Source organism: Orcinus orca, chromosome 10, assembly GCF_937001465.1.
Source record: "Orcinus orca chromosome 10, mOrcOrc1.1, whole genome shotgun sequence".
Classification (NCBI taxonomy): domain Eukaryota; kingdom Metazoa; phylum Chordata; class Mammalia; order Artiodactyla; family Delphinidae; genus Orcinus; species Orcinus orca.
Window position 1 is genome coordinate 77,391,987 of NC_064568.1, and position 144,179 is coordinate 77,536,165.

A 144,179-nucleotide genomic window follows, 5' to 3' on the forward strand; every position below is an offset into this window, starting at 1 on the left:
TTGTGTACGGAGATGGGATAACAAATGAGGGCTAAGAAGCTTCAGAGGACCAACTTTGAACATCTGGCCCTGGAAGGCCATGTGCCTTCCAAACAGAAAAGGACTGTTTTGTCCAGAAAAATTGTGTGGATTAAATTGAAGAAAGGTTGCTGAGTCAGCAAGGTAAAGGCACTGCATGAAGATTCAGGAGACAAAGATTTTGACCTTTCTTTCCTCAGCTACTAAGTGACCAGGAAAGTCACTCTACTTCTCTGTCCCTCACTTTCCTCATCAGAAAATGAAAAAGGTACCTAGAGGGTAATACAGGAGAAAACCTAGATGACCTTGGGTATGGTGATGACTTTTTAGAGACAACACCAAAAGCATGATCCAACAATGAGATACGACCGCACACTTATTAGGAGGGTGTGAATTCAAACCACTGATGACACCAAATTTTGGTTTGGAGGATGTGGAGCAACAGGAACTCTCATTCATTGCTGGGGGGAATGCAAAATGGTACAATCACTTTGAAAGACAATTTGGTGGCTTTTTACAAAACTAAACATATTCCTACTATACAGTCCAATAATCATGCTCCTTGGTAATTAAACAAGGTGAAACCAAATAAGAACAGGAATTACTTAGGAGGAAATAGCCTGGAGCTTTGAGAGTGACAGGATGGAGCAGGGGTAATGTGCAAGGGCCCAAATTTAGGTTGGAGGGGCACACGGTAGCTGCATCATATAAGCTTCCAAGGCGTATTAAGGACTTTTTTTTTTTGCGGTACGCGGGCCTCTCACTGCTGTGGCCTCTCCCGTTGCGGAGCACAGGCTCCGGACGCGCAGGCTCAGCGGCCATGGCTCACGGGCCCAGCCGCTCCGCGGCATGTGGTATCTTCCCGGACCGGGGCACGAACCCGCGTCCCCTGCATCGGCAGGCGGACTCTCAACCACTGCGCCACTAGGGAAGCCCCCATATTAAGGACTTTAACTCAAGAGCAACGGAAAGATGTGGAAGGGTTTCAAGCAGAGTAAGAGGTGATTGAAGCTGCAGGAGAAATCTAAGCTATTTTAGGATATTTGCAATTGCAGTAGTAATTCAACAATGGAATAGATTATCAACAGAGCTTGGAGGAACATTCTCCCAGAATAAATTGAGATGACAGTTAAGGAAAATAAATAACTTCACGTGGGAAAGTTGCAGAAGAGAGTGCCAGGGGGCTGCAAATTAGGTCAGAATTGGGGTGGGAAGGGTGGACAAAGCAAAGATTTCAGGCTCTTGTCCCTGAGATTGGAGTCTTCAAAGTGGGAAAGGAAGGGTAGACACTTTGCTCCTTTTGTCACAAGCTGAAAATCTATTCTGAAGGGATATAGGAGCATTTTCCTGTTGTATCTTGGGATCGCTAAGATGCAGGATAATAGGACAATATTTCAAAAAGTGTAGGAACGATTATGGCAGCCAGAAGAACTGCTCCCCCAAACATCTGCAATGACTTTTTCAGAGACTTCTCCATCCACATCAATAGATGATTATTTTCCTGGAGCACAGCCTGTCCCCAAGGTGGGCAACTTGTAAGAAAGAGAAATAGGAAAGGAGATGGTCTTAATTTTCAACAGATTCTCAGAGAACTTTTTCCTTTTTCTATCCAGTCTCCCTAATCTCAAACTAAACTCTGTGACTCCTTTTATGTTATTTCACAATTTCTGCTACTTAAGGACGAATAGCTTCAGTGCTGGAGTAGGGAAGCTTGTAAAATCCATGGTAACTAACAGGTCCATGGTTATCATTTCGAAGTACTTTCTAATTCCATTTGTGCTTAGTAACGACATGAACGTCTATTGACGACATATTAAGTGCCGTGCTACTATAAATTTTATGTTTTATACATGTACTTTTTAGAAAAGTTTTAGTGCAAATGTTTATTGAATGAGTGATTGAACAATAATTGGTAGACACCATTAGGTAACCAGAAACTGACAAACTATATGAATGGATCAGCTAGGGGATGAGTGAAAGAGGGTCCTACTAAGTTAAAAAACAAAACAAAACCCTGATTATGCACGTTTATCAGAGAATAAATCTGGCTGGGAAAAAAAAGGGCAATAATCCTCTAATTAACTGTATTGAGAGATCTCTAAATTGGCTTGAACCCCTGAAAACTCAAGTATATTCTGTCTTGAGCCAGTTACTAATTTATTTGATGGGATTGTCAATGAAAAGTTAAACAGACTAGCCGAGACTCCTGCATAAGCTCAGATCTCATGTAAAAGAGATTGGTTTGAATGCATTTAATGGGAACTACCAGTTAAGAATCCTTTAACTGAATATGACCAGAGCTAGAAATGCTGAATAAACTATGGAAATCATGACCACAATGCATAGGAAAGGACATGTATATGTATATGAATATTGTTGGAAATTGAAAATTCCATATCTAGTAGTATTTCAACCTAAGTCTTCCACTCTAATGTGTTATCTGGTATTTAAGATTCTTCATCACTGCCCCTTCTTAACTCCTTTTTTTTCCATTCATTGAACCCAAGGCTAGAAATTAAAGGAGAAAAAGCTGAGAAGCTGTAGAATGGTAATGAGATCAAAACATATAGTAATCACCAGCATTTGGGATGTTTATTGTTCTATCAGCCAGGGTCCCTGAGCAAAGACCCTCTGTTGAGGGTCATTTTCTTGCTTTAAAAAAATTAATCCATTTTATCATACATATATAGACCTAGGCAGTATATTGTTTTGGCTTTTGAACTTTACAAAAAGTATACCAAAAAAAAAAAAAAGGGCTTCCCTGGTGGTGCAGTGGTTAAGAATCCACCTGCCAATGCAGGGGACACGGGTTCGAGCCCTGGTCCGGGAAGATCCCACATGCCGCAGAGCAACTAGGCCCATGCACCACAACTACTGAGCCTGTGCTCTAGAGCCCACGAGCCATAACTACTGAGCCCGTGTGCCACAGCTACTGGATCCCGTGAGCCTAGTGCCCGTGCTCCACAACAAGAGAAGCCACCGCAACAACAAAGAGTAACCCCCGCTCGCAGCAACCAGAGAAAGCCCGTGCACAGCAACGAAGACCCAACGCAGCCAAAAATAAATAAATTATAAAGAAAAAAAAAGTATATCATACTGTATATATTCTCCTGGAACTTGCTTTTTTTCAATCTAGTTCATCTATGTTCTTATTTATAGCAGTGATTGTTTAATTACTGTATAATATTGTACTGTATAAACATCTCAATATTTTATCCATTCAACTGTCATTGACATTTGAGTTGAGTTCAGGTTTTTTGCTACTGTGAATTATGCTACTATAGTCATTCTTGCACAGGTCTACTAGCATACATTTGCAAGAATGATGAGAGAAATAAAAATGAAAACAATAAGATATCATTAGGTATAAAATTATTTGAAATGTCAAAAATGAAAAGTTCTATCAAGATCAAAGTTTGGAGTGATGAGCAGCAATTAGGGTCTTGTTTACATTGCTGATAGGAGTATAAGTACCAACACCGTTTAAGATAACTCTGCATTATTGTTAAAGCTGAACATTGGCATACCCTGCAGTACATCTCAATAAATGTTGAATGAATACCTGAATGGGTAAGTAATCACTCAGAGAGTTAGTTAAGATACTTTCAACCTCTTTTTCAAGTTTGTCCCTTTTCAGTCTCCTAGTGACTTTTCCATAATCATGGATTTCGATGCCTGGCCCATTTTCCTCTCTGCCTCATGTCCTGCACCATTTAGGTTACTTCAATTCCCAAATGGATGACCCATCCAGCACGCTAGCCTTCCCTTTACATGACATCAGTTATGAGGACTAAACAAGCTAATAAGTCCAAAGTACTTAGAACAGTGCCGAGCACAGAGTGTTACATAAATGTTCATTATTGTTGTATTTCCTTCAGCGCTCTTCTAGAAAAATATGACAATGGTATAAAATTTAGGTGTTCTTGGTTCCTTGGCCAAATATATTTGTATACCCATTTCCATTGCATTTTTATTTGGGGCCAAGATATTTGTTTTCCTAGCATACTTTTCCAGATTTTCCAGTGGAAGTCCCCCAGAGTGAAAGATCAAATGTCCATGAGTTCTGGATCTGCCCAAATCAACCATTATTCAAATAAGTCACACCTCCTTTTCCATTCCTTTGGAGGGGTAGTTCCACTCTGATGTTACCTGCTCATGGTCATTACAACACCTAATGAAATCTGGACTTCACCCCTTGGAGCCATGCCTGTACCTCCTTTAGTGAACTTCATCTCCCCTTAGAGTTCTGACTTTATAAATTGTCCAGGTGTATCAGTCATTTCTACATTCTCCCCTTCAATCACACTGCCACCTTGAAACTTACTGAGCAATGCTCAGAACAGCTTACTCTGATCTTTTTCTTTTCTTCCTCCAACCATCCAAAATTTCTCTACCAGCTTGTATAGCTGTCCCAGTCATCAAAGGCAAGTTCCTCTATTGAATTTACTATTGATTCCTTTTGTATAGCTTTAAGAGAACTGCTGGAAACTTTCCTCCTTTGTCAGGATCAAACATGTGTTAGGCATTGCTATTTTGGGATTGAAAGCATGTGTTATTGGCCCTGGAGTTTACCAACCAGATTCTCTCCAAGCCAGGAAGGACTTGGAGAGCATAGCGAAGATTTAGATGAAGTGGCTTCCATACTGATTATGTGAGCCATCAAGCACAGTCTTTCATTTTTATCTCCACCAGGCAGAGGTCATCAAAACAAGTCAACTTCCAGGGTCTGTGAGAGGACTGTGTCCCAAGCAGCCTGGATATATTGTTTACAGGCTTCTGGGAAAAGATTTGGAATGGGACATGGTGGGGGGGGGGTGTCTCATAACATTGCCAGGAGACAGCTTGCTCAGTCAGGAACTATAGCATAAACTGGTAAAAAGAGAACAGAAAGAAAGGTGGATGAGTAAGAAGAGTGGAAAACAAGAATCAGATAACAAGGGTTGGAAAGGGGTCACACACTAGACCACGCATGCCTTAGAATTATTAAATTTCAGAACTGAAAGTGACCTTAGGACTTGTCTACTTTAACCAGCTCACTTTACAGTTAGGAAAATTTAGCTCATAGGGGTGAATGGATTTGTCCAAGGTCTTAGAGCTGTCAGCTGGATGGAAAATCCAGTTGTGGGAAATCAAATTCTTTGTTTATGTCAAGAAGGTTACCATAAGATGCAAAAATGCTTCCTCTATTGAAAGTTAAAATAATATGATAATGTACTATGATAAGATCATAATAAAATAAAATTAAATTAACCAAGAGTTAATGTCGTTCCCCTGATCGAGATCCCATGATTATTATACGTAGGCTTTAATCATTAGTGGCAGTTTTCTCTGGTACAAGGAATTAAAGGTATTTTTTTCCTTCTACTCTTCTGCATTTTCATTATAATCACATATTCCTTTCACAGTCATTAAAAAAATGTTTTACCCATTTGATTTAGAGTTATTGGTCCCCATTGGGTTGTTCAGAAGGGAACAGTAAATTAGATAGTCTAACATCTCATTTTACGATATGGGAAAATTGGCAAATTTCTTTTGGTTGCTATTTTTAGGAAGGTACCATTTTAACATTTTGTTTCACAAAGATTCTCAGATACCTGTTCTGCTCTCCAGTTTCCAAAGCACTAATACACAGTAATCTAGGAGATAGAACAAATTCCCATGGGAAAAAACTCCTCAATATGTCAGTCATGTCAAAAACACAGACCTGGAGGGGAGGGATAAATTGGGAATTTGGGATTAACAGATACACACTGCTGTATGTAAAATAGATAAACAAGGATAGTATGGGGAACTATATTCAATATCTTGTAATAACCTATAATGGAAGAGAATCTGAAAAAGAGTTTTTATATGCATACATATAACTGAATCACTTTGCTATACACCTGAAACTAACACAACATTGTAAATCAACTATACTTCAATTTAAAAAATTTTTTTAAAGACACAAACCTAGGAGGATTCTAGAAAGATGGTGTGTTCAGTTCCAGACCACCCCAACAGAGCGAGTTACACGAATGTTTTGGTCTCCCAGAGCATATAAAAATGTTATGTTTATACTATACTGTAGTCTATTAAGTGTACAATAGTATTATGTCTAAACAAAGTACATAGCTTAATTCAAAAATACTTTATTGATAAAAAACATTAGCCATCATGTGAGCCTTCAGCAAGTCATAATCTTTTTGCAGTAGTAATATCAGAGATGACTGATCTCAGATCACCATCACAAGTATAATAATAATGAAAGAGTCTGAAATATTGAGAGAATTACCAAAATGTGACACAGAGACATGAAGTGAGCAAATACTTTTGGAAAAACACCAGTAGACTTGCTTGAGGCAGGGTTGCCACAAATGTCCAATTTGTGTAAAACACAGTATCTGTGAAGCACAATAAGAAAACGAGGTGCACCAGTAACAAAATATATATAGTCTGTATACTATAGTATATAATACATAGAATTATATATAATACATTTTTCTAGTTTAATTGTGATATTGACATGTAACAACTTTCAAGTATGCAGTACAGTATTGTCAACTGTACACGCTATGCTGTACATAACATCTCCAGGACTTACTTATCTTGTAATGAAGTTTGTAACTTCTGGTCACCTTCACCAATTTCTCCCACCATTCACCCCCCAACTCTGGCAACCACCAACCTGTCCTCTGTTTCCATGAGTTCGCTTTTTTTTAGATTCCGCATACAAGTGAGATCATATGGTATTGGTCTTCCTCTGTCCGACTTACTTCACTTAGCACGATGCTCTCAAGGGCAACAGCCATCACAATGCCCTTCCTCTCCCTTCCCTCCACCTGTTGCTAGAATTCCCATTGTCCTTTTGATCCATCCAGTTGAAGGTGAGCTCTAACCCCAGCTTTCAAGACAGCCATGAAGCCTGTGAATGGAGTCTGTCTCCACACACTGACCCCAGGTTGCCCTCCTTACTCAGGTGTTGTCAGGGTGATCCACCCTCTATTCCCTGCTAGAACCTTCCTTCTGTTCTGTGTTACCCGTCAACTCCTCCTGCATCAGGGTTAGACCCTCTTAACTTTCCACAAACCCAAGTACTTCATACATCTTTCCCAGCGGGAAATCTCAGTACACCATTCTGCACCTCTACCCTCCAACACGTGAGCATTTCCGTGACAACTTCCTGATAACAGTACTTTTGTTACACTGAGGCTCGTGTTAACATGTCAGACAAAAAAAAGCCGTGATAAGTCACTAGAGACATTTAGGGGCAAATTACTCTGTTTAGCACAGTAACACTGGATGTCAGACCAGGGCATGGCGGAGGGGGCATGAGGGCAGCAGGACTTAATTTTCTGTTTTCCTCCATGTTCTTGCCGGAGGAGTGGGATTGCTCACTCCATGTGGCTCTTGGTTATACCTGCTTCGTAGGGAAGAAAGGGTTGAATCTGGAGGGAGACCTGAATTCATTGCTAACTCACTCTGTGGCCCTGGACCCAGTTCTTAATGTATCTACCTGGGCCTCAGTTTCCTCATCTGCAAAATGGGGAAGTGAATATCTACTCCATGAGATTGTTGTCTAAAGCACCTGGCATATGATAGAGGCTCAGAAAATGGTTACTCACGAACAGCCTCCTTGTTCTAAGACTCCATCCTTGTTGTCCCCTTCTGAAGCACAGGGGAGAAGTGAGCACACATGATTGGGAGGGCCTTGGACAGACTGGGTGTGGTGTCCACATTCAGAGAAACACCCTGGGGTGTGGCAAGCCTCTTGCTTTCCTTTCCCCAAATCACTACCCCCACTGGCTTCCTGCAGCTTACACCACTCTGGGGCCACCTCAAAGCTTCCTGCCAGCATCCTCGCCCCTCCCTGAGTCCTCCCAGGGCAAACATGTCGGCACTTGGTGTCCAGAAACAAAGCTTTGAGGCCCATCCAGGTGCAGCCAATGGCCATAAAACTCACTTGGCCTGGACCCACATTTGGCAATCAGGGAGCATCAGAAGGTATGCTGCAGAGACGTGCGATTCAGGGAAAGAAATCCCCTTTCTCCCTTTCCTTTTTAATTTGTTCTATTTGCAGAATGCCAACCATAATTGCTTAATAATTATATTCATGGACCAATCTCTTCCTGCCCCAGACCTCCCCACACTCATGCTTTCAACTTTTGATATTCCTGAGCAACAAAGATTTATGTCCCCACCCCATACCTCAAAGTTAAGAAGGCAAGCCCTCTGGTTCCATCATGCCTCTGGGGTTATTCAAGCTGTTCTTCCGGTTATATTCATGGACACAGGAAACCAGCCCCACTTCTGTTGTGAGGACCAACACTGTGTCCAACTGAGTCTTGCTTGGCCTCCCTCATTCAATCCCCTCGTGTCCCTCATCTGCTGTGGTCAGCCCAGCCTGTGTGGTACTCAGCTGACCCCTCAGGCTGACCGTGGGCTTCTACCACGTGGGTCGGCAAAGCTTTTCTGTAAAGGGCCAGATAGTGAATATTTTAGGCTTCAGGAACCAAGAGACAAAATCAAAGGTAGTACAATCATGTAGGTACTTATGCAACCCTTTCAAATGTAATAATTTTTACTTTTATTAATTTCAATGTTTGGTCCTGAAGGTTCTGTTTGATTGTCCAGTTGGCCCAGTCATTTTCAATAATCTCTTATTCTTTACTCATCCATTTGATGCATCTTTTCTTTGATAAGCATATTAAATATACTTCAATTTATTCCATAATCAATAACCGAATAGCTGAAGCGTCTGCCAGGCCATACCTGTTGTCTGTTGTTTTTGCTGGTTCTCTCTCATGAGGCCTTGTTTCCTCAAGTGCCCTGTGATCCTTTTTTCAGTTGTGAACTCCAATTCCGTGGAATTTTACATCTGGGCATCGGTAAGGTCTATGATAAAGGTGATTCCTTCCGTGTGGATTTGATTTGTTTCTAGACTGAGAAACTTGGCCCCATTAAAACAAACTATCAACTAGGGTTTTTCAAACTACAGGGAAAGTGTGAAGTTGGCTGCAAGCCTGCAAAAGGTTAACCTGTGCTCATAAATTCTCAGCTTCTTCCTCCTGTTATCCAGAGCCTGTTAACGCAGGCAAGTTTCCTTTCTATCCTCTTCAGTGGGGAAATGGAGTTGCAGAAGTTCCCGTTTTCAACTGTCACCGAGGAGATATCCTTTGGGGTTAAAGTACTTTATAAGAGGGTCTCTGATCTGACTTCTCATGTTCCCTGGACTTTGTCTCACGTAGACTGTGCAGATATTAAAACCAAGTCTCTGGGTCACTTGAGCGTAGAAAGATACCCACAGGGGAGCCGTCAGCGTCATCATTCTCTTATGTCTCTGCTTCCTCATCTGTTCATTTATTTTGCCTCTTACTTTGCAATCAGCATAGTGATACATTTTGAAAGATTTAAAAAAAAATTTTAACAAATTTTTTATTGAAGTATAAGATTAAAAAATTTTTTTAATTCATAAATTGTAGGTATTTTAAAGAAGAAAACTTTTAGGATATCCAGGTCCCCCTATGACCTCTTGTATATTTTTGGAAAGCTCCAATCTCCCCAAAATATGAATTCAGTGGTACCAGCATTCCAGATGCTCCCTAGCGGTCCCACCTATTTTCTCTCTTCCCTATGTGACTGACTGTATCTGGCTATGACCTTGACTTGGGTACTTTTTTCCTGGCTAGGATTCCTGTAAGTTGTCACATTTCTCTCTCGACTCCTGTTCATTCTCTCTTTTTTCTGTTTTTAAATGCTCATTTGTTTCCCGGTTAAACCAGTTTTCAGTGTTGATATTTAATACATCTGCTCTTAATAAACCCTGCAGGGTGTTTCTATCTGTGCAAACAGAAGAAAGTCAAATAAATGGGTCTCACAACTGCCGCTTGAATGAGCTGCCTATGATCCCAGGGCCCTTGGGTTCCATGACATGCGTGCTCCTTTCCACCTTCTTTTTAAAGTCTTCCTGCACCCCATCAGCAGCCTCCTACGGCCAAGAGAAGATACTCATATTCCCTTAAATTATCAGAGTAAGTTCTTGGTTATTTACATGTAAATGAATTCAATCAACTTTGTTTTCTTCTTCTTGAATAGAAACTCATTACAGGATGAAAATATATAGGGACAGGCAAGTGGACAAACTTCTACTTCATTTATTTGCCCCACTGGAGCTGAATAGCTATTATTTTTTGAAGTTAGTAGCTCTTAAATTTTGGAATATATTTCTGTTCCCCAATAATATTATCATGAAAATCAATATTTCTAAGTAACATCATCATCTTCATTAGCACTTACAAGGATATTCTATGTGCCAGGCACTGAACTCGTTTCTCTATATGCACAGATCATTTCATCTTTACAACCACCATATGAGGTTTATTACTACTACTACTATTTTTATTATTTTACAAAGGTAGAAATGAAGGTTCAGAGAAGTTAACTTGCCCAAGGTCACAAACACACAGCTTGTAAGTGGTGCAGCAGAAACTCAGAACCCAGCATGTCAGACTCCCAAGTCCACTCAATAGTCAACATTCCAGCAATATTTACAGAGCACCTGCTAAACCCAACCATGATTCTAGGCACCAGGTACACAGCGGTAATCAAAACAGACTCAGTGCCTAGAAGAGCTTACAGTTGAGTGGAGGAGACATAGTAAACAAATAAACAGGCCAATTTTTTTTTTAATAAATGTATTTATTTATTTTTGGCTGCATTGGGTCTTCGTTGCTGCGCACGGGCTTTCTCTAGTTGCGGCAAGCAGGGGCTACTCTTTGTTGTGGTGCGCAGGCTTCTCATCATGGCGGTTTCTCTTGTTGCAGAGCACGGGCTCTAGGTGCACGGGCTTCAGTAGTTGTGGCACACAGGTTCAGTAGTTGTGGCCCGCGGGCTCTAGAGCACAGGCTCAGTAATTGTGGCGCATGGGCTTTGTTGCTCCGTGGCACATGGGATCTTCCCGGACCAGGGCTCGAACCCTTGTCCCCTGCATTGGCAGGCGGATTCTTAACCACTGCGCCACCGCTCCGTCAATTTTGTTTAGTGAATGAATTTTCCACGGAAATCATGAGTGCTAGATTTTGTTACGCCTCATTTAGCAACAACAACAACAAAAAAACCCTGAAATTCCCCAAAATGAAATTGGTCAAAGATCACAGTCCAAAGAAGTAGGCCAATGGTATTGAAAGAAAGATCAACTTCAAATGTAGATCATTAATGGCACATGACAATTTTCTTGGCGGGGAAGACTTTCTAAGGTATCCTGAACATGAGAGACTAGGAAAAAGGGAATACAATAAGCAAAATCCTTAAAAAGAAATGGAAACAAAGAAGAAGATGAAGTCAGTTGAGCACATAAAATGAATTGCACAGCCTCAGCCAGCTACCAGCCTGTCCTGGAGAAAGATGACGTAGACTGAAGATCAACAGAGAAGAAACAAGTCTCTGAAAACTGGGTAACTTGCTGCAAAAGATTTCCAAAGAAAGCAATGTAAAATAAACTTGGGGAGGAAAAGTCACCGAAATACCTTCTTAAGAACTCTTTTCACACAGCAGAAGAGCAGAACATGCTGTTGCTTCCACCTCAGCACTTCTGAGCAGTTGTGTCCATATGTCCACAGCTACACAGAACACGTTTATATCTAGGATTAATCCCAGCAACTGAGACAAATAATCCTTGACTACAAATCATAGGAAAGTTTTAGGGCCCAAGTTCCACAAGTGGGGACTATGGGGGATCAAAGTAGACTGTGTTTGATCTTTTTGTCTTATATCCTAGTAAACTGGACAAGAAGACAGCAGTATAATTGCGATGATTGTCAAAAATAACTAAATCAGAATCTCTGATGACGGGGTCCGGACATCAATACGTTGTATGTACTGGGTTGATTCTAAATTCTAAATGCAGCCAGGGTGAAGAACTCTTGGCTTCAGAGAAAGAGCCAGAGGGTTGGCGTCAAGAAACTGGGTTTGAATCGCAGCTAGAAGGTACCAGCCTTGAGACCTTAGAGCGAGTTCCTCACCTCGCTCATTCTGTTTCCTCATCCACAAAATTGAGCACATCTACCTTATGAGCTCTTGTGAGTATCTGATGGGACTTTGTAAGCCAAGTATCTCATGGTGCCTGGTAGAGGGGCCATTAAAGTCGGGGAGAGTGGGTTTTGCACGTAGCCCAATAACAATAAATACATGTCAGATTTGAGTGATTTTGCTAATGGCCAACTGTGCCTGGATAATTAGGAGATGCCAGAATGACTTATTTCTTCTCCCATCACACACACACACACACACACACACACACACACACACACTCAACACATTACACACACACACACACACACAAGGCAAAACTATCCAAAGGAAGCTGCCAATAATTTCTAGTTGGGGAACAAAGCACCCAGGACCAGGGGAAAGGAAGAAGAGGGAAGTAAAATATGGTCGTGAAGGGCTGGATGAGGCGCTACAACATCTCAAGGTGCTGACAAGGCAGGCTTAGAACAAGAGATGAAGAACTGACATCTTAGAGAGCCAGACAATACCTTAGCCTGAGAGTAGGACATACCTTTGGCTTGGGACACTGGAAAGAAAAACCAAATGAGTTAAGACATTTCTCCAAAGGAAGGCTGGGATCATCCTGCATTTTTATGTTTCCAAATGATATATAACGGATTCCTTTACAGAGTCCTTACTGTCTGTAGCAAAGTGGTTGCTGCTACACTCAAGCTATGTAGTCTGAATGTATTTCAGTGTTTCCAGTAGTAACAGCTAACAATTACTGAACGTTTTCTATGGAGCAGACACTCTGCTAAGCCCTTAATGTGCGTTCAGAGGACAGAAGGTAGATAGTGACTACAGAACAGATACCCTTGTCTTCTTACCATTTCACAGATAAGCATGATTTGAGAGTGGGTGGTTTGCTAAGGCACACGTGGTTAGGCTAGTGATGGGAACACAACACGGTCTGGTCCTCTGATTCCAAAGCTAAGGCTCTTAGGATCTGTGCTCATACCTGCTGGTGTGACAGTCCCTTTGCTAATCCACAAGCATTTACCAAGCAACTTCTTTGAGGAAGAAACACTGGGGGATGCAAGTGTGACAAGCTTGCTATCATCACAACTTGTACCTTTCAGTGAAGGATCCAGAAAAGTGCACATCTATCTGTAAAAAAGTTAAAACACACACACGCACATGCACACACACAATACAGGGTGCTCAGTTAAATTTTAATTTCAGATAACCGACAGAAAAATTTTAGCGTAAGTATTCCCCCTATTATAGCTAGGCCATAATTATACTAAACCAATGTACTCATTGTTCATCTGAAATTCAAACTTCACTGAGTGTCTTGTATATTATCTGGCAACCCTGCTGTGTGATAGGTTGCATGGCAGAGATTCAAAGTAGGAATTCAGAAGAGAGAGAGCTCTGGGAACAATTAAAGCCAAGATATAAAAAATGGTGAAGAGATAGAACACTGAGATAACTCCAAAGAAAGATCACACCTAGTTGTGCAGTTAAGGAAGAATTGGGAATTCCCTGGCGGTCCAGTGGTTAGGACTCCACATTCTCGCTGCCGTGGGCCCGGGTTCAATCCCTGGTCAGGGAACTAAGATCCCACAAGCCGAGTGGAACAGCCAAAAAAAAAAAAAAAAAAAAGGAAGGGCTCACAGGAGGTATTTGCACTTGACCTTAGAGGTGAATAGAGTTTGCCTTTATGTGAAGGAGCAGAGATGGTATTTCAGGCCAAGGTAATGGTGCGAGCAAGGGCACGGAAGTGGGGAAAGTTATAGCTCTATCTAGTTAAGAACAGTGAATCGAGCTGGATTAGGAACCAAGTTTTTCTGTTTCCAGAGCCCATGCCTATAACATTCTACCACTGAGAGGAGACCCAGGTCACACAAGGTAGAAGCCAGGGACAATGGTTGGCTGGGAACAGACTGCCCAGGGACTAGAACACCAGGCTGAATCCTGTGGGCTTAATTAAGAATAACTCAGTATGAGGAAAGATGCCACCATCCAAGACCACTAACGTGCCCAAGCCATAGCTAACAGAGGGATTCCAGGACCTTTGGGACTGAGGGTCAGGAGAGAGGCAGGGTCACAAAGCTGTCTGTCCCCACCACCCCAAGCTCATACACTGCATGGACATCCTCAGGACCTGTAACTTGGTGTGACTGGAGACCAAGCAGTCCCATGGCATTTTATCGGCCAAAGATGCATTTGGCTTCAACTAAATATCGGTATTCCAGGCACCGCCTCCATTTTGCACTTATTTTTACCAGAAAAGCTACCACAGTGGCTCTCCGTTGTAAGTCAGAGAAAAAGAAAAAAGCAGTTTAACAAGCTCGTCCGTGATTGTGCTGACTCTGAAAATGCTTTTCTGATGAGTAGCTGGGTCATGACAACAGTCATTCTAACCTCATCTTGGCTACAAAACATGCATCTTTTCACCCAATTGTTCTAGGGATTCAGATGCAGACATTATCCTGCTTCCCATACCCCTTTTAGAGATGAGGAAGTCAACTCTGAAAGATAATAGTTCTGTTCAAGTTCATGAAGCTGTTTTTGGGAGGAAAAACGTGAGCCAGGGCCAGGGCTCTGTCCGCTGTGCTGCCTCTCGTTATAAATGTTTGTCCAACAGCTGGCCCAGGAGAGGGCACACTCTGGGACTTAGGTACAGCACATCTAAGGACAGAGCTCTGGGGACTGAATTTAGGGTTATTTAGAGCCCTCCCAGGCCCAATCTTCTGCGAACCAAACATTCTTAATTCTCCTTCCCAGCATCCCTGGGAGACTCGGGAGGTTGAGGTACAGTGACCTAAAGTCCCTGAGAGCTGGATTTTCTAAGTGTGGGTTGAGATATTACAGAGGACTTGTCAAGACACATGGAGACGTTTCTTCCACCCACTCTTTAGCCATTCATCAGTCTGATTAACCCCTTTCCTTCCTGGGATTTAGCCTCCAGCCTCATGACTCATCCGTCAACCCCAGCTCTCTCCTATATGGAAACCACCACCTCCCTTAGTTATGAAATAGTGAGTAAATAAGGAAAACAACTAAGATATCAGAACACCATAGGGACATCTGTAGCACTCAAACTGATTAGAAGGTGATGGCCTGGGAAATCTAAATTGAAAGAAAGCGTGGAGCCCTTGTCCGTTCCTAGCGCTCTATGGCAAAAGAAGGCAGATGCAGAATTAGGAAGTCTGTGTCCTCATTCACACTCCTCTTCCAATTCATTGTGTGACCTTGGGTGAGTCACTTCCGGTGAGCATTCGTCTCCTCCTCTGGACCAATGTACGAGGCAGCTCACTCTGTGAAGTTCTATGACATCATGTGAGAATGCCGGATCTGACATTACACAGCCTGAATGCATAACGCTGGTTCCACCAATTGTTAGAGAGATGAATCTGGGCAAAATACTTAGTTTCTCTGGGTCTCATTTTTCTTATAAATAAAATAAGGATGCTAATAATGTCACCATCCTTAGACTTATTGTAAGGATTAAATGACATAATATGAATTATGCCCTTAGCACAGTGCCTGTCACATAATTAGCACTTAATAAATGTTCGTTATTGTTGTTACAGGTTAGTGATCCTCAAAGTGTGGTCCCGGGACCAGCAACATCAGCCTCAGCTGGGAACTTGCTAGAAATGCCAATGCTCAAACCCATCCTAGACATTGTGTACCAGAAACTCTAGGGGTCTGGAACACAGCAGTCTGTGTTTTAACAAACTTTCCAGAGGATTCTGATGCCACATGTTAACGTTTGAAGAACCATGGGCATAGATGGTTCTAAGATCCCTTCCAGTTCTAGAATTCTATTATTTCCTTCAAGTGTATACATCTATCCAAGGCCCAAGGAAATCATTATTATTCACCCATGTTGTTCTACAAACATTTATTAAATCTCTCTTTATACTGGGACCTGGGGATAAAAAGAAAAACAAGACATAGCCTAAGGCCCGAAGTAGTTTCCTGTTCATCTCATGACAATTTATACGTTGAAAATCGTTATTTGTACAGTTTTCTGTATTTGTTCATGGACCCTTGAGGTTCACTATAAGAAAACAATATCTTTTAAAAAGTATTTTCTTGTAGTTACAATTTGAGGAAGTTGTTAGCTAAGTGACCTTGAATCTCAGTTTCTTCAATTCTAGAACAGGATTAATAATATCTCACTAATTTGTTGTGAAGATTAATATGATAAAATGTGATGACATGTATGAAATGACATAGTTGGTTACAGATGCCCAGTAACAATCAGTAGATCTCAATTTGAATGTAGTTTATAACTAAGTATAGTTGATGAGCACTGATTTGCCTTTATGGTGTATATTACTGATATACAAAGTAGAGGAAAAATAGATCAATTCATGATATGTTGAAATCTAGCTCCTGAAAGTTCTAAAAAGTGTCATCATTTTCACTTTCTTTTTTATAGAGTTCAGGCAATTAAGACCCTCAGAAGAAACTCTTCAGAGATGTCAGAGAACTAGCTGGTGTTTATCCAAAAGGACTTCTGATTAACCAGACAGATGAGTTTCACCCCTTTTGTTTAAAATCCAGAACCTACCCAGAGCTTGAACTGGAAATGAGGTTCCTTGCAGTTTCCAAAATTCAATTCGACAAATATCAGAGACCGTGATGGACTGCCTTTGAAGTCCGCAGCTTCTTCAATGGAGAGGGCTCACTCAGAGCCTGAAAGCTTTCTACACGTGGGGAGAAAGAGAGCAACAATCAATCTGTTGATATGAAGCATTGTGTCTGCTTTTTGTTTATCCACCAGAGCTACTAAAGTGTGTTTCTCTGGAAACTCTTCAGGTGGAGATTTGAAATGTGAACCAAGATTTCACTGTGTCAATAAGTACCAGGCAGGGAGGAAAGGTCTGCTAAAGGTTATTGTGTCACCTTATCTACAGATGGGGACATTCCTGCTATTTACTGAATCATCACTTCTCTGGGCACTAGAACTTCTGCCCTGTTCTTCACCCTTCCCCAGCCCAAATCTAAGTGGCTTCTCACTCGTCTCTGAATCAGGTTAAGCCTTGGAGTTCTAACAAGGCAGTATAGTCCCAGGTCCTATGAAGTGAGATAGCAAATCAAAATAAGAATGTCATGAGCACTTCGATGTTGAAAACTTCAGCTAAAGAAAAACGCACAACCTGAAAGTTGTGAGTTAAGTTTTATTCGGTGACCTTACTGAGCACTCAGTCCAGACTTCAACCTCTCAGTGACTGGCATATAGTAAGTGCTCAGTAATTTTCCTGGAATGAAAAAGAGTGAGAGTAGTATGTGACAGGTGGTGACAAGTAGGTTGTAGAGAAAACAAGATAAGAAGAGTGACTGAAGAGTTTGAGAGAAGGAGGAGATCATAGTGGGCCAGAGCATCCAACAACATCCTCATTTTACGTAAGAGAAAACTGAGGCACAGCGAGGTTAAGTAGGTTGCCCAAGGTCACACAGCTAGTAAGTAGTAGAGGTAAGATTTGAATCAAGTTGTCAGACCCCAGGCTCTACCTGTATAAACCTTTTGTATTTTAACTGTTATGTATTTAATTTACAGAATACAAAAATACAAATATGAACCAGTGATTTCATGGATATTCTTGTTTAAAATGAGGATGAGAAAGCAATGAGTCCATTTAAAGAAAATAACAGAAGGAGAGTGGTTGTCTGAAAGGACAAAAATCAGGAAGGTGGAATGCTAATGACTAATTAATGATTATTTTTATAAAACACATAATTAACTATGATAAAATGTAACAGACCTGTAGTTTACATACCTGCACAGATAGCTGATGAGGTGTGTGCTCTATCTTCAGGTTGACTTGACTCAGTGAAAATGTATGGACTGGTTAAATTTTGTTACTGTAACCTTAGGACCTCTCTTTCCACTCTCAGTAAATTTCTTTACACTTTGGACCTTGGCCTTAAACACTTCCACCTTTTCCTCCCCTTTCATTTCTCTGCACTACTGAACACCTACCTTTCTCTTTAAACTAGCTTTTCACCCTCTCAAGTAAAGTTTGCTTCCTAATTTCTCCTATATCTCAGCCAAGAAAGGGCACATTCTCATTACCCTCCACTCCACTGTTGCTTCTGGATCATCTCTGCATAACTTTCTACCTTTTAAACTCAACAGTCTCTCCTCTCTTGAAACGCATGTCAGACTATAACTTTCTCTCCATCTTCGCCCTGCTGTCCACCAACTTTCAAGTTACGTTTCCACACTCTGAAGACTCTGACCCCAACAATATTTGAGTGTGACTACCCTTCTTGAAAAATGTCTTCATCTTTTCTTTGCTGACTTTGTGTTTCTCCACTGAAAAGCAGAGATTTCTTCAAGGTCCCCCTCTTTTTCCTTTCTCCTCTCTCCCTGGTGACCTTCATGTCTTCAACCACTACTTCTTGTCAAATGTCTCTCAAATCCACATCTCTTGGTCAAACCTCCTCTGAGCTACAGGCTGGAATTTCCAAATGTCTCTTTGCAATATCTCCAAAATATCCTGTCAGCTCAAACCGTATATGAAAAAAAAAAAAAAAAGAATGAGCTCACTCTCTTCCTTCTGATCCTGGCTTTCCCTCTGTGCCCCTTGTCCCAGTGAATGGTAGTGGTATAGAAGAGAATACATCCTCTCTTTCATCATCCCCCAACATACCTCTGGTCACTATGCCTCTTCAGTGCATCATCGTCTTTCTGTTCTTACAGTCGCTCAACCAGACTACCCTATGTGCCTTACTTCTCAGGTCATACTGCACCAGTTAACAGAACAGACTACTAGACTAACGCCAGAACACGGCATACTCTTTCTCAGCTCTCTTCCAAGTGTCAATTTTGTCTATAGCACGCAGTTAAAATGTTTTGATTTGAAAGCCAACAATCTCTCCCAACCTATTTGTCCCCTCCTCTCTTTCTGCATACACCCTATTGTAACCAACCCAGAGTTCCTGATGTCACCTGAAGAAACCATTCATTCTTCAAGAAGTACAAGAAGTATTTATTAAGTGCTTGGTATTAGCCCACCTCTGTCCTAAGTGTTGGCAATATAATGGTGAACATGACCTCTGCGTTTAGATTTAGATGATACAAGCAATGAAAATACAGTGCTGTAAACACCAATCTAGGAAGATAGCTGAGTGCTATGGGCATTCATCTAGAGGTTCCTGACTACACCGGGGCAAGATCTGGGGAGTAGGAAGATACGGAAGACTTCCTGAGCTGAGACCTGAAAGGTAAATAAGAATTATTCAGATATAATATGGGAAGGGAGTGTCTACTACAGGAGAAGAAAATGTATGCATAAAGAATTGGGGCAAGCAGGGATGGCCAGAGAAAGGGAACTGAGAATAGAGATTAGAGAAGAAGAAGGAAACACAAGGTGTTGTAGAAACCAAAGGAGGAGTGAGAAGACAAGAGCAGACCACAGCGTCCATGTTGCCAAGAGGTCAAATAAGATGAGGATTAAAGAGTGTCCATTGGATCTGGAATGGAGAAATCATTGATGACCTGGCCAGAAGCCCTCTGAGCAAGTGATGTAGACAAAGGCTAGAACACAGTGGAGAGAGAAATGAATTAAAAGCGAGGCATTGGAATTACAGACAAATCTGAGGAAATTCAAAAACCACTACATCTTTATGCTGTATCCTCATTTACACCACTTTCCTCCTCTCCTGCTTCTTTCCCTATTTTACCTAGACTGTCATCCCCAATTCTCTTCCTATTGAAAGCCTAGCCATTTTTTTAAAGATCAAATCAAATAAAATCTTTGAAAATTTTTTCCATCTATTGTATTATTTTATTTTATTTATTTATTTTTTAAATAACAGAACATACTTTTTAAAAAAAATTTATTTATTTATTTATTTTTGGCTGCTTTGGGTTTTCGTTGCTGCACGCGCGCTTTCTCTAGTTGCAACGAGCGGGGGCTACTCTCTGCTGTGGTGCACGGGCTTCTCATTGCGGTGGCTTTTCTTGTTGCGGAGCACAGGCTCTAGGTGCGCGGGCTTCAGTAGTTGCAGCACGTGGGCTCAGTAGTTGTGGTGCACGGGCTTAGTTGCTCCGCAGCATGTGGGATCTTCCCAGACCAGGGCTCAAACCTGTGTCCCCTGCATTGGCAGGCGGATTCTTAACTATGCCACCAGGGAAGTCCCCAGATACAATTTTTTTAAACATCTTTATTGGAGTATAATTGCTTTACAATGGTGTGTTAGTTTCTGCTTTATAACAAAGTGAATCGGTTATACATATACATATGTTCCCATATCTATTCCCTCTTGCGTCTCCCTCCCTCCCACCCTCCCTATCCCACCCCTCTAGGTGGTCACAGACCTACTAGAGAATGGACTTGAGGATATGGGAAGGGGGAAGGGTAAGCTGTGACAAAGTGAGAGTGGCATGGACATATATACACTACCGAACGTAAAATAGCTAGCTAGTGGGAAGCAGCGGCGGAGCACAGGGAGATCAGCTCGGTGTTTTGTGACCAAATACAATCTTATTTTGAGCTTCCCTGCACTCCTGCCAGTTAAAATGGATTACTCAGTACAGGCTACATAAATCTTTGCTGAATTAGCAAACTGTTCCCATCGCACTGATCATATGGAATTTCCTTTGTATGTCTGTTATAGCACTGACTTCTTATTACCTCGTAATCTATTTAGTCATACACACCTGTCTCCCTGACTATACAACTTGATGATGAACTAGCTGTGTATTAGTCACCTTTAAACCTCTCATAGTTTCTAAGTGCGTTGGGCAGTGGCATCATCCAAATTGAACTCTACTGACTGTTCTCTAGCTTGCATTGATGTAAGCACATGTTACGGATGCCATGATCTTTATCCTTGGAGAGAGTGGTTTTTAATGGTATCTATAATCCTAGGATTTGCTAGAGTCATCTTTAGCCTCTCAAAATCTTTCCACTATTATTCATATGCTTTACATATTCTAAATTCTATACGATGTTATCAGATTGGATCTCTGTATGAATGAATACTCTACGAGCCAGCTTTGTGATTCAAGGGAAACAACCCACTCAACTTTCAAGCTCAGAAGACTCAAATAGCAACTCATTAATGAAATTAAGTTAATATTCACACATATCTCTCTTTCCAAAGAACAACCTAGGGAATGTTAAACCAAGTCAAAATAGAAACATGACATTGAGCTTTTGGGTTTCTAAGGACGAAAACCAAAAGAATAAGTCATATTCTTAAATTCTAAGTACCTGATGATTATGTGGATTTGATTGATTTGAAAAGGGCAAGGACCATACAGTGTTCGATGGATTTATTATGTTGTAGACTGAAAGACTTCCAAAACCTTTCAAAAATTTAGTAGTTGGGGAAATTAAGAGCAACTTAAAGACTGTTAAATTCATACAATTGATAAACTCCAGTTGTAAAATATTTTAGAATTTCTATTAACATGTTACATAATTCTTCTGCAATGGAATCTGGAACTCTTGTCACCTCCTCCCTTTCAAAGCCCCACCTTTCACCGCATTTTAAAGAAAAAGCACAGAAATAGCCAACTCATCTCATCATTCAATAGAACTGGGATTAAAGTCCAAAGCTCCATTTCTTTAGAAAACAAAATTAGGAAGCAACTATGGTTAAATGTTAATATCTGACAAAACTGGGTAGTGGGGACCCAGACAATTGTGATATTACTCTCTGTTCTTTTCTCTTGGTGTGAAATGTTTCATACCTTTAAAATGAGAGGGAATATATCCATGTCATCCAAAAGTTCTGGAGAACTCAATAACAAAGAATTTCTTGTACTGATTCTTAGTTACCCAATTTCTGTACTTGCCCCATGAGCACTTAGGGCAGAGCTATTTCTTCAGTTTCCAGAGGAAGAGACAAAAGTAGTTAAGAGAAACCAAATGATTTTGGAGTAAGGGTAGGTGCAAGTTCAAGTCAGAGTTAAAATTCCTGGAGTATCAAAGGACAAGAGGCTACCTCCAAATACTGAAAGCATAATAGACATTCAATTAGCACTTATTTGATTAATTGGTTGCTTGTTTAACAGGAACCAGAGCTCAGCTCCTTGAGAAAGATGGCAGATGTCACCTTTCATTCATCACTGACCACGGCAGTGCTGGACCAGACTCAGACAACCTTTGTGTAACTTCAGGAGTGGTGAGAGTTTAATGTGGAAGCAATCACACTCTCAAGGGGCCATGCATTTATAAGGTGACTTACCTGGGGTTATGGGTACTGTTAATAGCCTCCTTGTGGAGCAAAGTTAATAAATCCAATGGTAGGGGCTTCCCTGGTGGCGCAGTGGTTGAGAGTCCGCCTGCCGATGCAGGGGACACGGGTTCGTGCCCTGGTCTGGGAAGATTCCACATGCCGCGGAGCGGCTGGGCCCGTGAGCCATGGCCACTGAGCCTGCGCATCTGGAGCCTGTGCTCCACAACGGGAGAGGCCACAACAGTGAGAGGCCCGCGTACCACAAAAGAAATAAATAAATAAAAAATAAAAATAAATCCAACGATAGGAAGAACTACAGAACCTAAGGACAAGAAAGAGCAAAAATATCCCCAAGGAAATTAACATCCAATCTCCCTCATTTTGCAGCATTTCTGTTGCCGAAGAGGTGACTAGATGGTGCTGATTTGGTTGGTGGAAGAGTCCACCAAACAAGAGAGAGAATGCATGGTGGTCCCAGTCCAGCTCTGCAAATCTTCTCTGTCCTTCAGTTTAATACAGCAGCATTTATTCAGCACGAGGTTTTACTGAGCACCAACAGTAAGATACTACACTGTCTTTTCTCCCTTACCTTCTCAATGTGTTATCTCTCTATCAGTCCTCAATCAATCCCAAGCTCTCTCTCTCACTCTCTCTCTGTCACACACACACACACACACACACACACACACACACACACACATTCCCAATATTGCTAGCAATTTGTTCTGCCTACAGGTAACCCATGTTCAAAGTCTATGAGGCATCACTTTAAGCAGCTGTAGGGAGTTGAATGAGCCAAGGAAGGCCAACCTCAACTCTAAGGAAAGATATTGGCTGAAAAAACAAACTGAGCTCTAGTCAGTGCTCACTTCCTCGAGGCTGTCTTCTTAGGATTCCTTCGCCGTGCTAACTCATAACTAAGTCGCTACAATCAGCTGACCTTCCTCAGCGGCGACGCGCACAACCTGGGCCCACCTTTCTAGGCGCCAGCCGTTCAGCTCATCCCCAGCATCCTTGACGGATGCCTCCTTCTTCTCTCCAACATCATCTCCCACTGCCCAGGAAACCCTGCCTCAAACAGGCAAGGCCAGGCTCATCTTGGACGTCTTCTTTCTCACATGCCTCTCGGTTCATGTTCTCCTGGGAAATCTCCCTGTATCCACCCCACACGACAAATCCTCCCAGTCCTTACATCTCCACTGCAGGCACAACCTCTAGAAAACTTCCCTGGACCTATCAGCTCCTCGGCTGAAAGGAGGACCCTTGTGGCATTGACAGCCTCTCCCCTCTCTGGGTAGTTACTTCATAAGCCTCTCTGCAGGACTGGTCACCTGTCTCCCTTAACCAGACTGAAATCTTCCTTCAAGCTGAAACCCTGGCTTGCCCCAGTCTGGAACAGCACGGTGGGCCATGCCAGAGTCGCCAGTACTCGACTTACCCATCCCCTGTTGGCTATTGCTGCTGTGGGATGAGAATAGCAGAGAAGAGGGTCTGACAATTCAAGGATATGGGGCAGATCCAAGGATCCAGAGATGCTATGACTTAGCATGATACATATAGAATTTCCCTTAGCTTTGTCTTAACCAAGGGCCATTACACGTTGCAGGAGGATTCTAGTGACAAGGGCACAGGTTCACTGAAGCTTCTTGGGAGAAGTGTAGTTCAAATGCATCCTCTTAGAGAGAGAGCGGTCAGAGTCACGAGAAGCAAAGATGTGTGTGTGTCTATGTGCGTAAGCACGTGTGTGACTGCTGTTTGCGGGAGTGGTTCTTACATGGAGGTGGCATTCATGTGCCCTCTCTGGGCAGCCACAGCCCTGGTTGGAGCCAGGATTCCACCCCGGCCAGGGCTGAGGATGGGAAGGTCCTCAGGGAATCCTGAAGGCTGCAGCTGGAAAGGACTTAGCCCTGCCATTGCACAATGGAGAGGTAGGACCTGGAGATGATGGTGAGCTTGGACCAGACTCTGGGTGAGCGAGAATGTCAGCTCAGACTCTGTTCCTGACCTGAGTGGGGTGGCGCACAAATGCTTGCCGGGAGCCTTCTTTGTCACCTATAAAACACCGCCAATGCCCGAGAGGAGGAAGCATGAGGCTTGTGCTCTCATTAAGTCACCCTCCCAGGCTGGGCCGTATACTGTGTCTTTCCAAACCTTGCCCCTGGGACTGGCAGTGGAATTTCTCCTCCACAGCTCCATGAGAAGGAGCCAGAGAAAGTTAGAGAAGGTTTCAAGAAGGGCAATGAATGAACAGGTGGGAGAAAGGGCTGCACAGAGGAGAGGGGGTATGAGATGAGCCAAAGGGAAGCCAAGGTCAGCCCTGGACACATGACGGCAAAGACCAAGTTGAGCAATGCTTTTGTCCTCTCTGCAGGGGAAGAGAGCCAGACCAGGCAAGTTCTGGGAGTTGCCTCTGAACACCCCGGCCTGCTGAGTCCTTTGGTTTCCGTGACCTGGAAATGGTGGGTGAGGGGATGGCATGGAGGCAAAGCTGGTGGTGGGATGGGTCCCAGACACACACAGTCAGGGCCCCCGAGTGAGTCCATCCTTCCTAAGCAGGCTGCCGTCACTGTGTCTGGGGGACCAACGCTGGGCCAGACCTCAGAATAGGATACCTCCTTCAGGACTTCTCGTCAACCTTTGGTCTGAACTTGCCTAAGACCAAGACGTCCTATGCCTCCGCCAGCCTAATCCTCCTAAAAAATGCTTTCATCTCACTGCTCCCGGGATCAGATCACTCTCCTGGCTCCAGAGTGCCTCCTGCTTCAAGTCTCAACTTCTCTGCCCCCTTCCAGGCGCCCCTAGTTCAGCCCTGCCTCCTTCCCCATCCTCAGATCCCTCCCCTCACTGCACACTCACTCTGTCCGCTCATTCCTAACTCCCTTGCCTTTCTCTCACCTCTCTTATGCAGGAAATCCTGTCTTCTCCCTCTGCCTAAAAATAATCTGCTTATCCATTCAAGCGTGGCTTGGGCTGACTTCTCCCATGAATCCTGCTTCTTTACGAATTCACATGGATCTCTCCCTTCTCAAAATGTCATTGTAACGATCCGGAGCACACCCGGGAATGTAGACTCTGAGCTCTGGGGAAAGAGAGCTCCCAGGCAGCAAGAGGAAGAGTCAATGGTCTGACTCCCAAGTCTGCTGGGCAGGTTCACACAGGGCCTCTGATAGTCCGTATGACATCTTTGTGCCCATTAGAAAGAGGTGACCCCACCTGCACGGCAGCCCTGTTGCCAATCCCTCGCCTGCTGCCCACTAGCTGTGTGCCCTGAGGTAAGTCCTTAATTTCTATTAGCCTCAGTTCCTCATCTGTAAACTGGAGGTAATAGTGCCTACCCCACTGGGTTATTCTAAGAGTTAAGTAGGAAAGTTGATATAAAGTGCTCAGCCTTTGAACCCATGGAGCAGTCACTAAATGTTAGCTACTACTGTCGTGAGCCTTCACTACCTCTTTGATGAGCTGTCTCTAGAAAAAGGAAAGGCCTTCAGTAATTTTTTAAGACAGCAACTGATGCCTCTGCCTCTTTCTCTTCTTTTTTCTTTGCCATCATATCACCACATCCCATAATTGGCAATTTCAAAGACCCTGGAACCAAAAATAATATAGCTGTGGGGAAAAATTACATCTGAGGAGTAAGAGGAATCAGATTTAACCTAAGACAATCCAGGCATCAGGAATACAAGAGAGAGAAAAAAATTAACCTCTAAAATGGGAGAAAGGGAGTGAGCACATTTTCCCTAAAGCCAGTATTCGAGAGTGGGGAGGTATGAGCACAAATGAAATGGATGTGAAAGCCAAAGCATTATAAGGCTGACTTGGGCAGTTCTTAACGAGTAAATGAATTGACTTTGGAGTTTGACACCATAGGGTTCACATCTTCAATTTGCTCCTTACTAGCAGTGTGATATCGGACAAGTTGCTTAACCCCTCTGTGCCTTAAATTTCCTTTCTAGGGATAGTAGATGAGTAGAACCAATTAAGAGAGATAGCATGGTAAGTGTCCCCATATCTGATAGCTATTGAATATGTAAGAGGCCCTCTGTGACATCCACTGAGAGGAGAAATCTCTGCCCATTTTTCGGCCATGGGATCATTAATAACCCTTACCATCTCCTCCAGAATAAATCATCCCTGAACTGAGTCAGGGTTCAGGACAACCAGGATTCACGTTGAGGAGGAAGCAGGAAACACAGGGACAGTTGCATTTACCACAGTAAATATGCGATGTCTTGTCAAGTATCGGACACATTAACTTTTGTTGAAGGCGTGCATAAACAAGCAGTTAGTATATAATTCAGCCTGGAATATTACTTAACCAGAGCAGAATTCATAATCCTGATGAGGATTTCTTTTGTATTTTTTATTATGAATAATTTATACAAAAGTAGAAAAGTTTCATAAACCTCAGCGTATTCATCACCCAGATGCAACAACAGTCATCTCATGGCCAGGCTTGTTTCACAGACATCCCACTCTCTCCCTGCCCAAAGCCAAATTATTTTGAGGCACATCCAAAATACCATAGCATTTCATGATGAGGATATATTTTTTGTAAAGGAAAGGGAGAAGGGACACATACCTTTTACATAAGTTTTGGGCTCAGAACCTGTGTCCCCTGCATTGGCAGGCAGATTCTTAGCCACTGCGCCACCAGGGAAGTCCCAGACCTTATTATTTTTATCTATTTCTTTTACTTGGTGCAGCAAAACAAATGCTAATTAGGATGGAAAGGAGGTGATGTGGACAAATCATTTTTATGGTGGCTGTTTTTATTAGGTTGACTGTATCTGTAATGCACCTGTGGAAATATATCTGGAAATGTTCACTTCATAGCCCTTGAGCTGTTTAATCGTGTAGCTGAGGCTTTGAGTTAGATTTGTAAAACTCAAAATGAAATCAATTGACCACTGAATTGGAGTGTGTAGATATCATTGCCATGGAATTATCTATTCTTTCGTCACTTCCCCAATTTTCTTGGCAGTTGAAAATTCCACACTTTACACTTGAGTTGTTGCACTTGACTACTTTTAGAGCTCAGGGGCTGGAGGGTTGTTTTTAAGTTTCATGGGTCATGAATTTGAATTGCAGTGAAGTATGCAATAGAGCACTTTGGAGTGAGAAGTGTGATTAAATGACCTCTAAGTTTCCTTCTATTTACATGATATCTAGTTCCTGGACCATAGAGATCTGGAGCTATTAAATTTAACTATGTATAACTAGATCTACATCTATATCTATATATTAGTATTATCACTTTTCATGTTCCATAAAAAGGGAAAGGCTATTTGCTACCTGAGCCCTAGTGTGACCAAGAAGAGACCGTGTACCATGGGACAAGCTGCTTTCTGATGGAGCCCTCCCCTCCAGGGGTCGGGGGCAGAGCCAGAAGCGGGCTGGAGTTAGAATTAAACTAAATTTCAGGAAGATGACTCAACGACAAGTTTGGATGGTAGAGGTAAGAGTTTGACCACGTTGAGATCTAGTTTCATATTTTAAGATATTTACATTCAGGGACCACAAAGAATCTTGTTCCAGGACAATCCCGGGTCCCCTGCATCCAGAAGTGACTTCATTTCCACTCACTTGCTCCCCCTTGGAATCAGGGGCTCACTCACCTGTCTTCCTCAGTCCCGTGGTTTTTATGTCCTGCTTGCCTTGTCTTGCTTGAGTGCCGTCCACTCACCCCTCATCCTCATCTGTAAAGGCAATTGTGCCCCCAACTCCAGAGATAGATCTGATCTTAGGGGAGGAAGGGCTCTTTGGGGGAGAACTTGGAGCCTAAAATCCCTGTCTTTAAATCCTCCACTCTCAAACCATCACGAGTGGGTTTCCGCCCCTATTTCCATCTTTGAGGGGCTGCTTGCCGAACCCATGCTGCTGGCCTTCTAAGTATTAACATCCTACTCTCTGGGCTTTGGCTCATCTCCCACCCTACTCCTGCTTCGGGCCACCACTAACTTTAAATTGGGAGGCCTTGAAAGTTGTCCTTGTGACCTACGAGTTCTAGATCCCTGGGACACACACCCTCTGGAACCCTCCTCCATCTGTCTCCCAGCTGGGCTCCCATGTGGACCTTCAGGTTCTGTCTTGACTCAAGCTAAGCTCATAATCCATAATTCCCTAGTCTGTCCCCACCCCTGCCAGGCCTATGACCCTGGACTTGGTTTCAGGCCAAGGAGAAAGTGAAGGTGAAATCTCTGGCTCTGCCAAAGCCTTGCCTCGGTTATCAGCTCCACATTCTCACTTTCTAATTGCTTTTCCCTGTATCAATTTTCTTTCTTATATGTCCTGGTCTCTGGTCTCTGGTCTCTGACCCAGAGCCTGACCTGACGATCATGGTAACAGTGTCTGTCTTATGCTTCTTGCTTCCTTAGAACTCTCAGGGCCTCTTTAGCCACTGGGATATTCCCTTACTCTGATAGATGGCTCAGATGTGCTCAAACCTCCAGCAGCTGTGGGCTAAGGACTTCTGACCCCAAATCCGGTGTTCTTTCTAGGACGCCACAATGTTATGATTTATACCAGTGCCCTAACTTCCCACCTGAAAAACCACAGTCTCCCTGGATGATGTCCAATGTTCCCTACAAAGGTAAGGGCTACAATTCTGCTAAACAAAAGATCACATTGACTTTTCTCAAGTCAAAGGTCAAGATAGGACCTTGCTGCATCTACAGGACTGTACAATGAGATGGAAGCCCCAGTGGCCCAGGTGTTGCAAAAGTCTGAGATTCTATGATATAGTCAGTGCAGGTTTATGACTCATGATATCTTATTTCATTTCTTTGAAATTGGCGAATCTTCAATCAAATATACAGATAGAAACATAAATCAGGATAACATCACTTCCCAAGTGTTCTTGTTTAATCATATGTTCCTAACATCACTTCCCAAATATTCTTGATTAATCATACCTTATATATTATGCTCAAAGCCATGAAGAACTGGTTAGTTGCAGGTGGGTTCTTCAGTGTAATTAAGCCATAAGATGTTGCCCCAACTGTGCTTGGTAGTGTATCAATTCCTAGCAGTTACATAGCATTTTTAAAATTTAATTAATTAATTAATTAATTAATTAATTTGTCTGCACTGGGTCTTTGTTGCTGCACTGGGCTTTTCTCTAGTTGAGGCAAGCGGGGGCTACTTTTTGCTGCGGTGAACGGGCTTCTCATTGCCGTGGCTTCTCTTGTTCCGGAGCACGGGCTCTAGACGCGTGGGCTCCAGAGCGCAGGCTCAGTAGGTGTGGCGCACGGACTTAGTTGTTCCGCGGCATGTGGTATCTTCCCGGACCAGGGCTCGAACCCGTGTCCCTTGCATTGGCAGGCGGATTCTGAACCACTGCACCACCAAGGAAGCCCGCTAACAGTTACATAACATTTTACAGCAGGGTTATGTGTCCTAAAGCAAGTCTGCAAGGTTGAGTGGGACTGGCTATAGCAAAATCACAGTTGCAGATCCCCAGGTTACCTCCCTGTAAGATTTATCCATCAGATCTGGGGTGAGGCTTCAGAAACACTCTCTTCACGAGCTCTTAAATCAGCAGTTGTGCAAGCTGTCTACACACCGGCATCTCCTGGGGAGCTTTAAAAAATGCTCATGTCGGGGTCCCATCCCTGAGAGGCTGGCATCATTGGTCTGGAGTTGAGCTTGGGCACTGGATTTCTCAAAGCTCCTCTGGCTGATTCCGGTAGATTCTGACCAGGATTGGATTGCCTGATGGTGGAAATCTCTTTAGATCATCCGAGATTTTTTTCTTCTCTCCTGTGGAATTGGTGCAAGCTTCTCCCATATCAGTGATACTCTTTGTAAGTCCCTTTGAAACCGAAGCTTCATCTCAGGCTCCTCAGTGTGATCTGGGGGCCAGCAGCATCCATGCCACCCAGGCACCCCCTCTCCCCGGCCAACAACTGAAAAAGAATCTGTGCTGTAACAAGATCCCCAAGTGCTTCATGGCTTATTAAAGTTTAAGAAGCACAGCAAAGTGGCCTCAAACTATGCATTTCTAAAAGCTCCCAGATGTCGTTCGGCTGGTCCCCAGTCCACAGTGGCAAGGATCTAAAGCACTTTTCTCAGTGTGACCCAATGAGGGTTTCCAGAAGAATCGTGTGGGAAGCTCGATCTCCACGTCACCACAAATCTCCTGAATTGAACTTTCCGGGAATCTGCCTACTTAGCAGCCTGCTGATTCCCAGACGACGCTTACTTACGTGAAAGGTTCAGAAGCACGGAAGCACGTCCAAGTTCTCCTCAGAGGAGGAACCATTCTCTCTGAAAACCAGCCTCACCTAGTTGTGTCAAAGCTCCTCTGCATTTAGCCTAAGTTGGCCTACAGAAGACAGTATGACTCTCTAAAGAAAAGGTCTCTTGCTTAGCCTTTCAAATCACTGAAGGTAGCCTTTCCCCTGCCTCCATGGGTCTTCCTCATCAAGTGTAGATTTCCCAGCCATTGCTCCCAATTCTGTTTCTTACTCTTCCCCCCCAACCCCACAGTGGAGACCTTCCAGTTCAGCAGATCCCTCAAGGCAGGGCAGCTCCAATCGGAGAAAACCTCCAAAGTGATCAACATAGTATACAAATGAGATTATCATCAGCTCCAATCAGAACATTCTATTTTTATTTTATTTTATTTTTTTTTGAGGTACGCGGGCCTCTCACCGCTGTGGCCTCTCGCGCTGTGGAGCACAGGCTCCGGACGCGCAGGCTCAGCGGCCATGGCTCACGGGCCCAGCCGCTCCGTGGCATGTGGGATCTTCCTGGACTGGGGCACGAACCCGTGTCCCCTGCATTGGCAGGCGGACTCCCAACCACTGCGCCACCAGGGAAGCCCAGAACATTCTATTTTTTAATACTGCAGTTAAAGGTTGCCTTTTTTTTTTTTTTTTAAGAAAAGCTATATATCATGTTAATTCAATATTCAGCTTCTGTTTAACCACAACTCCTATGTCCCTTTCCCCTGGATCATCAAGAGATGCCACCCCTTCCCTATATTTCCACAATTATTTATTGAACTTAGGTATAGGGCTTTCCTTATAACCCAGATAAATTTTATCACCATGATCTCTGTGTCCACTGTTTCAGCCTGACAGAAGAGTTCTGGATAAACAGTCCTGAATAAACAGTCTTGGGTTCAGATTCAAGTCTCATCTCTACAACTCTGCTGTTGGCCCTTAAGCAAGTTCCTTAGCCTTTAAAATAAGCCTATTTTTCATCTATAAAATGGGCACAAATTATAGTCCCTGTCTTATAGGATAGTTGTGAGGATTCAATAACATAATATGAAAAGTACCTTGTAAAGTATAAAGCTGGTAAAAGATTAATAAAAGCATCTCCAAGCTATGAATAATTTACAAATTACCGTTAACGCTGATTCATCATTTATGATGTTCTCAACCCCACATAAAATAAGTGGCAGTCCTGAAATCCTCTGAGAAACAAAAAAATCTGTCTCCTCCACACCATCCAGGACCCATTCCGGTTTGTTTTCCTTTTGTGAAGAGTTTCTATCTTCTGGTGACAAAGAGGAAAGGAAACTTGGCCCGAGAACCATGAAACCAAATCCCAGGATGGCGCTCTAGAAACCAGTCACATGGAAGCGGACAAAACCAGAAAACCCCTTTCATGTCACTGACATGGGTGTCAAAGTGTTCAGACAGGGTATCTACTTCCCATTTCTCCCTGAAAGAGGAACTCAAAGTTGCTGAACCCTCAAAGGGTTCTGGCTGTGGGAATTCTGTGGAGCCAGGGTTCCCAAACTAAGGGAGATAAGCAATGAAATATAAAATATAACAGAATAGATAAAATATGATGTAATATAGCCCACCAACATAAGATGCTACCCTGCCATACTGCCAAGAAAGCCCCCTGAAGTTAATCAGGGGCAATAAGGTTTCATATAGAAGCCTATGAACTTGTGTAGACAGGCCCATGAACTTATATAGACCCACCCATGAGTATTAATTTCCAAGATGGAACTGAGTTAAGAAGAATATAATCCAAAGCCTAGCCAGCATTTATCCCTCTCCACCTCCAAATCCTCATTTCTTAAAGCAGAGACAATCTCAAAAGCAGGAGCCTCGGATTTACCCCCAATGAACTAGGAAATGCTTGTTCATCCTCAATGCTTGGAAGTCCTTCTCTATGAATCTCTAGGTACTTTTCCAAACACAAACCTTCGCTACTGTGCATGGTTCACAGATTAGAAACGCTCAGGTTTTAGAATACACTTTTCCAAGAGACTAATCAAAGAATTATAACATGAGCACACGAACAAGGCAAGGATTAAATACACTCAACTACTCAAGTAACAAACACCTAATATTTATTAATAAATTAGTACACTTGAAGGCAGTTTTCTGATATCAGTCCCTCACCACTACCCACAAACCCCACCCACACAAAGGGAGTCCACACCACCTTTGCATTAGAATTCAGCAACTAAGCATCAAAGAGCACGTGTATAAATGGGAGCAGAGTTGCAAATAGATCAGACAAGAGTTCTTAAAGCTGCAGCCATTTTTAACTAAAGTGATTGAATGAAGGAAACCCCCCAAGACCGAGGCCCTGAGGGCAGACCAGACCTATCGACTATGTGTGTATAAAAAACAAGACATCTTGTAAAGCAAAGCTGGACAAATTCCCTTTGGAAAAGGTGTCATTTGTCACCAGCACTTCAATTGTGACTTTCCAAAGTGCAGCAATATGTTCCAGAACAGCTCAATCTCTAAAAGTTGAAGTTCAAGTTCCTTGGTGGCCCAGTTGTCAAGCCACTCAAATAGCAAGTCATGATGGCTTGTGAGGATCTCATGTCTCCAGCCCAGAGCAGAATAGCGTAAGGGGAGCACACGTAATCAAGCATTCAACACGGTGTCCAGGTGAAGACCATATAATCAGCAACAGTGTGGTCAAGTTTCAGCCATAAATATGAACTACCCAACGAGGCATGTTAAAAAGATACTTCAAGATCTAATTGCGTTACAGTAACTCAATGGGGTCTTACGTTTCTTGAACCCTTAAGAAAATTCATAAATGGCAAATAATAAAATAGTAATAATAATAATAATAATAAAGCAGATGTGAATGTTGAGACATGAAGACAGCTTATAGCATTCACAAGATGCTATGACACTTTTAAGAAGTTAAGAGCCTCATAATCCAGTGTGTGGGAAAAGCCACACTGTATTTGTGATACATTAAGTGAATTTAAAGTGCACAGAACAATTTTGAGAATACATACGAAGGCAAGACAGAGAAAATACGGAACCTAAAAAAACTTCAGTGGTGGATATTCTGAAACAGTTGAAAAGGCTTATATGCTAACTTCCCAGGAGGGTTTTTAAAAAGAAAGAATGAACTCAAAACACTGGCCATATACTCTGTTAAACACACACACGCGCACGCGCACACACACACGCACACACACACACCAAAAAACAAAAATTAAAAAAAAATAAGAATAAAAACGCCACCCTGCCACTAAATTGAGTAATTTCCAGAGTGCAGTATTCCTCGTGTTCTACAACAGGTCGGGAAGATGGCTATAAACAGAGTCCAGGAGGGTCTGGCTGGCTTCCTGGCTCTTGACTCCAATGATCTCAAACAGCCGGTCCAGCTTGTCCTCGGCCTGAGGAATCTCTTCAATCACCCGCAGCTCCTCGGGATTCAGGATGTGGAGCATGTCATCAAAAATAGGCTGCAAGTCGCAGGGGTCCAGGCGCACCTGTCGCAGCACTGTGTCCTTCTTTTCTGCAGGGAGGAGAGGAGAGGGGACAGCCGTAACGGGACTGTATTGGGGGACGGAGGAGAGCTAAGGTGACAGCGACCCTCTCCCCAGGCTGTCCCCATCCCACCCTGCAAGGTGAGGCAGCGAAGCTCAGGCACATTTTTAAACACCACCGTGGTTTTTACCGACGTGGCATGTAAGATAACAAACAAGATGTGCGTAACAGAGATCAGACAAGGATCTGCTCATCTGCTTGAATGCGTTGTTGATGGAACATGACATTTGCCTAGACTCAAATGACGTCTCCAAAGCTCTCCTAAAACTCAGGAGAATGCTGAAATACTTAAAGAAACTTTAAAAAAACAAAAACAAAAACAAAACGTCACTACTTTCCCCATCTGTAACATGTTAGTAAGCAAAGCTATGAGCCCAGCCTTTCCCCTCAAACATTCCAAGTCAATAATCGGCTTATCTGACTTCCTAATTACATTGTCATATTTTAAAATTAAACTGCTTAGAGCAAAAGCACATAAATAAGAAAATATTGCTTCTTGGGTCATATCTTACAATGGAGTGAGGAACTATAACTTCTACTACCATTTATAAGATGTATTCTCTAAAATATAATATGTAACATAAATTATAAACTAAAATATAAATCTTTATATAAGTATAGAGATATATGAATATATAAAGTATAAAATATAAATATGTGAAATAGAATTATTTTATAAATATATAAAAAACAACATAAAATATACCCCTTTAGGTAAAATATAACCGGTGTTACCCAAACTAGGAAATTCCTAACAAAAACCTGTCATCAGTATAGTGTACATGCTAATTCCCTACCCTGCTATTCAAAACTGCAAGTGGCAAATTATTTACCGAAAGTACCAACCCATGATGTTTAAAACATTGTTATTTGCAACCAAGCTTAACAGAGCGAAATTTAATTTCAGTCACTAAAACCTCTACCCCAGACTCTCAAGATAAGTTATACTTTAAATCCCTGGATTCTGCAAGCCTAGTAAATAATTTGCACACACACAAAAAAAACCTGCCAGACTACACGTTATCGGACCTTCCCCGAAACACACACTCGATAGCATCATGAGGATCAAGGGTGACCGACACTCCTGGACACAGGCTCCCGGCCAGACAGTCGGGGCTGTAAAGATTTTCTAGGCAGGTCCCGACTGGCTAATGACGTCGTTTCGCGCAGGCCAGCCTCACCTCGGAGTCCAGGGCAGGTCATTTAGATGACCCAGCCCCTACTGGAATGGGGAACTGATGGAGGGAGAGATGCCACGGGCTCTTTGAGGGGAGGCTGAAGAATGAATGTGGGTCTGAACCCTCCGTACCTTTGGTTATAAAGGATCCGGTCCTGCTCAGCGCCGAGGAGCCGCTGGACGTGGAGTCGCAGCGAAGGAGGGGCTCGGACTCGTCCACGAAGAAGCCCTTGTTCTTATCCAGCGGGGAGGGCTCCACCGTCAGAAGCGTGGAATTCTCAAGTTTCGGGTTGGGGCTGGCGACTGGGCTCGTGCTAAGCGGGCTGGGGCTCCTCGGGAGAGCCAGCTTGTCAGTTTCCAGCTGTGGAAAGAAACCATTTTGAATTATATACTTCAAAGATTATAGAAACTGGGACTTCCCTGGTGGCGCAGTGGTTAAGAATCCGCCTGCCATTGCAGGGGACACGGGCTCGAGCCCTGGTCCGGGAAGATCCCACATGCCGCGGAGCAACTAAGCCCGTGTGCCACAACTACTGAGCCTGCGCTCTAGAGCCCACGAGCCACAACTACTGAGCCCACGTGCCTAGAGCCCATGCTCCACAACAAGAGAAGCCACCGCAATGAGAAGCCTGTGCACCGCAACAAACAGTAGCCCCGGCTCATTGCAACTAGAGAAAGCCCGCGCGCAGCAACAAAGACCCAATGCAGCCAAAAAAAAAAAAAAAAAAATTATAGAAACCAAATGGAAAGCATCTGAAAAAGAATATACACATATGTGAATAACTGCATCACTCTGGTGTACCTCAGAAACTAACACAAGATTCTAAATCAACTATACTTCAATTTTTAAAATAAAAAATAAAGATAGAAATAATTTTTAAATTAAAAAATTATAGAAAAAAATGAAATTAAAAGCCCTTCTTGGATGCTTTTTTTGGGTTCCATTTAGTATTTTGTGGATAAATTCTCATTTTGACAGTCCATCGCTTACATTATTGCTAGATACACACACACACACACACACACACACACACACACACACACACACACACACCCACACACCCTTCAAAATGCACGAGAGGATATGTGTGAACATTAAAAATTAGGAAGCATACGCACCAAGCTGTTACCTCATAGGAGTGACACTGGGCAAGAAAGTGAGGAGGAAGATGTCCAACAAAAATATAATTTCGTACCTGCTGGAAATGGTCTTAGATATCATCCAGCATATTCCCCTCTGTTTCGGGATGAAGTATGTGCACCCAAAATTCGTATGTTGAACTCATAACTCCTTGTACCTCAGAACATGACTATATTTGGAGATAGGGCCTTTAAAGATGTAACTAAGGTACACCTGGGCCCTCATCCAATATGACTAATGTCCTTATAAGAATAGATTAGGACACAGACACACAGAGGGGAAGCCATGTTGAAGACACAGGGAGAAGATGGCCATCTTCGACACGCCCAGGAGAATCAACCCTGCTGACACCTTTACCTCAAACTTCTAGTCTCCAGAATTGTGAGAAAATACACTTCTGATGTTTAAGCTTCCCAGTCTGTGGTAGTTTATTATAGCAGCCCTTGCAAACAAATACACCCTCTCTTTACAAGTAAGGAGACAGGCCCAGAGAAGGTAAGTGACTGTCTTTAGGGCACCCAGCCAGGAAGTGGCAGAACTAAAACTAAACCCTCCGTTTCCTGATTCCCATTTCAAACTAGCTCAGGAAGTAAATAAAACTGCTTGAAAAAAATGAGAACAGGAGAACACCAGAGCAAAAGCGGCTGGAAGGAAAGAGGGAGAACCACCCCGCTGGAGCCAATGGATAGGCTCTTCAGGATGTAGGGGAGACCGTGAAGCTTGCATTCCAGGGCAGGGATCAGAGAGAAGATAACAAGAAAGCAAGCAAACAAGATGGTTTCAGATGGAGACGGTGAGCATCATGACCGCTCTGGCTGGTGCATGGAGGCTGGATTTTAGGGAGGTAAGAATCAACACAGGAAGACTAGTTAGGATGCTGCTACAGTGAGCGGGCAGGTGACGTGTAATCATGGCTTGTACCAGGGTGCACAGTGGAGATGAGCGTAAGTGATGAGTGGTATCACCCCGTTTTGCAGGTGAAATGACTATGGCCCAGAGACGGCACACAAACCCGGGGAGAAAGTCAGTGCTCAACTCAGGCCAGCTGGACATCTCTAGTTGCCCCTGTCATTTGACACCATACCCTAGAAATCTGGCAGACACTGGTGGCATCTCCTAGTCGGTTGACTTATATTTTTATTGGTTCTTCTGGCACAGAGGGAAATCTGGGAGTCAGGTGGCCAGATGACATGGGGCAGGGTGCAGACAGTGATGTGCACTCTTCCCGGAGCTGTTAATCACCGCTCATTCGAAACCTCATGACTAGACTCCCACTTGTCAAGAGAAACATTTTCAAGCTCCTCAATCAGGAAGACATTGCCCCTTGTTTCAGAGGATGACGTTCACCAGTTGCAAAACGCACAAAGCAAAGCACAACTGCCTCTTTTACAAGCTTTACAGCCTGAGAAATTCTTGCAACTGCGCAGATTCTGAAGGTCTCTGACACGGCACATCTAATGTTCCAACAGCATTTTTCCCTTGTACAACCACCCATATCCTGCTTCTGCTTCCAGTGCAGTCTTAAGGCTTGGATATCACGCATTCCTACCAGCCCCCTTCTGATCCACAGACATGTTTTATGGATACGTTTTTCAGATTTGAATTCATTAGGCCCTGGCATGCATGTGCCCCTCCTCCCTGAAAATGCACATGGCCATTCATGCCAAAACATGTTTTTTATTCACTCAATTAGACAAAGAACACTTGTCTACGCTCTGGTTCTCAGGGACAGTACATTGGATGACCCGGCCAGTCAATATAGTGCACTGTTCTTGCTTAAAAAAAGAAATTCCTGTCCACAAATCACATGCCAACAGCCTAAGAAATCCACCCACCTATTTCCTGAACTCAGTTCAAAACTTTCAATATTTAATATTCCCCCCAATTTTGCCAAAGGATATTATCAGTGGAAATTAAGTACATGACTTCTAACATAATTTGGAAGGCAGAATGCTGAATTGATGCTGTCTGATCATTAACAGTGAGTCAAGTGAATGGGAAAATGCCGCTAGGAATGGTTTTAGAAGCTCCACAATGGAGCTCACAACCACAGCTAAAGCCAGAGACCATTTGACAAGCATCTTTCTAGAAAATCTATTCCTCTACCAAGCATAGATATCTGTCACTATGTACAGGATACACAGTAGCTGGTTGCATTGCAGATTTCTCTAAAGTTACTTGCATTTTTTTCCTAGAAGGAAAAAAAAATTTGCCCCTAGAAACTTACTTCTTTCCTCCCTTTACCTTACTATTGACAATATCCATCAAAATTGTTTTGCAGGGCTTCCCTGGTGGCGCAGTGGTTGAGAGTCCGCCTGCCGATGCAGGGGACACGGGTTCGTGCCCTGGTCCGGAAAGATCCCACATGCCGCGGAGCGGCTGGGCCCGTGAGCCACAGCCGCTGAGCCTGCGCGTCCGGAGCCTGTGCTCCGCAACAGGAGAGGCCGCAACAGTGAGAGGCCCACGAACCACCAAAAAAAAAAAAAAAAAAAAATTGTTTTGCAGCACTGCAACTCAAGCATTGTGTTACCTGTGACTTCTCTAATAAGAAATTGAAGCCTCAGGATGTGTGGAATAAATTAATTCTTTATTTCCTTAGTTCAGAAAGTTCACGGTTCAGTATTGAGTTTAGAGCAAATAAAGAGCACTTATAATAAGATTCAGATACTAAAAGAGAAGACAAACGCTCTAAACAAGAAAGCTAGATGTCCACAGAAGCAGGTTGTATCCTCTTGGAAAAGATTTGAACATAAACTTATCAAAATAGTCACAAAAGAGATCCTGAGTGGATGAATTTATTCCTTTTTCTCCTTTAAGCTTCCCCAATTCTCTACAGGGCCATATTAACTTTTATAATTAGAAAAACAATAAATGTTATTTTTAAAAGCAGTCACCACTGATAAGTATATTTTCCCTCTGTTAATTGGAAAATGTGGCCGCAACAGCTCTTATTTATATTGGTAGCCAAGGAACGGGACAGTTGGAAAATCATCTACTTGGCTGAGCTCCTCTCTTTACTTTTTTTAAGCATTCACAGGCACAAAAGGACAACACTCCTCCCAACTTACTGTGGTGAAGCAAATAGTAAGACTTAAACGAAAGGCCTCTGGGAAAACTTGGCCAGTGAAGGCAATGGATCCACCAGATATCTGAAGTCCCTTTGGAGAAACTTGAAAAGTAGAGTTCTTTTTGCTCTATAGCCATGTTGTAACCGGGCTGACTTAGAAGACTCATTTGAGAAATCAGGGTGAGACAGTAAGACAGACCAAAAAGGGGGAGAAGGCAGGGATCCTGAGGGGAGAGCTCCCTAAGTAACCCAAATCAGTACGAGTCTATTGTATGAACTTCAAGACCATGACATTTATTTTGGCCAAATGAGCCCCAAATGTCCTCCTGATTAGTTTCCATACAAACACACTCTGTCCTTCCAGGTACTGTATTTATTGGTCTAAACTGATAAGAAAAGAGAGATAAGTGGTTCACCTTACAGGACAGCTGAGTCATACCTAAAACTCCATTGCTGACCTGACTATTTTCCTTTCCAGATTCCCAGAACCACTGAGTATGAGGAACCATGCAAAGGGATTAGGTAAACAAGCTATTGATTAAAATTCGTGGGCTTGAATGCCTCTGGGCTACAGAGGTTTGAGCAGTATCGGTGAGAACAATGATATAACTTGTCCTGGGTTGCACTGGAAAGAGCCATTTCCAGCTGTGTCCTTGCAACTGTCCACTCCTCCCTCAACCAGCTCCCCACACTGACATGCCCGCTTTGGGTGCACAATCAAATCACAACCTGAAACTGAACCTCAAAAATAACTCTCCTCTTAACAAATATACACTACTATAGATAAAATAGATCATCAACAAGGACCTACCATACAGCACAGGAAGCTCTACTCAATATTCTGTAATAACCTATATGGGAAAAGAATCTGAAAAACAATGGATGGATGTATATGTATAACTGAATGACTTTGCTGTATACCTGAAACTAACACAACATCATACATCAACTATACTCCAATATAAAATTAAAATAAAATAAAATAACTCTCCTCTTTTAACATCAAACAAAATGCACTTCCCTGTTGACTGGCCTTTCCGAGGATGACACACTGTGGAAGGCTGAAATGTTTCTCCAGCCCTGGGGATGGTGGAGCCGTGGACGCTGAAGCCATTGCCATGTCGAGGGTGGCATATAAGTGAAACAAGAGTGTGAGACGACTTTGCTTCTCTCCTATGATGGAGCAGCATTTCTGAGGATACTCTGCAAACAGGCAGGGGTGGAAGACTCCAGCCCCAGAAGCCTTCTTTTCAGCGTGTTTCATGATCTTCATAGTCAACTCCTAAAACTCAAAGTCATGACAATCCTGGAACATCATGGCAAAGGAAGAAAGGAAATCTACCACTAACTAGCTGTGTGGTCTTAGAAAAACCACACCCCTTTTCAGATCTGTTTCCTCATTTCTAAAAGAAAAAGGTTACTCTAGGTCATCTCTCTTCAAATTGTCTTATTGTTTGTTTCACTATGGCTCTTTCATTCTCCCCACTCCCCACCTACAGACCCCAACTCCCTTTCTCCTTCCAAGTTACTTCCACTGGTTCCTCAACTAAGGTTCACCACTGAGTTATTTTCAATTACTACCTATTTCAATTACTACTACTACCAATTACAATCTCCCTGTGGTTGCACAATTTGTTTTCATAAAACTAATTAACAACTTTGATGCATCAGTGATCCCCTGAAATGAAGCCTTAATTACCCAGCCCTGATGCCCCTTGCCAATCTGCTAAAATGGTTCAACTTAACCCCTTGGTTCCTGGCATCACTCAATCAGATTCCGCAAGACCCTTTTCTCTCCCCTCTGCAGCCAGATATGTCTGATAGACTCAAGAAGAAAGCACCTTACAATTAAAAGTCACCTTCCTACTGAACTTTCCCTCCAGACCTCGTCCAACACTTAGAAAGAAAGAAGAATTCTTATGTTACATTTGTGAAAACTTCTGTCACTTTAATGATGGTTTTCGAAAACCCATTTGCTAAATTCAACGGAAACTAATTGCTATTTCATCTGAGTTGACCAGCTTGTTACTCAGATCCAGTAAACAAAAAGGGGCTTTAAAACATAAGCCATCATCAGTACTCTGCTAAACAACTCAGCATGAAATATATGGAATCCATTTGATGTTAAGGTAGCTCTTATTAGCTCCATTTTACAGATGAGAAAACTGTGGCTTTACGAGGTTTAAGTAACCTGCCCAAGATCACAGAAGCCAGGACTCAAGATCAGACGTGGTCTAGTTTCCAAGTAATCCTCTTTGCTGAGTCATGTCACTTCCCTGTCTGGACCCACTGCAGTTACAGAAATTGACAAACCCTGTAAACTCAATACAAAGACATCACATGACACAGGGGGCTGCCCTGGCCCATACAGTCTGCAAGGACCTGTAACTCAGTGGCAGATCTTGTACCTCTGCTGGATGACCGCCCTGAGATAAAGATGAGAGATTATGTAATGAAATTTAAAAGCTTTTGCACAGCAAAGGAAACCATAAACCAGACGAAAGGACAACCCTCAGAATGGGCGAAGTCATCTGAAAACGAAGCAACTGACAAAGGATTAGTCACCAAAATATACAAGCAGCTCATGCAGCTCAATATCAAAAAAACAAACAACCCAATCCAAAAATGGGTGGAAGACCTAAACAGACATTTCTAAGACATACAGATTGCCAAGAAACACATGAAAAGATGCTCAACATCACTAAGCATTAGAGGAATGCAAATCAAAACCACAATGAGGTATCACCTCACACCGGTCAGAATGGCCATCATCAATTAATCTACAAACAATAGATGCTGGACAGGGTATGGAGAAGAGGGAACACTCTTGCACTGTTGGTGGGAATGTAAATTGATACAGCCACTATGGAGAACAGTATGGAGGTTCCTTAAAAAACTGAAAATAGAACTACCATATGACCCAGCAATCCCACTACTGGGCATATACCCTGAGAAAACCATAATTCAGAAAGACTCATGTACCACAGTGTTCACTGCAGCTCTATTTACAAGAGCCAGGACATGGAAGCAACCTAAATGTCCATCGACAGACGAACGGATAAAGAATATGGGGCACATATATACAATGGAATATTACTCAACCATAAAAAGCAACAAAATTGAGATATTTGTAATGAGGTAGATGGACATAGAGTCTGTCATACAGAGTGAAGTAAGTCAGAAAGAGAAAAACAAATACCGTATGCTAACGCACATGCATGGAATCTAAAAAACGGTACTGATGAACCTAGTGTCAGGGCAGGAATAAAGACGCAGATGTAGAGAATGGACTTGAGGACACAGGTGGGGGGAAAAGGAAGCTGGGACGAAGTGAGAAGGTAGCATTGGCATATATACACTACCAAATATAAAATGGATGGCTAGTGGGAAGCTGCTACATAGCACAGGGAGATCAGCTCGATGCTTTGTGACCACCTAGGTGGTGGGACAGGGGGGTGGGAGGGAGGCTCAAGAGGGAGGGGATATGGGGATATATGTACACGTAGAGATGATTCACTTTGTTGTACAGCAGAAACTAACACAACACTGTAAAGCAATTATACTCCAATAAAGATATTAAAATTAAAAAAATAGATAAAGATGAGAGACTATGTAAATAACCAGACACTTCAACTGTGGCCAATAACTGTTTTCTATTAGAAAATATTTCCGATCCCAACAGACCAGTGACTATTTAAAAAAACACAAATTCAATTTCCACTAAAGGTTTATCTCAAAGGAATTACAGTCACAAATAAAGACATGACTACAGCTATTTAAGGATGATATTATCTGAAGCTTGTTTCCCCCATTCTCCCAGCTGCCCGTGTAATCAAGATCAAATTAGATTTCATGACCTCCCATAGGTCCATGTAGGTATGTAAGATTGGGCTCTGATAAAAACGAGCACTTTCTTCCTTGCTATACAAATATCTCTTGATATCTGGATCTATGTAGTTCCTACCTTGAGAGAACAGGATTTCGGATGATAAGAAACGCTTTGTCATCCAAAGCTATGTGGTTCCAGGACTTCAGATCTACATGAGGGTTCAGATAATGATGGTTACCAGCCCTATCACAAAACATGTACCTGAATCTATTCAATTCCTAAGTTCAGATACTAAAGAATACCTGTATACGAGGATTTCTCCCTTAAAAAAATAAAACAAATACACCGCCTCCAACAGAAAAGGGGGAAAATAGGAGGGTTTCTTTAAAGTTCCAGCTGATAGGGGACAGACTTTAATTATTCTTCCGAGTGTGAATTCTTGTTCAATCCAACCCAGAGAAAGGGGTCTTAAGAAGAACAACCCAAATTTACTCAGCAAAATTTTTTGCAAACAAAAAGAAAAAACTTAAGAGGAAATTGAGAAGATGCTGATTCCTAAACCTTTAAAAGAAGGGTTATCATTTATAAGAAATTTGGAGGGAAGTCTTAGAAACAGGAATATGGACTGGAAACATATACACACATATATAGATAAAGCAAAGATGTCAAAATATAAGTGTTGAATCTAGGTGGTAGGTTCTGGGTGTTTGTTGTACTGTGTTTTAACTTTTCTTTGTTTCCTAAGTCTTATTTTTGAAAGTTAGGACAATAAATAAATTAAAAAGAAGGCTAAGGGCCAAATAACCTGAAGACAGAAATTCCCCAAACTTTTCCTAGGCTTCTGATTATTTAGTCTTTTGTTGACCTTCCTTCTTTCTTCTTCGGCCCAGCCCAGAACACAGGAAAGGGAAGCACAGAGGGGCTTCCATTGCATAAGTAGGGAACAGTGCTAACACTTAAATGTAAATCATCAACTGGCAAGCGGACACTGCAGCGTTATGCTGTCTAGATCTCCCTGGGTTCACTGGAGGTCACGGGATGGAAGCAGGAACAGGAGTACAATGCCAAGATGCCCTGTTCAGCTTCCCTGGGAACCCCTGAGCTAGACCACAGAGGCAACAGAGCTGAGTGAACACTGAGCTATATGCACTGCCCAGGTAAGCTGCAAGCCAACAGCAGCACCTGCAGAACCAAGTCACCCACCCTCAGGAAGCTCACAGGATTCACGTGACCAAAAACTGCCCAAACCACTGGGGAATTATTTTAAAAGACACCCTGCACGCCCCCTACATCTGTCCAAGCACGGGATAATTCAAGAATTTTGCTTCAACTGCAACCTTACTTAAGATTCCATTTAAACATTAGCCCAGGCGAGCTGGCCATGGCTGGGTTCTCCTTTAAGTATCTCAAGCCCCAATCAAGGCAGTTGTCAGAGTCTTGTGTATATATGTCATCTGCTAATTCTGATCATGTCTAAGAGTTCATTTCAAATCCACCCACGTTTAAGCCAAGGTGTGGTTGGTGGCCAATCCTTGCCTAGCAAGAGAACTTAAGAGGACTAGGTGCACGGTGGGGCGAGGGGGCAGCCACAGGAAGCCACAAGCAGTGCTGTGCAAAGCTGCCAAAACTGGTAAGAACCAGCTGGCTCCGGAGGGAGGAGAGGAGGGCGTGGCCACCAGCTGCTGGCACATGTGTCTGCCAAGCAGTCCAGGCTGCTGACATCAACCGTAATGTTGCAGCCCTGAGCTGACTCACCGGCTAGCTTTCTCAAAAAAGGAAGTGAGGAGAGATAAGTCAGGGGGCCCCACCATTATAGGAGAAGATTGTGCTGTTGGAAATGCCTCGGGTTTTCGTAAACTTCACTCAATGAGACCTATTAGGAAGCCTTTCCCACGAAAAAGCCTTTGGACAATTCTAATCATGAAAAAAGGTTGCAAGAATCATAAGCTTGCCTTAAGACAAGATAGAAGCATGCAACTATATAAAAGGAGGTCTTGTGCATTTCAAGTTTGCAAGGCACCTGTGTACTTAAGCTATGTACAGACACTAACTGTACAGTAGCTTTGACCCTTTATTTGGGGTACATTAATCTTACAGTATTTATCCACCCAACCCCAGACTGAGATACTGGTCCAAGGGGCCTTCAGTAGCTGCCAGTAAGTTATTTTAATGGCTGTCTTGAAGTTAACAACTGTTATAATGAAATAGCCTACCTGGTGCTAAATAAAGCTTTTAGAATGTTTTTTTAAAAAGTATGGAGAATAGAAAATAATTTCATAGGAAATGCATGACCTTGAAATAAGAAGGCTCAAGCCGACCTTTGTGACTCAAGTTTTCTGAACGTCCCAAATTTGATTAAATTAGTGTTGTTTAGTAAAATCATTAATTGGATTCATGACACTAGAATTAGACTATACATGGTACACAATGCCACAGGCACAAAAGGGGACCCTGAAACTACTTCCCCCTCACTAAACCCTGACTTTAGCTTCTCCATACCTACCCCCACAGTGTTAACTGTTACCAATTCCCCGTGTATTCTTCCAGACATTGTCTAAACTTACACCAGTTGGTAGGTACACATATTCTCCACCCCACTCCAGACCTTCTCTTTCATGTTTTACAATTTTTTTTTACAATATGGGGTTAAGGTGTACATATACACTGTCCTGTACTTCGCCCATTTTTGTTTAAAAACACTCCTTGAGGTTAGCACATAAAGAGCTGACTCACTGTTTTTGATAAGTGTATACTGTTACACTGTATAGATGTTCCACAGCTTACATAACCAGTTTTCTATTGAAGGGCATTTGTGTTGCTTCCACTCTTTTGTTATTAATGAGGGATCACTCTGCACACATGTGGGATGTATATAAGGATATATGTAGGATGGGGTCAGGAAGGGAAGGATTGGGAGTTCGGGATTAGCAGATGCAAGCTATTATACAGAGAATGGATAAACAACAAGGCTCTACTGTATAGCACAGAGAACTGTATTCAGTATCCTGTGATAAACCATAATGGAAAAGAATATGAAAAATAATGTGTGTGTATATATATATGTATAATTGAATTACTTTGCTGTACAGTAGAAATTAACACAACATTGTAAACCAGCTATACTTCAATAAAATAATTTTTTTAAAAAAAGAATATATGTAGGGCTTCCCTGGTGGCGCAGTGGTTAAGAATCCGCCTGCCAATGCAGGGGACACGGGTTCGAGCCCTGGTCCGGGAAGATCCCACATGCCGTGCAGCAACTAAGCCCCTGCGCCACAACTACTGAGCCTGGGCTCTAGAGCCCGCAAGCCACAACTACTGAGCCCGCATGACTAGAGCCCGTGCTCCACAACAAGAGAAGCCACCGCAATGAGAAGCCCAAGCACCGCAACGAAGAATAGCCCCCGCTCGCTGCAACTAGAGAAAGCCTGCGTGCAGCAACGAAGACCCAATGCAGCCAAAAATAAAAATAAGTTAAATAAATTTAAAAAAAGAATATATGTAGGACGTACTCCTAAGAGTGGAATGTCCGTGGTCAATGGACACGTCCTCAGGTAGAAGATGCCAGATGGCCCTCTGAAGGGGCAGGGCTGATGTACACACCCATTGGTGTACACACCCTTATTCCCTTCACAGTACAAGAATGGTGTCATACCTTTCCCTCTTTGCCAGTCTAAAAGGTTAAAGTTGTATCTCAGTGTAGGTTTCAATTTGAATTTTTCTTATTTGAGCAAGGTAAAAAATAAATAAATAATAAAAAAATCTGTATACCTTTAAGAACCTTCAGTGTTTCTTTTCTGTGCACTGTCTTGTTCACAGACTGCCCATTTTGCTTTTGGATGGTTGGTTTCTTAATTAATTTGCAAAAGCTCTTCATTATTAAAGGAAATTAACCCTATATTGCAAACAACTTTCCCAGTTATTATTTTGTCTTTGATTTACATATGGTGTTTTCTGGCTTGTGTATATATTGTTAAGTAGTTGAATCTTTCTTGTATGCCTTCTGTGTTTTATATCATTCTCAGAAGAGCCTTACTTATTGTTGTGATTATAAAAATAAACTTTCCTCCATCTTTTTCCCTAGTACTTTTTTCCCTAAGCCAATTTAATGATTGGTCATTCCAGCCTGCCCCCTGACTCAGCCCAACTGTGGATAAATCAAAGTTCCTTCTGTAAAAAAACAAAAAATTAATGAGGAATTCAGTAGTGACAGCTGTCTCTCCTAAGGAACTGGTGAGAAATAAGCGATTAAAATGTTGAAATTAACTAGTGTACAATAAAACCTACTGCCGACTGAGATACAATTCCTTACCAGTAAGTGTACGTACTTTTGGAACTTGGGTTATAACAGATGAACAGACAGTCTCACAAACACAGGGTGGAGAAGCTAGGCCAAAACTGAAAGGTATTAAGCTTCGTCTGAATATAAGTTTTGGCTTTAAAATAAAAAGAAAATATGATATCCAGCACTGGTAATTGATTGAGAAAATAAGCTTCTTTTCACAATATTGATTCTGATTTCCCTCCAATGCACATTTTGAGAAAGCCAATAAGGGTGTGGATTAAAGGGGTAGAAAATGTCATCAACTGATAGACGCAGACTTTTCTGAATGTTGAGACACTGTGTCTCAGGAAAAAAAGAAAAGCCCACTGCAAGTCCTCTATGAGGCAGTCTCACGAATGTATTCTAAAGTTTGACTCACATACACATCCCTCCTATAAAATGGCCAGCATCCTGAGGGATGATTCCTGTTGTGTTTTCCGGTGTGTGTGTGTGTGTGTGTGTGTGTTTTCTTTTCTTTTTTTTCTTTTTTATACTATTTTCAAAGGTTACTTTCCATTTACTGTTATTACAAAATATTCGATATATTCCCCATATTGTACAATGCAACCTTGAGCCTATCTTATACCCAATAGTTTGTACCTCCCATTTCCCACCCTTATATTGCCCCCACATTGGTAACGACTAGTTGTTGTTGTTGTTGTTTTTGCGGCATGCGGGCCTCTCACTGTTGTGGCCTCTCCCGTTGTGGAGCACAGGTTCTGGACGCGCAGGCTCAGCGGCCATGGCTCACGGGCCCAGCCACTCCGCGGCATGTGGGATCTTCCTGGACCGGGGCATGAACCCGTGTCCCCTGCATTGGCAGGCGGACTCTCAACCACTGCGCCACCAGGGAAGCCCTGTTGTTTTTTTTTTTAACATCTTTATTGGAGTATAATTGCTTTACAATACTGTGTTAGCTTCTACTGTATAACAAAGTGAATCAGCTATCATATACGTATATCACCATATCCCCTCCCTCTTGCGTCTCCCTCCCACCCTCCCTATCCCACCCCTCTAGGTGGTCACAAAGCACCGAGCTGACCTCCCTGTGCTATGCGGCTGCTTCCCACTAGCTATCTATTTTACATTTGGTAGTATATATAAGTCCATGCCACTCTCTCACTTTGTCCCAGCTTACCCTTCCCCCTCCCCATATCCTCAAGTCCATTCTCTACATCTGTGTCTTTATTCCTGTCCTGCCCCTAGGTTCTTCAGAACCGTTTGTTTTTTTTTTAGATTTCATATATGTTAGCATACGTTATTTGTTTTTCTCTTTCTGACTTACTTCACTCTGTATGACAGTCTCTAGGTCCATCCACCTCACTACAAATAACTCAATTTCATTTCTTTTTATGGCTGAGTAACATTCCATTGTATATATGTGCCACATCTTCTTTTCCATTCATCTGTTGATGGACACTTAGGTTGCTTCCATGTCCTGGCTATTGTAAATAGAGCTGCAATGAACATTGTGGTACATGACTATTTTTGAATTATGGTTTTCTCAGGGTATATGCCCAGTAGTGGGATTGCTGGGTCATATGGTAGTTATATTTTTGGTTTTTTAAGGAACCTCCATACTGTTTTCCCTGGTGGCTGTATCACTTTACATTCCCACCAGCAGTGCAAAAGGGTTCCCTTTTCTCCACACCCTTTCCAGTATTTACTGTTTGTAGATTTTTTGATGATGGCCATTCTGACTGGGGTGAGGTGATACCTCATTGTGGTTTTGATTTGCATTTCTCTAATGATTAGTGATGTTAAGCATCCTTTCATGTGAGTAACGACTAGTTTGTTCTCTGTATCTGTGAGGCTGCTTCTGTTTTGTTATATTCACTGGTCTGTTGTGTTTTTAGATTCCGCATATAAGTGATCTCACACAGTATTGGTCTCTCTCTGTCTGACTTATTTCACTAAGCATAATACTCTCCAAGTCTATCCATGTTGCTGCAAATGGCAAAAATTTGTTCTTTTTTATGGCTGAGTAGTATTCCAATGTATATAGTGTGTGTTTTCATTTAGTATATCCGGTGCCTGGTACAGGGCTTGAAACAAAATGGGTGTTCCATTAACGAATGATAAATAAATTGCTTGTGTTAAACTGTCTCATCTTTAAAGGCTACTAAAAAACACAAAAAGCATGTGTAAGTCTGTTTGTGTTGGGGAGGGAGGGTATATCAATCCCAAGATCCCAAGAATCTGTTTCCCAGACTTTTTCCCCAATAACCTGTACTCTTCAAGCTCAACTACCATATTTCATTAATTCTACGGTGGATATTTCTTTTCACATTTTAACATCTCTGAAATAGGGATGTATCTAACAACTATAATTAGCAATGTTTTTATTGCTTTCTTAGTGGTACCTATAACAATGGTACATACATGGTTGCCATGGCATTCAACGAAATACAGAAATATATCTTAATTCTAATACTGACCTATATCTCACAGGGCCATGAAGCTTGCTAGATAAAAGCAGATGCAAAGCACCCAATGTGTTTGGGACACAATAGATACTCAGCAAACACTGGTCCCCTTTCTCCTTAATCTCCTTTCACAGAAAGTAGAGTGGTATTGCTCTTGAGTCAAAAGAGGAGAGTGTAGAGTTCAAATTCCAACATGGAAAACAGTAGCTAAGATTCACTGAGCCCCCCTAGTAGATGTCAAGGGCAGGACTGAACATCTACAATCATTACCTCTACTATGTACACGCTATCTCACCAGATGCTTACAAGACGGCTACGATTTCAAGAAGTAGGGAATTCCCTGGCGGTCCAGCGGTTAGGACTTGGTGCTTTCACTGCTGTGGGCCCAGGTTCGATCCCTGGTCAGGGAACTAAGATCTTGCATGCCGCATATTGTGTCCAAAAAAAAAAAAGGAAATGTATATGTATCTGTTCTTATTTTCTAGGTATATTTGGGTGGGTCGCATACCCCTGCCTTCTGACGCTATCTTACAATTCCTCGCGCACACTTCTATTATACATTTGCTTATCCCACTGGATTGTCATTATTTGCACGTGTCTCCATCTCAGTGAGTGAGCTATTGAAAGGCACACACCTTTCTTCTTTACATAGTACCAGGAACACAGCTGGTGCTCGACAAAAGATTGTTGACTAACTGAATGAAACCTTGGAATATGATAACAAGTAGAATGGCCTGAAATGCCATTAAAAGTCTAAAGGCTTATTCATAGACATGGCTCCTTTGTACACAATAACCACCTAAAACACAAGCATCACTCAATGTACTCGGGCCTACTGTGTGTCAGCAACGCCTTTACAATGTCCCCTTCTCACCACCTCACAAGTTCCCCAGAGCCCACAGTCACACCCTGCAAATTAAGTAACTTGACCTGAAATAACCTTCCACACAGTGGTCACACAGAAGTCAGGGGCTCGACACACGTGAGTTTAGCTAACATCTTAAGGCCTTAGGACAATAATCCCTGTTTTCTAAGAGATGATCAACTGGCAAGTTAAAGACAGATTTGAAAAGCCAAAAAGTCAACAGCTAAAGGTACAGCGGGTATTTGCCTCCACTCACCCTCGCTATATTAAATTTCTGAAAAGAGCTGGTCTCACTCACACTGTAGATAAAGACAGCTGCATCCTGCAGCTGGTAAGAAAAAAAAAAAAAATCACGTAGTTCCCTTTGCAGCAAAAGCAGTGGTACCGTCCTCGCAAATAGAATGCCCACTGCTCGCCTCACTGGTAGATTCTCCCTGTTGATTATACAGAGCAAAACCACTCAATCTCCAACACAGAGTCCACTATAGTTGAGAGAGAGAGAGAGAGAGAGAGAGAGAGAAAACTCTGTCCCTGGGATGTAGGTTTCCTATGTGGTTTCTGGAAAGGATTAAGAATCTCTAACAAAGAATCATTCTACTACCATAGAAGTTAACCACAACAATACTGGCTGGCTTCAGAGCCACTGGTTGGTACATTACAGTGTAGTTTTAATCTAGCTAATCGAAGGAGGGCAGGGGGGAAGAGCTACCCAAACCCCCTGCCTGATCAACACCAACTCTTTTCATTTATGAATCTCTGGTCAAAGCAGGAAGCTAAAGTAACACTTTATATTATTTTAAATGACTGTGGTTGTTTTTAATATGATCATTTCTTTTTATGGAAGTGTAGTTGATTTACAATGTTGTGTTAGTCTCTAGTGTACAGCAAAGTGATTCAGTTATACGTAGATACATTCTTTCTCATATTCTTTTCCATTATGGCTTATTACAGGATATTGAATATAGTTCCCTGTGCTATACAGTAGGACCTTGTTGTTTATCATTTTTAAATGTACCTAAAATTCCTTTTGCCTCCCTTTCTCAAAATGAAACTATAAAGGAATGCTAGAAAATTCAAATCACCACGACTTCCGAACCTAGCCAGTAAGCATCACTTTCATTACCTCATTTTTTTTATATCCCACAGTTCAACAAGCCGTTATCTGATTTAATTCTGAAAAGCACTTGAATTCCCATTTTAAATAGAAAACTCTGAGTCAGAGAAATCATTTGCCCAAGGTTTCCTAGAGAGAAAAAAACAAGTCCAAGGTGAGGGGGAAAAGAAAAGAAAATGACAGCACTGGGTAAGCCTATTTGAATATACAAAGTCCGCCGCCCCAAAAAAAAGAAAAGAAAGTAAGGAAACCTAGAAATCCAGTTGCTCAATTTCATGTCCTTTTTCTGACAGCCCTTGAGAGCAGACCTGTCTACACACACACCATCACCTTTGTTTCTTCACTAGAGAAAACATCCCTGCCAGCCTAGGAACGCTCACTCAGCCAGTAAGGAATAAATATCTACAACTACTAGAATTTCCAGTTCTTGGGCACTGAACGCAGATGGCAACTCTCATGCTCAACCATCTACCTGTCAAGCAGTCTTGGACTTGGCTGTCCCTTCCCATCCAACACTGAGCAACCCTTGGTGTTCAGGATTTAAAGGATCCACCATGTGAGTTGGAGCTGGTCAGGAACATTCTTCCACCTCTCTTGCCTCTAGAGCCTGGGAATAACTGCAATGATTCATGGTAAACATTCACCAAGAGCTTTCTGTGGGTCACACTGACCTAATTTCACAACAACTCAAAGGACAGGCACTAAGGGTGCTTCCATTTTCTCAGGAAAAAACTGAGGCAGAGAGGTCAAGTAATTGACCATTGAGTCCCCAGTGTGATATGCTGCCTGGCCAGGAATTTAACCCGGCACACATCTCCACACTGACATCCCGATTTGCAGCCTTCATGTCGATAAACTGTACATCCACCAATTCCCTCCTCCCTCCCTCCTGGGTTTACTCCCTTTGATTAAACATTGATATGTATACGTTTCTTCCCTTCGATGGTAAGCTTCCCTGACAGCAATGACTCTGTCCTCCTTGTCTTTGCATTGCCCAAAGTCCTTGGTATAATATTGCACACGTAATTCGTTATGTAATATAGATTTAAAAATACAATCACATTCCCCTCCTTTGCTATTTATTTAGCAGGGGAAACTTAAACCCACGCAAGAAAGTACTGAAAGAAAAATAACTATCAAGCTTAAGTTCTACCTTCCAGCTCACCTTCAAAAACAAAGGGCAGATAATGCAATTTATTTTAGTCAGCGGGCATTTTCCAGATGAAGAAAAACAGTTTACTGCCGGAAACCTACACTGCGTATTATTTAGGCCAAAGAAAAATGATCTCAGGCAGAGATGGGGAATGAAGAACAACAGAAAATATCAGTGAGCAGGTGGGTCACGTGGACCTTGACTGTGTAAAACCGTAATGATTGTGCCTTTGGGAGGTTTAAGAAATGTGTAGTGTTAAAACGTATGACAACAAAAACACAATACCAGAGAAGGAATAGGATTAAAGTCTTTTAAGGCTGCTGTGTGGTCTGAAAAGTAGTCGAAAATACACACTTATAAAATGGCTCATAATTTAAGTAGGCGTGTTGTAACCTCTGGGGTATCCATTAAAAGTAAAGAAAAAATGTGTAACTAAGAAGTTAAGAGGAAAAGTAGAATAATAAAGAAATGCTTTATGAACAAGAAAGGAAAGGGGGAAGAGAACAGATAGGACAAATACAAAACAAATAATAAGATGGCCAAATACACGGGTAATGACGCTAACAATGTAACCACACTGAAATTCTCTAGTTAAATGACAAAAACTGTCAGAATAGATTTTTTAAAAGCTTGAATATATGCTCCTTACAAAAGACTTTCTTGAAATAAAGCCACAGAAAAGAATCAAAGTAAAAGGACGGAAAAAAAGAGAGAACATAAAATTGGGAAGGCTGTGTTAGGTTTTTGTTTTGTTTTGTTTTTTAAAGAGTTTCGGCAAAGTCCCAGTAACTTCTAAACTATTGTCCCACTGCTTTACTGCTTCTCCCAAAAGCTCATGACCAGGAAGGAAAGAATTCAGACGATTCTGGAAGGCTGGGTTCAGTTTTGATGCTGAACTTGAAAGAAGAGCAAACTGAAAAACCCAGCTCATACCTCAGAGAAGGAAAGAGTCGGGGAGGTCAATGAATACATAAAACTGTGATAAATCCAGACAACTGAATATTATTTGGTGCTTAAAACAAACGGGCATTCAAGTCATAAACAGACACAGAGGAAGCTTAAATGCATATGACTGAGTGAAAAAAGCCAACCTGAAAAGGCTACACGCTCTATGATTCCAACTATATGACATTCTGAAAAAGGCAAAACTGTAAGAGACAAGGAAAAGGTTAGTGGTTGATGTGGGAGAGAGGTGGGTAATGGGGAAGAGAGAAATAGGGAAAGCATAGAGGATTTTTTGAGCAGTAAAAGTATTCTGTATGATAGTATAGTGATGGACATATGTCATTATACATTTGTCCAAATCCATAGCACATGTACGACACCAAGAGTGAACCCTATGGTAAACTATGGACTTTGGGTAATTATGATGTGTCAATGCAGGTTCACTCTTGGTAAAACTGTACTATTCTGGTGAGTGAGACTGATAACGGGTGAGCCTGTGCCTGTGTGAGGGGAGGGGTTGAGCCTGTGCATGTGTGAGGGGAGGGAGTATACAGGAAACTCTGTAACATCCCTCTCAATTTTGTTTTAAACCTAAACCTGCTCTAAAAACTTGTTTTAAAAAAAAATGCAAAGAACAGTATACCAAAAAGTAAATTTTACTGTATAATTTGTTATGCATAAATTTTTTTTTAAAGTAAGACTCTGGATGTGTTTAACTCAAAAATGGCTAATAGGCCACCATGGTTAATAATGGACCAGCTGTCCCTGAGAGAGGTAACTAAAGGGAACACCAGGGCTAATCCTTCGAGTGGAACATAACATAGGTGTTCTCAGGCTCATGAATAGGAAAAAACATTAACCATTTTAAACACACACACGGAGCCATTTTTGCATATTATGAGCCCATTAACTCCTGGGGCAAAGTCTCAAATTGTCAGCAGTACCACCGTACACGCAGAATACAGGTCCACTAGAAAATGGAAACTAGGTCTCAATTATGCCCCCTGCGTTTTGATTCTCTTGTTTGACTCCACAAATCTCAGAGATAAACTATAAGCAAACTGTGCAATCAATAATAGCTGGCAGCCAGAAATCCATGCTCGTTGGCTGCTAAAATTAGGGCAAGAGCTGGGTCCACAACACTGCCAGACAATGATGGACATGATTAAAACATGGAACAAGAAGCTTAATACCGCCTTCTCAGCCTCCATCCTAACATGCAGGCTACACCAGAACCAAGAAGAAGGCTACAAGATATCTTGATGTCACTGTTTCTTACAAAATAAACAACAAAAAATAGATACTAGAATCTTTTGTATATGGAGGAGATAAGAGGAAGGAAAAAACTAAAAGGAACAAGAGCTTGGCACTTGGGGGCTAAGGGTTTTGGTCTCTTATTCATTGACCCAGTGATTTTTGCTATAATCACTCTCCCTGATATGTAGTCTCCTCCATGGAGTCTGTACCTTTGGCCCACTTTTCCCAGCACCTAGGACAGTGCCTGGAATAAAGCAGGTACTCCATAAACACTGATGAAACTCAATGGTACTGTAAGAGAAACATACCAACGTCACTTGGTATAGACAATATTCTACCACCATCATTACCACCATTAAGCAGTACCTTAAAGACTAGGCCCAAATTCTAAGTGATTGCTGAGGGTACACAGAGAGAGGAGACAGATCTGCGGAACCCGAAAGTAAAGTAAGTTTTAGGCAAATATGACCCAACATAGCAAACCTCAGCCAGCCCTCAAGGAAGAATGGATGGCGCGTAAACCACTGTCTGCTTCTCCTCAATTAAAATGAGGATGGTTCCGTCTTTTAATTCAGCACAGTAAAACAAAGCCCTACCTATCTTTCCTCGTAGGCCTTTTCAGCTGTCATTTAAAAAAATGTTTTAAACCACAAAAGTAATGTTTTCATTATAGAAAATAATTTTTAAAAAATCACTTCTAATTCAACCCCCTAGATTTAATAATATTAACATGTATGCATTTTCCTATGTTTATATTTGTTTTTTCTAATGAGAAACCTTTGAACCTTTAACAATACATCACGAACCCTTAACAATACATCATGATCATCCTTCCACCTTATTAAATATTCCATTGAACCGACATCAATTACATTTTCTCTTTTTGGAGGAACATCGCATCAATTACATTTTCTCTTTTTTGGAGGCATTATCAAGGCGATCCAGTGGCTTATTCGCAAGCATCTAAATCCTTCTTCAAATCTACTGCTCGCCCTAGCAGTTCTTTCCTTAAAGCCAGCACTCCAAGGAAGCACGATAATGTTTTTATTGTTTTGTTTTTCTTTGTTTTTTTTTTTGCGGTATGCGGGCCTCTCACTGCTGTGGCCTCTCCCGTTGCGGAGCACAGGCTCTGGATGCGCAGGCTCAGCGGCCATGGCTCACGGGCCCAGCCGCTCCGCGGCATGTGGGATCTTCCCGGCCCAGGGCACGAACCCGTGTCCCCTGCATCGGCAGGCGGACTCTCAACCACTGCGCCACCAGGGAAGCCCCACAATAATGTTTTGCCTCTTGAGTCCCTTTGTTTGAACTGCAGCCATTTTACTCAATTGGGGGCCAAGCATCTCCCTCTTCTTTCCCCAAATCCAGCTACTCAAAGCCTCGTTTTAGTTGTGAACCATACTTAATTGAGATCATTTTGCAGAAAGTCACAAGACACTGGTGTGTGCCTTTGAATAATTACCCCCGACTCTATTAGTAAATCTCTTTTCTGAAATTCCACATTTCAAAAAAGTTAAAAATACACCAGGGGCTTTAAAGACTACCTTTAAAGTCAATTAGCACCGATGAACTTTTATCTAGTCACTTAGATAAAAGATCCACCTGATGAATGTTTATTTCAATAATGAAGAAACACTACACTGTTAGTATAGAAAGATAAAGGCACTTGGACTTCTTAAATGTATAAAACTGAGTCCCTTGATATACAACTGTGGTACAGAATGATAGTAGATTAGAGTGGACAGGGGGAACATCTCTCCCTTGCACTTTTAGGTAATGAGTTTGGACCACTGGAAAAGAACACAGGCTGAATTGCCTTTTAAATTTTAAGTGGGTTTTATCAAGGCCCAAGGGCAGTGTTTTTCCTTTGGGAACACGTTACAAAACTTCAATCGAAGTCTAAGAAATATGATTCAATAGCCAAATTTGTATTTAATTCACGGCCTTTCAGGGAAGCACCTTATGATTAAGGAAAGGCTAAGTAAAATGAGTTACATCATGACCATAACTACGATTTACAGAACACCTTCAATGTGTCAGGCATTTTATATACTTTATTTCCAGTCTTAATTAACCCTATAAACCTGGCTTACAACGGAGAGAACAGAGGCAGAGAAAGTTGAAGTAATGTACCCTTGGTCACCCAGCTAGTAAGTGTCAGAGCCAGGATGCCTATGCAGTGCTGTCTGACTCCAAAGCCAGGGCTCATGGACCAACGATGATAAATAAATCACACTCCGGGGTCCCCTCAGTTTCATCTGAGGCACTGATTGGACAAGCCCAAGAAGAAATATCAATCCTATTACTAAATACTGCCAGTACCACCTGCATCCTTGGGGGTACTCAGGAGTAAGACAGAGCGTTCTTAAACCACATCACAGAAAATATCGTCTGGAAGGGAAAGGGAATAGAAAAAAAGTCTTCCTTCTTGCTTTTGTTCAAAATGTGTTATGCAAAATGAAACTGTAAATTGGGTAACAAGGAATAGCTCTAGCCATACAGTCTGATGCCAGAATCCACTCCAAAGGCAAAGATTCTCAAGTTTGCACATTAGAATCACTTGGAGAGCTTTTAAAAATACTGATTCCTAAAAATACTGGTTCCTAGTCCTGTCCCTAGAGATTCTACAGTGACTGGTCTACAGTGGGGTCTAAATACCAAAATTTTTTAAAAGTTCTCTAGATGATTAATGGAAAACCATTGAAAAGTACTGCCCTAGAAGAGGGGGGTGTGTGTGTGAGTGAGACAGAGACACAGAACCTAGACACCGACTCTCAGTTCTTTCTCCTTATTACATATACCTGGTAAAGTCTGGAGCACAGGGACCTAAAGGTTAGTGGGAAAGACAGACAATCCGGGCTGCATTACCTGGGCTGTATCTTCCATCAGGCCACGGATCTTCTCCACGACATCGTTGCGCCGGTGCTGGCGCAGGGCGCTAATTAACTGGGCCAGGCTGGCCTCGGGGCCCCGGATGGTCCAGTGCTGCAGTGCTGCGTAGGCCCGCTCGTGGTCCGCCGTGTACCCGTTGGAGAAAGCGGCCACCTCCCTCTCGCTGGCATTGCACAGAAGCTGATAGATATCCTTCCACTGGCTTCCCACTTGGGCTGCTACAAGCTTCAGGATGTCAATACCTATACCAGACACAAAATAAAATAAAACACAAATACAGATATGTGAGGTCTTTACAGAAGGCCAATCTGTTTTAATGAACTTAAAGAAGCACGCTTTCCCATGGCTCTCGCCCGTCAAAGGGATGCAGGGCCTCCTACTGCACATGCAGGCCATCCTGGAGACTAGTTAGGTACCCTCCTGCAAATGTCACTTCCAGAACGTGGAACCAGAGGAGCAACCTGGAAGAAAAATAAATCGCCCCTAAACAATATTTTGAAAGTCAAACCCAAACAAAGTACTCAGAGCGATTCCTTTATCGCTGCTAAAAACTGGAACCAAATAAACTAGAGACTCTCAGATGAAAAAAGTGGCAACTTTATAAAATCTAGAAGAGGTAAGCCACAGGTTCAAACTGCAGTGGAGTTTATCCAGCAGGGTCTGGGTAATGGGTGGCGAGAGTCTGGCTATGGTGTCTTGTATATCAACTGATGAAATTCCCAACTGATCCAGCCCAATGGGGGCATTCCCCTTCAGAACTTCTAACTTCCCATGCTCTAAAATCCTATGCTCAAGAGGCAACGTTCTGATCTATTAGTCAGTCTCCTAAAGTTGACTTGCACAGTTATAATGAAGACAACAGCAAAATGACAACATACTAACACTAGCTATTATCTTCCAGGTATTATGTGAAGGCATTCGCTCATTAACACGCCAACTGCCCGGGTAAGAAAAAAAAAAACAAAACAGAAAAGTCAGGCAACTTGCCCAATATCACAAAGGTAGGTGCGTTGGGTTTTGAACCCAACTCACTGGATAACGTTATAAATGGAGTCATTCTGGCTCATCAGTTACTTATAAACTCAATCAGCATGGGTCTGCAGTCCCCAGATCTGATGAACAGAGGGTGAAAATGCCAAAATCAAATCTTGGGATTTGACAACTCAGGATAAGCGCCTGGCACCGACCCTCTGTGAGGTGGCCTTTTCCCTTAGTGGCACACTTTGGTGTCTTCCTCTTTAAGGTACCGTCTCTCTGCAATTACGTATTGGCTTTTCCCAAATTTATCCATGGAGTGTATATATAACCCCACAGTAAGGGCTCTGGTAGGTATCACAACAGGTGAATGAGTCTTCTGAATCAATACCACCGTATCTTTGAATGAGGCCATACTCACAAACCCAGATACCAGAGTTATTATAGTTCACAATGTCTTGGCTAACTACAGCTAACAAAGAGGATACACAATGGAATACTATTCAGCCATAAAAAAGAATGAAATAGGGACTTCCCTGGTGGTGCAGTGGATAAGACTCCGAGCTCCCAGTGGAGGGGGTCCGGGTTTGATCCCTGGTTAAGGAACTAGATCCCCCATGCATGCTGCAACTAAGAGTTCACAAGCCACAATTAAGGAGCTGGTGAGCCGTGACTAAGGAGCCCGAGAGCTGCAACTAAGGAGTCCGTCCGCCGCAACTAAGACCCGGTGCAACCGAATAAAAAAAAAAAAAAGAATGAAATAGTGTTATTTGAGCAACATGGGTGGGCCTAGAGATTATCATACTAAGTGAAGTGAGACAGAGAAGACAAATACCATGTGATACCACTTATATGTGGAATCTAAAATATGACACAAATGAACTTATTTACAAAACAGAAACAGACTCACAGATGTGGAAAACAAACTTATGGTTACCAAAGGGGAAAGGGAGTGAGGGAGGAATAAATTAGGAGTTTTGGATTAGCAGACACAAACTACTATATATAAAATAGATAAACAACAACGTCCTACTGTATAGCACAGGGAACTATATTCAGTATCTTATAATAAACTATAATGGAAAAGAATCTGAAAAAGAATATATATGTGTATAACTGAATCACTTTGCTATATACCAGAAACTAACACAACACTGTAAATCAACTACACTTCAATTTAAAAGGGAAGTTGAAAAAAAGTCTTTAAAACATTTACTACTCAAAAAAAAAAAAACAAAAAAAAACAGGAGGGTATTCCCTGGCGGTCCAATGGTTAGGACTCGGTGCTTCCACTGCAAGGAGTACGGGTTCGATCCCTGGTCGGGGAACTAAGATCCCACAGGCCACGGGGCGAGGCCAAAAAAAAAAAAAAATGAAGTCAAGTTCCCAAGTGAAACTTGGGGAAGAAAGCAAAAGAAGAGAAGAGGAGCTTACTGTGATGGTTAATTGAATTTTTCAATTAACTAGAGGTTAGTTGGGCGGGAAAGAAAAAAACCTTTTTTGCTCCAATCAGTTGTTGGGGAAAATATTTATAAAATGAGCTATCAACTTTTGCCTGAGAAAAGAGCAATAACAATTCCCGAAGTTTCCTTGTAAATGGAGGAATTTGTGGTTCCTCCATGGAAACCCTTCCTCTGCCACGCAATCCCATTGAAGCAGATGACTTGGAAGACTTGCGTGTACATCCTGAACCAACCCCCTGAAAATGGTTTCAGAAAGTAAGTTCCTGGTAGCAGGCTGCTTTCTTGTCAACTGTAAAAGTAGAATGCCACAGACTGAGACCCGACTGTACTTCCCACACTATTTTCCCCGGCAGTGTGAAATACACTTGAACCCGCTGCTTTTCAGTTTTCATAGCAATGTTTAGCCAGATACAGAGCTTCTGATTTCAAGCAAACAGACACCTCAAAAAACAACATATCTTATTTAAAACCCCACAGGTAACTTTCAGAAGCAAGCCAGCTCTTGGTGGTTGGTGTGGTCGATTCTTCCAAACACCAAAAGGTTTCTTAGCCCCCGAATCTTAATTTAGGTCAAGTTAACAAAGGCCCACAGTGTCTTACATGGAAACATGACTGTTTTCTTGTATGTGGGCCCTTTGCTCAAATCTTCGTAGTGCCAGTGACAGTGCGGCTTTGGGCAAACCACTAACTGTCATGCTCATTTCCTCATTTGTACAATGCAGATACTCAGTGTGGTCCCTGGGGATGAGCTGATTAACATTTTCTATAGAGTGGATTTATTTTTGGAAGTACCCCATCATTATAAATGTTCCATACACTGGGCACTACAACTTAAGACTAAATGCATTTCTGATGGAAACACACAGGCTTTATAGAGTAATTACAGTGTTTAAAAGGCTTACGCTTAACAATAGCTCCTTCTTCCAAAAGCCAGTATTTATACTTTTTTTCTGCCACAAAATTTAAAAAAAAAAAGGAAAACATGAAGAATGGGTGCGATGAGATTTTCCTTCAACTAAAATTGACTGGAGGCTAAATTTTAGGTCCACGAATCAGGTTTCACCTTATTCTTTTACTACGTAAACATGGAGTCAACTTTTGTGAACCAGCCTGGATCAACAAGGTTCCTCACCACGGGCCCCTCCCCCTTCGGAGCTGATAAATACAAAGACAACCACTACCTCCGGAGACCCCAGCCTCTCAGCCCAGCACAGGATCACAAACAGCAGGAGGAGGGAAGACCAGTCTGAACTAGCCCACGACTTTGGTGTCCCCTGCCCCCGACCCCACTATCGCCACCAAAGGGAAAAGAAAAACCTGCGGAATATTTCCAGAGTATTTGTTGGGCAGCCACTGTGTGTGTTAACTTTGGTTGCTGGACTGAAAGCCCTTGGGAGATTTTCAGACAAAGAGTTTAGCACCAAGAAAATGAAGTCACACTGATGAAGTACAAAATCTGATGGGATCTGAAAGTGCTCTTCGTTTAGAAAACAAGTTTCAGGCAACACTAAACAATACAACTATAGGGCAAAGCAGTAGAATGATTAAACTAAATTGAGATAGCTACCGTTGGGGAGGGGGGGGTACGGTAGCTGTCCCCTCCTGGATAGGTGCACAGAGGGGACTTCAAAGGTATTCCTGAGGTTCAATTTCCTAAGCTGGATGGTGGGGAAATGGGTCTTCTTTTTATTTTATTATTGTATTTGATATTTATGTTATTATTCCTTTTAAAGCTACACACATATGTATAACACACATATATAGATATATTTGCATATACTTCATATCTATACATACTATGATGTGGGATATGTAATTTTTTTAATGTTTAATTTTATTGGTGAGGAATCTCATGTAGAAAGCTTAGTGACTAGTTCAAGGTTGCCCAGCTAGTTAGTGGTACCTAGCTTGGGGTTAATAGGGAATATGGTATCGCAGAGGAACACTGCTATTCGCTGGAATGATGCTCCTAGGGCACAGTCCACATATGAATGCACTCGGCATAGACCATGGTGTGTGTACTTCTTCCTGGCCTGTTATTACTGACCAAGCAGGTGCTTGGAAAGTTTTTCTTTAGGGCTAGCAAGTGTAGCTCTTTCCTTTAAAACTATGGTACCCTTTCTTTTTTTTTTTAAAAAAAAAGGAAGTTTCAGCAAGCTTTTTCTGTACAGGGCAAGAATAAGTGTTTTAGGCTTTAAGAACCATACAGTCTCTGTTGCAAGTTCTCAACTCTGTTGTTAGGTGACAGCGGCCATAAGCAGTACAAATGAGCCCACGTGCCAAAGTTCTCCAACCCCTGAAACTGTAGCAATTTAAAGAGACCACAGCTAGACTGTCAAACGGCAGAAAGATTTAGAAAAGCATTGTTAAAGAAACACAAACACACACAAAGCCCCCAAAATGAAAGTTCCTACCCCAATGATCAATCTCAATGTGAAATCCTAGTAAAATAGAGACCAAATCTCTGCGTGGCCCGGTGCCCTGGTCACCTGTCCATCAGCGTTCCGACAATTTTCATCTAGAATGGAGACAGTCACGATGTGTTGAATTAATCTAACTTGTTTAGCGTGATGCCAAAAATCTCTTTTTTCTTAGGTTGAAAAGAGGTTGACAACCGTCAACCCACAGAAGTGCTGATTGATAGGCAACGAGCTTAACTTCGCTTTTCTTGTGATGGCAGGTCCTGGAGCTCTGGAGAATGGCTGAAGTTTCCAAAGCCCAGCCCTATAAACCAGGGGCTGTACTTGCCAGGGGCTGTGTATGAGAAGGTGGTTCTGGCACCAGGGAAATGGCTTGTGACTTTGAAGGTGCAGGTAGTAGAAAGATCATAAACTTGCTAATCCCAAGATACAGTTTCAAACTCCATGACTTGTTAGTTGTGTGACATGGGGCAAATGACCTCTAAGATTTCAGTGTCCTCATCAGTAAAAGGAAAATACCACCTCTTATCTCATAGGCTGGGTAAGGAGATGTACGGGAGATGTACGGGGTCAAGTGTTAAACCTGTAAAGCACTTTGGTTCTCCTTCCTCTGTCCTCTCCATTTCTGGACAAGAGTCACTGGGGCAACGAAGCTGACAGGCGGAAGGAGTTCTGCATAGACGTCGGTTTTAGCACCAGGACCACAGGCGCTGAACAATGAGGCCGGGCACCAGCATCCTCGCCTCCTGGGTTTTTCAGAACCTCACCAGTATGTGTCCGAAGGGGCACCTCTGCACAAGAGGGGCACCACCCACAGAAAGTCACATGTGAGAGGTCAACACTGCCCCCCGCCACACACAGGGCATCATAACAGGACTCGGGGGGTTCTTCCGAATAAGCGGACTCTGCCCAGCTCTGCTGTGAGGGAGCTCAAGGAAAAGGCACAAGGTGAGCAGCTGGGTTATTGTGGAAGACATGGCATTTTCCCATGCGTTATAAAACCCTGAATCAGATATAATCTGGGTGACAACCCTCATCGGAGGCTCAATGTCAACGTCAGTATGCAAAGAAAGTTCCTCCTCTTTTAATACGAACCTGAATTGACCTTTTCAAGAGAAGGTATTAACGCTCCTTCCTTTTGGAGATAAATATCTGAAATGAGTGCCATCATTAAGAACCCATGGTGGGGCTTCCCTGGTGGTTGAAAGTCCACCTGCCGATGCAGGGGACACGGGTTCGTGCTCCGGTCCGGGAGGATCCCACATGCCGCAGAGCGGCTGGGCCCGTGAGCCATGGCCGCTGAGCCTGCGCGTCCGGAGCCTGTGCTCCCCAACGGGAGAGGCCACAACAGTGAGAGGCCCGCGTACCGCAAAAAAAAAAAAAAAAAGCCTGGCTTTAGCATGCCATGATGGCCTTCCCTATACAATGGTCATGTCCTCAGAGATGCCTTTTCTGGCCACCTTCTGCCCGAGCCCCATGTCTGCTTCGATCACCATTATCCCCAGCTACTCCCGGAGCCTAGCACATAACAAAAGTACAATGAATATCTCTGAATGAATGAATGAGAGCCTTTTTACATCCCTCCCCTCTTGCCTGAACCTCCTCCCCACCATTTGTTACCCCATTAGCCCCTGTAACTTAAGTCCCTGAAAGGGACCAAATGCGCATCCTTGCTGTGTAGCCCTGCCGGATCTACAGTCTCTATGATGACAAGAAGAAAGGCCCACGTGTGGCTGCCAATGGGGGAAACGTGGGCTTCCTGGCACAGGAACCCAGCCGTTGTGCAATGATCTCTCCCTCTGCTGGCGCCCTCTTCCCATTGAGGGCGGTCCACTGAATCCATGTGAGGGCCCAGAGCGCACGAGGCAAAGAGGTCCCACCATGGCGGAAACCTCCTCCAGAGATAAGCTATCCAGGCCACGGTCTGGCTGGCCTGATAACATAGTGAATGCTCCTAAAAGCAACAACCCCACATGTGCATGGGTTTTTTTTTGCAGTAACCAGCATGTCATAGGATGGTTAAAACATGCTATATCAGGACTTCCCTGGCGGTCCAGTGTTTAAGACTCTACGATTCCATTGTAGGGGGCATGGGTTCGATCCCTGGTCAAGGAACTAAGATCCCACGTGGCCAAAAACAAAAGACAAAAAACATACTATATCTAAAGCAATCACTCCCAAAGCATCACACAGGAAACTGCTTCATCCACGCCAGGAACTTGGTTGGCCCCAAGTTAAAAATACTCCTTCCCTATTGAGGTAAAAAGTTGGAGGAACTGTTTAGATTTCACCTGAAACCCCAAAAGTGATTTCCAAAGCTGAATTCATCAGTATCTTGTTGAAGGTTCAATGGGCAATCATTACAAGCTCAGATGAATCTCGGGAGCCGCTAAAGCCACCGTGCAAAGGTCTCGCGGTTAATGGAAGAACTGTTTACCAAGGGCAAACTCTATCAAAGCAGTAGGAATGGAAGATATAAATTTCACTGAGGCTGTGAGGACAAAACTAATAACCTTTTCTTTCATTCCAGGAGGAAAACAAAACAACACGAAATGCCCTCTTCCTCCCTGTCTCAGCCTCTGTATGAAGCTGCTCATTTATTCATATAATGAAAATGTACTGAGCCCTTACTGAGCACCAGACACGATTCTGGGCATTGCGGACGTGGCAGCGAATGAGGCAAAACAAGATCCTTTTTCCTGGTGAAGTCTGCGTTCTGTTGGGGAACGCGGGAAGTAATAAAATATTCCATACGTTGCACAGCCAGGAGTGCTAAGGAGTAAAAGACAGCAGGGGAAGGGGACCGAGGGGGTAGGGCTGCAATTTTAAATATGGGGCCTTCTCCCTGATATCTCAAAGAAGGCTCCACTGAGCTAACGTTGGAATCAAGCCCTAATGGAGGTGAGGGAGCAAGTCCTGCGGAGGGAACCGCAGGTAGAAAGGGAGGATGGGTGCTGGCATGTACAAAGAGGGCAGGAAGACCAGTGTGGCTGCAACAGTGAGTGATGGGGAGTGTGGTGGGCGTCAGAGGCTAGATACGAATGGCCAGGAGGGGAGTACAGATTGCACTGGGCTTTCAGGCTGCCGCTCCCTGTGCAGTGAAAAGTCACTGGGGATTTTGACGTTTCAAGGACAGGACTGCCGCGATGTGACTTACATGGAACAGGATCACTCTGGCCGTTGTGAAAAGAATAAACTAAAAGGGGCACAGGCAGAAGTGGAGCAACCAGTTCAGAGGCCATGGCAATGATCCAGCAGGGAGGTGACAGTGCCTTGGGGCCAGGGTGGTGGCTGTGGAAATGAGGGCAAATGGTGGCCTTCTGCATCTATTTTGAAGGTAGTGCTGATTGGATTGGCTAATGGCTTGAATATGGGGTGAGAAAGCAGGAAAGGAGTGAAGGATGATGCTAAGGTTTTGCTCGGAGCAGCAGGAAGACCAGAGGGGCCATTTTCTGCGCTGGGCAATTGATGTGAACAGCACGGTTCGGGATTCAGGCTTTCACATCTTAAGTGGGAGGTGCCTCTTGGACATCTGGGTCCATCAGGCAGGTGGGAGGCTATCTGTATGTTGAGTTCGGCTCCAGGCTGGGTAGATGCACTTGGGAATTAGCAGAAGATAGATGGCATTTAAAGCCATGGGTCACCCAGGGAAGGGGTGTATGAGGGTAGAAAAGAGGGTTGTTGAGTCCTGAGCCCCGGGGCTCTCCATTATTCAGAGGTGGGGTCCAAGAGGAGGAAATAGCCAAGGAGCTGGAGAAGGAACAGCCAGAGAGGTGGGAGGAGAGCAAGAGAGGGTGGAGTCCAGGAAGCCGAAGGAAGTGTTTCAGGAAGAAGGGAACCAAGGGACCCAGTAGGCCGTAGAGGAAAACTCAGAACCGAACAATGCAGTGAGAATCGTGCTGTCAGACTACGTGGAAAAGAGGCCAGATTGGGGCTAAAACATTGCTACCATATTTTAGAGGTGCTAAAACATCTAAATGCACTTTTTAAAAACTGAAATAAAGTTGATTTACAGTGTTCCAGGTATACAGCAAAGTGATTCAGATATAGGTAGATTGATAGATAGATAGATAGGTATTCTTTTTCAGATTCTTTTCCCTTATAGGTTATTACAAGATATTGAATATAGTTCCCTGTGCTATACAGTAGTAGGTCCTTGTTGGTTATCTATTTTATATACAGTAGTATGTACCTGTTAATCCCAAATTCCCAGTTCATCCCTCCCCCACTCCTTCCCCCTTTGGTAACCACAAATTTGTTCTCCAAATCTGTGAGTCTAATTGTTTTGTAGATAAGTTCATTTGTATCAGCGTTTTAGATTCCACACATAAGTGATATATATGTTTTTAACCAATGCCTTTCCGTAGCTTGGTTGCAGTGTGCTTTTTTCCTTAGTGGTGTATAAAATAATGGTGCGTCTTAGATTTGACGAAATATAGTGAGAACTATTATTTTTTTTAATTTATAAACTTGAACTCGCCTAATTTTTACAATCTGACATACCATCAACAACCTAATACGACAAATTCTGTTCATACGCTGCAAGGGTAACGACCAATTACTCGTGAAGAACAATCAACAGAATTAGAGAAATTCCTCCTTCTCTGCAAAATCTGCTTACATAATACCTGACCAGGTTGATTCAAGGACACTTATTTGTAAGGATTTTCTTTTCTACTTGTATTTTAGCCCTACGTGGGGAAAATGCTTATGTGTTTTTCAGTATCCCAAACAGCTTAAATTCAAAAGCTGTTCGATAAATTAGAGAAAAAAATATACATTTAAAACATAAACACCTGTCCTCTAAAGCCTAGAGGAAGAAGCCATTGGTGGGTGGGCCTGGGGAGGACAACAGCCTTCCAAGGGCAAAGGCCACACCTTTCTTTTTTTTTTTTTTAGTGCTTTATTTTTATTTTTTTACATCTTTATTGGAGTATAATTGCTTTACAATGGTGTGTTAGTTTCTGCTTTATACCAAAGTGAATCAGTTATACATATACATATGTTCCCATATCTCTTCCCTCTTGCATCTCCCTCCCACCATCCCTATCCCACCCCTCCAGGGGGTCACAAAGCACCTAGCTGATCTCCCTGTGCTATGCGGCTGCTTCCCACTAGCTATCTACCTTACGTTTGGTAGTGTATATATGTCCATGCCTCTCTCCCACTTTGTCACAGCTTACCCTTCCCCCTCCCCATATCCTCAAGTCCATTCTCTAGTAGGTCTGTGTCTTTATTCCTGTCTTACCCTTAGGTTCTTCGTGACTTTTTTTTTTCTTAAATTCCATATATATGTGTTAGCATACGGTATTTGTCTTTCTCTTTCTGACTTACTTCACTCTGTATGACAGACTCTAGACTCTGTGCACGAGATAATGCTTTTGAGGCTGTCGCAATAAGAGGCTTTTCTACTGCAGTGGTTGTGTGTGCTTTATAATTCTCAAACATCTTAGAGGTTCAACCGAAAGGTGCCGTCGGCTGGAAGTAGCATTACCGGAAGCAAAGGTGCCAAAGACCGGGGTTGGGGAGCGCGGGATGGAGAACAGCCCGCCTGTTCCTGCCTGCTCCCGGAAAATGACTGCGGCCCTGGGGGCAGAGCAAGGGCACAGCAACCTCTTAAATGGAATAATCTGCTCCCTTCAGCCCGGCTTCCCGGTGTTTACACTTCAAGTCTACTTCCCGTAGGAAATTTGGGCTGACAGACAGGATGACTGTCTAGAATTTGGAGTCCAGGAGCCTTTTGGCAAAGGGAGGAGGGTTTCTTCAGTTGCAGCTGCTGCTGCCTGGGGCTGAGAAAACTACCACCAAGTTCAACAGATGTGAGTTCCAATTAGCACGACTCCATCACCTCTGACTTATCTGAAACAGCCTTTATGTTTTCAAACAGCCCTCAGAGCCTTCAGCCATTGGGTATCTGGCTTTAGAATTTTTCCATTTCAAGCAATCCAAGAAAACAGTGAAAAGTAGGAAATTGGGGTGACTTCTATGGAGGAAAACTCATTATGGGTGACAATTTTTCAGTTGTTTTATTTCAGAACAAGCTGGGTTTTGCTAAGGGAAATAAATTTTTCTTGATTGAGCACAATTTTAAAAAATCAACCATAGAAACTAGAAATTTCTAACATTGGAAAAATTAAAATCCAGATTCCAAGAACCAGAAAAATAAATCCAGATTCTAAGAATCAAGGGGCAGTGTCCAGAGTCAGATCAGTGCCTGGGTTTAAAGCCTAGCACTGCCCTTTTGTAGCTGTGCGACCTCGGGCGAGTGATTCTCTGTACCTGAGTTTTCCCACCTGTAAAATGGCAATGATAGTGGCCTACCTCATATGGTTAAGAAAATTAAGTTAATATTTATAAAAAATGCTTAGAACAGGATATGGCATTCAGTAAGCATGATACAAGTCTTTGTTAAAGAAAAGTAGACAATGAAAGCTTAATGGTAGCAGAAACCTTTCTTATAAGGTTAGAAAATTATATTAGTAAGTCACGGTTTATTCCATCTTTTGCACCCCAAAATCACCTCAAGATCTTGCCTATGTGGGTGGTAGCAAACACTCCCTAATCTCACTTTAGAAAAATGTAAAGTGGAAAAGTACTTATTATTGAATTCCTAATGCACTTCATTCGTTCTTCATTTCTCAACACTGCTTATAGTGGTTTTAATAATTCAGGCAAAATGTTATGTCATTCCTGAAACCTGACTGAAGAGTATATTGATGTTGTTCCAATGCATCCAAGGCACAGAGGTCAGTTACTCAGCATCTGTCCCTAACCAACCCCTGCAACTTCGGGGAAATATTTATAAGAGACACACAATCACAATTCCGCTCTTACAATTCCATGGCATCTTCCTGCTTCCCCTCGAAAGAGGATGAGGTCTGCAGAGCTGCAAAACTGAGGGATGGTTTTCCTTCAAAAGCCCCAATAATAACTGCTTCTCCCACATGCGGCCAATCCTAAAGAAGGAAGCAGTTTTTCTCAGCCTATTGCTGGGATTCGTAAGGAACCAGAATTCTGGGAGGAAAGGAAGCATTTATTCTCAGCCTATTGTTGGGATTTGTAGGGGCCCAGAACTGAGAACATGGTCGTTACTGAGTAAAACCTAAAGACCACAGAGACGGGAGGGGATGTGTATCTGCTTGTTTGCTGGGTAAGGCAGGATGATGTCCTGTTTTGCTTTGCTTGAGCAGTGAGTTGTGGATGGGGGAAAAGATGGAAGAAATAAAAAATATATTACCAGAAACTCAAGATCTAAAATAGAGCTCAGTGCCAGGACAATATCTGAACCTTTTAAGTAAGTGCACTAAGCCAGTTCTGTCCTGTTCCTTAAGCAGCATTGTTTTCCCTAAGAACAGTCTTTAGGTACAGATTGGGACGTCAAAGTTATGCAAAAACATGGATAGACCTAGAGGTGCTCATACTAAGTGAAGCAAGTCACACAGAGAAAGACAAATACCGTATAATATCACTTACATGTGAAATCTAAAAAAATGATACAAATGAACTAATGAACTTATTTATGAAACAGAAACAGACTCACAGACATAGAAAACAAAGTTATGGTTACCGAAGGGGAAAGGGTGAGGGAGGGATAAATTAGGAGTTTGGGTTTAACAGATACAGACTACTATAGGACCTAATGTATAGCACAGGGAACTATATTCAATACCTTATAATAACCTATAATGGAAAAGAATCTAAGAAAGAATATAGATAGATAGGTAGATAGATAGATAGATAGATATAACCAAATCACTTTGCTGTACCAGAAACTAACAGAACATTGTAAATCAACTATACTCCAATTTAAAAATTTTTTTAATTTAAAAATTTAAAAAAAAGAAATAGCATCTTAGTATCTCGTTCTACAGAATGAGCCCTTTGCCTTTTTGCTGCTGCAGGTACAAAACGGTCTGCTTGAGAAAACATCCACCAGCTACCTTCACAATCCCTTTTGCGTCCACTGAAAGGAGATGCTGTCTTTATATAACACGTGCTTTAAGAAACTACACAGGGAAGGATTACTGTCCCCGTCAAATGCTTCCGATCTCCCTAAGATCCAGGACTATGAATGTGCCCATCAGGAACTAAGTGCAGTTTAAACAAGGTAAGTCCAATTCCTTTGTCTCTCACCCTTTTTTCCCCTCATTTTTCTTCATAGCCTGAAGTCTGGAAGAAAAAGGGAATGTGACTGAAGAGAGACATTGTCCGTTTTTTGCTCCCTTTCTCACTATCCAGAACCTCCTCCACAAGTATTTCAGGGCAATTTCCATGCCTCACCTGCTTTCCAAACTTCCCCTCAAAATCCCAAGGGCAACGGGGCTGCTGGGAACCCAACTTCATACTCATCACAAATAGTTACAGGTCACAAATAGGAAGAGAGAGAAGTGGGGAAGGCAGAAGAGAGGAGAGGAACAAAGGAAGGAAAGTCAATAGCAAGGACCCATATTAGAAACGGCACTGGCTCCCGTTCTCAAGCCATCTCTGTCCTTAACTGGGACAGGACCACACTGTTCTGTATGATCCATAATCCTAACGAAGTGAATGAGGTGACTGTTTTAAGATCACTTGAGACTTTCTCAGTGCAATGGACGGCCAGTGCGTACACAAGGAGTGTCACTCTCCTTACTTTGGTGCTTTTTGTTTCCAAAGCGATCAGACAAAAAAAATATTGTTTTTCGTGTAACTTCCCAAATAACATGAACCCACATTAATCTTTAAGTTGAACATTTTGGAACCCCACTTGCCCCATTATGCTTGGGTTATGTTATCAAAAGAACTAAAAATTTTAAAAATGACAAAAAGGGACTTCCCTGGTAGCACAATGGTTAGGAGCCTTCCTGCCAATGCAGGGGACATGGGTTCGAGCCCTGGTCCGGGAAGATCTCACATGCCTCAGAGCAACTAAGCCTGTGTGTCACAACTACTGAGCCTGCGCTCTAGAGCCTGCAAGCCACAACTACAGAGCCCGTGGGTCACAACTACTGAAGCCCACACGCCTATAGCCCGTGCTTCCAACAAGAGAAGCCACCTCAATGAGAAGCCCGCGCACTGCAACAAAGAGTAGCCCCTGCTCGCCGCAACTAGAGAAAGCCCGCGCGCAGCAACAAAGACCCAACGTAGCCAAAAAGAAAAAGACAAAAACATGGCACATTAAGCATTAACAACAGACTTACATCTTGATGATACTTGGACCTAGTAATAAACTCTTAAATAAATTCTGAATGGACATTCAATTCCTGCTGCTGAAAAGGACATATTACAGGAAACCACAGTACAGTCCCAATCTACCAACAGAAAATTGCTATGACTCCAGAAAGGAAGGAAACATACAAAATGCCACAGCCCTTCAGTCTCTCATCCTCCTGGCCACATAAGGTCTCGTCATGTGTTTCCAACACTAGGATTCCATGGAAGTAGGGAGGCAGTTTTGTGGAGTTCAACTTTAAAACCGTAAACCCATGGAAGGCAGAGAGGGATGAATGGAACCAAAAGAGGCTCTTGTTGGTGAGAAAGATGGGAACCACTGGGCTGGCTTCACAGTGCTGGGGGTCTACAAGGCATTCCGGAGCACGGCACCATCTGCTTAAGGCGGGTAAGGGTTAAGTGAGGTCCTACACGACCTCTTATACAGAATACACAGGACTAGGCGATTTTATCCCCACCCTCGTCCTCTTGAACAATTCAGTGTGAAATGGACAAGGACCAGAAAACGATCTTATTATACAGGATTATCTGCTGCCCAGAACTCACTGCAATCAGATCAACACGGTATTGTTTCCAGAGGCCTCTCTGAGCACCTGGAATGGTTTTTCTGAAACAGAACCTCTCTTTGTTATGGGATTTTACCTGGGTGTACCTTTGAGAATAGCAATTTGGAAACAGACCTTCCTTAAAAAAACACCTTAAACATAAACTTCCCAATGCAAAATCCCGGGGAAAAAGGTTCAACTACTGGAAGAGATAATAACATCTGAGCGAGACGACTGCGATTTAGTTGGAAAAGTGTATTGCTGAAATACTGCTTTCTCGGAAGGTAGGCTCAGGTTTTGTTTAATTTAGCACTTCCATTCTTTCTACAAAATAGGATTGCTTCAAGGACACAGACATAGTAGTTTACAAGGTTATAGTGGCCATAAGAATGCCTAAGATCATGGTATTAAATTGCTTTCTGCTGCTGGACCAGATTTACTTCTACAACTCCCTGTGTTCTCAAGAATTCTGAAAACTGCACTGCAAGAGAGTTTAGAACTATAGCTGACCATAATCTAATCTATAAATCCAGCTACTAAAGCAATGGAGTCGTTTCTTTAATAAAGTGAGGGCTTCCCTGGTGGTGCAGTGGTTAAGAATCCGCCTGCCAATGCAGGGGACCCGGGTTCGATCCCTGGTCCGGGAAGATCCCACATGCCCTGAGGCACCTAAGCCCGCGCGCGCCACAGCTACTGAGCCTGTGGTCTAGAGCCCTCAAGCCACAACTACTGAGCCCGCGTGCTGCAAATACTAAAGCCTGTGTGCCTGGAGCCCGTGCCCTGCAACAGGAGAAGACACCACAGTGAGAAGCCCGCACACCGCAACAAAGAGTAGCCCTGGCTCGCCACAACTAGAGAAAGCCCGCGTGCGGCCACGAAGACTCACGCAGCCAAAAATAAAATAAATAAATAAATAAATTTATTAAAAAATAAAATGAATAATGAGAGGAGCGTTCCAAATATTTACATAATTAAGCACAATGTGAACACTGTTTTCTGCTAATTAGATATGTTAGAACAAGTGTTCTGCCTGGCCACCTTAAAGGACAATTTAATGAAATATAGGATCCTAGGCAGGACCCTATACCAGAGGAAAAAGTATGCTGTTTATCAAGGGCCTTACTGGGTCAACTGACAAGTATGGAATATGGACAGCAAATTAAAATACTGCATCCATGTTACATTTACTGAAGCTGAAAACTGTGCTGGTTTTTTAAGAGAATATCCTTATTGTTAGGAAATACATACTGACGAATCTAGGCCTAAATGGTCATAAAATGGTTCAGAAAAATTATTTTATGTCTGTATATATGTGCATATACATGCTATATATTGTGTACTATGGAACATTATATAATATTATATATAACATAGATTATTCTACATGGCACATTTTATAATATAAAATTTATATTTTTATAGAAAGAGAGCAAATGATAATGCAAAAGGGCAAAATGTTAACAATAGGTCAATCTGGGCACAGGTATATAGATATTCTTTGTACTATTTTGGTAATTTTTCCATACGTTTGAGATTATATCCAAATAAAAATTTTTTATTAAAAAGGAGGAAGAATTGGAGCCTCCCTTGCCCAGATGGTTGCTTGCAAAGAGTTGTTTTATTCAAGTCTGTATAGGCTCATCCCAAGTCGGAGGTTCACCCCAGTCTGACTTTCACTTGGTTTGATCGTTCATATAAATTAGCAAAAAGCAGCAAAATGAGTTTTTCTTTTAAACTTTCTCTACATTTCTGATTACAAAAGTAGCATGTACTTATCATAGAAAATTTGGGGAAAAGACAGAAAACTAATAAAGAAGGAAAAAAATCCACATAAATCTCACCAAATCCCACCAAACTGGAAGAAACATCGTCGTTTTGGCATATTTCCTTCAGTCTTTATTCCCAAATTTTAAGAGAACTAGGATAATATTCTATAAAGTGTGTAGTGCGGAGCTTTTTTCTTTTTCCCATTCTTTAACCTAGTATAAACATTCTCCTATGTCATGGGTAAAAAGTAAAAAACTTCATAATAAAATCTTCAGTGTCAACATAATATTCTACTATATAGATATGCCATAATTTACATAGCCATTTCCCTAAAACCAGCCCTTTGAGTATTTCCAGTTTTTATTTATTATAAATAATGCTGAATTAAAAGTTCAAGATCTTTGTGCTTAAATTTTTTTTTTAATATTTCTGGTTTATATCTTTATGATAGATTCACAAAAATAGAATTGCTGGGCCAAAGAGTATAAACATTTTTAAGACTCAATACAAAAGGCCAAACCACCTTTTAGGAAGTTAAGCTTACCCCTTTACCTCTTTTTTTGTTTGTTTTTTGTTTGTTTGTTTTGCGGTACGTGGGCCTCTCACTGCTGTGGCCTCTCCCGTTGCGGAGCACAGGCTCCGGACGCGCAGGCTCAGCGGCCATGGCTCACGGGCCCAGCCGCTCCCCGGCAAGTGGGATCTTCCCGGACCGGGGCACGAACCCGCGTCCCCTGCATCGGCAGGCGGACTCTCAACCACTGTGCCACCAGGGAAGCCCACCCCTTTATCTTTAAGGAAAACGATCCCAAATGGGATTATCAAAACTTTGAGTTGAAATATCATTTAATATTAAAGAAACGTAAGTTACTGCCACAGTCTGAAAACTGTAGTCTTCAGAACACACTTAGCTGCTAGGACAAGTTCTATAAGCTATTTTTTGCCCTCAAAAGAGGAAGAAATGAAATATTCCAGCCTATATCCGCACACACTGACAACTAGGAAAAAGATACAGGGCCCAGCCTCAGATGATAACCGATATACTAAGCTTTGAGTGTCTAAAACCCAAAAGACCTTTCGATCTTCCTGATAGAAAGGCGATCCTAAAAATATAAGGGGGAAAAAGTACATGTGAGAAGAGTGATAGGAACCTAAAAGCAAGGTTCAAATTCAACAAGGCAAATTTAAGACAAGTTGTTTTTTCCTCCCTCAGTTTTCTGAGCAGTCCCCTGTGAAGAAGGGCTCCAAAGCCAGGAGACATGGATTCAGTCCCATCTGTCCCGAACAAAAGACTCCCCTGGGTCAACGCAGCCAAACCTCTCTGAACTTGATTCCCTCACTTGTTAAATGATGAGGTTGAACAAAGTCCCTAAAGGTCACTCTCACGTCTCTGATGCCAAAACACTGTCCTCTAAATGTGCCACGGGGACAGGTGACAGAGGAGTTCTTCTCTCTGAACGTTATTATGTCGAAGGCTGACCACCTCCTTTTCCGTAACATGACTGAGATCAAACAGCACTTGGTATTCAAAGGAGATTCCAGAAACTTTGCATTTCCCATTCCTTCTGCCCACAGGGACTAGGGAGGGAGAGGCGGGGGATCTGGAAGCAGGGGGAAAAGACGGGAGGGAGGCTTACCGTGGCCATTGCAGTAGTAGACCCACTTCTCCCGGTTCTGGGTGGGGGTCATGGATTTCTTGAGCCCCGCCTTTTCCACAATGGTGCTGGGATCCTGCCGGGGCCCCTTCTTCAGCGTCCTCGAGCTTTTCCGGATACTGCACACCACGATCACCACAAGCACCAGCAGCAGGAAAAGCACGATCATCCAAGGCAGATGCTCATTGATGTCAAAGTGCTTGTGTGGGTTCTGCCTGGGATGGCCCCTCTTGAGGCCTTTGATGGGCGTGCTGGACTTCTCGCCCCCGGTGGCCTCCATGGACGGCAGCAGCTTCAGGATGTGTCTGTGGTGGGGGCCTTGCTGGTGGTTGACTACCTGGAGGTTTGGGAGGGTCTTGTTCGTACCTTCCTCCCCCTTCGCTGAGCTTGTGTTCTCAGGGACTGTCCCTTCCTGGATGCCACTCGGCACCTTTGGTCTAACAGAGGCAGAAGAGTTGGATTCTGTTGAGTTCACGCCTAGAAAAAAGAGTAAGGAGGGGGGAAGAGCTTTTCTATATGTGGGGCTCTATACATTCCCTCCTCTTCCTAGACATCTCCAAACCAGGCCAGATAATCCAAGAAAAGACGACCTTTGGAGCTTAAGAGTAAACGGCATTGTACATTTTCATAAAGACCCTGACAGCACCTTTATGGAGAAGGTGAAAACTCAGCTTAACAGCTAAACTCACTTCCTCATGTCAAAACCAAGGGCATCCTCAGGGATCCAGTGTCTGAGCGTCACAGCAGCTTCTCCTGTGCTGCACATACTGAGTCAACCCTTAATTGTTCTGATTATTCAGAAAACTAGTTCCAACTGAATTCCTTTGTCCTTTAGTTTCGTTATTGCTACGCTCCCACCAGTTGGCTATTTCACGGTGCAGTGGTAAAGTGGAGAATATGACTAAAATAAAGAAAAGAGCTCGAACTCCAAGCTAAGTCTGACGAGTGAAAGGTTCGGTGAGACAGGTCAGTGAGTAAGATCAGGCAGGACTTGCTTAGTGTGTGCTGGTGATAAGAGGAACAAGATTTGGGCAGGCAGCTCCGTGGACTGCTTTCGGAGAAGCTTCCACAAGCATTCTCTATTAAGGAGTGAAAGCCTGGGAATTCGAGTCCCAAGAGACAGGACCTGGCCTGAATCAACCCCTGAGGAAACCTGGGCAGGTCATGGGATCTCTCGGAGGTTGTTTCTTCATTTCAACTGGCGGTTGTGAGAAGGCCCTCCTTATAGAGTCATCAGGAAGGTCAAACGTCACCACACGTGAGAGTCTGCTGGAAAGCGCAGCTCACACTGGCTGTCATCTCATGAAAATTAAATTTAATCAAAAAGGACATGAAAATAAAAACAATGTTATTCTTGCCTGAGGTTCAAAATGAGTTCTGAGGAAAACTGGGATACACTTAATGGAGAACATAAAGTCCTTTGAAAAAAAGAAATTCTTTTCTAGATGTGAACGCTAGTTACCTTCAATGTGACACGGATGTGCTTGTTTCCTGAAGCTTCTGCCTTACTGTCCTTTTTCTGGCCCACCTCAGATCCAACATTCATCCCTCCCTTCCAGATGTCATGGTATTTTTCTCCCCTTCTCCTTCTGACCTTCAGGCTGTGTCTCCCCAGGATTGACTGGGTGTTGGAAAACTTTTCATCTAGAAGGGACCTTAAAACAGCTAAATCACTCATTTATGGTGTCATACGATTGACAAGTTTGCAACCAAGGCCTGGAGAAGTTCAGTGACTTCCATAAGGCCACACGCTGACCTCGTTTCTCAGTTTTGATTTTCTAGCTTGATGTCACCTAGTTCTCAGATACTTGCTCCCCTCAATAGATAAGTTCTGAGTCTCAATGTTTCTAACAGGTCCAAAGAAGCTAGACTTTAAATAGCCACAAAATGCAAGCCCTTTCTTCAAGGGGTGACTTTGGAATAGACCAGATGGAGAAAATATCCTGGGTCCAAGCCCATTCTCGGTACCTCCACGGGGCACAAAGCCTTCCTCACATACATAACTCATGAGGTTAAGTTACCTTTGGGAACATAAGTGGAGGAAGGGACTTCGTGGGGTTCCACGTGCTCAGGGCGGGAAAGGCTGATGGTGCCAGGGGAAGGAGGGGTGGTGCTGGAGAGGGGCGGGAGCGTGCCACAGATGTTGTCTGCCTCCTTGGTCCCCAGCCTGATCACCACCAGGTTCTGACTCAGACAGTCTGTGTACGCTCTGCATCTCATCACACTGGAAGGCACATCAGAGAAGGTCCCCCGAGCACACTGCTTACACCGCACGTCCTCCGTCTCCGTCCCCTTCTTCCGCACCCCCCAACCCACAGGGCACACCGTGTGGGGGGCGCAGGTAGCATTTGACTGGAACATGCCAGGTGGGCAAGTGCATTCTCGGTCAGTCAAGGCAGCACAAGGTAATTTCTCAATCATCGGCCGGGGGCACGGCTGACTACACTCGTGGCATTTCTCAATGCCGTTCTCGTGTCTGGTAAAGGTCCCCGTGGGGCAGCTGCTGCAGACACGCAGGCTTGTGTTGGTACAGTGCTCAGACACATAGGTTCCTGCCGGACACTTGTCGCAGGTAAGCACCTGGCCGGTGACGCGGTCGACATGGTGGTATTTGCCAATGAGACTTGGGGCCTTCTGTTCCAGCTGAGCCCTGGTGGTACTGAGGAATCCAAGCTGAAAGAAGGAAAAAGCAGGTGGGGGGACAAAAACCAAGAAGGTGTTACACGGGAAGAGGAGGAGAAAGGATGGAAGAATCCCAACCCCACCATCATCATCATTCCCATGAAAGGTCTGACCCGTTCTGTACCCTTTTAACACTGCGGCTGCAACATAACAGAGAGAGAAACAGACTCCAGTTCCGTACGGGGGCCTGATCTCCTGGCTGTGAAGCTTTGGTTTTGCTGCCTGACCTTTGCCTCAGCTTCCTTTTCTTCCATCTGTAAAATGAAGTTGACAGTACCTCTCGAACTGATTGTAAAATCAATGGAGAATATGAATGTGAACGCACTTTGGGACTCGCATTAAAAACGCTACACAGAAGTCAAAATCCTAATGCAAGAGGAAAATAACTTGCTGAATAGTGTCCTCCTTCTATGACCCAGAGGTTGCGTGGCCATTTCTTGATACCAGGACAAGTCAGCTGAGAAGCAGCGTGGAAAATATTTGAGCTGCTACTTCCCTAACAGGTGACCCGGTTGGAGTTGACCAATAGACAAAGGTAAATGTTTTTTGTTTGTATTTTGTAAAACAGAGGCAGGTCCTTGGCATTCTTAACGAGCTTTAAATAACAGAATTAATGTTTTTAGATGCACATCCTGTTTGCTGAGCCTCCGAAGGCCACAGTCAACCTGCAGCCGCCTAGGAGCCCAAGCACAAAGCTTGGGGAGGAGGGCAGTCAAGTTCAAAAACTGTATTTAAGAGACTTCCCTGGTGGCACAGTGGTTAAGAATCTGCCTGCCAATGCAGGGGACACGGGTTTGAGCCCTGGTCTGGGAAGATCCCACACGGCGCGGAGCAACTAAGCCCGTGGCCACAACTACTGAGCCTGCACTCTAGAGCCTGCGTGCCACAACTACTGAGCTCATGTGCTGCAACTACTGAAGCCCGCGCGCCTAGAGCCCGTGCTCCGCAACAAGAAAAGCCACTGCAATGAGAAGCCCATGTACCGCAACAAAGTGCAGCCCGCTTGCCACAACTAGGGAAAGCCCACACGTAGCAACGAAGACCCCATGCAGCCAAAAATAAATAAATTATTTTAAAAAAAACAAAACAAAACAGTATTTAAGAATGTTCCCTATAAAATGTAAAGACAAATTTAGATGATACCGAAAATCTGATGTTAGGGAAAACACCTGAATCGAGAGACACAGTCACTGAGAAAAGTTCAGGAGAACAGGAGCCAGAAAACGCGAAGCTGGCTCTCCCTGATCAAGATCCTTACTTCTCTCCTTGATACAGAGGCAGGGAAACTAAATCAGAGCTTCAGACAAAGACTAGGGCCTCAAACGCAGCATCAAAATTACCTGAGAAGTTTTTTAGTAGTCCACATCCCCAGCCTATCACCTGGTATCATGTGCATGTGCAGTGTGGCCAGGAATCTGTTTTGCTTTGGTTTGGTTTGCTTGTTAAGCTTTCCAAGTGAGTCTCATCCCCAACTAAGTTTTAGACCCCCTGAACCACGACGGGCCTCCTGGGGCTCTAATCACCTATGATTCTGAGACAGCTCAGTCCCACGGTCAGAGCCCTTCCCTCTGCCTCTCACCCAACCTGGCACTTTTTACTGTTTTAATATTACTCTTTTTTAATGATTATTTTTATAACAAAAATAAACATTCTTGTCACAATTTTAATAATTATGAAATAGAGTGAAATGTTTAAGTCTTTGCTCAAATCCACCCATTCCCCAGAGAAACGCACTGTTCATTCTGGTGTGCACCATTCCTGAGCATTTACACATAAAACACACATACATGCTTTCAGCTGGCCAGTTCAGCTACTTTGGGTTTGGGTTTGGTTTACGTATAGAAAGGGGACAGGCCATACCCACTATTCTGTGACTTGCTTTTGTTCACCTTCTAATACTGCATCACCGAAATCTTTCCATGTCTGAACACATAAGTACTTCCTTCTCTGTAACGGTCAAGCTCTCTTCAACCGTATGGATATACCTTTGAACATGCGCGTGGTAAAGAATTTAGAGATACTTCCTACTAAGGACACGTAGACTGCTTCTCTGTCCATGTGTCAGTGTACGCATGTTTCTTTCTATAATCCGTATTCGCCTCCTTCCCTTCCCACACAACACCCCAGTTTCCCTCTTCTTTCCTTCTCATCCCAAACGACAGCTACAACTATGCTGCCCTCAGTCTTTTGAGAACCCCTTTCTTCAAGGACCAAAGAACTAGGAACCTCTCACTCCTTCCCCTCTTTATTACTATGAATTTACTAGATACGTATTTTCAGCCTACGAGAGCACCAGACCTGAAATACAAAGAATACCTGGGCAAAGATTGAGAGAACGGAGGACTTGTGTTCTTGTCCAGACTCTGCCTTAAGATCAATCGGACCCGGTTTTACATGCTTGTAAAATTATCAGGTTGGACTAGGTTGTATTCAACTCTAACCTCTTCAAGGTGTCTGTGATTGTTTATCAAGTTCCACCTTCTCTATGAGGCCTTTACAACCATTCCTAGACACCCAGATGCCAAGCCGATGAGCAAATTCTTCAACACATTTCCTGTTTCCTCTGTTCATCATGTTGGTGCCTAACGACATATTGCCTTGTAATGTTAGTTGACGGCTTCCTCAGTGTATATACTTATCTTCCCATAATGATTATAAGCAGCTCGAGGCAAGGGTCAACCACGTAGATTGCATTTCCTTCCTTGCTCAACCACCTGTGACGAAGATCATGGAAATGATAAACAAAGGATCCTCTGAGCCGAGGGTCAGCAAGCTACATGCCCCCTGTTCCTGTAAATGAGTGTTATGGGAACCTCGGCATTCATTCAGGTATTGTCTATGGCTGCTTTCATGTTATTCACGGCAGAGTTGGAGAGTTGCAATAGAGACCATATGGCCGCAAACTTAAAGTATTTACTATCTGGCTCTTTACAGGAAAGAAAAAAAAAAAAGAAGACTGCCAATACCTGTGCTCAGCCGTCAAAAGAAATGTCAAAAAATTCAGGGACCAGGAGCTCACTCACAGACACACTCATACCTCCTCGGAGAGTCCAGCAGAGTATGGAGTTCGTGGCTTCCTTTCTTGACACCCATTCCAACTGACACGCCAAATCTGATCCTTCCATCCCCTGCTTAAAACTCTCAATGGCTCCCCACATGACTTACGATGGAATGCAAAACCTTTACCAGAGTTAGGGCTTACTTGGAAATGCCATCCCTGCCCTCCCCTCCCCAACTTAAAACTGGTCTCATATTCTCCCCTCATATACATTTTTTTAGGCTAATAAATGCTTTATTTTTTTAAATTTATTTTATTGAAATATAGTTGACTTACTATATTGTGTTGTGTTAATTTCTGCTGTCCAGCAAAGTGACTCAGTTATACATATATATACATCCTTTTCCATATTCTTTTCCAGTATGGTTTATCACAGGATATTGAATACAGTTCCCTGTGCTATGCAGTAAGACCTTGTTGTTTATCCATCCCCTCATTCCTGTTTTTCCTATACGACTACCTTTATTTTGTAGTTACACATTCATCTGCTTAGTGTTGTCTTCCCCTCTGGACCACAAGCTCCACGAGGATAAGAATAGACTCTGTTACATTCTGATGCTCTCCAAGTCCTTGAGGACAGTACCCAATGTGTGGTATAACTGGCGAGGGTTTGTTGGCTAAATGAATGAATGGCTTTGCAGACCGTAAGTAATTAGAAGCAGCAAAGTAGAAGGTGGGGATGGAAGAGGTTGCTGGGCATGAGCACGGATATAAAGGCAAGTGAGAGAAAACCAAAATGCCTCCACCACGTAGCCATCATCACTCAAGAGATAAAGCAGGTTGGCACCTTTCGGTGGAAAGGCAAATAGTTTCGCCTCCAAAGCCCCTGAGGATATCACTCTGTTTTAATAGAACCAAAACTGGCTTATAAGAATTATGCTTTGTGTGGTGCTTAAGATGACAAGCAAATGTAACGAAGAATTTAAAATACCTCCCCTTCATTTCATAAAAAGATTACACTAACTTGGTGCTTGGAATTATAAGCAGTATAATGAGATTATTCTCCACAAGTCACCTATGTCCCATCTTAGCTTCAACTTTAGTTATTTGAAAAATTTCATGTACTTAGGACACTTATTTCACCACCAATCATGGTTAAATGAGCAAATATCAGTGTACCACCCCAAACTGTACAGGATATGGGAGCACTGTAAATACTTATGAAGTGATTAAAAGGGAAAACCCAAGACAAAGCAAATTTCAAAGGAGGGAAGAGGTAGCTCTAAAACGACCAGCTATAAAGGCCTCCACACTCACCTTGGTGATACACATCACACCTGTCCTGTTATATCGCTTCTATTCTAGGGCACAGAGATGGACCCAAGAAGCACCAGCTGTGCTGACACATGTCAGATTACTGGTGCCTATTTCTCTTCAACAATTCTTATCCCGTGACGTCGTCCTTCAAACAAATGGGGGAAAAATTCCACGCAGTTTATAAGTACAACGTGTTTATGTCATTCTTGTTCCCTATCAAATTCCAATCACTTTTCATGGAAAATGAGCAAACTCAAGACAGTGATAAACTTTTGTCTATTCGTAAGGGATCAGCAGGAAGACCACTTGTGAGTTTGCTATAGAAAATGGTTCAATGCTGCCTAAAACTAGTACATCAAAAGGAATCTCTGCTACTGTGGTTACGATAACAAAGAAAAGGGAACCAAGTTATTCCTGAGATGGTGACTATAAGACATACTAATAGATGCTCAAACAGCAAAAACCAGGCAGGGTAGAAACACCCCCAGAAGTTCTGACCATTTTATTTTCAGCATCACATTAAATTTGTAATCGCAAGACACTGACTGCTGGGAATTCTCTAGACTTGAAGAAAGAAAAAGAATGTACAAAGAGAAAGGCACCAGGGGTAAAGCTTCTACAAAGCACGGACAGACCTGTTCTCAGTTGTGTTATATAAATGCGGTTGGCTCTGGCACTGTCTACTATCCTCTCTGATATAAAAAAGCCTTCTGTTGCTAGGGTAAAAGCAGGGACTGCTGTTAAAGCTGGCAGATCTAGAGAATGCTGAGGCTAGAATGTGCTGACAACAGGACCAGAAGGAGGCAAGCTCGGGGGACACAGGGGAAAAGGGAAAAAAATGGGCAAGACTGAACTAACCCGGATGCTGTCTTCCCTGGAACCTACAAGGCAGAAGAGTGTGTACTCAGCCTTCAGGCCTTGGACCACAGAAACGCATCTCCCTCCATCCATCACGATGGCTAATTCTATAGGCTAAGACCCCACCTACGTGGAGAAGCCAACTTATAAATAAGACAGGTAAAGGTGTAGGGGAAACATGCCTCTGGGCTCACTAAGAATTTATAGAATCCTCATATAAACCAAGGCAAAACTAACACCACCAGCCAGGCCAGCAACTCCAGCCTGAAAGTATAAACAAAACCTAATTTAGCCTGAAGCATCTGAGCAAGCCCAGCTCTACCAGATCCTGATTTGGAGCTGGGGGGTGGGGGTGGGGGGGGGGGAGGGAGGAGGGGGGAGGGTATGGAAGTGGTTTGACCTGTGTCTCCATTTCCTCATTAATATAATGGAGATAATAATAATACAATTAAATAATTTTAATAATAATGCAGTAAAAATAATACATAGGATAACAATCCTAGGGTTGTTTTCACAATTAATTGTTACTACACATAAAGCAGGTAGAACACGCAAGACCCAAGGAAGTTCTCCATGAATGTTAGTTATTTTAATCATCACTCCTTCTACTGTCATTTTACTCTAGTTTAGCTTCAGTCCCTTGGGATTAGACAACTTTTTAAAACACCTCAATTAAAACACAAATATCCAATAGAGAACAAACTAGTGATTACCAGTGGAAAGAGGCAAGGGGGAGGAGCAATACCGGGATGGGGGAAAAAGGGTTCCTATGGGATTATATGAATACGAATCATGTGTATGAAACTTTTGAAAATTGTGAAGCACTACAGAATTTAAAGAAACTTTCATTCAATAAAAAAATAAAAAATAAATAATACCTGTTTTTTTACAACACTAACTAAAGAATAAATGTGTAGCCTCCTTTTTATTAAAAAACAAAACAAAACACGGGAGTTCCGTGGAGGTCCAGTGGTTAGGACTACGTGCTTTCATTGCAGAGGGCACGGGTTCCATCATCCCTAGGTGGGGAACTAAGATCCCACAAGCCGTGAGGTGCAGCCAAAAAAAAAAAAAAAAAAAAACACGAAAATATCCGATTCTTGATAAGTGTGTCAAAGACTCTAGATTAAAAAAAAAACAAAAAACACTGTAATCCTAAAACACACGCTACTAGGCTAGGAGCCCACACAGAACAAAACATACAGACCACATGGCAAAGAGGTAAAAGACAAGCAAGGACCAACTGGCGTTTCCAAACAGATTTAGAAGATAAACTTACTATACAGCAAATGAGAAAACACAGAGGAGAAAGGATGTGTTACTAGTAGGTACCCTGGAGACAAAGGGAGAAGAAGTTAAGTCAGAGGTTCCCGATTCTAGGGTCTACAACACCGGTGAACAAACTCCGGCTTTTACATTTTTAATAGTTGGGGAAAAAATATCAACAGGAGAATAAAATTTTGTGACACATGAAAAAAATCATTTGAAATTCAAATTTCGGTGTCCACAAATCAAGTTTACTTGGAACCCAGCCACACTCATTCCTCTGGGCATTGCCTAGGTCCGGCTTTCAAAGTACAGAGGCAGAGTTGAGTAGTTTCCACAGAGATCACAGGGTCTACATGGCCGAAAATACTATCTAGCTCTTTATAGATAAAGTTCACCAACCCCTGGTCTAAAAGTTTAGGAAATGCTCCTGACTGGAGCCCTGTCTTGCAGAGGCACAATTAATGGCAGCCTGATGATGGCCCCAGGAGGCCCAGAGGGAGGGCTGCAGAAAATGGTGAAACTTATTTGACCATGAAATCCTTTACTCACGCTAGGAGTATGAACATTCTGCAGAACACATTGATGTAGTTCTCACCGCCAACATGATGCTGAATTCCAGAAAGGTTAATAAACCCAACATTAAAAAGATCAAATATAAAATTTAAAGTAATAGCAATAGTTGATTTAGCCCATCTGTAAGGAGATCGACGTCTAGGAATAAAGACGCAGACGTGGAGAATGGACTTGAAGACACGGGGAGGGGGAAGGGTAAGCTGGGACGAAGTGAGAGAGTGGCATGGACATATATACACTACCAAACGTAAAATAGATAGCTAGTGGGAAGCAGCCACATAGCACAGGGAGATCAGCTCGGTGCTTTGTGACCACCTGGAGGGGTGAGATAGGGAGGGTGGGAGGGAGACGCAAGAGGGAGGAGATATGGGGATATATGTTTATGTGATTCACTTTGTTATAAAGCAGAAACTAACACACCATTGTAAAGCAATTATATTCCAATAAAGATGTTAAAAAAAAAAAGAGATCAATGTCTGACTATGAAAACAAAAATCAACAACAAAAAAGAAGATACTCTCAGACACAAAAGAAGATACTCTCATTTTCTGATACTCTCAGAAAATAGGTTTAAGAAATTAACCGAGGGAAATCCCTGGCAGTCCAGTGGTTAGGACTCCACACTTTCAATGCCGTGGCACGGGTTCAATCCCTGGTCAGGGAACTAAGATCCTGCAAGCCACACGGCACGGCTGAAAAAAAGAAAAAGAAAGAAAAAGAAAAAAAAACATTAACAGAAATGTTTGCATTACGAAATATAAAAACATTAAAAGTAGACTGGAAAAATATATGCCACATATAGCTAATAAAAGCTTACAACTAAAAATGTAAAGAATTAATGCAAAGGAGGTTAACACAAATTCCACTCAATAGTTGAGACAGAAACATTACAAGGGAAATTATCCCATGGATAAATTGATGATATCCCTAGCAACTACTGAAATGTAAATTTGCACAACCAAGGACCTTTATATGTCTATATTAAAGCAGCATAAATAAATTAAAATGAGAAACTTCAACGTTGGCAGGCTTGTGGGGTAGAAGGTACATTTATAGGTTGCTGGTGATGTTCTTAATGAATGTAGTCTTTCTAAAGACAATCTGGCAACATGCAGCACGAGCCATAAAACGGTTCATTCATTTCCTGCGACCCCGCAATTCCACTTCGGGGAATACACTTCAAATGCACCTCACTTTTGGGAACAACCCAAAAGGGAAAAGAGCAGCTCGTCTGTACAGAGACAACTCTATTACTGCTGCTCGCTTGCGGTAGGAAAACAATGACAATAACCTAAGTGTCCAACCATAGGGGGATGACTCAACACACAGCCAACCAGAGAAGAGGTGGGCTTAAAAACTGGCGGGCATGAAGATTGCACTGACATAAATCACAGCACCTCAAACTCACATCCAAACTTTGGGTGTCGGGGAATACACTTCAAATGCACCTCACTTTTGGGAACAACCCAAAAGGGAAAAGAGCAGCTCGTCTGTACAGAGACAACTCTATTACTGCTGCTCGCTTGCGGTAGGAAAACAATGACAATAACCTAAGTGTCCAACCACAGGGGGATGACTCAACACACAGCCAACCAGAGAAGAGGTGGGCTTAAAAACTGGCGGGCATGAAGATTGCACTGACATAAATCACAGCACCTCAAACTCACATCCAAACTTTGGGTGCCCCAATCCCACCCACTCCTTCCCCAGCCTCCCCTTCAAAGGAGTCAGACCATCAAAGACTAAATTCAAGAAGCGGAGAGTCATGGGATTTCCCTGGCGGTCCAGTGGTTAGGATTCCGAGCTTCCACTGCAGGGGGCATAGTTTCGACACCTGTGCCCCCCAGGGAACTAAGATCCCACAAGCCACACGGTGCCAGGGAGCCAGCCTTGATGACTGCTTTCTTTTCACTGCACCTGCCCACTCGTATTTCACCATCAGGAAACTCTCTTCAAACTCTTGCAGATCTAACTGGTAGCCCCCCATGTTCACTGCCACCGCCCCAGAACCATCATCTTTCCCCTGAACTATGGCAAAAGGTTCCAACTGGCCTCCTGCATCTACGTTTCTCCTTTCCAACCCATTTTCCACAGAACTGCCACGGTGATCTATTAAAAAAAAAAATCTAATTAAAGCCATATTATAACCCTGCTTCCCACTGTACTCTGAGTGATATCCTGACATATTCGTATCTTTAAAGATCTTGTACAGTCTGGCCTCTGCCCACCTCTTCAACCTCAGTCCATGCTCCCTCTGCCTCTATTCGCTGAGCACCAACCACAATGGCCTTCTTTCCAGTCTCTGAACATGTGGGCCCTTTCCTACCTCTGGGCCCTTCCACGTGCTGTTCCCTCTTACTGGAATATTCACCCTTCTGCTCTTTCAGAAGATTAGTCTTTAAATATCAACCCTTCTGTCTTCCCTGATAAACTATAAACTTCAAGAGGGAGGACCCATTAATAGCCTTTTACCATCACATACCCAGAGTCTAGCAATGCCTGATGTTTAACAGATGCACCATAAATATTTATTAAATGAGTGAAAAATATGTCCCTGTAAGATCACAGAAAAATAGCTACAGAAAGAAACGCAGAGCACAAGCACGTACATATTAGTTTTAACCGTACAGGAATGGTTGTTTAACATCCAAGAATAAGAATGAATTGGGAAGGGGCTTCCCTGGCGGTCCAGTGGTTAGGACTCCGTACTTTCACTGCCAAGGGACCAGGTTCAATCCCGGGCCCAGGTTCAATCCCTGGTCACAGAACTTAGATCCCACAAGCGGTGCAACGTGGCTAAAAAAATAATAATAATAAATAAATAAAATGTTCCTTGTTAGTAACTCAAATACCCTTGAGATGTAGCTCAAAGTATTGAGAGACAGATCAAGCTCTCACTACCCTCTAACTTGTCTAGAATGAATGAACAGTTAGTTTACAGCAAAATCCTTCTGGAATTCATTCAACAATCATTTATTGCTTAACTACTATGTGTCAGGGCATTGAGCCAGAAACACAAAGATGAATAGCACATTGTCTGTCGTCAGTAAGAAGCTGAAATGGAGTAACGCTGGCCCTGAGCATCCCACATGGGGAGGGAAGCATACCCAGATCTTGTCCGATTTGGTATTTCTCCTGGACCAGGTACACAAGATTTCAACCAAAGAGAGAAGAGCCATGGACGTCCAGAAGTAAAGGAAGAGCAAGGAGTGACTAACGCCCAGTTAGATTATTCTGGGAACCTGTCACCATTTGCCTTTGAGTACTTTTCCCCCTTCCCATCCTCTTGCCTCTATTAACCCTGGTTATGCTGAAGTGGCCATACCTAAGTTGATATCAGATTATGGTCTTGTCTCTAAAGGATTCTTTGGGAAACCAGAATGCCAACCTCTTTCCTGGAACCAGTGATAACATTTCTTCTCCCCTTATGCCTTTCTTTAGTCTACTCAGCACCTACAATCTATGAAAACCTTGCTTAGGAGAGCGCTACAAGCGTGATAAACCAAACACAAACACATCACCTACAAGACCACGCAAATCATGGAGCCCAACCAGTTTCTAAGAGACCTGAAATGAAAAGTTAACAAAGAAAATACTAGTAACAGATGAGGCAAACCCATGCACTGATCCTATACAAATACTCAGGCTGGCAGCAAAGAAAAAAGCCCAAGAGGTCCTCAAGTTCTCAGGATGAGTTGAAACTGCCATGCTAAGCAGAACCCGTGTCATACTGTTACTCACTAAGCAAATATTTTTCAAAATGACCCAAGGAGCAGGAAAGCAAAGCATCTATTCCCTATTTATAACATTTCAATGTGCAGGAGTATCTTTCCATCTTAACCATAGCACCATTCCTTGTCAGAATCACACCATAGGAAAATGCTTGCCAAGGGCTGCATGCCCTCCCCTTTCAATACACACACACACAGGTTGCTTTTACTTTATAATCAGCCCTTTGGGCTAAACTTCCAAATGCCATCGTGGAGCAGAAATGCTCACCCAGTGGAAAGAGAATGTTCGACTCTCAGGTAAAGGCATTCCTTTAACGGGAAACAAAATTCCAGTCAATTAAGGTTACCTGTGCCCTACCCACATCTTGGCAGAAAGAGCAGTGTGTAGGAAGCCAGGTCGGCCTAGATCTGAACTGTCTCTCTGGCAGTTGACAACTGCTTGACCATAACTTCTCCTAAGCCTCATTTCCTACAAAATGGGACTAATGCTACTACCTCATGGACTTGAAGGTTTTATTGAGATCATTTGTAGAAGGTATTCAACACAATGTCAACGGTACATGCTCGATAAATAGAAGCTTAATGATACCAACATCGATGATTCATATTAAGAGCCATTACTATTCCTTCCCTCTGGGCTGTCAGGGCCAAAGCCCTCTTAAAGCCATCACTGCTCATTGGATTCCAGAACCCATGAACTCACTCCTTTCCTTTCTCCTAAATCCATTCAACTCAGGCTCCTTCTCCCAAAACAGACTTGCAAATGGCTCCAAGAACTAGAGCCACCAAGCAGTCCTGGTGGCAAAAGAGCAAACGGAAAATTATATCGGGACTTCCCTGGTGGTGCAGTGGCTAAGAATCCGCCTGCCAATGCAGGGGACACGGGTTCGAGCCCTAGTCTGGGAGGATCCCACATGCTGCGGAGCAACTGGGCCCGTGAGCCACAACTACTGAGCCTGCGCGTCTGGAGCCTGTGCTCCACAACAAGAGAGGCCGCGATAGTGAGAGGCCCGCGCACTGCGATGAAGAGTGGCCCCCGCTCGCCGTGAGAAGATGGGGCTATAGCACGCTGCCCTGACTCCCCACCCATGCCCCGCCCAGTCCCACCCCTGCTTGAGGACCCCCTGAGCGCAACTTTCCCACCAGTGCAAGCATCCATCTTCTCCAAGGCCAGGGTGCTAACATGTGGAAAAACGCCAGAGAGCCAGAAGCCAGGAGAACGGACCGTTCCTGGAGGCCTTCAGCAGCTCTTACGAAGCGTGAGGTCACCACTGCTTTCAAGCAACGGCCTAAACGTCCGTGAGCGCCAGGTTTCTACAGCTCTCGTGAGCGTTCAGCAGACACTTAAACATCTGCCAGGTTCCTCCCTACTTATAATCTCTGCCTGGCTCCTCTCCTCTTGGACTCAGGCTGGAAATGGGAGGTGGTAGAGTAGCCAGGTGGCAGCACACAAGCCGATTTAGGATGCCTGTTTACTTTTTGGTATTTGACAAATACAAACACTGGGGCTGGGCCAGTATTTATTCACGACCTCACCCCGCCCCTAAAGAATCGAGGCTCAGCAGCTGCTATCCCAGCAACAGTAATGCCCAGGGTCCCGCTAACGCTAAACGGGAATTCAATTTGGGGACCAGGTTAACTCCTATCACGGCTTCCGTTTGCATTCTGTCAAACAGACATAGCTGCGCCTAATGCTCTAGACTGCATCCACTCCAGATGGTCGTCGGGCACACGCCCAAGGGCGATGAGAGGCTCTTGTCACCGAAGAGAAGCACCTGAGTTTTCCAGGAAGTTGCCAGGTGACCTGGCATCACCAGAGTCTGCCAGGCCTGCTTGGGGGAAGAGGGCCAGCAGAGTGAGTGCTTACCAGAAAAAAAGGCATGGCAGTTGACAGAAAGAAAAGTCACTCAATTCACACTGGCCCCTGAATGATCTGATGATGCATCTGGTCATTTCCCATCACTCACACACACACACTTAATAAAGTCTACTTGAGCCAATTATAGTTTGAATACTTTATAAAGGGCCGGCTGAGTACAAAACCCATTTGCAACTTCTCTATGGAATCTCCGAAGAGACGTTACCTCTCATCCTCACAGATGGAGTCAAGTGTAAGGTGAAATGTGATGTCTTCTGATCTACAAGCAGACTGAGCCCACGCACACTCACCCCATCCACCTGGAGAAAGGGGCCTTCTGCAAACAGTGCTGGAAAAGACAGCATTAACTGTGCTAACCTCATCCAGCTTGAAAGACTCTGTTCAAATTTAGCCACACGAAAATATGTAATCTAGCCGGTTGGTGGACCTATGCCGATTTAGTCCCGGGTACTTCCTCAACTTAAGGTAGCATGCATTCCATGACAAGGAATCGTTTTCTTGCCGATTTGGTGCGCCTGTGTGTCTTCTTTACATGGTAGGTTTGTTTATTTGTTTCGGACTGGGCCTGAGACAGATTCAGCCATATGCCTTTAGAAACAGTTGAGATGACAATTCAGATGAGAAAGCTCGATCCCATTCTACACATTTTGACAACAGGGATGGGAGATTCCCGGGGTACATGAGAAACCCTGCCTTCCGGGACAGGTCTGCATTCCCTACTCTTCTGAGTCATAAGTCACTTTCCCTACCAAGGCTAGTAGATATCATTCTGAGAGTAGGAAGACGTTTCTTCTTCTGACTTTCAGACTAAAAGCCAAAATTATTTCAAGTAGTTTAAAGATGTTAACATCTATCACATTTTGTGTATTACTTTGAGTATAGTACATTCATCCACTGATTCTTTCTGAACGCGTGAAACCCAACCAGCACTATTGATAGCCACGTACATTTATACACCAAACGTACTATCAAATTATCAAATTAACTTTGATAAGCAAAGGTCAGGAGATGGCATTAAGCTAGACATCTAGTCTCAAAGACACTGACAAACACCATACGTGGGACTTTCTAGACTAGCACAGCTGAAGGATCTTACAGCAACTGTCCTATCTGGAATTCATAATCTGTGCAGATGAGTGGTTTCTAAAATTTCAGACCTCATTTCCTTATCAATTACGGCTCCCTTCTTCTGACTGTCCCACTGCCAATATTCTATCTGTCCAGTCAAAGCAACTCCCTGAGGGCAAGAGACACCTTTGAGTGTGTTGTGTCATGCTGGGCAAGCCCTTCTAGGGCATTCCTTAACTCCGGCACAAACCTTAAGGTCTCATTTATCTGCTCTTCAGACTTTTGGCCTGAAACACGCAATATTGTTTTTTGGGGTTTTTAAAAATATATTTTATTTATTTATTTTTGGCTGCATTGGGTCTTCGTTGCTGTGCACGGCTCTCTCCAGCTGCGGCGAGCAGGGGCCACTCTTCGCTGAGGTGCGGGGGCCCCTCATTGCGGTGGCCTCTCCTATTGCGGAGCATGGGCTCCAGGCGTGTGGGCTTCAGCAGGGAAGCCCTGAAACACGCAATATTTTGCCTTTCAGTGTGTGGTTCACTTTCCAATATCACACAGACATCTCAACGCATCAGAAACAGGGGCTTTCGGACTTCCCTGGTGGCGCAGTGGTTAAGAATCCGCCTGCCAATGCCGGGGACACGGGTTCGAGCCCTGCTCCAGGAAGATCTCACATGCCGCGGAGCAACTAAACCCGTGCGCCACAACTACTGAGCCTGTGCTCTAGAGCCCACAAGCCGCGAGGCTAGAGCCCGTGCTCCACAACAAGAGAAGCCTGAACACTGCAACAAAGAGTAGCCCCCACTCGCCGCAACTAGAGAAAGCCCACGCACAGCAACAAAGACCCAACGCAGCCAAAAATAAACACATTAATTAATTAATTAAAAACAAAAAAGAAACAGGGACTTCCCTGGCGGTCCAGTGGTTAAGACTCCGTGCTTCCACTGCACAGGGCGTGGGTTCAATCCCTGGCCAGGGAACTAAGATCCCACAAGCCACGTGGTGTGGCCAAAAAAAAAAACAACAACAAAAATAAACGCATCAGAGACAGAAGTGCAAGCAGCAAAAACACTTTCCTCCAAAGGCACTGGTGTAATTCTCATCAACGTCCTGCAACAGACCAAACCACCAGCCTCAACTCTCCCCCAGTGAGCCTTCTCTCCTGTTACATTTCATCATCGGGCAATTTGGAGTTGTGAAACCTGCAGAGTGGCACAGGAGGGAGGCATGAAGTGGGAGAGGGAGTCAGGCTGTCCTCGGTCCCAGCTCCAGTGCCATCATCCCTTGGGAGCTGGGTGGCCTAGGACAATCAATGAAGTTTTTGCAGCCTCCATTTTCCCAACTGTAAAATGGAAATCATCCCACCTGCTTCAGAGATGTTGGGAGTAAGAGAGATACTCTCTATAAAGCACCTGACACATACAATAATAATAGTCATATTATATGTTATATGTATATATATTATATATTATATAAAGATTTTTTAAAGCTTATAGTAAGTTCTCTTTCAGTTAGCCTGTCATCACACGAAAGAAATTGTCAAAAATCATGACAACAACAAACACTGTCACCCAAAAAAGGAGATATTTGAAAGAAGAGTGATGGAAAGCCATAATAAAAAAACATTTTATTGGGTTTATTATTTTTGAAGCTAACGGCAACGAATGGGTAGGGCATTATCTCCCCACTGGCCCCGGCAGTGTTCTGAGCGTGCTTCCGTGTCTACCTGAGCTCCAGTACCTGGAGTCTGTCATTTTCACATGGCCAAGAATCCCAGTGGGATAAAGAATCCTTATAACGATGTCATGGGGTCATCTTTTTTTTTTTTTTTTTGGCCGTGACTTGCAGCATGCAAGATCTTACTTCCCTGACCAGGGATTGAACCCGTGCCCCCTGTACTGGGAGCGTGGAGTCTTAACCACTAGACAGCCAGGGAAGTCCCATGAGATCATCATTTTATACAGTAACAATGCCTGGGCTGAGGACTGGAGCTTGCAGAGCGGGAATGGGAAAAATAAAAGACATTGCTTCCCCACCCTGGTGACCCCTGGTCCACCCTCTCAATATCCCTTCAGGACAAAGGGGTCAACTCTAGGCCATTCCGTGAACTGAAGTGGAACCTTTCTTATCATAATTAGCAGAAGAATAAGGACTCATTTTAGTTAATATCTTGAGATTGCTTCTAAACATGACTATAAATTTCTTTTTTTTTTTTTTTTTAAAGACAGCCAAACTTACATTCTCAAGTCTTCAGCTGCAAATTCAGTGCACAATTTTTAGGTCAACTGGACTTAATGATTTCGGAAAAGGAGCTGGGCTCTTTCTCCGGAGGTTAAAGCAAGCTGCACTTGGATTACGTTCTGACCTTACTTTAAGCATCTCATGCAGAAATGGAAAGTCAATGAAATACTGCACTGACTTAAGACTTAACCCAGAGATGGGCTCTATGGGGAGCTTAATGATCAGATGTGTTGGAGGGATCGGACAGGCACGTAGTGGGGTGGCCCATAGTGGGGCACAGTAGTAGATATAAGGCTGACAAGGAGGCAGCTGAAGGATGGACCTACTTCATCTTAGGATCAATGTTCCCTGGGCCTTAGATGGGCTTTTCTCCACACCAAGACTGTCCAATCCAGGTTCCCTGCTTTAAGAGACCTTCCCCCTCTACCGCTCATCACCCACCACCCTTGAGTCAACGATAAAAATCTTGACTTTGCCATTTCTATAAAATGGGCAGAAAAGGGTCTTTGAAGGAAGACTGGGACTTGCCTCATTATAAATGCTAACAGCACCGAACTTTTCTTTAGTCTCTCTCTTCCCCTTTAAAACACACCCTCACACAGGGAACCAGAGTGTCTGTAGGATGAATTCCCAGGCCATAGCAACTGCAATGCCCTGGGATCTAAGAGATCTTGGCTGGCCAGGCATTAAGCCCTTTGCGAGAAGGAGACAGCAAGCCTGCCTTTCCCTGACACAGCCCTGCCATGAAAATAGCCTCTTGTTTTTTGTTTTTGTTCGGCCTTTAGCTAAGAATCTCCATCCTCCTTGAGGAGACAAAAAGATATGCACGGGAAGCTTATGGTGGTTCGGGTTTGATCTTAAGTCAACTTTCTTCCCCCTAACTCATCCCATTCCCCCCAACATTTGCAAAGAAGGGGAAGGGTTCTGGGGAAGTTGGGGATAAGTTTTGGGTCAAAGGTGCTTTCAGGCTCTGACCAGATAAGTGACAGAGAGGACTACCTACAGAGCACGCCCTGGAGCTGAATGCAGACCGAGTGCCCGAGGAGGAAGCTGCCTCACCCTGCAGGCTCACCTGCCCGGCCACAGGTAAGCGAGCGATAGGAAAGACTGGAGAAAATTCAGCTTCCTTTATGGAGAGCTCTCTCCCCCTCCCCCCACTCAAGTGCCAACGCGCTGTCTGCCTGGCTGCGAGCCGGCGCTTTGGAGGCGCCTCAGAGCGGGTCTCAGGGTTCTTCTTTGGGCGTGCAGAAACCGGGACCCACCCAGCCAAAGCGGAGAGATGGGGGGAGGGGGCGAGGCGCCCGCGCCGAACGCTAGGCGCGGATGCACGCCGCGGTCTTGGGAGCCGGCGCGCACAGGTCCCGCGCTCTCCCACTGCGGTAGCATCCCGACATGACACTGCAGCTGCAACAAAGCGGCGGCCGCCGCCAGCCTCGGCGCCCACCCCGCGGCCCCAGCCCCACTCCACGCGGCGGGGGCAGCGGCCGGTGGCCGTGGGGGTGCGTGGAGGGGGTGGAGGCCCCCGGAGGGGCCGAGGAGGGGGAGAAGCCCTGAAATGCGCAGGAAGCCCGGTGGACACCTCCCGCACCTCGCCCGGCGCAGCCAGACTGCAAGGAAAACAATTCGCCTTCATTCCGGAGTCCCGGCTGAGCCCTACGGCTCCCCCAAATGACCCGGTCCGAGCCCTCCGCTGTGTTGCCTTCCCTCGGTCGCAAACCTCCCGACCCAGCCGGCCGGACCCCAGCCCCCCGGACCCCAGCCCCCCGGATCCCAGCCCCCCGCAGCCCCGGCCCGAGGACCCGCCCGGCTCCCGGAGCGCGGTGCCTTCTGCTCCCACGCGGCCGCCGCCCCCGGCTCCCCCCGTCCCCCGCCCCCAGCAACCCCGAGCTCTCACCAGGAAAAGGCAGCCCGCGATCATCGTGGCTCCGGCGATGCGGCTGCAGGAGGCCGGGGCAGTGCTGCTGCTCGCGGAGATCCCCATGGCTGAGCCCGGGGCTCGCAGGGCGCCCGGGGCGCGTGGCCCCTCGGCAGCTGGAATCAGCGGCTGCTTCTGCCCAGCGCCGCATCCACCGCCGCCTCCCGAGCCGGGAGCCCATCTACCTCCAACACCCCATGTGCACTGCGGCAGCCGGACAGCCCGACAGAGGAGGGAGGCGGCGAGGGAGGCTCCGGGGGCGCTCAGCACCTGCCCAGCTGCGCGGCTGCCCGGGCGGGGAGAAGCAGCCGCGGCTGCAACCCGCGCCTCCCCGTGCTCTCCTCCGACAGCGGCTGCGGAGAACCAGGGAGGAGGGCTGGGAGCGAGAGAGCGAAGGAACAACTTCCCATAGCGAAGCCTCCAGCCGCTGCCAACCACCCTCCTCCGCTGCCCAGACCGGCCGGCGAGGGAATGAGTCGGGTGGCCGCCGGGCGCGGGGACACACGTGGTGGTGCTGAAGGGGCGGGGAATCGGCCCTTTGTGATGTCACCGCGAAGGAGGCCGGCTCTTTGTGCGATCAGAAGTGGGAAGGCGGTCCAGGAGGAGCGCGGAGGGAGAAGTTGCCGCCTGGCGTTCGCCGAAGAAATTGCAGCTGCTTATTGACCCAGGGAAAACTTTGCGAAGGTATGCACACCCTTGACCCCAATTTATTTCCTCTTTCTAAGATGATTCTCAGTAAATTATTTCCTGTGACAGACGCCTTTCTATTGCTTCTGGCTCAATGATTAAGGACAGCAAACGACCATAAAGCATTAGATCAACTGTATGCCATAAAGAGACCAACAACTTGGTTCTCAAACGTAGCTGCGCTTTAGAATCAGCTGGAGAGTTTAAAACATACGCGTTGATGCCTGGTCCTACCCCAGAGATTCTGCTTTACTTGGAACAGGATGTGGCCTGGGCATTGGGAATTTTTTCAGTTCTCCAGGTGATTTGAGGAGATTATGGGGCAAAGTTTGAAATCCTCTGGGCTAATGAATGCAGTTAAGGAAATCCAGACTAAAGAATTCCAAACCCGGAGTCCGCGGAAGCTGGGTCTGTGGATGGTCTTCCAGAGGTCTTGGAAATCCTTGAAATACGTGGGCCGGTGCATTTTCCTAAATAAAGGATCCAAAGTTTTGAATCAGATTATAACAGAGATAAGAAACACCCTTCCCCTCAAAAAAAGGGTTAAAAAATTTTGAGTTGAGTTCCAAATGCCTTTGTGGGATGTGAGTGGGTAGAGAGGGAGGTAATATTCTGCCTCAGAAGTAAGAGCAACCAGAGCATTCCCTTGGTTGGCTGGCATCTCCTGCATTTCTCAATGTGAGAGAGGACCTGGCCTTCCTTTCTTTGTCTCTCCTGGTGGGAGGCAGAGTCTCCTGAGAGCTGCCACCATTTCTGGTACAGTGTCCATCCTCTAGGTTCTGCCAGCACAGGGCACACTGTATTGAAACTACCTCTTTGACCATCTGGCTCATACCACTCATTTGTGAACCCTATGGTGCTGGGCTTCTTCTAGCTTTCCTTGACCCCTTCTACTTCAAGATAACACAGTTTCTCAATTATCTGCTTCAAGACTCAATACAGTACTCCTGAAGGTAACTTAGCAAGGCAGTTGTGAGAATAGTGGAAGAAAAGTGGTTACCAAATGGAAAAAGATGAACTGCTAAGTTAAATAAAGAAGACCTAAAATTGATGAGAGCTGGCTACTAAAAAGCGGAAGGTTTTTGCCAGTCATAGCATCTTTGTGTGCTACGGGCAAATAGCAGTTTTGGACCTTGAGAAAACAATTTTGAAAAGTATATTTCTATTAAAGCCCTGCTAAGAGGAAGTCTGACAAACCCTCAGTATATTAACAGAGGCTATGTTGCAAGAAAGGGAGCCTCAGAAATGACTGCACACAGGTCAGTAATTAAATGTATTATAAAATAATCCACTGAAATATTTAAGTACTATTAAGATATATATTTGGACCCAACACTGTAGAATTCCTACTATGCTATATAGGAAGTTTGCAGATTTAGCTATTTGAGGTCTGGTTTTGTCATGTATAAAAAACTTTAAAATAGAAAAAAAAAAAAAGAATGTAAGTACCCACTTTTTACAATGAAAATAACAGTTCACATTCTTAGTAGTGCCTGCTTTATGGTCAACATCCCGAGCTGATCCATGAAGGAATGAATGACAGGAATTTGATGGGAAGAGGTGTGAGCATACAAAAGCTACAAGAATCAGCTTAAAGCCACACTCAAAGGGGGAAAAAAACATGAAATTCATCTAAGCAACAGCAAGATTGTTTCATTTCAACACTTACTGAGTATCTCCTATGTGTTCGGCACTGTTGGGTACAGCAGAAACAATATTAAGAACTGATCCTGTCTTTGAGGAATTCACAGTCTCAGGGAGGAGAAAGGTTAAAAGATGACTAAAATAGTACAGCAGGTCTGGGTGTTAGAGATGGCTATTGTGCTCAATTATAGGTGCATACTTATTTCAACCAATCATGTGGCTGCCCAGAATAAAAGACTACTTTTCTCAGCCTCCAGTGCTCCTAGGTATGGCCATGTGACTAAAATTCTGGCCAAGTAGAATCGCCATGTGTGTCTTCTGGGAAGCATTGCCATTGGCTAGACCTTAGTTATTCATCATCCCTCCCATCCAAGGTCATGAAGACCTGCTAATTCTATCTCAATTAATTCTAATCTAATTCTATCTCTGTCACGTTTCCCCCTTTGCTCCTCCTCTAGATCTCTTCTGCTCTGGTCAAAGCCTCTTGTCTAGACGATTACACAAACCTCATGATTGGCATCCCTGCCTCTCAGTCCTGCAATAAATCTCTTCTTCACACCCTAAGGATAATGAACATTTTAGAACCTAAATCTGGTCATGTTCTTTCCTCACCAAATCCCCAACAAAGTTTCCTCATTATTCTCAATTTGAAGTTCAAAATCCTAACAAAACAATTCATTCTGATCTCTGTTTATGGTTCAACCCTCCCCCCTGCTACAAGGTCGAGTAAACATGTACAGATATGGCACATAGAGCCTTTACTTCCTACATCCGGCTTAGTTTCATCCCCAGTACCTGCCAGTCCCTACAAACCCCAGGTTCTACACACTAATCCCATTAGATCATTGTGTTTCTTAACTACCTTGTCCTTGTCATACTTCTGAGCCTTTGTTAGGTGTTGTTTTCTTTTCAATTGCCCTCCTCTGCTTATTGAATCCCTATGAATCTTCCCTTTAAGACCAACCTCAAGTGGTACCTCATCTCAGAAGCCTTTCCTAATGTCCTCTCCTCACCTTCTCTACCCTCATATGGAAAGACAGTTGTTCCTCTAGTTTTATCCTACATGTCTCTGTTACAGCATGTATGACATTATACTATAGTTAGTTTACCTCTCTGTGTCGCTGGCCAGATCTTGAGCTCTTTGGGTCCAAAGTTTATGTCTTAATCATCTTCTATCTCCGTAGTGAAGATTCCAGATATTGACCTGGCTCAATAAATATTTGTTGAGTGAAACAAACTTGGAAAGTTTAACAAACCATGGAACAGTTAACACACCTGACCTACCTTTTCCTTTTCCAAGCCTTAAATCAAACATCCTGAGTTGTGTTATACAAATAATAACAGGTTTAATCTTGTGTTTTGCTAAAGTGCCGTGTCCTGGACTTGGGTTAAGTGTTTTGTCCACAGCTTTGTTTCCTTAAACTAGTTCATTTAAGAACTTGCCGTTCTCTGGCCTAAGAAGGAGTATCAGCCATTCTGCAACAGATTGCAAGATTAAGTGCCTGGGCGTGGTTTGATCAAGTCTCCATGATGACATTCTACAAAGAAGGCATTCTTGGAGAAGATCAAATGGGAATAGGATTGCAAGGCAGGCACGGTTCTGGAAGCTTCCTTCTCTCTTGGATGGTAAAAGGGGGATTATTTGAAAAAATAAAATAGCCGATCATTTGAAGGTATGACATCTTTGTCTCACTCCCAGGAACAGTGAGGTGATTAAATTAGTTCCTTTTTCTTTTTCACCTGCAGCACTATGAAAAGTGGCCCTGACCTTGAATTGCCCATCATACCTGTGCCTTAGGAGTTCACACCTGTAATGTTCTCATTATACCATAAGCTCTTCCATGCAGGGGAATGGACAGAGAAACAACTTCATTAGCAAGAGAAAATTGGACCCAGAATCATTTAAGCAATGGAAATTTAGGCAGTATAATCACATACCCCCCAATTCACCATCCCACACACACCCTGCCTCACCCCGTCAAGGGCCTTTAGGGTTTTTTTGGATGATTGGTCTTTGGTGCCCTGCCTACATCAACTGATCTAAGGAAAAAGGGATTTTTTTTCTTTAGAGGGAATTTTTCCTTCTGATTCGACCTTTTTCACTTTTATTCTCCACAGCACTTACTATGTATAGTATTTGACAAAAGATGTCCCAAAGGTCTTAGTGCAATTTTAAGTGTTCATCCTTTCAGAAGTATATACATTACAAACTTTAGAAACCATTTGAAAGTTCAGTTTTTTTTACTTCTTCATGCAATTACTACAGTTTTAACGTTTTAGAATAATTCATATTTAATTTTAATTTTTGTCCCTCTAATGGAAGTTAGCAAACATTGACCAAAACAAACAAACAAACAAAAATGAAAACATTAGTCATTCAAGGGAATTCCCTGGCCGTCCAGTGGTTAGGACTTGGTGCTTTCACTCCCATGGCCCAGGTTCAATCCCTGGTCCAGGAACTAAGATCCCACAAGCCGCCTACAAGCCACGTGGTACAGCCAAAAACACAAAAAACAAACAAAACACAAAGTCATTCAAAATGCACCAAAATGCATAAAGGTAAAGAAATTGAAATACTAACACTTTCAAATGATTTTTTTGTTGTTTGTAACATATATACTCTTGAAGTAATGAAAGCTTGAAACCACTTTAAGGTTTTGGGGACATTCTGCTCACACTATGCCTTAGGCTCAACTGAAGTAGCTTGCTTGTATCTGAAGTCACTTTTAAAGCAGCATGAACTTTGCTTGGAAAATAATCATTTTATGGAATTATCTGAACTATTCAAAAGCCTTAGAGTAATCAACAATGTGGTTGTCACTTTGTGAGATTTTCAGCCGTCTCTCTTCACAGCACTAAAACTAATATTAAATAAAAGATTCATAATGATGAACACAATGGATATTTGTATCCTAATGTAGTCTTTTCTAGAACTGATTTATGAATGGGGTTGTTTGAAAACCCATCCTCCTCTTATGTCTTTTCCCAAATCAGTTAGACCCTGTTTTTTATATAGAAACATTTACTGCTTTTAAAATTAAGGATTGTAAATGAGTTGATTGGCTGCTAAAATGGTATTTTATGCAATTTTTCTCTTAGAAGTAAGTGTAAAAATGAGTTTCATTTTAAGGCATTAAATTCCTGTTTCCCTAATAAAATAAGTATATCTGTTTACAAGCAATTAAAAAAAATAACTGCACCCTAATTGCTATTGCTTTTTTTCTGGCTGCGCCACACGGCTTGTGGAATCTTAGTTCCCCAACCAGGAATTGAATCCGAGCCCTTGGCAGTGAAAGCACCAAGTCCTAACCACTGGACCACTAGGGAATTCCCTATTGCTTCTTCTTCCAAATTCTCCTGTCAGTTGGGCTGAAGACAGAGGGATTTGCAAGGCAGAGAACAAAATTTAAGGATGGGGAAGCCAGGGGTAGAAGGTTGAGTGTTATCTCTGGAACCCAGAGAAAGGTATAACTTGAAATTTCACAGGTCATAAGCTCTTAGTTTGAGTGATTACTATATGCCAGACGTTTTCACAAATATCATCCTACATTAACCTTATGAGTCAGGAATCCTTAATCATATTTTACAGATGAAGAGACAAATTTTCAGAGGCAAGCGACTGGTCCAAGCTCACACGGCCAAGTAGTAAAGCTAGAATCCTACCCAGCTGCTTGGCAATGACTCCTGCTGGTGGCAGAAACTAAGACACAGTTTGAGAAATGCAATTTTAGCTCAGATCAGGAAAGAACCTGAGATCCATCCTCCCTTTACCTCCGACCCTCGCTGAAGACAGATCTCTAAATTCACTATGTACACTGCCCCCAGCAATTATATATCCACACTATTGAAAGTTTTTCAAATTTGTTCGTTTGGCTTTTTCTACCTTTTGACCCCATTCACCCATTTCTCCCACCCCTACCCTCCACCTCTGGTAATCACCAATCTGTCCTCTGTATCTATGTGCTTGTCTTTGGGGAGTTTTGTTTTGCTTTTTATTTTTGGCTGCGTTGGGTCTTTGTTGCTGCGCGCAGTCTTTCTCTAGTTGCAGCGAGCAGGGGCTACTCTCCGTTGCAGTGCGCGGGCTTCTCATTGCAGTGGCTTCTCTTATTGCAGAGCACGGGCTCTAGGCATGCAGGCTTCAGTAGTTGTGGTGTGCGGGCTCAGTAGTTGTGGCCCACGGAGCTCAGTTGCTCTGCGGCATGTGGGATCTTCCCGGACCAGGGCTTGAACCCGTGTCCCTTGCATTGGCAGACGGATTTTTAACCACTGCGCCACCAGGGAAGTCCCTGTTTTGTTTTTTTAGATTCCACATATAAGAGAGTCATACTGTATTTGTCTTTATCTGTCTGACTTACTTCACTTAGCATAATGCCTTCGAGTTCCATCCATGTTGTTATATTGCCAATGGCAAGATTTCCTTCTTTTTTATGGTCCATCCATGTTACTGCAAATGGCAAGCTTTACTTCGTTTTTACACACATACTAGAATTTCCTTATCCATTCATCCATTGATGGACACTTAGGCTGTTTCCATACCTTGGCTATTGCAAATAGTACTGCAGTGAACATGGGGCTGCAGATATCTTTTTGGATTAGTGTTTTCATTTCCTTTGGATAAATACCCAGAAGTGGGATTGCTGGTAGTTCTTATTTCTTATTCGTGTTTGTATTACCTCACAGCACTTGGAACAATACTCTTCAAACAGGGGCTTGAGAAACATTTGCCTGCTTAATTCAAGATTAGTAGTAAATCCAAACTTTTTTCTGGGATACTTTGACTTGAGCTGATATAAAAACAAGAATATGTTTGGGAAACTTACCCCCCAGGAATTTATATTCCAAGAGAGAAAGGAAGGGGAGAAAGAGAATTATGTAGTCTTTTCCTTCCTTCCTTTTTTCCTTCCTTCTTACTTTCCTTCTCTTCTTTTTCTCCATCTCTCTCTCCTTATTGTTTTTGGTTTGGTATGACACCTGTTATACACACTGAAACTTTTCCTTAGAAACATGTCAACATGTTTATTAAAATCTTTTTGGTATATCTGTACTTTCTAAATATCTTTAGACTGTCATAGCACTCTTTAAAAAATCAGAAGGAAGGGGTGAAGGGACGGACCGAGGGAGGGAAAGCTAGAAAGGAAAGAGAAAGAGCGCTAACTACAGGCTAGGCAACTTGCTAGGTAGATCTCATTTGTTAATTTGTGCATTTGTGAGCTGGATAATTTTATCCACATTTACATGCAAGAAAAACTCAAGTGTGAAGAAATGTAACTTCTTACATTGTAAGAAGTAAATCTTCTTTTGCCATATAGGTCATTACTCCAACTCCTCTTTCTAAAATAGCAATCCGTGTTATTTTCTGTACTCTTCCCTGTTTTATTTTTAATCAGCATTTTTCTTTACCTGGCACTGTATTTTATCTTTATGTGTTTACGTTATCGTGTTCTGTATCCCTGATAAGAATTTAAGCTTTGTGCTTACATCTTACAATGTACTTAGATACCTAAGTTACACAGGTGTGAAGTTTCAGAATCAAGACTTGAACCCAGGCTTGCCTAGCTGGCCTACTCTTTGGATTATTTTGTACAATAAACCAGAGTGGTGAGATTTGTCTCAAAAGTTACATTCGGGGAGTTCCCTGGCGGTCCAGTAGTTAGGTCTCCGTGCTTTCACCACCAGTGCCCAGGTTCAGTCTCTGGTTGGGGAAGTAAGATCCCACAAGCTGCGCAGCACGGCCAAAAAAAAAAAAAAAAAAATTACATTTGGTTTTTGTAATTATGTTGTTGTTAATATTGGGCTTTGCCTTTTCAGTCCTCAATTTTGACCAGTGTAATGACCAGATTTAAAACCTCTGGCCCATTTTTCAGCCTCAAAGATGAGCTCCCCAACCCTCTGGCATTTCAGCTGCAAGAGCAGGCAGGGCTGGGCCACCTGGTAAGGACAGTCAAGGACGTCCCCTCTGGCCCCTGGACCAGGCAGAAGGTGCGAGCAGCAGTGGTGTGGAAGCTGATTCCCAGGGGTGTCAGACTCTCCTTCTTTGCTCTGTTTTGTTTCTTTACCCTTCCTTGAATCACATGTTCTCAGCTTCACCTTCCAAGCTTTCTCCCACCTCCCCCTGACCTCACTTACACTTTGGAGTCCTTCTTCAACCCCTATGTCCAAGATGCTAATCATGGAACAAAAGCAACAATAGGAGAAGTGAACCAAACCAGACAATGGAGAAGAAAGCCAAATATTTTTCCAAATATAAGAGGAAGAAGCAAATCCTCTGAAAGAGGCTGTCATGGGGTGATGACTTGGGTATCAGAACTTGGGAAGGGATGGTTCCTTTCGACTCCCACAGGAAGATTGAGCTGGTCCGATGCAGAGGCTGGGATCTTGAGAAATAAAGACTTGCCCGAGGTGGGGACTCTCAGGATCATGGAAGGATGCAAGCGGCCATGATCAGTTACAACTTCAGGGGATACAGGAGGGCTTCTCAGCAGAGATGACACACGAGGATGGCTTTCCTGAAGCCAGCTTAGCTGTGCCGTTGGGACGAGGAGAGGGGCATCTGTCTCCCCCACCAGAGGAACAGCCAAGCAAACACAGAAGGTCCTCTAAGACTCTCTGGGGTACAACCCCTGGAAACCTGTCCACTTTCACCTACCAGTCCTTTCCAGGCTCACTCCTCTCCAGCCACACCCCCCCACCCCCCCACCCCCGCACCCCCGCACCCCCGCAGGTTCTCAAACTCACTACCCAGATCCTGCCCCAGGGCTTTTGCACTTCCTCCCCTCCTCCCTTGCCTCTCTTTCCTCCTCCCTCACTGCTCACGTGCCACTCCTCAGAGAAGCCCTCTCCAACTCCTCTTTCTTTCTTTTTTTTAAATTTTTATTGGAGTATAGGTGATTTACAATGTTGTGTAGTTTCTGCTGTACAGCAAAGTGAATCAGTTACATGTATACATATATCCCCTCTTTTTTTAGCTTCTTTCCCCATATAGGTCATTACTGCAACTCCTCGTTCTAAAATAACAATCCTTGTTATTTTCTGTACTCTTCCCTGTTTTATTTTTATCAGCATTTTTCTTTACCTGGCATTGTATTTTATCTTTATGTGTTTACCTTATCATGTTCTGTCTCCCTGATAAGAATTTAAGCCCTGTACTTACACAACCTTTTCCTCTAGCTTCTTAGCAGACCTGGAAAGATTCCCCTTTTCTGCATTGGCCACGTAACTTTCCCTCTGCCTTAGAATTCCATCACCCAGAGGGCTTTGCATAAAAACTCTTCCCTCTCAGGGCAAATGGTCCCCACAATTCATTTGTGAATCCAAAGGAGATTGCCTTATCCCTATTTAACCTTTGCTATCTTTTTTTCCTTGGACTTTATTATCTCAAAATGAATCATTCTACCTCTCCCTTACCTGTCTGTGCCCTGGTGTGTGGCAAGCTGTCTGCTCTAATGCTGAGGGCCTGCTTCAGATCTGGGGCAAAAAACATAAGGTGGGACCCGCTGGCACGGTTGTGTTTTTCTCCAGACTGGTCGAGCTGCTTGGATGCAAGCACATGGAGGACTGGGTGAAGTTGTAGCCTACAACAGAAGGGAGAAGCAGGGTGTGGAGGGTGCCTGCAATGGGGGCCTCACAGAGGTGGGTCCCGGAATCTACGCTGAGGAAGTGAGGGCATGGGGACAGATGGCAGGTGATTGGGGTAGGTGGAGGAGCCTCTCCGCCCCACCCAAAGCCACATCCTAATTCCCAGAACCTGTGATGGTTACCTCATAAGGCAAAAGAAACTCTGCAGATGTGATGACGTTAAGGATCTTGAGATGGGGGGAGATTACTCGGGGTTGTCTGGTGGGTCATAAATGTGGTCACAAGGGTTTTTAGAAGAGGGAGGTAAGAAGGTCAAAGGATCGAGGAGGAAGTGTGATGGCAGAAGCAGAGGTTAGAGTGATGCGCTTTGAAGATGGACGAAGGCCACGAGTGCAGGAGTGTAGGTGGCTTCTAGATGCTAAAAAACACAGGGAAATGGATTCTCCCCTAGAGCTTCTAGGAGGAACCAGCCGTGCTGACACCTTGACTTTAGCTCAGTGAGACTGATTTAAAAATTCTGACTGCACCATTGTAAGAGAAGAAATTTGTGTCGTTTTAAGCATCCTCCCTCCAAAAAGAGTTCTGCCCTAAGGCTGTGTGAGAACTGCTAAGTCCCAGGGTGTCCCCTGAATTTAATCAAGAAGCCACTTTCATTGCATCATCATCCTCAACCTCGTTCTTCTCACCATTAGCATCTTCAGGCTTACCTTCACTGCCCCCAACCTCAGCAACAGTTAGTATTTACTGAGCTCTTGCCATATACCGGGTTCCTTGATAAGTGTTTTATATGCATTATTTAAATTTCCTATCTATAATAACCCTCCATGGAAGATACTATTATTACCCTTATTTGAGAGATGAAGAAAATGAGATTGAAAGTTAACTTACTGGACAGAGGTTTCATAGGCTGTCTACCAGGTAGAGAAATGCACATATTTCCTGTTTCATGGTTTGTCAAATTGTGCTAAACAGGGTTCGAGATCGGAAGTAGGGGAGCCAGTGGGGTAAAGGATCTGATCCCTTAGTATATCCCTTTCTTATGTCTGCCTCCCTTTTGAGGATTTGGGGTGGGGGAACAAACACCCCATCCATTAGAACCAAGCTAAGATAGAGCCCTAGTCCCTGATCCATGACTCTGGCAATGGGTCCCTGGAAGACACTCCAGTAATAATAATAATCACCATTTGCAAACCTACTATGTCCTGGGCACGCCATAAATGGAATTTCTAATCTTCACAACTATCCTGTATAGTAGGTGTTTTGACTGACATTTTATCGATGAGAAAACTAAATCTCAGCTAGGTTAAAGGACTGCCCAAGTTTACCTGGCTATTATACTTAGGAAGTGCCTAAGTCAAGATTCCAACCAAAGTGTAATATCACAGTCCATGTTGCTTCAGTTACATACTTTCTGTACTCAACTCCCACAAACAGGGTATATCTTGAGGTCCATTCAGGCTTACACTCACCTTTGGCTTCAGTATCTGGTCTTGTCTTGGTTTAACTGGGGCCTCAGTGGGTGCTGGGACTACTGTAGTTCAGATTTCTGCTGAACTGGACTCTTCATAGGTGGTGTTCTAGCTTTTGAACCCAGATCGTAACTACCCCAACCTTGGGGTTGGTTGCTTGGCTGGCTTCTTGGCCAAGCAAACCTCAGTATTTCATTCTGAGATAGTCACAGGTTCCAGGAATGCGGACATGGACATCTTTTATTAATTATTCAGCTATCACCAAGGTGGGGAAGGTGGGAGGGGGTGATGAATTGGGAGACTGGGATTGACATATATACACTAATATGCATAAAATGGATAACTAATAAGAACCTGCTGTATAGCACAGGGAACTCCACTTCGCTGTACAGTAGAAACTAACACATCATTGTAACACAACTCTACCCCAATTTTAAAAAAAAAAGGAAAAAAGAAAAAGAAAATTATTCAGCTACCACGGCAGGTAACACAGATCAACTCAACCTTGGACCTGGCGCCCAGGTCCCTGCTGTCCAAATGTGGTTCTGGAGTCCACATCTCATCTTACTGTACACTTTGTCCCCCTGTCACAACCAGCCAAACTGTCCAGAAATTCAACAGTAAATAGTTATAGAATGCCTACTACGTGCCAGTCACTGCGAGAGGCTCCAGGGATTCCAGAGAACCCACTCTTCCATCACGGGTGGGAAGCAGAGGGTAAAAAACAAGTAAAAAGAGAATTAAGTAAAATAATTAGAAGTTGTAATAAGTTCTACAAAGTAGCAACATTCTGAGTGACATGGGCAAGAACTCTCTGAGGAGGTATGCTTAAAACTGAGTCCCAGGGGCTTCCCTGGTGGCGCAGTGGTTGAGAGTCCGCCTGCCGATGCAGAGGACGCGGGTTCGTGCCCCGGTCCGGGAAGATCCCACATGCTGCGGAGCGGCTGGGCCCGTGAGCCACGGCCGCTGAGCCTGCGCGTCCGGAGCCTGTGCTCCGCAACGGGAGAGGCCACAGCAGTGAGAGGCCCGCGTACCGCAAAAAAAAAAAAAAAAAAAAAAAAAAAAAACTGCGTCCCAAAGGAAGAAAAAGAGCAAGAGCACATAAAGAGTGTGGGGAAGAATATTCCAGACAGAGAGAAAAAGATGGACTAAAGCCTTTAAAGAACGTGGCCCCTTCAAGGCACTGAAGGAAGGGCAGAATGCCGAAGATGGCCAACGGGGTGGTGGGGGGCCAGATGCTGTGAACCCCGACAGTCCTCTGGATGTTATTCTCAGCAAAGTCCATTGAAAGGAGAGTACGGTTTAAGCCGAGAGAGGTGGTCAACGATATGAAAGGACTTACTTGCCCTCCAAACTCGGGCTGTACGATTCTCCAACAGCAAAATGGAGGACAAAATGCAAGCCACACCTCAACGCAGGCTCCCTTCCCTTGATGGAGGAAACGGAATGTTCACTCAAAGATGTTTCTCTGTACTTGGAAAGGGGTTCCTGGCCTATTCCTATGTCTGACACTGCAGCTTCTTTACAACTCAGCCTCAAAGATAGCTTTGTTTGCCTTAAACATCATCATGCTCTTTCACTATTTCCCAATCTGGGAATCTATCCTAAGGAATAATCATCGATGCAAACGAGAATTTATGTAGGAGACTTATAGCATCATTGCAACAGTGAAAATTTCACCACCTAGATATCCACCAGGAGGGAAATATTTAAATTATATTATATATTGAAATAATGGAATATTATATAGTTATTACAATAATATGTTTTGAGAATAATGTCTTTCCATATGTGTAGTTATGTAAAAATCTTTGTAATATAACATGAAATTAATGTAAATATTAGTTAAGAATGTTGTACATATATGCATATACATACACACGTTCTCAATTTTATTTGAGGTATTGAAACCAGGCAAGACGCTGTGGAGCCCTCCTGGGTACAAAAGCCTTTCCATGTCCCCCAGTTCTTGTTTCTGGAAAAAGACTTTATTCCCCTAGGCCTTCCCTGGGTTCCAAAGAGCAAATTCAAGCAATTGCTAATTATAGAAGTGAGTGAATGCAGAAACTGAGGAAAAGCAGTCAAGAAACAATAGTGTAACATAAAACCGATAAAACCTGAGTCCTAGTTCCTCCTCAAGGGATATCCATAACAATCTGATACTGTATCTTTGAGTTGTTCTGCAGAAACTAAGGCCCCCACCCAGGTGAAGGACGCTAACTACCTGCAAAGATCCCAGACCGTTTGGAACCAGAAGGTTGATGATTGAGATTCCCGGTAACCACCGTTACCTCCCAACAACCAATCAGAAGAAAGTCATGCCCCCTGCAGCCTTCACCCCAAACGTTTCCTTTAAAAACTATTCCCAGGGCTTCCTTGGTGGTGCAGTGGTTAAGAATCCGCCTGCCAATGCAGGGGACATGGGCTCGAGCCCTGGTCCGGAAAGATCCCACAGGCTGCGGAGCAACTAAGCCCATGCACCACAACTACTGAGCCTGTGCTCTAGACCCTGAGAGCCACAACTACTGAGCCCATGTGCCACAACTAATGAAGCCTGTGCACCTAGAGCCCATGCTCCGCAACAAGAGAAGCCACCCCAATGAGAAGCCCGCGCACCGCAACGAAGAGTAGCCCCCGCTCGCTGCTACTAGAGAAAGCCCGTGCACAGCAATGAAAACCCAATGCAGCCAAAAATAAATAAATTTTTTAAAAAAATTATTCCCTAAAAGACATTGGGGAGTTTGCGTCTTTTGAATATGAGCCACCTCTTCTCCTGCTTGGCCCGACAAAAAACCTTTCTCTGCCCCAAAACTCCATTTCTGTTTGTTCGGCCTTACCGTGTATCAGGCACATGGACTTGGGTTTGATAACAATAAGGTAAAATGAATGTAAAAATAAAAATATTTACAGTGGATATGTAACTGGCATTTTAAAAATATCACCCAGTTCCTAATAGGCACTATAATAATATTTGTTGATTAAAAAATAATGTTACCGAACAAAGTTCATGTCCCTGACACACAGTGAGGCCAAACCAACCAAAAAGTCAGAGTCTGGAGCAGAGAAAGGTTTAGTGCAGGGCCAAGCAAGGAGAAGGGGTGGCTCACGCTCAAAACCCCCAAACTCCCTGCTGGTCTGGGGGAAGAGGTTTTTATAGGCAACATTTGGGGTGAGGGCTGCGTGACTTTCTTCTGATGGGTTGGTGGTGAGGTAGTGGGGAGGTGCTCCAGGAATCTTGTGCTCAGCCTGAAGTTGCCATCCTCCACCTGGGGGGGGGCCTTGGTTCTTCAGAAGGGCTCAAAGATATTGTTACGTCTATTACTTGAGGAGGAACCAGGACCCTGCCCCAAGGCTGCACTTCTGTTTCTTGACTACTCCTCCCTTGTTTCTGCATCCCCTCTCTTCTCTGATCAGCAACTGTTCGAATCTGCCCTTTGGAACTCAGGGAAGGTCACGGTGGCTGAATGAAGCCTATTTCCTACAAATAAGAAACGAGAGACGCAGAAAGGATTTGTACCCAGGAGCTGCACAGGGTCCTGCTCCGTTTCAATAACTCTACAGGAATACAAGAGAATTAACTTCAGGTCCGTGAATGACAACTTACCTCTCCCTTGCAGGAGAGTGCAATGGGTAATGGAAAGTTTGAGAATTCTTAAATTAGAACCTTTTTCCCTTATAAAAGGACCTTCCCATCCTTCACCTTGTGACTTCTGAGCCTTTTTTAGAGCATAAAATGTGCTTATTTGTGCCCATCTCAACATCCTTAATCTGGCTTATGCCCAGAAAAGTTATTCATGTCTTAATCTTCACCAGTGAAATAAAAGTGGTGACCGGGGAGATAATATATGTAAAAGAGACTGGAAGCTATATTTACTGGCACGCAGAATAAGTTGTTGTTTGTATGGTAATTGGAGTAGCCCTAGGAAATTTGCTCCCTCCCAAATCTTTCTTTCCTTCTAGCACAGTATGAAATGCTGCATTAGAGGGTAATTTGTTCGGCTTAAGGCATCATTAAAATGTAAATACCCAGGATATAGACTAAGCCATTCTCAGTTATAATTAGTTTATCACGTCCTTTTCTATAATTCCAGGATCTGACCCTGGGTCCTGCTCTATGGGAGAGTGGATGCCATGAGGAGTGGGAGCTGGTGAGGAAGAAATACACAGGACCAGTGAGAACCAGGTGAGTTTGGCATGATGAGAAGGGCACAGAGCAAGGAGTCTGAACACCTGGATTTGAGCCCTACCTCAGCCACTAAAAGTTATGGGAGAGGCTGCTTGGAGAGGGGGTTCAGCCCTGCCACCAGCACAGTCCTGTCTAACAAAAGCAAATTACTGCCACCCTGGGCACAGGCAATGAGTCCCAGCACAGCTGTTGCCCAGGCCAGGTGGCAGTCTTCGAGATCTGACACAAGAATATTGTCCACGAAGAATAACTATGAAACTAAAGAGGGACTTCCGTGGTGGTGCAGTGGTTAAGAATCTGCCTGCCAATGCAGCGGACACAGGTTCCATCCCTGGTCCAGGAAGATCCCACAGGCTGCGGAGCAACTAAGCCCATGCACCACAACTACTGAGCCTGTGCTCTAGAGCCCACGAGCCACAACTACTGAGCCCTCGTGCCACAACTACGGAAGCCCGCATGCCTAGAGCCCGTGCTCCGCAACAAGAGAAGCCACCACAATGAGAAGCCTGCGCACCGCAAAAGAGAGTAGCCCCCACTCGCTGCAACTAGAGAAAGCCCGTGTGCAGCAACGAAGACCCAAAGCAGCCAAAAATAAAGGAAGGGAGGGAGGAAGGAAGGCAGGAAGGAAGGAGAGAAGGGAGGAGGAAACTAAATGAACCAATCAGCCCCTCTCGCGGGAACTTTTTTTTTTTTTTTTTTTTTGACAGCGCCATGCAGCTTACAGGATCTCAGTTCCTGACCAGGGACTGAGCCCAGGCCACAGTAGTGAAAGCCCGGAATCCTAACCACTTGGCCACCAGGGAACTCCCTCTTGGGAACTTTAAAGGCTAGACTGAGAGAAGGACTTAGCCATGGGCAACAGCCGATGATCCACAGAGGTGCAGGAAGCAGAAACCGCAATCAGGGGAGGCCAAGAGCCAGCATGAGCCGTAAAGAAGACAGACGAGTTGGTTTTTATCTTCTCAAGTTATTAACCTGTGGCAGCAGAAGTAGCAGGAATAGCAGAGGCAGAGATAAGAGGAGTGAGGCTGTCACCAGGTGTAACACTTGGGTGGGACTAAGAATTCCCTAATTCTGGGTATGTGGCCCGATGCCTGGTTTCTGTGCTGTATCAACCTCTGCAGAACCTTAGAATGTTCCAACATCCATAAAGCCTGGGTGTACGGCTGCTGGGATTGCGTCTTACATTTTCCACTTGCCTGCATGGACCAGGGTCTCCTACCACACACTCTTCTCCAACACGCACACACATGTACGTACACACACACGCACACACGCATGCATATCCCCCATCAGAGTAGGGAACCAAGATGTGCCTCTGTTGCTTTCAGCTCCAGAGTCTTGTTAGCTTGAGATAAATTCCCCTGATCTGTTTTTTTCTAAAATGAAGGAGCTAGATTTCACTAGACGGTCTCTAAGGTCCCATCCAGATCTTGCCTTTAGAATTGCATGAATCCAACAAAGATGTGAAGAGATTAGGATTGAAACATGTTTTTATTATAGTACCTTCGCCCACATTAAGGGAGATGGTGTCTAAGAATTTACCCCTTCCTTGCTGTGGAAATCCAGTGACTATCATGGCTTGCCATGACAAGAGTCAAGACAATAGGGGAGAGCCTGAGATGACTGAAGTGTGTGTGTGCGTGCATGTGTGTGTGTGTGTGTGTGTGTGTGTGTGTGTGTGTGTGTGTGTGTGTGTTGGGGAAAAGGAGCTGACGAGTGGAGAGATGGAGAAGTAGAAATTAGTTCAGAAGACAGGCTGAGAAGCAGAGTGGGCTGAAACAGTCAGGACTGAATTAAGAAAGTTTGAGGTTTGCTGCTTTCAAACTAGTCCTAATTACATTATTTGAGTGTATATAATGGGTCTGGTGCCTTTTCTCCAAATGATGTTGACACATGTCTGCTCAAATAAATCAGTGCTCCTATCTCTATGGACTCATTTGGTGGGAATGACAAGCACACACGCTGACTGGAATAGAGATGAAGAGAGGGCACAGCAGCAGGAAAAAGAAAGACAGGGACGTTGTAGAATTGATCAAACCTACCCTTTGCCACAGGATAATATCCAAACTCCCAGCTATATGCGTGCCTGGCCCTGCCTCCATCTTTGCCTTCCCACTGCATATCCTATGAGCCAAGCATATTACGTTTCCTAGTGCTTTAATTGTATTTCATTTTCTTTCTTGCCTTTATGGCTTTATGTATCCTGTTCTCTCTGCTGGAAAAGTCTTGACTCCCTTACCTCTGCAGTGAATGCTTCTTCTTCCTGCAAAACATGAATCAAAATTCATAGCCCCCAACTGGAATATAAACCCTGATAGGGCAGAGCCCTTGCTGTCTTGTTCATGACTATATCTCCAATGGCTAGAGCGGTATCTGGCACTTAAGCTGGCACTCAGTCATTGTTAGATGGATGGATGGATGGATGGGTGGGAGGATGGATGGGAGGATGGATGCAGGCACGCATGGACTGTTCATAACGCTTTCCCTTAATCCCCACAGGCCCCTTTGCATGCAAGTCTTCCCTTTCCTGATGTCCCTTCAGCACTTTGTACATATCTTTATTAGGTGTTATTCCCAAGAGACTAAAATCTCCTAAAGGGAAGATAACATGCAGTAGTAGAGGCAGAGAGTAATGAGAGTTGGGGGAGGAGGAAACCTGCTTCTTACAACCACAAATTTCCATTTACCAAGGCTGGATTCTGTTAAATAGAGATCCCCTACTGTGCTGTTGAGCTCTCAAATACCCCATTAGCCTGGGACCTGGGACCTGGGTACCTTCTCAGAAAGCAAAGAGAAGAATTTTAAGAGGCATGAGGAAGAGAGCAGGAAGGTGGCGTCACTGGGTGGCTGTGCTGGGACTGTGGAAAGTCACTGTTAGTGATAAGGTTGGATGACAGTAGATTTGAAGATATTGCCTTACTGCATTGTAAACCCTCCCTCTGTCCCCTTAAGTCTTCAGGAAGTCCTGTATCACATGCTTGGAGTGAAAGTTTCAGCAGGAAGAAGGGGCAGCACCTAGAATTTTGCCAGGTGATTCATCAACCTGTGAACTCAGGAAAAAACAGGAGCTCAGATCAGAACAAACTCTAAGCTTCCTGGGAATTGGTTATCTCAGGATGGGCTTTGCACTCCCATGGGGCATAGAATGGGGTTCAAGACAATCATGTCTAGATATTTGGGACCAGGGAACGTCCAGCTGATGGCTAACTCCTAGAAGGCTCTGAACAAATTTGTTGGGGAAAAAAAAAAGCAGAGATGAGAGGAAATGAGTATAGAGGAAAGGGAAAGATGTGAATATGTATGCCTTGTTTTAAGAACGGAATCCCTTTTTTAGAGTCAGACCTTTATTTTAAAATCTGATCTAACAAATAATAATTAATTGATTTTAAAAATCTGATGTGGCAATTTGACATTTTCCACCAAATCAGGGAGCAGAAACCTTCACGGGCTTCACAATATTTTTCTTAGGTGCTGCCTTCGAGGGAGGCTTAGCAGCAGCCTTTGCTGTATTTTTAGGTGCTTTCTTAGCCCTCTTTTGCTTCCTTGGCAGCCCTGTTAGGTTGTTCTAGTTGAGCCTTTCTGATTCCACTTAGCCCTTATATCAGCAAGGGCTATACCGGTGATGGCCTCTGGAATTTGACTATACCGTGGGCTCCTTTTAAAATTTCTTCAGCTCTCCCTTTTTGTGCTTTCTTCTGGAGAGAACAGTCTAGTTTACCTGCCAAGGATTCCTCTTGGAAAGGAACGCCAACTTGCAATTTGCATTATGAAGTTGGAAAACCTTCCAGTAGGTCCTGGTGTAGAGCCTCTGGTGTCCAGGGTAGATTGTATACCCACCAAAACTGCAGAGCTCGACCCTCTTGTCTGCGGCTGCTAGGGAAGAGGAAAGATGGCAAAGAGAAGAGCTGGGTCTTGATTATTTAGTGCAAATATGGAAATGAAGATAGTACCCTTGTAATAATAAGAGCTACACAAAATTAGAATTTTCTCTCACAAACTGTCAGCAGAGTCTTTAGCAAAATTAAAAATGGGAGAACATTTGTCTTAACCTCTCATCCATTTCGTCTCAGATGTCAGGTGCTCTCCCAAAAGCATTTGCACTGCCAGAGGACAACTTTCTAACCCCAAAAGACCTCTAAAGGAAGGAATTGTGTGTGTGGGAAAAGGGAGGGAAGGTTTTATGCATGAGAACTTTAGGATTCTCTTCCTTTTCTCTGGGTCAACAAAGTTCCCCACTGAATCAAGGAGTAATTAGAGGTTCCACCTTGAGCCCTCTTGCCCTTTCCCTCTATAAGTCCTCCTGCCCAGTGTTGAACACATTGGTGGACTTAATAACTAACTGATCACTGATCATCTCTTTGGGCTTCCCCTCCAAAGGACCTTTTTCTGCACTGGAAGCCTCCGCACCTACAGATCTTTGTGCCCCATGGGAATTTTTTTTTTTTAAGAAAAATCTGTAGGTGAAAAATTACTAGTGAAACTGTGTGCGTATATGTGCATGCAACATGAAAGTATAGCAGCACCTAAGGAGCTCAAATCTTGGTTCCTGTAAAACTGCAAATGGATGTGGTATTAATAAAAAAAAAAACACAGTGGAAAAAACATCACTGTGTGTTTGCTGTGCCATCTGTCCCCACCTTCCCTTCTCTGTGTTCACGGCTCTAACTTAGGATCCCTGGTATCTCGCATCTTGTTCCTGATTGACCTAACAATTTATCTCCTCTCCATCAATTTCCATCCTCCATCAACTAGTCTTAAAATGCTATTCTGATTCTGCTCTCAGCTGTGCCGTATTAAGAAGAATTAAGACTAGACTCTGTCGGGCTTCCCTGGTGGCGCAGTGGTTGAGAGTCCGCCTGCCGATGCAGGGGACATGGGTTCGTGTCCCGGTCCAGGAAGATCCCACATGCTGCGGAGCGACTGGGCCCGTGAGCCATGGCCGCTGAGCCTGCGTGTCTGGAGCCTGTGCGCCGCAACAGTAAGAGGCCCGCGTACCGCAAAAAAAAAAAAAAAAAAGAATAGACTGTCATCAGCAATGTCTCCTGGGCTGCTGCTTCAAGTTTCTGCTTTCTTGGGTGGAATTTAGTCCTTCCTATTCTCCAAACAGAGTACTTTTTACAGGTTCCTACTGTTAGAATTCATTGTTTTCGTGTCTGTTTCCACACAAGATTGTGATCCCCCAGGATCCAACCATGCCTTAGTTCTCTGTGGCTCTGGCCCAATTCACTCACTACATGACTGTTTGTTGAATGAGTAATGGGCACGAAAGAAACATTTTTAAAGTATTTGGGAAGCTACAGTATTCAAAGCTCCCCACAGTTTGCAGTGAGACCAATGTAATGTAGTAAAAAAAGTAAAGATTTGGGAATAGACAAACTCAAAGTTTCAATTTAATCACTGTGACTGAGTAGCTGTGTTGGACAAGTTCTATAGCTCCCTGAGCCTCAGGTACTTCCATCTGGTTGTTACGAGGATAGGATGCAGGCTGTCATGTTTCACATCCTGACTTGACCTCTTGCCAGCTACGAGATATTAGGCAAGTTACTTCACCTCTTTGTGTTGTACTTCACTTTTATGGGTATGCAAAGTAAACCTCAACAAAGCTGTTTTTATTTATTTTTTTAAATTAATTAATTAATTAATTTATTTATTTTTTGGCTGCATTGGGTCTTCATTGCTGTGCATGGGCTTTCTCTAGTAGCAGGGGCTACTCTTCGTTGCAGTGTGCGGGCTTCTCATAGCGGTGGCTTCTCTTGTTGCAGAGCATGGGCTCTAGGCGCACGGGCTTCAGTAGTTGTGGCCCGCTGGATCTAGAGCGCAGGCTCAGTAGCTGTGGCGCACGGGCCCAGCTGCTCTGCAGCATGTGGGATCTTCCCGGACCAGGGCTCGAACCCGTGTCCCCTGCATTGGCAGGCAGATTCCCAATGACTGCGCCACCAGGGAAGCCCAAAAAAGCTGTTTTTAGAAAAAGGAAGGGAAAGCTACCCAGGTCTTGTCTTCCCTCCACGGGTGAGAATTGCTCTGCTTAAGCATTAGGTAGTGCTTTGTTCATCGTGACCGCTTGGCACGATGTGTGCATTAAAATGTAACTGGATTGATTTCAATGTATGGAACAAATGGCCTCTATGTTAAAGCCAGGTTATAATTACTTTAACTTCCTTTGAAGGCTATAGCCCTTCATAGAAACTTGTATTACATTAAAAGGCATAGAGTTCTTTGGCCCAGGTGCCTTGGCAGTCACCCTGGAGTGATTGGCTGGGGACGACCATGACATGGAAACTAGAAGGGCACTCCCTGTGCACTCCCACCATGCAGGGCACACAGCTCCCTGCACCCCCAAAATAGGAAGCACCCCTTTTCCCAGTGAATCTTGGGGAAATGGGCTGGTAACATAGCCATGAAATTGTCCATTTGGCTTAAGGATTTGAGACGAACTTCTGCTTTCAGTACCCTCCCTTACCAGCTAACCTGTATTCTCTCTGCCTGGGAGCAGTAGGATGAAACTGAACTATTTGTGTGGTTTGGTGTATCATTACGGGCCTATGTGAAATTATGAGTTTAAATGAACTAGAAAGAGAGAATCCTCTTTGACTGTGGGTGTTGCCTGGTTATCTAGAGAAAAGAGTGATTACCTACTTTAGATTTGTCATAGGAAAAATAAAGTGTCCAGCTCCGTTTGTGACAGCAGAATAAGGAGTGATTGGGTCACTGATGTATTAGTGGAGGGTGAAACAAAGGATCTGGTTTCCCCCTGCTGACACCCCGTTTAAAAACATAGAGATAAATGAGTGTAGCTTCTCGGGCTTCCTTGGTGGCGCAGGGGTTGAAAGTCCACCTGCCGATGCAGGGGACACGGGTTCGTGCCCTGGTCCGGGAAGATCCCACATGCTGCGGAGCAACTAAGCCCGTGCTACTCAACTACTGAGCCTGCGCTCTAGAGCCTGCGAGCCACAACTACTGAGCCCGCGTGCCACAACTACTGAAGCCCGCATGCCTAGAGCCCGAGCTCTGCCACAAGAGAAGCCACCGCAATGAGAAGCTCGTGCACCGCAACGCAAGAGTAGTCCACACTCGCCACAACTAGAGAAATGCCGCGCATAGCAACCAAGACCCAACGCAGCCAAAAATAAAAATAAATAGATAAATAAATAAATTTATTAAAAAGAAAAAGAAACTCATTGGTATGGAAAGGATAGATATTGAATGCCATGAAAGGAGTCGCTTTGTGGAGTCCCAGGGGATATAAATGCATAAACATAAGGCTTCTGATATGTTTGGGAACCACAATAGCCAGTATAAACAAATCATCTTTAAAACTGTAACTTGAAAAAAAAAATACAAAAGGAGATAGGAAAATGAAGAAATTACTTTTGCCAAAATGCCTCTCAAACAATAAGAGGGAGGACGAGGGGATAAATAATAGATTGGATGGTTTTAAGAGGCCTTAGTAACCATTTAAGTACATTATTTGAAATTTCTGAATATTTCCCACAGAAAGCCTGTGGTAAACACAATCCATGTTGATTATTTGCCTGCCATTAAAATTCACACACACACACACACACACACACACACACACAGTGTTTTCAGGCCTGGTCTTTTTAAAATACCCTCTTGAGAAGACTTACTCAATGGAAAACAACATTAATTATTGGATTACTTCATCCAAGCAACAGAAACCGTGCAAAACGCTCAACTTTTGGGTGCAGACATATTTCTGGAGTCATGCCCTCAACTTTGAATGCAATGGCATTCATTGATGCAGTGCTGTACACAAAATCTGAAACGCAGCCTAGGTGATAGTATTTAACGAGCTGACTGCCTTTAACAGAAGCCACAGAAATGGAGTAACATGGATATCATAGCTATGATTTAAAAGTGAGATCATTGCCGTGTTTTCCAGTTTGGGAGAGAAATAGAAAAGTAGGAACCTGAATGCAGGAGAGGAGTATCCACAGAAGCTAAGAGGACCATATTAACTTTTGGTTCTAAAGGGGTACAGGTCAAACGACGTTTTCTTCCTTCTTTCCTTCCTTCCTGTCTTCCCTCCTCCTTCCTCCCCTTCTCCTTCTTTCCATCTCACAAATTCCCTGTTTGTAAAGTTCAGGCAAGCTTTTAATTTTTTTCATGTAAAGTACCAGGAAGTTGCCTGTCTTTGAAACCTAGAGCAATTAACCAATTTGAGGGAAGAATGGAATTCAACTTATTCCAAAGCCATCTGGAAAATCAGCAGTGTCCTTACACTGCTGTCCATACTGCTTTATGAGAAAATGAGACATGGTAACCAAATGGCCTTTTATTAAGCAGTCTATCCGTTTCCAAAATATTATCCTAATAGCTCAAGAAACCACTGAGAGTAAGAAATAAGTCTTGCTTGAATCAAATGTAAGGAATATGAAAGCTGGGTGCATCCTTCTCCTCTGGGATTGGTCCATGTGGCACATTAGAAGGGTATATTTTTTCTTGCCCTTTTAACTCATGTAGAGCTGTGGTGTCAGAACTGGTTGTAAGGGGTGTAATCCTGAAGAATCTTATGCAGAAGAACAAGATGCTGAAGGGTCCAAAGGGTCAGACATTGTCTGGGATGCTCCAGAGATGCTTTTCTTTCCCTGTGATTCCCTTAGCTCTCAAAGTCAGTTTCTTTTAACCAGTTTTAATCCAATTCCTTCTTTCCTTGTTCAAATTTACTCTTTTTTTTCCTTTTTTTTTTTTTGGCTATTGGGTCTTCATTGCTGAGCATGGGCTTTCTCTAGTTGAGGCGAGCGGGGGCTACTCTTCATTGTGGTGCACGGGTTTCTCGTCGCGGTGGCTTCTCTTGCTGTGGAGCACGGGGCACTAGGCGCGCGGGCTTCAGTAGTTGTGGCGTGCGGGCTCAGTAGTTATGGCGCATGGGCTTAGTTGCTTCGCGGCATGTGGGATCTTAGTTCCCTGACCAGGAATCGAACCCGTGTCCCCTGCATTGGCAGGCGGATTCTTAACCACTGCGCCACCAGGGACGTCCCCAAATTTATTCTTGACTAGGGTAGCCAGGAGCTTTAATTTCTTTCTAAAATTACCTCGTGCTTTAAGAGTGTCTTTAAAATCTCAATGTCTTTAAAAGATCTGCATGAACATCGAAATGTCTCTATTTCTATTTTGCAAATCTAGTAACAATGAGTCTCGATCAATGGCTCTGATCTTACAATGATCAATGTGGTCAGCAGAAGCAAAACCCAAATGCTTGACTAAGTGTTCCTAATAACAGGAAATGTCACAGGACAGTGCTTCGGCGTGTAAAGTCGCTCATACTTTGCACTTGGAAAGTATACTTAGTATCCTTGGTGCCTGCTTTTATTAACTAGATTTTTCATTACAAATGTGCTGTCATTTTAACAAGTAAAAGCATAGTGAAAGTACGCTATAAAAGTACAGTAAACGTTAATAATCTCTCCCCTCATTACCTCATCCCCACTCCCCAAACTACACTCCCCACTTTCAAATGAACACTTTGAATTCCCGTCAAGTCAAGGGCTCATGAGTACCTGCGAGCATCCTTTAGTGCAGGCTGCGACTCAGGGAAGAAAGGAAGCAATCACAGGGGTCCCTTCTCTTCTGTGGATAGAAAGACTGGGCTATAGATGCTACCAGACATACCCTAGGGCTGTGTTCCAGAGGAAGGATCCCACCTCTCTGTGACTCTTCCTTTTTATGGGGCACATATTGGGATGTGCTTGCAAGTAGGGAAAAAGAGCTTTGCGCTTGAGTACCAAAAGGGTGAGCGTGGGTGCCAGCTGTTCCCAGGCTTCTAGGACCATTATCTGCTAGCACCTGATAGCCTTGTGAGAAACTGAGTTGGAGTCTCACCTCCCCAACCCCAGGGAGGAGCAGTCCCTGACCCAGCCCACTTACTGCTACGGACACTAAATGAGACTCAGGGGCCCAATATCCAAGCATTCTGCTTGTCTCTTTAGAATAACTTATGTTCAAAGCTTTCTTTGTGTTTATCCATGTGTGCGTATCTATATCTCTATGTAGATGTACACATATGTATCAATGTATGTATAGGTATGCATCCTCCATATATATCTATACAGTATATGTATGTTATGTGTGTGACACATAACACATATATAAAGTGGGGATTTTTTGGTTGGGCTTTTTTTTGTTTGTTTGTTTTTTGGCCGCGTCATGCAGCTTGTGGGATCTTAGTTCCCTGACCAGGGATTGAACCCGGGCCACTGCAGTGAAAGCACTGATTCCTAACTACTGGACCACCAGGGAATTCCCGTAAAGGGTTTTTTAGTATCAAAACAAAAAAGGAAATGAAATCTTACTAGACACGTTATTCTGCAACTTGTTTTTTGTTTTCATTCCGTGATTAAAGTTGAGGAAATTGAGGGCCAGAAAGGTGAAATGATTACAGTCCAGGACTAGGACCCATTTAGTGACTGAACAGAATTGAAATCTTTATGTCTTCGTCCCCTACGCTGCCTGGTCTCGATGCTACCCTCAAAGCAACACAGACCTTGCCTGAGATGGGATTGGTAGATGCAAGACCCTTTGCTGGTGCAAAGCTGCACCGTTTCTGCTCCTCTACAGAAGTGCAATTCATTCCAGATCCTGCAGAGCTGAAGCATCTGACTAGGCGAGTCTTCCTTTTTGTTCCTGTCTAATGAAGAGACAACAAGTCTCAGGGAGGGTCCTCTGGGCCTGAAAGTGGCAGATGCCCTAGAGGCAGAGTAAATAAGTGACCCGGAGAGATCAACTCTAAAAAGTCTGTCCTCTCTAATCCTGATCACAAAGTCTGTTTGTATCTAATAAATATTTATCTTGGTGGAAGATGGCGGCTTTGTTTCATTATGAGGACAATAAATCTGTCTATTCTTGGCACAATGCCGTTTCTCAGTTTAGGGGAGTGTTTTCTAAGTGTCTTTGTCTGTTATTCTGTGTTATTTAGATGAAAAATTCCGGGGACAATTGTCAGATATTACATTGTATTTTTCGGGATTGTTTAAGAATAGAGAATGTGTGTACCGTAACAAACTCCAGGTACATAACAGTAAATGGATAAATGATATTAATGTGTATACAAGCTCTTCTAAATGAACTGTCAAGTATTACACTGTAACACCTGAGATGGTATTCATGGCACTACACGATTTGATATAAGGGACTTGAGCATCCTTGGATTTTGGTACCCACAGGGTCTCCAGTCCCCCAGGGGATACTGAGCACATCTGTATAGTGCTGGTAACGTTAAGTACTTTGAAGAAAAACAAAACTAGGATGGGGACAAGAGAGCAGTCGGGGGTGGCATTTCAGGTAGAATCGTCAAAGAAGGGCTCGCTGGTAGATGACATTGGAAATAAGCCTGAATCAAGTGAGGGAGTGAGATGGTGGATATATTAGGGGGCAGAAGGAAAGGCAAGATTTGAATACATAGCAGATAAATATCACTACCTCAGTGACCTACTTATAGAAATGTTCTTCTACGTAAATGAGCACGAAGTGTTTTCATTTCCTACACATTTAGCTACACCACTGTACCCTTCCTGTCTGCTCATCAAATTTTTTATTAAATAAAAATGTCTATATAACAGATGCCATTGACCCTCCGTCTCCTTCAGAGTTAAGTGTCAAAGTATCATCAGTGGCCCCAAAGTCCTACCTACTCTGCCCTGCCTGTAACCTTCTCCCTCCCCTCTGCAATTCCCTTTCTGACCCCATTTCCTACTACTGTGCCTCTCCCTCACTCAATTCAGCCACTCTGGCCTCCTTCATGGCCTTGGAACTTTCCAGTCACACTTCAGCTTCAGGACCTTGGTACTTGCTTTTTCATTTGACCAGGATGCTCTCCACCCACAAGGCTTTTATGAGTCACTCCCTCACCGCTCCCTGGTCCTGACCCACATGCTGCCTCCTCGAGCATCCTTTCTTGACTAGCCTTTCTACAATTGCAGCCTCACCCCACAAACAAACTCCTTATCCCTCTTCCCTGCCTTATTTTCTCCTTAGGGTTTAACATCAGCTAACACACTAGAGTCTAAGGTCTTATCTAATTTTCTTGTGTGTCCATGAGGTCAAGGATTTGCGGGGGGTTGATTTTGGGGGAGGGGGTTTTGGGGGGTGCTGCTCACTGTTGTGTTGCCAGCACCCAGGACAGAGCCAAGCAACCTGGTAGGCACTCAGTAAATACTTGTTGAATGAATGAATGATGGACAACTTACTTGACAAAATGATCAGCTTTTTCACACTGCTTAGCATTTCAACAGGTCACTTCAGAACCATAAAGACATAGTTAAACCTGGGCTTAATCTAGGACAGGTCAAACTCACTGTGCATTTCCTGTATCAGGGATAGTCAGGATCCAGGATTGAGATATGAAGCAAGCCAAATACTACCAGGGGAGCCAAGGTCAGAATAGACAAAGCCCTTGCACTGGGAGCTGTCTAGATGAAGGGCTGTTGTGATGCTGTGATTTATAAGAAGAAATATATATAATAAGAATATGTATATATATTCAAACTTCTTTCTGGCACAGAGCTCCTAAAACCCTTGGAATTTCCCAAGTGAAGAGAGCAACAAAGGTGTCTTGTTATGTTGATGGGTGACTTTTGTAAGGAACCTAAGGAGGCTAACTTGCCAGGAGAACCAACCATTTAATTAGAGGGTTGGAACATTCAGTCCCAATTCGCACCCCGCTCCAACCTCTGGAAAGGGGAGAGGGGCTGGAAGTTTAATCAATGGCCAATGGCCAATGATTTAATCAGTCATGTCTGTGTAATGAAGCCTCCATAAAACCCTAAAAAGACAGGGTTTGGAGAACTTCCAGGCTGGTGAACGTGTGGAGGTTCAGGGAAAATGGTGTACTTGGGAACCATTGGTGCACATGGAAGCCCTGTGCCCTTTCCTCATATCTTGCCCTATGCATCTCTTCCACCTGGTTGTTCTTGAGTGATATCATTTTTTTTTCAAAAATTGGTCATCTAGTAAGTAAAACGTTCTGAGTTCAGTGTGCTGGCAAATTAATCAACCCCCCAAGTAGGGGGTTGTGGGAATCTCTGATCTATAGCCTGTTGGTCAGAAGCCCAAGTGACTGCCTGGACTTGTAATTGGCATCTGAAGTAGGAGGGGAGACAGTCTTGTAGGACTGAGTCCTTAGCCTGTGGGATCTGATGCTATCTCCAAGTCATCCCTCTGTATCTGCAGGGGGATTGTTTCCAGGACCCCCTCGTATACCAAAATCTGAGGATATTCAAGTCCCCTGTATAAAATGGCATAGTATAGCAGGCCCCCCACATGCACGGATGCAGAAACCGAAGACAGAAAGGACCAACAGCAGCGTTAGAATTGGGTTGAATTGTAGGACACGCAGCTGGAGTCAGAGAATTACTTGGATGTACGGGATCCCCCTGCCCCCATGAACACACACATATATGTTGGAAATTCACTCTAGAACTTGAAGCTGTGTGACTCTCAGGACGGAGAAGTTGCCTCCAGCTACTCAATGGAGACTTGTTGGAGGAAGGACTGGACACTGTTTATGGGTTAGCTCCCCATACATAGCTGGTCTTTAAGCCGCCCATCCAAGAACTCCTATACCCACTCTTTTCCCTTCTCCTCCACACCTGGCAGCCAGCATCCTCTCAACTCAGGGAACGTGCTGCTGTCCCTCCAGTGGAAGGGTAGATGAGACCTATTTGTCTTCACTGAACTGTGAGCTAATCCTTATGGCTTCATCACTACTGGATGGGAAATGGACCCCACCAAGCCGCTGGGGGCATCCCTTGAGAAGTTTCACCACTTAGTTACCATCATGTGGCCTATCTAACACTCAGTCATGTTCAATGTGCTCAATAAATGCTGGCTCATGAATTAATTATCTATTATTTCTGTCTCTGGTCAATATAGAGCATTTACTCTAGAGTTCTCTACAAGACTGTGGGCATTGTTGGTAATTAGATTATGCCCTAGGGATTGGTAGATGAAAGTAAGCCTGTCCCAAATGTCATATTTCAGAGTCCTAAGTATAAAAATCCATAATCGGCTGCCTCTTTAGGAACAAAGAGAATGATGGCTTGTCTTCCCCGAGAAGGATATGCAAGATGGACACAAACAAAAAGTCATTGCTGTAGGGACATGAGATTTTTAAATGACCTGGGAAAACCCAGTGGTATGGTGCCCTGGAGTTAACCCTGTGACTAGAAAAACCAAGCTGGGAACAAGGCTCTCATCAACACTTACGCAAATGCTCTCAGGAGAGAATGCTACGACTGATGTTGGGTCCCCCAGGATGCTGCGGAAGTTTGAAGATAATCACCTGTGACACTCAGGCTTTCCTTGGGACACAGTTTTAAACAACTGACCTTATTTCTGAGCTGAGTGGATGCCAAAATTGAATTTCTGCTCAGTTGGAACCAGATTCATTCCTAGCCATCTCTCAAGTGAGTTGGCAATACTTGCTTTGCATTCTTTGTCCTACTTATGCAGAATTAATTTGGGGTCATTTTGAAGTCTTTCTCCTTTGGGCTGGGAAGGGGTGAGGGAAGCAGCACGTGGCATTCCGGGCCCACGTGGCATTCCGGACTCACGTTAACCTCTGGGTGTGTGTGTCTGCTTTGTTCTCCTCTTCCTGCAAAGTCTTGTTCAAGTAATATGGTGAGCAAATCTACAATTAGAGTTCACATCAATTTCACAAATATTTGTTGAGTGATCACCATAAGGTTGGGTACCCTGTTAAATGCTGGGGTGGCTGGCCTGGAGGAGGAGTACGGTTTACAGAGAAATTGATGGAGGAAAGAATACAGCTCTGGAGTCAGACTCTGGCTTCTAACCCTGGCTCCGCTACAGACCAGTAGGGAGAACTTGGGCAAGTCGTACACACACCACATCCCCTCCACTGCAAAATGGGGTCATAATCCCAAATATGAGGAAATTGTATTTGCAGACAAATTCAAATCATATATATCTCTAAAATAGCATAATAAACACACACATACATACAACACGTAATAATAAAATCACTTATTATACTCTTTTCAGTGTGTCATTAATCCCTAATCTCTAGAAGTGGGCAACTGAGAAAGGGAAATAGGCCTCACACACTCAAAACAAGTACAGAGAATCACAGACGGCAAGAGACCAGATTCACATCGCTGTTACAGGGAACAGCCAAAGGAGGCACATGTTTCAAAATGTACATTGGAGGAAATAAGTGCTGTGAGCAATTGAACGCACTGCTTTCCTGCTTAGGGATTTGTTTCCCCCATCGTCTATCATCCAAGCCTCAGTGCTTATGTAATTAGAAAATGCAGGGTGTTTTGCTCTCACTGTGGTGAGTGTGCCTAATTTAAATTCCATTGCATTCCAGTCCGGATCAACATATAAATTAAAAGCTGTTGGACTCTCTGAGATGAGATACAACTTTTGACTTTTCTGCTTGAAGGAACAGTACCATTGCCACTCTACTAAATAACCGAAAAAAGAAAAGCTTTTTTATCTCCCCTCACCCTCATGGACTATAAAATCAAAAAGACAGGGAAGAGGCTTCCCTGGTGGCGCAGTGGTTGAGAGTCCGCCTGCCGATGCAGGGGACACGGGTTCGTGCCCCGGTCCGGGATGATCCCACATGCCGCGAAGCGGCTGGGCCCGTGAGCCATGGCCGCTGAGCCTGCGCGTCCGGAGCCTGTGCTCCGCAAGGGGAGAGGCCACAACAGTGAGAGGCCCGCATACCGCAAAAAAAAAAAAAAAAAAGACAGGGAAAATCATGCCCAAAGTTTGACCGAGGAAGAGTCTGATTTATTAATAAAATTGCTCCCAATAGTTATAATAATGTATATGTGTGCATGTAATAATAAAACATATTGTAATAATGTGTATGCGTGTATATGTAATAGTGATGTGTATATGTAATAATGTGTACGTTCACGTGGGTATATGTATTAGTATAATTCATATATGTGTATGTGATGTTATAATAACATAACAACTATCATCAATGGCCAATCTATAACCTCTACAGAGGCTCTAACTCTTTACACATGTGAGCTCTTTTAAGGTCAGTGACCCTCTAAGTATAAAAACAGAACGTGTGAAACCCCACGTATGGGTGTTCAGAGCTTCAGGAAACAGGTGACATGTGAGTGAAACAGATATTTAAGGCATCCACTATCCTCCAGAAGTGAGCATTTCTGGTTTTCTGACTTGAAGATGGAGATATTTTCAACCTCTTAATTCTAGGCTGCCTTATTCTTGTCTCCTATGGTGGGGCACACACCCTATGAATAAGGCCTGTTTCATCCAAGAAAAACAGCCTTTGACAGGACACTTCCTCATCTCTCACCTGATGCAAAGCAGTTGGCCTATCTTTGCGTGACATCAACACCTTGAAGTGCGCACAAATGGTCACTTTACCAAAACGTCTAAAAGGTCCACTAAAAGCTAATTCTATCTTCATTTAATAATGACAGTCTCTCTTTGAAAACCAGTTTCTGGTCATTGAGTCAAACGATTATGTGATCAGATTCTTCCCATATCCTGCTAACATAGCTTGATGATTTTAATTCACGATCATTTTTAACTATTTCATGCAGACAGGTTTTTTTTAACCCCTAAAGCATTCACGATGCCAAGATTTTAAATAGAAATGTATCCTTCCAGGCAGCTTTGGCAGACTATTCATTTTTTTTTCCCTTCCAAGGTGAGCCTATGTGGGCTGGATTTCAGAGTATTACTGATACAGTGTTCCCTTTTTAAGGAGGTTCCCTAACTGAAGGTGGGGAAAAGTTGGTTGTGTAAAAGGAAAATATTCTTTTTTTATACAGTTATTGAGTAATTTGGAAGACATTTTAGAAATCATCTAAGTCTCCTCTGTGAAATGTGGGGGCTGAATCGAATTTCCTTCGTATCTCCTCCCGGTTTTAGCGTTCTGTGAGTCTGTCACCCACTCAGCTTTGAACTGGGGAATAATCATCTCAGGATGTCCAAAGCCCCTCACAGGGCCTGGCCCACAGTAGGCCCCCATTACTGGTTTGTTAATAAATGAATTAATCATCTTGCTTTTTTTATGCTTCATTCTGTCGACTGAAAAAATGCACAACGTAAAATTTGAGAATTATGTTTTATTCAGTGGACTTGCGAGGACTTAAGGCCAGGAGACAGCCTCTCAGATGGCTCTGGGGGACTGCTCCAAAGAGGTAGGGGGGGAGCCAGGATATAGAGGAGTTTTCCCAGGTAGTCAGAACCTCAAAAGATTACTGCTAATTAAAGAAAATCATACATCTCAAGTGAATGAATAATTTAGTGCTTTTCTCTATATGGGAAGATGCAAGAGTCTGGGTTCATTGAAATCATTCCTTTGATGTGCACCTTAACTATCTAAGGCCAGTATCCTGTTTTGTTTTGTTTTGTTTTTTCCCCATCCTGAATACCCTCAGGGTGAACAGTCAGGAGGTGGCGTGGTGGCTGATGGCTTGATGGCCACAACATCCTGATATGGCAGGTGACATTTTTCATCCACAATTCCAATACCTTCTGAATATAGCAAGAATCATATTTTGCCAGTAATGGCTCACAATTCTGTTGTTTAGGACCACAGAATCTTAAATTTTCCCATTTTATGTTTTATTCTGTTGCTGTAGGGCACATACACATTCACTAACTACTTCTCAGTGCTGATGATTTTTGCTTGAGGTCCTTCATTCATTCAGTAAATATTTGCAGAGTGCCTCCTAGGCACTGGTAGGTATTACAGTGCTGAACTAGACACACTTCCCTCTAGCAAGGAACTTACAGTACATGAAGGAGACAGACAAGTTAATATAAAATAACATAGCTACTATGAAGGGTAAACACAAGGGGCTGTGAAAATGGAGGAGTAGCTGACCTGGTCTGAAGAATTTAGGGAAGGTTTCCCAAAGGAAATAATTTTTTTTTTTTTTCGGTACGCGGGCCTCTCACTGCTGTGGCCTCTCCCGTTGCGGAGCACAGGCTCCGGACACGCAGGCTCAGCGGCCATGGCTTACGGGCCCAGCCGCTCCACGGCATGTGGGATCTTCCCGGACCGGGGCACGAACCCGTGTCCCCTGCATCGGCAGGCGGACTGTCAACCACTGCGCCACCAGGGAAGCCCCAAAGGAAATAATTTAAAAATTCAACCCTTAGAATTAGATAGGAGTTAGCCAAGTGAAAGTGAGGAGGTAAACAGCATTGAAGGCAATGAGAACTAAGATTGCTGCATTGGTGTTTATTTAAAGGGCAAAAGAAGATTCTAGAAAGCGTTTAAGCAGGGGAGTGATAACGATCTAAATTGTGTTTTAGAAAGATCTTTCTAGTTGCAGTTGGAAAATTGGAAAAGGACAAGATCAGAGGCCGGAAGTGTAGGCAGGCTTTTAGAGGGGCAGCGAGGATGAAGATAGTAGCCGCAGACGTGAAGAGAATTAGATGGATTCTGGATACACGGAGGAAGAGAGACAATGAGTGTATATGTGTGCATGTTGGAGATGCTGGAGGAAAGAAGTGAAGTGTGATATTTGCTTGGAGAAATTGGATGGATGGTGTGTCACTCACCGAGATAAGAATCACCCTCCAAAGCAGCAACATTTTGGGAGGGGAGGGAAGTGATGACGAATTCCGTAGGGTAGCCAAGAGACATCCAAGATGAGATGTCCGATAGCCAGATGATTCTATGGGTCTGGATCTCAGGAGAGAGTTTGGGGTTAAAATGATAGAATTGATAGTCATCAACATATAAATAGAAACTGAAGCTATTAGAATGCATATCCTGGGGAGGAGAAGAGGACTGAGGAAACCTAGGAAATACCAGTCCTTAAAGGTCATTCAAGGGAACCCCCTGGCAGTCCAGTGGTTCTGACTCTGCACTTTCACTGCTAAGCGTCCAGGTTCGATCCCTGGTCAGGGAGCTAAGATCCCACAAGCTGCGCAGTGCGGCAAAACAAACAAACAAACAAAAACCCACTCAAAATACTCAGCTTCCTGAGTGGGAGGTTGGTGTTAGCAGATGTAAGCTATTATATATGGAATGGATTAACAACAAGGTCCTACTGTACAGCACAGGGAACTATATTCAGTGTCCTGTGGTAAAGGATAATGGAAAAGAATATATAAAAAAGAATGTATATGTATGTATAACTGAATCACTTTGCTCTACTGCAGGAATTAACACAACATTGTAAATCAACTATACTTCAATAAAAGAAAAAAACTTAGCTTCCTGAGTGATGTCACCGGCTCAGTCTCCATTGCTAAGGACCAAATTCACTCTAGGTGGTAAAGAATCTGACGAGGTACTTTCTCGTCCCAACCGGGAACTCCCTGGAGGACAGAGCCAGGCCCGAGGCACTTAAGGATGTCTCACATAAATGATTACTCACTCAAAAGGATTGGCAAATATTCCTTGGTCACATGGGTGTGGAGTAGAGGAAAATTATTGTGAAGTATGTGGGTGCAAAGGTGTGCTCCTGAGATGAACGCAAGCATGTTTTCATAGATTGCAGTGAGCACTACGGACATAAGATACAATATCATAAAAATCCATCTAGGAGGGGTGTGTCTTGTGTTTGTCTCTAAGCCGTTACTGGGGCCAGGGCAGGGGCAGCACAGTTCTCTGCTTTCGCCATCTTCCCAAATCACAGACACAACCCGGAGAAGATGGCAGCCGTGAAGGTATCAGCAGAATGAAGTCTGTAAAGAGCTACAACTACAAAGAACACTTTTACCCCTGGTAACAAACTGAAAGCAAGAGTTTTGGACCCAAGACTTGAGTCACAGACATATGATATCTGGGCGATCACAGAGACTGGTCTCAGAAGTATTTCTGCAAACAGGGTTAGGCAGAAATCCGTAACTAAGCAAATCATAGTTTCTTTTATAATTTTATAAAGCCCTGGGAAGATTGTAGTGATTTTTTATTTTGTTTTGTTTTGTTTCACATAATCCAGAGCTATTTGAGATCCCATCTGTTGAAAGCTTCCAAGCTTGTTGTCAATCTTAGAACAAATGTTTTGATTTACTAAGGAGCTTAAATCAGATAAGAGATTCTGGAGGATGTGGAACCATCCAAAAATTGTTATCTTAAGAGATTTAGTTACTTCTTAATCATGCATCTGCTACAAACTTCATGTTTTAAAAAGCTAACTTTCTGCCGGCGCTCCAGTTCTAAGAATATAATGAATCCCTGAGATTAGACCTCTTGGTAAAAATAGACTTGTGGATTAGTGGCAGATAATAGGGTACCCGAAATGGAATCCTATATACTGCTTAAAAGACTCTCAAAGTTTTAAGCTATTTGAACTTCAATAGGAATCTGAATATACGTTGGCCCAAGATGATTTTGTAAATAAAAATCCATCACTTTTAATTTCCTTTGTAGTGGAATATTCTAATTAAAATGAAGCTCTGTGTTTTCATTGAGTATTTTTTAATTGAGATATAATTGACATATAACATTATACTAACTTCAAGTGTACAACATGATTCATTATTTGTGTATATTGTAAATGATCACCACAGTTAACATCCACCACCACGCATAGTTTCAAAAAATTTTAACAAGAACTTGTAAGACCTACACTCTTAGCACCTTTCAAATATGCAATACAATATTATTAACTATAGTCACCATGCTGTACATTACATTCCCATTATTTATTTTATAACTGAGATTTTGTGCCTTTTGACCCCCTTCACACCCATTTTGCCCACCTCCAATCCCCGCCTCTGGCAAGCAACAATCTGTTCTCTGTATTTATGAGGACTCAGTGTTTATTACATTTAAGGCACTTTGGTGGGATTTGCTGAGCTGTTAGTGAATATCGGAAAGAAAGCCTGGTTTAAGTTCACCCTGCAGAAGTCTTGCTTTTGACAGTTTCTCATATTGGCCACGAGGTGGCAGCATCCACCCAAGACAATGCTGCTCTTCTAAGAAAGGAGAAAGGAAAGCAGGGGCATAGGTAGGTGTACATACACAATAGCTGAATATACAGTTCATTTTTTAAAATAGACTTTATTATTTTTTTACAGCAGTTTTAGGTTCACGGCGATTTTGAGCAGAAGGTACAGAGATTTCCCGTATACTCTGTGGCTCCACACATGCGTCCCTCCTCTATCCTCAACATCTCCCACCAGCATGGTACATTTGTTGCAACTGATGAACCTACATGGCCACAACATTATCACCCAAAGTCCTAATTTTACATTAGGGTTCACTCTTGGTGTTGTACATTCTATGGGTTTAGACAAATGTATAATGACAAGTACCCACCATTAGAGTACCAAACAGGGTAATTTTGCTGCCCTCAAAATTCTCTGTCCCTGGCAACCGGTAATATTTTTACCATCGCCATAATTTTTCCTTTTCCAGAATGTCATATAGTTGGAATCATGCAATTTGTAGCCTTTTCAGATTGGCTTGTTTTTACTTAGTAATATGCATTTAAGTTTTCTCCATGTCTGTTCGTGGCTTGATAGCTCATATAGTATACACTTTTTTACATTTAATTTTTATTTTATATTGGGGTATAGTTGATTTACAATGCTGCATTAGTTTCAGGTGTACAGCAAAGTGATACAGTTATGCATATACATATATCTATTCTATATCAGATTCTTTTCCCATATAGGTTATTACGGAATACTGAGTAGAGTTCCTTGTGTTATACAATAGGTCTTTGTCATATAGTACACTTTTAACTCAAATATCCCTACCTCAGAAAGGGCATGTGTAAACCTATACGTGTATAAATCTAAAAATACAAGCCAGGCAGGTAAGTGAAAGCAAAATCTCCTCAATGGTTAACATTAACTTTTCTTCTTACTAAATCTTCCAGCTGAGGAATTTCCTGACATGAAAATGGGTTTGGTCCCCAAAGTGAGAAATGGTAAGTCATTATTGTCTTAAAACCACAAAACTTATTTAAGCTGTAATTTTGCTGTCAGCACTTCAGAACCTAACCATCACATCTAAAAATGTTTCCATGGGGAGTGTTTTGATTCAACTTAGTATGCCAAAAGACTGTCTTCTAGTTTTCCCACTCCCCCAGGTAGTGGGGATTTCTTCAGCTCCAAGCCAGAGTGTCAAGTTGTAGCTGGAGGTCAAAGATAAAAAGTTTGGTGGGCTCTTTTTTTCTTCCCATCTCGTCAGGGTGGGGTCATCAGCTTCATTTTCAATGGTGTTTCCATGGGGACTTTAGCCCTCCCAGTGCACCATGCATCAAAAAATTCGATGTGACCCCATGACTGCCTTGAAACCACAGAAACTTTTTAAGATTTTCCAAGGACTTTTTGTTTGGTTAGATTTTGTTTTACTGTTTAATTATAACAGGAAACCCCAAAGGGGTCAAAACACCAAAGAGAAAGCTACAAAGTTTCAAACAATTCCACGATAAGTTGTCTCCCAATGAGAGTTGTCCCTGGTATTCATTGAAACGTAAGTGAAATTAAGCTTTGATGGTTCTCACTACTCTAAAGTTTAGCTTAGTTCTTTTTTTCTTTTTTAATTTTATTTATTTATATTTTATTTTGGCTGTCTTGGGTCTTCGTTGTTGCGCACGGGCTTTCTCTAGTTGCAGCGAGTGGGGGCTACTCTTCGTTGCGGTGCGCCTGCTTCTCATTGCGGTGGCTTCTCTTGTTGCAGAGCATGGGCTCTAGGCATACGGGCTTCAGTAGTTGCAGCACGCGGGCTCAGTAGTCGTGGTACACGGGCTTAGTGGGTTTAGTTGCTCCGCAGCATGTGGGATCTTCCCAGACCAGGCCTTGTGCCTTGCATAGTGATTCAGTGTTATTACACTTAACCACTGCATCACCAGGGAATTCCTTAGCTTCGTTCTTGAGAGTCTTGCCCAGGTCTTGTCCTCCAAGACATTTCTCTGTCATCTTTGCCTCCCCTTCCTCCTTCATTTACTCAATACTTACAGGAAAAGCTGTAGATATATATAGCAGTTTGGGAATACAAAAATAACAAGATTTAATTACATTCAGAAGAAAACGTTTTTCTTTCTTTTTTCTTTTAAATGAAGGATAGTTGATTTACAACATTGTGTTAGTTTCAGGTATACAGCATAGTGATTCAGTGTTATTGCAGATTATATCCCATTATAGATTATTACAAGATATTGGGTATATTTGAAGAAAACAGACATTTTTGTCCAAGTTTTCCTTCTTTGGAAAAGAAGGTCGTTGTGTGTTTTTTCTTACTAGAGCAGGGGTTCAGGAGCAGATTGGGAAGCGAAGACTTGGACCCAAGCTGAGGATGCTGCAGGGCACACAGTTCAAAGACAGACAGTCACAAGATAGGGGTGATGTGATGCCTAACGTATACTTCACATCCAGTAGGTCCTACAGTACTTTATTCAGGATCTAATCAAGAACTCTCTTTCAATTTTAAATAATGTCATCCAGTTTGCTGCCAGCATTAGGGTCCCTTTGCCCAATGACTTTCTCTGGACACTGGAGTCCACTCTGCTGCACCTGGCTTAAAGGACTTAGACACCTGGGTAGTAGCCCTTAAAAAAATGACTGATGGAGAATTCCAAATAACATATGAGGATACTCTCCTCTCTAGGATGTGGAGCTTAATTCCCTCTCCTTTGCTGTAGACTGGTCTTGGTGACTCAACTTCCAAAGAACATAGAAAGAACTTCCAAAGAGTATAGAAAGGGCAAAAAAGGAAGTTTACAGTGTTCGAGAAGCCTGGCAGATACCACATGAACCAGGTCACTAAGGACAACATCACCAGCATTGCCATGTTGCTATCATGCGCCCTGTGATGTGATGATGTGATGTGATGTGATATGAAGAGCACTTCACCTCTTCTCCAAAACCCATAACCCCAGTCTAACCAGAGGAGACACCAGACAAATGCAAACTGAGGGACATTCTACAAAATAACTTACCAGTACTGTTCAAATCTTTCAAGGTTATGAAAAACAAGGCAAGACTAAGGAACTGTCACAGATTAGAAGAGATTAAGGAGACCTGATGACTAAACGCAATGTGGGATCTTGGATTGAATTCTGGAGCAGAAGAAGGACGTAAGTGGAAAAAACTGGTGAAATTTGAATAAAGTTTATAGTTTGAATGAAAAAAAAAAAGACAGATGGGAGCTAGTGGAGCAATATCCCATTTCCCTCATCCGCAGGGAGTTAGCTCTGAGGTCTGTGCTGCACTGGATCCCAGAGCTCCCAGCTGGATTAAGTCTCAGTTGTTCATAGTGGTAACTGGCTTGATGACACACATCTTGGTTACTTTCTCTTCCTTGCCCCTTTTCCCCACTCACCGATATTACTTGGGATCCCACAGAAACCACTTCCTCTTAAATCCTTGTCCCACGAGGTCTGTTTTTTGGGGAAATCCAAATTAAGAGTATATAAACAAATGGATTTTTTAATTGTGGTAAAATATACATAACACAAAATTTACCACTTCAACCATTTTAAAGTGTGCAGTTCCATGGCATTACATCGTTGTGCAACCATCACAAACCATCCATCATCAGAACTTTTTCATCCTCCCAAACTGAAACTCTGTACCCATTAACAATTCCCCATCGCCTGCCCCTGCCACCGTCCCCGGACTTTCCAGCCCCCGGTAACCACTATTCTACTTTCTCTTCTATAAATTTGACTATTCGAGGTACCTTATATAAGTAGAATCATACACTATGTGTTATTTTATATCTGGCTTATTTCACTTAACAGAATGTCTCCAAGGTTCATCCATGTTGTAGCGTGTATTAGAATTTCATCCCTTTTTAAAGCTGAATGATATTTCATTGTATGTATAGACCACGTTTTGTTTACGCATTCGTCCATTGATGGACATTCATTTCCATCTTTTGGCTATTGTGAAAAATGCTCTTATGAACACTGGTGTACAGGCCCCTCTTCCATTGTCTGCTATCAGTTCTTTGGGGTATATACTCAGAAGTGAACTTGCTGGATCACATGGTAATTCCATGTTTAATTTTTTGAGGAACCACCATACTGGTTTCCACAGTGATCGCACCATTTTACATTCCCACCAGCTATACACAAGGGTCCAAGTTTTCCACCTCCTTGTCAACACTTGTTATTTTCTATTGTTATTGTTGTTGTTTATAATAGCCATCCTAATGGACATGGGGTGGGATCTCGTTGTGGGTTTAATTTGCATTTCTCTAATGATTAGTGATTTTGAGCATTTTTTCATGTGCTTACTGGCCATTTTTATATCATTTTTGAAGAAATGTCACTTCAAATCCTTTACCCATTTTTGTAGTCAGGTAATCTGTATTTTTGTTATTGAGTGGTTAGGAGTAAATTCTTTATATATTCTGGACATTAACCCCTTATCAGATATATGATTTGAAAATATTCTCTTCCATTCTCTGGGTTGCCATTTCACTCTCTTGATAATTTTAAATTTTTATAAAGTCTAACTTATCTATTTTTCTTTTGTTCCCTGTGCTTTGGGTGTCATATTCAAGAAATCAGCATCAAACCTAATGCCAGAAAGTTTTTCCTCTATGTTTTCTTCTAAGAGTTTTATAGTTTTAAGTCTTATGTTTAGGTCTTTGATCCATTTTGTGTTATTTTTTGTTTATGGTGTAAGGTAAGTGTCCAACTTCATTCTTTTGGTAAATAATGTGGTAAATTAATTTTTAAAATAAAGCCTCGGTTATGATGAATTAATATGAGTTGTTTTGCTAAAGGCAAGGGGGAATAGTTTATTGTCTTTAATAGTCCTCTCAAATTCTTATGTACATTGTGGAGTTCTGCTCAATTATCCATGCCTTTATAAGAGAGTTAATTCAATGGCAGGTAAAGAATGATAATTCTGAAATCTGTGGGATCTGAAAAATGAGGTCTGACTGATACACAAATGAATGGTTTTAACTCAAGTATCTCTTTCCTGACTTTGGAGGGGCAAACTGACTTGTAATATTTAAGAGATAAGGATATCCCTCATAAAGAATATGAAGAAGCCACAAATTAGATGACATTCATTCCTAGTCCAAACATACATAACAATAGCTTGAGATCACTTAAAACATAATCATTCATGGACAGAGCCTGTCTCACCCCATTACACACAAAAATTTATCCAACTTTACTCCCAATACAACTATTGCTGGCTACCAACAAAATCATTTTCAAATACCTAAATGTCTTTACCATGTCGAAAAGCAAAATATTGTTTAAAAATGTAATCAGAATAGGGGGAAAATGTTTTTTTAAATCATGCTGGTCAAAGTCTTGCACTGAGGTCTGATTAGCAATAAAGCTCAAGGCATTTTATTATTTTTTGATTTATTTTATTTTTTATTGAAATGTAGTTAATTCACAATGTTGTGTTAGTTTCAAGTGCACAGCAAAGTGATTCAGTTATATATATATATGTATGTGTGTATATATATATTCTTTTTCAGATTCTTTCCCATTATATTTTATTACAAAATATTGAGTATAGTTCCCTGTGCTCAAGATATTTTATTTTTTAACCTCAAATCATTCTTAGGTTTTGTGAAAAACCTATAAAATGCATTTAATTGTTTAGAACTTTGGAGGTGGAGCTTTAGAAAAACAGTTTGGTTTTTAAAACTCCTAAAGAAGGAAATGAAAAGAAAACTCTGCCTTTCAGCTTTAATAGGAAACACTGAAATGCGTTTTCTAAGCCTGAAGGTACCTTACGAAAAATTAGTATTGCAATGAGTCGATAGGAGAGAGATAATGTTAAAAAAAAAAAAAAAAAAGAATAGGAGTAAACATTCCAGAACCACACATTTCTAGTTTAACTAAAGCCATCCCCACACTGGTTTTTCTCTCCTCTCTAAAGTTTAAAAACAGTAATGTTTCCTGAAAAGGAAATAAGCAAAGGGACAGGTACACAGAGGCAATTCACTTTTTAAATGTCTTTCCTGCATTAAGTACTATGATGCCTCGCATCCAATTAAAGAAGAGGAATTTCCCCCAATTATCAGGCTCCTTGGCTCTATTACTCCTTCTTGTCGAGAAATACTTTGGGTCTGAATAAGACTGGCAAACTCTCCTTGCCCATGGATAATCATTATCCAGCATGTCAAATCCCCATCATTTACAATTAGATCACATTGACTCTCCATTCCCAGAACTACAGCAAGACAAAAGAAGGGCGGAGCAATTAAAAAGCAAATTTAATTTCTTACAGTTTTCTGTAACTGGATAACTTGGGCTTTCTTTCCTCATTTTTCCCAAGAAATAGCCCAAACGATTGTACAATTAGTTATCATATTGTTTTTAAACAACAATAAGCTTCCCTTAGAGATCCTAAGTCCCCAATTAATAACAAATTGATGAAAGGCAGGAAAATGAAACAAAAAGTCAACAATAAACCAACACACATTTATTAGATGCAGTACTTATTATATATTTAGCGATGATGCCAAAATTTTATACTTTGTTAGCTGAATTTGGCTCTAAGCTTCCTGCCGTGGAGTTCAACTTCAATATCTCCTGCTTTTGATCTTGGCAAATATTTTATCAACATGCTGAGAAAACAAACATCATCCTCTGCCTCCAGCCCCCCCTCTTTCTCCTTTGTGTTTTGTTTGTTATTCTCAGTCCTGTTAAAAAGCAAGCAGCCCAAGGCTTCCCTCCCTGGTGGCGCAGTGGTTGAGAGTCTGCCTGCCGTTGCAGGGGACACGGGTTTGTTGCCCGGTCTGGGAAGATCCCACATGCCGCAGAGCGGCTGGACCCGTGAGCCATGGCCGCTGAGCCTGCGCGTCCGGAGCCTGTGCTCCGCAAAGGGAAAGGCCACAACAGTGAGAGGCCCGCGTACCTCAAAAAAAAAAAAAAAAAAAAAAAACTATGAAAAACTTCAACCACTTTTGTTTCTGTACTCATATGATTTTGGTTCACACAATGTTTAATTAGAATCTATAGAGGGAATGAAGGCTCTATATCATTTATAAATTTATATCATTTATAAATTAATTTATATCATTCCCAATTAATATATATCATTAATTTATATCATAATTTACTATATAAATTAATTTATATCATCCCAAAAGCTTATGGTACTATATAAATTAATTTATATCATTCTCAAAAGCTTATGGTACTATATAAATTAATTTATATCATTTATATGGTACTATATAAATTAATTATATCATTAATTTATATCATTCAGTGGGTGAGTGGCTAAACAAGCTGTGGTACATCTATACAATAAAATCCTATATAGAGAGAGGAATAAACTATTGATATGAGCAGCAATTTGGATGAATCTCAAAAGCATTATGCTGAATGAAAGGAGCCAGTCTCAAAAGCTTATGGTACTATATAAATTAATTTATATCATTCCCAAGAGGACAAAACTGTAGGGTTGAAGAACAGATCCGTGATTGCCAGTGTAAGGATGGAGAGACACTGTGGTCATGAAAGAATAGCGTGAGGGACTTTTGCGAGGGGGCCATGGAATTTTTTTGTATCCTGATTGTGGTATACTAATCTATACAGTAGGTCATACATACAATATAATATGTCAAAATTCATACAACTGTACCCCAGAAAAGTAAATTTTAATATATGATCATTTGAAAAGGAAAAAAATGTATAATTAAAATAACAAGTGCTCTTGGGACTTCCCTGGTGGTCCAGTCGTTAAGACTCTGTGTTCCCAATGCAGGGGGCCCAGGTTCGATCCCTGGTCAGGGAACTAGATCCCACATGCATACCACAACTAAGAGTTCGCATGCCACAACTAAGGAGCCCTCCTGCTGCAACTAAGACCCGGCATAACCAAATAAATAAATAAATATTCAAGATGATCAAACCACAAAAACCCAAAAAGACAAACCAAGTGCTCTTAGCACAAGCAATTCAACAGATGGGAGTAGAAGAGAGCTAGAAAATAGTGAGCTAGCTATGAGCCATTTTCATGACAGCACGCCATGGGCATCTGCCAGAATGTTACAGAGAGGAGGGAGAGGACGGGATAATCTGGACATTCGCTTAAATGGAGGTCTGTTAAGAGAGCTTCTACTGTACTTTCAAAATTTTACTCTTTTTCAAAAAATTCATTCTGATTGTTTGCATTCTCTAGATTAAAAAATATATATCTGTATAAATGTCTTTCATCTTTGATTACTGAAGATCAGTAACACTTTTTCAGGGCACATGAACTCACAGATACACTTCCCACATGGGCTGTTTCCAACTCTCACCCAACTCAAAGTTCCCGATTCCTCCTCACTGCCCTCACTTAATGGTGATGACCTCTGTTACCCTCCTGTTGGGGGAATGGGGTGGAGGACAGCTTACGGAGTGCTAGGGTGGCTAAGCTCTCCATTGCCTGGAAGCAAGCTGCCAGCTCTGACCTTCACTGTCTCAGGAGCTCACTGATTTCACAAAACGCACGACAGATGATGGAATGGGTTAGGAGCCTCATGGGGCTGTTTACTTGCACTGGGAAAATCATTTTGAATATGGGCTCTACTGAGGCCAGATCTTGAGAAAGTTCCTTTTGAGAGCAAGAGACACCCACCATGGAAACTCTGGCTAACATTCCACCTTTCTATTTCCCTGTTTCCATCATCTTTTCTTTCTCCAAAAGTCTCAGAGAAGAGTGGACCCTTCTCAAAGGCTAACAATCCTCCCGTGTTCTAAATTCTACCAACTTCTCGAGTCGAAATCTCCTCTTGTCCGACGGAACCCATTTTCCTATGCTCCAATTTTCCTTTATCCTTGCGTAATCATTTCTGTGAACCTTTAGATGGTTTTCAAATGGACAAAGAACTATGGGGACATATTTTTACACCTCATCTGTGTGTTAAAACATTCTTCAGTTACCTCTTTCAGAAGAAACAAATAATTTTATCTTTTCCAAAGAGATTTATTTCCTATCTCTTACTATTATTGCCTTACTCAGGAGTTTTCTAATCAATATGTAGAAATTCCATCTAGGTATGATATGTTGTAAAGAGTATTTCTGTCTAGTTAAGTCAACGTACAGAATCTCATGCCATTTGAGGTATACAGAAGCAACACTTAAGAATGGAGTGTCCTTGAAGATCCTTGTATCGAAAGTTTCCCGGTATGACCACGGGCATTTATTTTTTAAATTTAATTTTATTTTTTAAATTAATTAATTTATTTGTTTTTATTTTGGGCTGTGTTGGGTCTTCGTTGCTGTGCGCGGGCTTTCTCTAGTTGCGGCGAACGGGGGCTACTCTTCGTTGCAGTGCGCGGGCTTCTCATTGTCATGGCTTCTCTTGTTGTGGAGCACGGGCTCTAGGCGCAGGGGCTTCAGTAGTTGTGGCATGCCGGCTCGAGAGCGCAGGCTCAGTATTTGTGGCGCACAGGCTTAGTTGCTCCATGGCATGTGGGATCTTCCCGGACCAGGGATCGAACCTGTGTCCCCTGCATTGGCAGGCAGATTCTTAACCACTGCACCACCAGGGAAGCCCATCATGGGCCTTTAAAGCATAGAGCTGCGGAGAAATCATTTAGCACCAGATCATGACTGGCATTTCTTCTGTTTCTGCAGAACCCTTTAAGATTGTGATTCTTACTTCTTGAGAGGAAGCTGTAGGAGGAAGTCTTGGACTGGGGAATTAGAAAGAGACCACAAGAAATGCCCCACTGTCTCAATTATCTTAAGCTGTCCCAACCCTGATCTAAAAGGAACTCAATATTAGTCTGTTAGGAGGCAGAGCGTGAGAATGACAGCAAAGTTCTGATTGAAACACTGTGTGCCCGTTTTTAAATTAAGCATTTTGCATGGAGATGTCTAAAAGTCCACACTAGCTAATGGTGACAAAGTAGCTTTCTGAAAGAAATGGAGAAGTAACTTCACGTCTGAGTTGACACCTTGATAATTTATACATGTACTCTGCCTAGCTTCCTTCAGGGGGAAAAAAAAATTCTCTACATAATTCCCTTCTCCCCACTCTCCTTCTCCCTCCTTTAAAGGAATGGTTCCATGTGGAACATGGTCTGTCGTTAGCAAGGCAAATGAAGGGTTGATGCCTCAATATTTATTACACCCTTACTCTGTGCAAGACATTTCTAAACTTTGGGGCTACAATCTACAAGGATTCTGCAGCTCCTGCCCTTCTGAAGCTCATCCCCTAGAATAGTCTTTCTCTACCCTTTTCCATGCTTGCCCCCTACCAAAGGAAATTTATTAGAAATGTTTTTTTCTGACTGGCTCCGCTATGAAATTTTAATACTACAGATATACTGTATATCTGTTTATGTATTGTGTTTAATACTATAGATATATTATGTAGCTGTTTACGTATTGTGTATATCTGTGCTTTAAACGTAGAAAGATTAAGATTTTTTTGTCCCTCAAAGAACCAAATTTTACCCTTTGGGGTGATATTATCCCTGTGAAAAATGCATACTGTAGGGGAAAGACAGAAGTCAGAAAATAAATAAGATAAATAATTGTGATGAATAAAATGAAAGAAACAAAAGGGACCAAAAATTGGAGTGTGTGACTTTGCATAGAGATAACCAGTTGCTTGCACTGACTAAAAGAGGGAAAGGAAGCAAGATGCAGCCTCTGCGTATCTTTCTTTCTTCTCTACCTCAGTTGTACTGGGAATATAGGACTGTTTCATTAGCCCTGTGTAAGCAGTGGGTAGGGATGCTCGTAACTTCCTGGTCCCATTTTCCCTGAAGCCCGGTGTTTAAATCCCCCATCAGAAACTTAAAAGGAAAAGAAAGACTGAATGTAATCCACGATGTACAAATAATTTCTCTCTTCCTGTTTTTCAAACAGACTCACGTTAAGTCGTGCTGCCTCTCTTAAACAACCTATGCACCCCCAACAGCAAGGCTGCCAAAAAGCCACTCATTCGGGGAACCCAGTCTACCTGGTCATTGGTTCCTGTGCAGCTCTGAATGGGCCACTGTTCCTTAGTATGGGTGTGAGACTA

General features: G+C 43.1%; 1 protein-coding gene across 2 annotated transcripts; it reads right to left on the minus strand.

The window, feature by feature from the left end:
• Nucleotides 1-32,495: 32,495 nt before the first annotated feature.
• TNFRSF21 (TNF receptor superfamily member 21) lies at nucleotides 32,496-97,186 on the minus strand. 2 transcript variants are annotated; one of them, XM_004267505.4, is made up of 6 exons: nucleotides 96,692-97,186; nucleotides 78,206-78,857; nucleotides 76,167-76,661; nucleotides 58,132-58,397; nucleotides 35,278-35,506; nucleotides 32,496-33,936 (listed from the first exon to the last, which is right to left on the minus strand). In XM_004267505.4, the coding sequence occupies exons 1-6, from the start codon at nucleotides 96,776-96,778 to the stop codon at nucleotides 33,707-33,709; spliced, it is 1,959 nt and encodes a 652-aa protein (XP_004267553.2). In that variant the 5' UTR covers nucleotides 96,779-97,186; the 3' UTR covers nucleotides 32,496-33,706. The 2 variants fall into 2 exon arrangements, with proteins under 2 accessions (XP_004267553.2, XP_033279756.2); XM_033423865.2 differs by lacking the exon at nucleotides 96,692-97,186 and adding an exon at nucleotides 81,904-84,155.
• Nucleotides 97,187-144,179: the final 46,993 nt, after the last annotated feature.

What these genes read in the sequence shown, in the direction of transcription:
- TNFRSF21 (XM_033423865.2), bottom strand. Translation starts at nt 82,137, where the DNA reads ATGTATATGAGGGGAGAATATGAGACCAGTTTTAAGTTGGGGAGGGGA. An exon ending in CTGCTGGACTCTCCGAGGAG is followed by an intron (nt 78,858 to 81,903) that starts GTATGAGTGTGT and finishes TCCTTCTTTCAG; the next exon opens with CTTGGATTCCTCAGTACCAC. An exon ending in CTCCACTTATGTTCCCAAAG is followed by an intron (nt 76,662 to 78,205) that starts GTAACTTAACCT and finishes TCTTTTTTCTAG; the next exon opens with GCGTGAACTCAACAGAATCC.